Raw genomic sequence first — 125,764 nt, 5'->3', positions numbered from 1 at the left:
GCATCTCTGTGTCCTGTGAAGAAGAATAGCCATTTCCCAAACCATCACCTATTATTAACTTTTCGAGGCAGTGTTAATCGCCGAATTTATTGAGGTATTTATTTGTGATCTGTGCTTGTGCATCACTGCCGATGCAGCGTCACCACCACATACTATGTGGCACAACGCTGCCAACCCGCCACCTCCGTGCCCATTTTGTTTCACAAGACCGACGCTCTACCATGCGTTGTTTTTGTAACAAAAAAAAATTGCCGATTCGGGTTCGCGATCCGACTCTGGAATCAGTTCTTCTGCTAACGATGTGGCGGATGAGACGCCTCCAGCGGCTGTAATGGTCGCGTGAACCTATTACGTTAAAATACATACGGTGTAATCATTGTCATCGGCCGTGAGCAGTCCGCTGCTGGATGAAGGCTTCCCCAAGCGATCGCTAGAAGTGTGGGGTGGCCCTCATCCCACAGTGGATTGACAAAGGTGCTGCACAAAAATACACAGAGTTGTCTTCCTTTCATAATCAACGATTTTTGGGTTTAGATCGCGTTATTTATAAATGTGTCGTAACCCTCCACCACCCGACACGGCCAATCAGTAAAAAAAAAAAAAGTGTCACGTTGACAAAAGACAAATAGTTCACTGCTTTAGCCCACCGGTGTGTTGAAGCGTGAAACCACAACATTTACAATTTGAGTACGACGTTTCGCTGGTAATTGCATCCAGCATCATCGGGCAATTCGCCAGAATGGTGAGGCTCTGCTGTGTCTCCCGTTCTTATATAGAGCAGCAGCAGGGTGACGTCATCATTAACTCATTAACTCATCAGGTGCAAAGATTTGAGGGGGGGGGGTTATTGTAATTATATACTTGATTAGTAATAAGGCTATTGTTACGATGCGCGTTGTAGATTAGTAATCATTTGGAATGTGTTCTATTGTGATTATGCTACATTAATAATCAGTTAGTGCTTGTTTCCCTTATAAGGAATTGTAATGCATCTTATTTAATAATACGCTTCCAGGCCGCACTAAGCCTGTAGCTGTCTGAGCGATTAAAGTTATTTCTGTTTCTCTCAATCTCAATGGATTCTCTAATTAGTCTTTGCCAGTAGTAACTAGTTTTACACAACACTTCAACGTTGTCAAAATCAATTGAGTGTCCCTGTTGACAAGCATGTTCTGCCACTGCCGACAGTTGTGTTTGCGATAGTTTAATATTTCTCTGGTGTTCGCAAACACAACTGTCGGCAGTGGCAGAACATGCTTGTCAACAGGGACACTCAATTGATTTTGACAACGTTGAAGTGTTGTGTAAAACTAGTTACTACTGGCAAAGACTAATTAGAGAATCCATTGAGATTGAGAGAAACAGAAATAACTTTAATCGCTCAGACAGCTACAGGCTTAGTGCGGCCTGGAAGCGTATTATTAAATAAGATGCATTACAATTCCTTATAAGGGAAACAAGCACTAACTGATTATTAATGTAGCATAATCACAATAGAACACATTCCAAATGATTACTAATCTACAACGCGCATCGTAACAATAGCCTTATTACTAATCAAGTATATAATTACAATAACCCCCCCCCCTCAAATCTTTGCACCTGATGAGTTAATGAGTTAATGATGACGTCACCCTGCTGCTGCTCTATATAAGAACGGGAGACACAGCAGAGCCTCACCATTCTGGCGAATTGCCCGATGATGCTGGATGCAATTACCAGCGAAACGTCGTACTCAAATTGTAAATGTTGTGGTTTCACGCTTCAACACACCGGTGGGCTAAAGCAGTGAACTATTTGTCTTTTGTCAACGTGACACTTTTTTTTTTTTTTTACTGATTGGCCGTGTCGGGTGGTGGAGGGTTACGACACATTTATAAATAACGCGATCTAAACCCAAAAATCGTTGATTATGAACAATATTGGTCGCGAAAGCCTACGTGTTAAATTGTCTTCCTTTGTCAACGGATGTATAGGTATTGATATTAATCGATGCACGCCAAAATGTGTAGTAAATAACATTTCGGCAAGGTGGTGGCGCAGTGGTGACGCTTGGGTTCTATTCTCGACTCGGCTGTTTTTCTGCGTGGAATTTACCATGTGTGGCTGGTGTTGGCCAAACATCTCAATACTGAAAACTTACAAATTACTCAATTTGGATCACACGGTAGCAGAATTTCCCCCCTCTTGTCAGAAACCTTTGCAGGACCCTGCTGAAAAAGAGTCTTGAGACTCGGTGAGGCCTTCCTGGATAAACAAGCAGAATTATAATAATACTACTAATAAGACACGGCTGTAACTCTGTTTGTCGAAGTGACCATTGCGGGGCTCGACGTGATGGCATGCGCGTGCGTGTGTGTGGCAGCGATCTTCCTGGGCTCTTTCCGAATGGACTACCAAGAGATCAAGAGCATCATTCTGTCCGTGGACGAGGAGCGAATAACAGAGTCCATGATCCAGGTCAGCGCCCCTCCCCTCTCCTCCATTCTCACACTATTGGACATCTGTGTAGAAGAGCTTTATAGCTCATCAGATTCCTCCAGTATAAAACACATTCCTGCGGAGGGAGCTGGTAGGAACGTTGGGTTGCTCGGTCAATGGCCAGGGTCAACGGCGGCGTGGTGTATTCCGCAAATATGCCCGACTGTGAGGGTGGGCACAAGCCGGCGTGAGTAGGTTAAACGTTGAGTTTTATAAGGGCACCACGGGGTGACCAGCCCCTCCCTACCCAGCCCCTCTCCAACCTCCCCACCCAGCCCCTCCCCTCCCTCCCCTCTCCACCCAGTCCCACCCCTCCCATTTTTGGATGCACGACGGACAGACGGACACAATAATCCCCTGTGGGCTGGTGTAACCAGGAGGTTCCTACCAGTATCAAATATTCTGATTCACTTGCACAGTGGACGAGTAACTCATCATCATCAGACATGTTCAATCCACCTGTGGACAAAACTGCCGTCGCCATCTCTCACAATCCTGCGACGTAGTAATCCACTTGGCGCCTGCACGCGAGCCGATTCCTTCGCTCCATCTCCCCCCACCGGTGGGACCTCAATCTCGGATTGTGTTCAATTCCTTGGATGGCGCTCCGTTATTGCTCACGAACCCGTCGCCATCGTGCCCTCGAGCCGTGACGCGGCCTGACCCCCGAGCCCCGCTCGCTGCTCTTGCAAACTGTTTGGATGATGTCATTATCCCGCGTGCGTTCTCTGATCCACGTGTTTCCCTTTCCGTCTCTCATTGTAATTCCAAGCGCGTGCACACATTTATATTGCTTCCTTGTGCGCTTTTCACACGTGAACGACCGTAAAAAAATTAGACGAAAAATAATCGTAGCGTTGGTGAGACTCGCCACCCGCCACTTGCTTTGTTTTGTTCTCGGGCCTGTGTAACACAACAAACACGGAGCTGTGAAATAACATCGCCCCCAAGCGCTGTAATCAAATAAACAATAATTACACAAACACTTCCGCAGTGTATTCACCAGTCTGGACAATGCGCCCCTCCGTAGCCGTGTTTACGTTTTGCTAAAACAGCCGAGTTTGGCGAAGCGGCCGTGGCCGCGAAAGCGGCTACCCGAGCGACCAGAACTCAATCCCCGGGGCGCCAGGGCCGGCATCGGTGGCGAGTGATATCCGAACCAGTCCTGGGCTTCCCCTTTCACCAAACCTGCACTGACCAGCGTGGTGAAGTATGGTCAAAGAATCCCGATGACCGACGCGGGGGTTTGGGGAGGCCTTCGGGTAGTTTCTGTACAGCATGTTGAGGCACGGGCGTCTTTTGGACACCGCGTATATCCGATTGTATTGTATGGGATTGGCATGGTCATCATCATCATCAGCCATGATGAATTCACTGCTGCATGAAGGATGTAAATGACTTATTTTACTATAAGGAGAGGTTGAGTTTTAATTGAAGGTCTTTTCAAAGTTGGGTCAGTTCCACGCTGCCTCTGGTGACCCTCAAAATTGGGGATGCCTTTGAGAGGCGCAATTGAACAGAGGGCTTGTTGGGGGCTTCCGCTAATTGTGTGTCTTTTTAATCACTGCAGAGTCTGATTAATCAGCTGCCCGAACCGGAGCAGCTCAGTGCCCTGGCCAGCCTGAAGAACGAGTATGAGGACTTGTGCGAACCGGAGCAGTTCGGCGTTGTCGTAAGTACCCCACATGTCAAGGTTGCTCAATCGCTGAGCCACTGGTTCTCTCCTTTGGCTGCTGCCACCCAAGCATTGGTCTGAACCCCGCGGCAAATAATTCCTTCCAGCGACGCGCCATGCCCAAGCCCACTTCCTTGCCGTGGCGGCAGGCGACACGATCGCGTTTTCGAGCGCGCGTGTGTCGACTGTGCGTTTGGGACGTCTGTTATTTTCCGCGCGGGATTCGACGCGCACAGTACGCGCTTGCGCAGCGTCAGGAATGCGTTGGGCGGATAAACAACATACGCTTAAAGGTTGTGCTGGACATTGTTATTTGACATTGTTATCCAGCCGGAGATAGCGGTATTTACGTTGCGTGTCTCTGCTGTGAACCTGCAGGCCGGCCGGTGGTGCCAGGGTCTTTCTACTTGCAAATAACGTTTCATTTGTCAAGCGTTTGTTTAGGTTATTCAGGACAACAACAAAAATAAGTCTTGTTTTTTTGTTCCCAATCCATCCTGATTGTGCTATCGATATTGCGTCACTTCACGAGACGAAGCATCCATACGGAAACCTCGCAGAGCAGTGAAATCCGTGGAAGCGGGCATTACAGAGCCACTTCTGAAATCCCTTTAAGTGGCCTCTGATCTACACAGCAGAGGGAAGCACTTTGCCACCTGCCACGCTACAGAGAGGAATGACCATCGCATGACTGTCAAACTGATATTATTAATTCTCGAGGCTGGAATGATAGTCAAATTGGGTGCGTGCAGAACCAAATGTAATGCGATCGGTTTTTTGTCGTGCAGTCATTCGGTGACCGGTTTGTGACCGTCCACTTGCCACACTTCAAAATCCAGTTTAAACACAGGCGGGCGAAACCTGGATTCAAACCCAGGTGGTCAGCTCGCCCTACCACCGAGGGTAGCGTTCGCCACGTGACAGTCACACCAACGTGCTTTCCTTTCGCATTTCTGGATATTAGCCAAGTTAAGTGCAGAACCAAACAAAATTCATTGTCACCATCATCAGCCCTTGGTCAATCCACTACTGGATGAAGGCCTCCACAAGCCACCACCGTCCTGCAATGCAACAGTCCACCTGCGCACGAGCCGATTTATTCGCTCCATCTCCTTGGTGGTCGTCTAACGTGTTCCTTTCCTTGACTGCCACTCCGTCATTATCCCTGACCGTATAAGCAAATTTCACTGCACTAATTACAAAAATAATCACAACTGACAGTAAAAGAAAACAAATATTTTGTATAAACCTCTGTCGCCCCCCCACCCATTCCTTGTCCTTTTTGCAGATCAGCTCGGTGAAGAGGCTACGGCCCCGGCTCAACGCAATCCTCTTCCGGCTGCAGTTCGACGAGCAGGTGGCCAACCTGAAGCCGGACATCGTGGCAGTGAGCGCCGCCTGCGAGGAGATCCGCCGCAGCGACAGCTTCTCCAAGCTGCTGGAGCTCGTGCTGCTCATGGGGAACTACATGAACGCCGGCTCGCGCAACGCGCAGACCTTCGGCTTCCAGATGGGATTCCTGTGCAAGGTTGGTTCACCCGCCCGCCTGCCCGTGCCCGCCTAACCTCGCGAGTGCCGACTTGCCGTGCCTGAGCATTACCGACAATGATGACGATGATGACGGTTTAGTTTGTTGCATGTGTTGTTGTTGTGATTTGGTTACAGTCGTGCAGCCGCGCTCCTTGTGATGGAAAGCGAGATGTTTGGAACTCTCGCGGAGCAGTACATCGCTCTGTGCGTTAGACAAATCGGTATTTGGCGATGCTGCTCCTGCTGCTGCATTGGCAGTGGTGCACAAGCACAACGAACAAAAAACAACCCAACGCACTCGTCAACAAAACTGTGGTCTTAAAACAAAATAAATCTAATCGGCGACGTTTCGAATGATGTCTCATCGACAGAGAGTGGCCCAATAACAAAACGATGTTGGGTTGCCGGGTGTTGTATGCAAGAGCCTTGCACGGACACGGTGGTACTGGTTTGGCAGCGTTCGGCAAACTCATATGAAATCTCGATTTAAAGCTTTCGTGACTGCAGGGATTCATCTTCTTGGTGCTTTCGGTAAAGTCACGTAGACTCTGTCTTCTCGACAGACCTGTTCTCCACCTGAGGACGGCTACTTGCGTTGTGGCCGAAACGTCGTGATAATTATTTTATTATGTTTTATTTTTATTATTTTATTATTTCCATTCTACGTGACTTTACCGAAAGAACCAAAAAGATCATATGAAATCGTCCTGGCGGTTGCCCCCTGCTTTGCCGTCGCAGCTGAGGGACACCAAGTCCAACGACCAGAAGTTGACTCTGCTGCACTTCCTGGCGCAAATGTGTGAGGAGAAGCATCCGGACGTCCTGCGCTTCACCGAGGAGCTCACGCACGTTGAGAAGGCCTCCAAAGGTGGGTGGGTGTGTGCGTGGGTGGGTGGGTGCGTGCGTCTTATGGGTGCGTGCGTAGGTGGGTGCGTGCGTGGGTGCGTGCGTGCGTTCGTTCGTGCGTGGGTGCATGCATGGGTGCGTGCGTTCTCTGGTAAACCAGGGCCACTGTGGCACCACCCACGTTCACTCTCCTCCTTAGCGGTACATCACTGTTATGGTGGCCCCCTACACTACAGCTGGACTGACAGCCCCCCCACTACCCCCATCTACGAGGAGCTTTTGCCGGTCCTGGGTCAAACGCTTCTCCCTCCCCGCACATGACATTGCGTGCTCATTGGCCAAGAGGAAGCGCAGGGCGTGGCGAGGAAGAGGAGACGAGAAAGTGACAACTCGGGAGGCTTGAGAACATGCCGCGTTGTGGGGGTGTCAGCGCTTTTACTAACGTGGCCGCACGATAACTCGAGGAAACAATAAACCTATGTGAATGAAACTTTTGTGTAAAGCTTAGTTGCTGTTGGGAACGTACCCTGTTGCAAACAAAATAGATCAAGCGGTCGCTCATAACTTGGAGACACAAACTCACCATGCTACAAAGGACTGTTTGCAAATAATCAAACGCGTTTTGCCCTGACAGCTACCCATCTGCTTCCGCATTGCTAATAAATACAAGGGCGAACGCGTGTTGGTAAAGCTCGACAGAATTCGTGCGTGTGCACGATTCTTCTTCCTTGTTTTTAAAACGACTTGCCGCTTTCTGGATGGCGTGTTTTCGCTCCACGAAACGCACGCTTCATTGAAGCGCACGCACATAGTTCCCATGTGCGCGCACGCGTGGTGTTTGCAACACAAACACTCGTGTAGAAAGGAGGGGGCGGTGAGAGGGTGGCTTTTGTCCTCTTTTATCGGCCTGGCAGAGGGCAGCAGATCGTCCTTTTCGTTTCCAAATCCACATGCGGTCCGTGCGGCGTAGTGCAGCAGTCCCCGACCCCCCCCCCCTGCTCGTGATTTCCTCCCATTGAGAGCCACGGTAACGAGCGGCGAGCGAGTCACTTCCTGTGTCCGTGCCAAGTGGAGTGCCGAGGCCCGCGCTGAGCGACTGAGTTCACGCCACACAGCTCGCGCTGAGATTCTGGATCTTCATGTATTTATTCTCATGATAATTTTGAGCTTTTGGGCAGCAGCAGCAGTGCGGTGGCACCGTGGTTAACGCTTGTACCTCGCCGCAAAAAGGGAACTGAGTTCGAGTCCTTTGTGTGTGGCCTTTGTATGCTCTCCCCCTGTTCTGAATGGGTTTCTATGGGTTCTCAGGTATAAATACATGTTTTGATTCTATTAGTTAAAATGCAACTGGTATTGGCCAAAACATATCCCACTGTATAAAATCTACCTGTTACACGTAAAATCATTGCCCCATACTGGAAAAAAACTCGGCAGGACCCTCCTGATAAAATATTTGGACTTGGTGACGCTTTCTTGGGTAAATACACATACACATTGTTAAAAAATAAAACATTTAGATTTCTTCCGTCACCTCTTTCAGCATTTCTCTTCGTAGTAGATGACGCAGAGTGATCGTGTGATGTAGCAGCTCCACGTGTTCTGGGTTCATCATCATTTCTATGATGAGACACATCTGTACCATCAATGAGTGCGTGCCACCTGCTATGACAGAGTTCAGAGGCTCGGTCATTCATGAGAAGAAAACAAATCTTTCCTGAAAATAGCGCAAAGAAGAAGCGTGGAGCGATGCACGCTTGGAATTACGCTGCGAGACAGAAATAGGAAGACATGGATTAGAAAACATAAGCAGGTTAAATTTTGATTTAAAACTTTCGTGACTGCGGGAATTCATATTCTTTGGTTCTTTCAGTAAAGTCACGTAGATAGAAAACAACAAAATTAAAATAAAATAAAATTATACCGAAAGAACCAAAGAATTTCAGCAGGTTATTTTTTTATTTTACAAAGTAAGGCCCACTGACCTATGTAGCTATTTTTCGTAAGCCACCTGGCCATCACAAATGATAGCTCAACAAAGTGGCTCATCGTGTGGAAATGTAGAGCAGCCAAATTCTGTAAACGCACGTTGATTCTAAATGTGGAGGGAAAAAAACAGAGGACCCGGAGGAAAATCCATGCGACCATGGGGAGAGAGACATGCAAACTCCACACATACAGGAGTCAACATCGGGATCAAACACACGACCTGCTTACCGGGCGAGGTCGTTAACATCTTGCCACGATTATCGCCCCAAGAAGAGATGATGGCCAATGGTCCAGACTAATGTGGGAGTGGCAGCCAGAGAATGGAATGCTCCTCATGCAGAGATGGAGTGATGACATCGGCTTGTTTGCAGGAGCGTGGTGGATTTCTACAATCCAGGGCCATGAGAGATGTTGATGGCTTGGGGCGAGATCTTCAACCAGCATAGATAGAGAATGGCTGATGATGCCGATGTTGAACTTACCTTGGCTTCGTTGACACACGTGTTATTTTGATTGTGTTCTGTCTTCTGGCCCCACAGATGGCCACACAACCAACCTAAATATTCACTTAGTTCCCCGATACTATCAGCAAACGACAAGTTTTACGGACAAAGGAACTTTTCGTGGGTTATCGCATTATTCCAGGACAACCTCCCCCCCCCCTTGTTATACAGGCTCGCTACACGTCCACACGTTTGAAAAATTGGATGGAATTTATTCGGGAAGTCGACGGAAATTCTATCAACAAACAATCGTAGGCGAACTGCCGCATTTATCTATTGTTTGATGCAAGAGTGCATTACTCTTTTTTTGTGATCACAAGGGCGTTCCACCCAGTTGCTTATTCATAGCAAAGCCATTGTCTGCGCTGACTTTAAACGCCTCCACCCATCTCCCCCCCCCCATCACCTCGGCCACAGTGGAGGGGCTCCCCGGTCCTCTTTTCATTGTGCCGGATCAGCCGGTTCTGTTCAGGATTTCCGGAGTCGTTGTCCCAGACTTCCCCCTGCGCAGCGCACATCAGCAGAACATCGCCACATTCCGTGCCCGGCCACGGCCGTCAGCCACTTAACAGTGAGGGCCCCCCACGGTGCAGCACGGCCGCGGCGTCGACGATCGGTCGAGGTGTCACGGGGGGCCCCCTGCCTGGCTCTGTCCTCCGCGTGCCGTTGTCGTTGCCAGATGCATCGTCCCGTCGCGGGGGTCGTGAGAGATGGCGGTAGCGTGGGGGAATCTGCGCAGCAGTGGATTGGTCACGGCTGATGATGTATGTGCCCTTTATTGTTTGGGTCACAAAGGCAGTCTTGACAAATCGGCCGTTGCCCACGTTGAGCCCAGCGTCGTTGTTTCTGGTACCGCATCGCGGATTTATTTGTTTGAATCAAACTGCAACAAAGTCGGGTGGTAGTAGTAACTGTGCTGCATGTTGCCAGCAGTGCAGCGCTATGGAGGCAGCAGTGAGAGTTGGTGGGATCATCCACAGATGTTGTGAAACTCCCTTCACGTGGGAGTCGAGGAGGTGTGCCGTACCTTGGCTCGCCGGGGAAAGGCAATACAGCAAAGTGCTGTTGAATCTCCATCTGTTTCCATCTGTACGGTGGGAATAGAGCTTTGCACCGTTGCGTGCGAGGGTTTTCTCTGGGTGCCCCGGTTGTTTCCTCCCACATGTATAATAAACACTCATTGCTTGGCCTAAAAATCTTAAAATAAACATGCAATGCAGGACCCACCTGAAAAAGAGTCATTGCAATCAGTGTGGCTCTTCTGGATATACAAGTAAAACAAATAATTATTATAATAAGAGTACCAAATGTGTTGTGCCATCATCATCGTCACCAGCCATTACCAATCCGCTGCTGGATGAATTCCTCCCCAAGCCATCTCTAACAGTCTTCAGGTGTAACAATCCGTCCATCTTCCTTCGAGTGACCTTGTTTAATCCACACACGAGGAGGCTCGCTTTCCTACGCGCCCTCAATCCACCGCCTCCCCACTCCGTGCGGGTCGTGGGGATGGTCTGGCCGTGCTTCACCGCGCTGGCTAAACCGTTTAAACGTTACGGAAATTGTACGTCTTGCATTTTGCAGGAATCGCACGCGGCGTGTTTTTCACGCACCGCGGATCGTTCTCGGTTGCCCCGTGCTGAAGCGGCCCTCCCTCTGTCCGCCTTGTGCTGCAGTGGCGGCCGAGAATCTACAGAAGAGCCTCAAGCAGATGGAGAAGCAGGTGCAGCAGCTGGAGGGAGACCTCAAGGCCTTCTCCACCACCAACGACGACACCGACAAGTTTGTCGAGAAGATGACCATATCCTTGGCGGTGGAGAAAGCGCGGTGGGAAACGGCGGTCGATGCCATCGACCGGGTTTGTTCGGCTCGGTCGCGCAGAAAATATTACCGCGCACGGCACACCACATCCGGTATGCGTCCCGCCTCCACGGCTTTGGGCGACTACTGGTAACGTGCTGCCAACCGCAGTTTACCAGCGACCCGTAAAACATTTTCACTGATAAATGAAGCCCTCATGAGACTCGAGCGTTAAAATCCCCGGCACACCACATCCAGTCTACCGCTCGCTGTGGCCTTGGCTGTTGGTCATGTGCCACAGACTCCAGCCTACTGGCAACCAGGAAAACATTCTGTGAGATATTAAGCCCCTGGCTACAACGGGTTACAAGAAAAGACAACATTACTTTTTGTTAACGTAATTTTACAAGACCTGGCGGCATCTTAAGGAGAGCAAGAGAAATAAAATAGACTTCTCAACGACCGACCTCGCTTCCCACAATGCTCGCCGCGGCTCCCATTCGAACAAAAGGTGACGCCACCGAGGGGGCCAAGGACGCGACCACGCTCACCTTGGCCGGAGAACAAACCCAGGGGGGGAGGGGGGCGCTTGAAATGGAGGCACTGGGGAATGACACAATCCTCAGTCCTGACCCCCCCTTGTCCGACCTGCACGCCCCCCGCCATCCCCGTGGCCCCAGCGAGAGAGGCACAGCAGCCAGAAGCGGTGGCGTCAGGATAGGCTTCCTGGCGTCTTCCTTCCTTTGGTCCAGGAAGTCGGTCGCACAAACGTGCGCCCCCCCCGCCCGCCCGTTGGGCGCGGCGGCGTTGATTCATTCAGCTCAAGTCACGTCGCGTGTCGCATTCCGACGCGGTACCCCGTGCGCTATTATTATCGTCGCGATCAGCAGCACGAGCAGCAGCAGCAGCTATGGACTACCCGCGGCTAGATAAAGGCCTTCTTCCACCACCCCCCCCCCCCATGCTGTCGCTATTCCTCCGCCGTGGTTTGGTGGTTGCAATCTGGAACTTGTTTTCCCCCCTTTGACTGTCATTCACCAGTCTCAACCACCGGCCATCTATCGCTGACGTGTCTTGCCCAATCCCACGCACTTCTTAGAGTCAATATTATTTCTCTACATATTGCGCTGTTCGCTTGTGAATCCACGCGTTCCGATATGTAACCTTCAGTGTAACGCACAAGCGTACATCATTCCACGCTTTTTTTCACACTTTTCCACTTTCATTGTCAATTTCCATTTCTCTGAAATATAATAGTATTTGTACTCGAATTGTAACGCGCACCGCACACAGTATTCGCTCAGACGAGTGGGGAGAGCGGGAACGGCAGCAGCCATGCGGTGAGCCGATGCCAACGGTTGCCCGAAGCTCTGCGGTCCTCTATATATGAAGCCTTTTTTCAGCCAATTAATGAGTGTTTACATGCGGAAGGAAACCGGAGGACGGAACAAAAGCCACGCGTGCGGGGGGTGGGGGGCAACGCTCGATTCCAAGCAGATGGAAGCAGGTGGAGATTAGTCCACATTTTGCTGTACCGCATTCTCTTGGCAAACCAGCTCATGGCACCTCCTCGACACCCATCAGAAGGGGTTTTGACCACAGTTGCGTGATCCACAGGTGATTAATTACGGGTTCTACTTAACTGTACTCATGCTATCTGCGATCTGCGCTTTTAAAAATAAACACTCGGGGGAAGAAAATAAAAAAGTCTACGGAAATATTTTAGCAAATCTCATAAGCGGTGGACCAGAGCATAAAATAGTCGTTACGTATCTGTGCTGCGTGGTTCATCACTGGGGACGTTAGGCATCGCTTATCTGGCACGGGCAGGAATTTGCTGTTCGCGTTCCTCCTCCCAGCTAATCGCTGCATCGGTCCCGGGCCACGCGATCGTGTACCGCCGCTCCCATAGAAGTGGGGTCAAGATGCCCCCCACCCCCCATCCCCACCGCGTGCCTCCTAACAGGATGGCCCGAGCACCCACGCCGGCCTCAGCTGGCTCGCCCTTGTTTTTGGAATAATCTCAACGAAGCAACGCGAAGCATTTTTTCACAAGGACAATCATTTGCATCACAACAACAACGGCAACAGCTAGCCGCCATTCGCCACTAAGTGTCGGTGATGTCACCGCAGCGCTTGTGCCTGGCGAGGTCCATTCTGTGGCCACGTGAGGTCTAGAATGCTCACTGGCAGGAGGTCACGGGACAGACCCAGGTGTTATGGGTTAATAAACTGAGATGACAGGCAGATGGACCGCCTGTGCTTCCCACTGGTGACAAAGATCCCATCTATAGCCTTAACAGACTGTTGGGGCAAGAGCTGTTCGCGAAATACCGATGAAGGCCAGCATAGCACCATGCCCGGCCACCTTTGTTACCCCAGTGGCGAAGTTGAGGCCGAGTCGACCTGCATAGAGCACACAAAGATAACGATCCCCCGTATAGCCTTAACAGATTGTAGGGGCAAGTGTTGTTAGCAAGCACCTATGAAGGCCGGCACGGCACACGAGGGGGTGGGTGGCAAACACCATTCCCAGCCGCCTTTATCTCCCTAGTGAGGATGTTTACACACTGCACCAGGTACTCATTTGAGGCTGACTCCGCCTAGGGGAGGCCCGGGACCTGTTCAGATAATCGTCACTGGTGTTGGCCATGAGCGGGAATCGAACCCGGGTCGCCAGGTTCATAGCGCAGCGCGCTAACCGCTACACTACCGCTCCCCACACACAGACACGTACACACACAGACACGTACACACAAGCCGCGCTATCGTATAATTGCAGTGTGAGATGAGTGACCTGTTTTCGAGCTTCGCAGATTTTCCTTTAGTTATTTTTTTCTGGCATATGTTTTGATGTGATTCATGGCCATGAGAGATAGCAGTTTGTCTTGAGTCGGCGACCCGTAACATTTACCTGCCCAGGACACCGCATCCAATATAACGTCTGTCGATGGCCGCGGCTACTAGCCACTTACAACCGACTGCAGTCCAGCAGCAAGCTGGAAATATTCGGTGAGAAAAATAAACGCTGCTGTTTACATGTCGGCCTCATCGGGCGAGCGTTTGCGTTCCTTGACCGGCGCTCGCGATGCACGGCTTTGCGCGCGCCTCGCGCGAGACGTACGACACGCTGGCGCTCATGCATGAGAGCATGCAAAAGCAGTTCCTCGGCCTGGGGGGAGTACTTCGTCTTTGACCCCAAGAAGGTGGCGGCCGAGGAATTCTTCGGGGACGTGAGCAGCTTCCGCACCATGTTCCTGGTGAGTGCCATCACCGCCCCCCTCACCATCCCCCACCGGATGTGATCAGGGCACGTCACAGCTAGGAGGGACGCTGGCATGATGCACATTTTGGCAAAACGGCCATAACTCATCTCACTTGGTCCATCATGCCGCGCAGCTGGTTTTGCGAGTCGTACGCAACTGTCCAGGATATTCAATGCCGGTCGGTTTTGTCCGGGTCGGCAACCCGTCAAATATTTCTGAACCCAGCACGACCCACAATGCAGTTGTACGCGGCTACTGCTCATCACGTGCCGCATACTCCCGTCTACCGGCGACCGGGGGGAAAAAAATACTCTGTGAGAAATGAAGCCCCCCACCGCTGCCGATGACCTCGTCGTTTTTTGTTTCCCCCCCTCTTCCCTTCGCCGTCGTCCCTCCTCCCTCCCGTGCCGTCCGCCTGCGTGCTCATCAGCAAGCCGTGAAGGAGAACGTGAAGCGCCGGGAGACGGAGGAGAAATTGCGGCGAGCCAAGCTGGCCAAGGAGCGCGCCGAGCGCGACAAGCAGGAGAAGCAGCAGCGCAGGAAGCACCTGGCCGACATCAACCGCGCAGGTTAGCCCGACCCGGCCGTGCCGTGCCAACGTTAGCCGGAGCGGGGCGGAGAGCATCTAGCGTGGCCGGCTACGCCGGAGCGCGGCGGTGGCACACGCGGGGCAACCGGCTCTCACGACCCGACCGCGTGTGGTCGTCGCGACGTGGCGGTACTACGATGCGTCGTACGATACCGGGTCCACGAGAAATGTCGCATCGTTGCGATTGGCAAAATGTCGTGACTGCCGTGGTTCTCGTTCACATGTATTTATTCATTCTGCCAAAACGTTTAAATAACAATCGCTCAAGACCATCCTTGTTTTTTAACTCTGCCGTCTTCTGTTTGTATCTTTGTTTCTCTCTAAAATAAAGATGCACACCAGACTTACATGAAGACTAACAAACTCGCACAGAGACCTAAATACTGGCACAGAGACCCAATATACTCACCGAAAGACCAATACTCACGCAGAGACCCATAGACTCTCAGGTCTCTCAATCTACTAAATAAATATGCACACGGTTTCTGAACCGCGACTTGAGATGCAATTGCATGCAGATGCCATAAGCATCCACGCCGTACCGCAATGGTCATTGTGCCTCCCTGGTCGCTTTGAGCCGCTTTGCGTGCCGATCAGATGCCCGGGGCACTGTGAGGGCAGGTGTGACCGGTAGCACATGCAGATCTGATGAGTTGATAAGCTCACAAACAAAACCGCGAGTTTGTAAACCAACAACTCAAATAGAACCCAGTGTTGTCGTCTTGTTTCAAATTTCCCGCCCAGAGGTTGTCGTCGTCGTCGTCGTTGTTTGTTGTTGAGACGACTCCACTAGCCCCGTGAAACTTCATATCTGCCACCTGTCAACTGCCAGAGCAGCTGTATGCAAATCGATGCTTGACGGCACGCCCCGAGCACAATGGAGCGTCTTCGCCGCCGTCGTGGGACGACTCTCCTCGTTTAATCACGGCTCAGGGTAATTGTCTGTGCCCGTGTTTGTTTTGGTCGGTAAGCCGAACCCCCGCCCAGCTGCGAGCGACAACTCGAATTCGCGATTCCAATAATCGTTCTGTGTCTCGGGGCGGGGGGTGGTGGGTGCAGATTCAAAGAACCCGAACGTGCAGTGTGGTGACACGGTACTGCTCTCCGAGGGCACGCTGTGTGAACGTATAAGTGTCCATCTCTCTCTCTCTCTCCCCTCGCCTCTCTCTTGGTGTAGCTGCCTAATGTGATGTTTGCGGTTCAAGTTCCCTCCAACCCCGCTCCAGCCTTGTGGTGTCGTCTTCTTTGCCGCGTACAGACACCCCCCTTTCTTCAAAGTGTCGAGCAGCAGCTTCATCCTTCTATCTCCGTCTCTTCTTCCCCATCGTCGATCCGAGGAGCTTCCCCCGGCAAAGCCTCCCGCCCTGACAGATTGCCCAATCCACATCTCCTGCACTCCCTGAAATGTTCCAGTCAGATTTACCTCCTCCCTTAAATCTTCCACCAGTACTTGACAATGTCTTGAGTTGCATTTGACGTATAGTTCCTTGTCTGTTTACACCTCGGTACAATGCTCGCCCTATATCTGTTTAATGTTTCTGTAACTTAATTTTGTGAGTGTGCGCTCTAATCAGTATAATTGTCATCTGCCCGAGCCGACTTGCGCGACAGGGAAATTGTAATTTCGCGTCAATTAATGTTGATGCAATATTTTCTGTCGCACGCGTAGCACTGTTGCCTTTGCTCTGATTTTTACTTGCATTATTGCTTCACTTTTTTTTTTTGCATTTGCCATTTTGTGACGCAGATAACTTGCAAATGAGACTCTTCATAAAAAAAAAATCTGTGAATGATGATAAAAACCCATCATAACAGAATAACAGTGCAGACCTAAGTTTAGCTCTGCACTGTAAAGGCCCTAAATTTAAAACAATCCCCAACATTTTATTTTTTTAAACCACACAGCCTCTGTGCATTCTACAAAAAACCATCACTAGTTCCCGAAGAAGTGCATTGTGGTCCTCTTGCCTTTAACCTTTCCCGTGAGCTGTTTGCAAGCCGGTCTCTTGAGCTCTCGCCTCGATGGTCAAAATAAACTCAACTTGCTGCAATCGGAGCCCTCTCCGCCCGACACTGCTCTGACAGCTCCCCTCATTGCCTCTCTCTCTCACTCCCAATTCACATTCTCTCCACTCGCGCCCACGGATGCTGCTCCCGCGTGCGCCAGAGTTTCCAGCCTTGTCATAGAACAACAAACACAATCAACCTGCAGCAGTTTCACTCGAGCACAAATAACAAACTCAATAGCTAAATTGTACCGGGTCTTCTTTAGTCGTGTCGGTGACTGGTGTTTATAGACAGCAACCGAGAGAAAAATGTGGACAAATAACGCTCTGGGATTTAGCTTCAGGTTTGTTTTCACGTTGCGGTTTGTTTTTGTCCCGAGTAATAGCGTCGCGCGTTTGCTTTCGCAAGCGGTGGAACGCGAGCGTACAAACGAGGAAACGGCTGTTGTGTTGAGCTGTGTGCGTTCGCATGCAGGTTTCGTGAATGTATGTTCGTGTGTGTGGGGATCTGGTGGCTGCGGTCACGTGTGTGGTCCCGGCAGAAGGGGATGAGACGGGAGTCATGGACTCGCTGCTCGAAGCCCTGCAGTCGGGCGCGGCCTTCAGGGAGCGCAGGAAACGAACGCCCAGAGCCGCAGGTAACGCACGCACTCACGCACACGCTCACCTGACTCCTGTATGTGTGCACGCTCGCTTGTACGCACGCACACACGCTCACCTGTTCACACAGACACTCACCTGTGTGCATACACAAGACACACATATTGCAATGTGCACATGCACACACTGAGCTGTGCGCACAGTCACTTATACACACACTCCTGCCCAATCACTTGTGTGCACGCACATTGCAGGCACAGGTGTTTTCACGTCACCTTATCGCGTTGTCTACACGCCTGGTGTTTGCGGTGCTTGTTCACATACGCTGTGAGACTCGAGGCGATGTCTTTCCTCGGCCCACCGCAGGGTGTCCGGTTACGAGTCGGGGAAATAACGACGACGCTTGCACAAATCCAAAAACGTACAATTATCCTACTTGTCTGGGGCATCTGAAATGCATCTGCTAAAGAATGTGACCACGTCCTCATCTAAAGCGGGATAGATTGTTGTATATGCGGTATCATTTTTTTTGGTGGTGGGGGGGGGGTTCAGTGGTGTGAACCTGGCAAACCCGAGTTCAGTTCCTGGCCGTGGTTAACATCAGTGGTGAGTGATGTTCCTTCATCAACCCGTCCTCACCTACGTGGGGGGACGACCCCCTCCCGCCCGCGATCAGCATAGCGTCGGCAACCTTCACCTTGGCGGACATTGATCCGGCATGGGATTGGTTGACAAAGCCACGTCAATTAATTTTCTGCTCTCCAATACATTTCCCAAAGGTGCTTTTCTTGCATAAACAGCGCCTATTGATGGTGTGACCATCAACCGCATCAGAACATCAGCAGGCTGACGTGCACATCTCCTTCACGAATGTAGAATTAAAGATGAGCCGCAGTGGTGCGACTGTGGCCAGGCAACCCACACCAAAGACGGACACAGTGAACCACTGTAGTTTGTGCTCCTTCAATGGAGGAACAGCAAAACTAGACGAACTCCCTCTTGAAGCCCTCTCTCGTCATGGTCAGCAGACCTCGATCTTGGCACCGAGCACCTGAACATATTGCTGCCATACGGAAGAATAGAATTCAGTTTTAAAACACACTCATTGGAAACAAAAAGATATCCAGTGGACTCTCGATTGTCCACGCTAATGACGGGGAGGACGGCCGCGGATAAATACAAATCGCGGATAATCCATAAATATCTATTTTCCGCGGAGCTTTAAATTGAGTTTGTTAATGAATAAAATCAAAATTTGGAGTTAAGTTTCGTAAATTAAAACTCACAATAAATTATTGGATAAATCACTCAAAATGAAGCACAACTGACGATTTCGATTACTACTCTTTCGATTTAGAAGGAATCCTAACGATCGACCGACCGACCGATGTGCATGCTCAGTGATAACACTTTCCTGCTCCCGCGCAGAAGAATCGGTGGCCCGCTGCTGTACAGACTTCCGATCAACACACACATATTTGTTCGGATTAAGCACGTGACTTGTAAATAGTCGTTTCGAAGAATAAAAATGTTCAACTGTTTTTAGATTATTAATTTGGGCTTAAGGGAAAATCCACGAGTTATTCATTCGTGTCAAAATCTCAGGAGCGCAGTTAATCGAGAGTCTACTGTATATGAAATAGGCGAAATTTTAGGCAATGGTCCTTCCTCACAGCACACCAAGGAGAAATAGCCATTGCTCAAAATGTCACCTGTTATTTATTAGATCTTTTAAAGCCACAGAATTATCGATGAATGTGAGTTTTTGTTGTTGCTAATTGCGCTTGTGCGCAACTGCCAATGCAGCGGTTAATTGCGAACCAGTCTCTGTGTAAACATCTATTTTGTTTTCACAGGAGGAGGGGGGGAGGGGAGACACTGTAAAGTTTCCAGCGACGAATGTCCACGTGTGTGTTCGTGATTTTCCTATGCTTGTGTTTTGATTGTGTTTTAACAGAGGAGTGTGTGAACCTGCCTGGCCAGGCCCGGCGATCCATCGATAGGTTTGGAACACTCGGTAAAAACAAAAAACAATGCAACGGGAGTCCCCGCTCCGCCATGTCTCTGCGCTCGAGGAGATCCGGCTTGCCCGCAGCTTTTCCGCCGTCTCCCTTTGCGCTCGTCCTGCGACTCGAGCAGCATGATTTTTTAAAAACTTACCAACTACGCTTTTTTTTTCCCCCCTCCAATATTTATCTCTTTTCCACTGAACAACTGAGCCACGCCGGAACCGTGCCAAGCCAGCACGTGCCGCTGTAATTACGCACGATTGACGAGTTGCGACGCATTCCGCACCTCGGATTAACTCGGTTGGCTACGTACGGTGAAAAGGAAGTTGAACATACTGATAGACGACGCGGTGAAGCTGTGCAAACATCACGCGTCAAAGAGACCCGACCCAGGCCCAGCCTGCCACCGAGCCAGATTCACAGATTCACAGATTCAGGTGTCTTCCGAGGCCAGCGAATTCTGCGGTTTGGTTCTGGCTCGGCACGGCAAATTGCCAGTGGAAATCCACCCCTACCGTGCCCCACCCCCCCCTCCCTCCCCCATGCGGTGGCCCGGCTCAGATGCGCCAGTGGAAAAGGGGTATTATAATAAACTCTGGAAATTCTAATCTGGGCATTGAATGTTGCTTCTTTGTGACAGGGCTTCTGGATTTCGATGCTGCTGCTGCTCGCACTAACCCTAACCACTTGAGCCCACGCTACCGATTCAAGGGGTCGTCTGCAGATCTGTTTTTGAACTCTTCTACGGCATAACCCATTTTCAGAGGAACAAAAGAAGCATCCACCTTTGGTGTCTGTCAAACATTTTATAAGACCACGTGATGATCTTTGAAAATTGACATAATGCAGTAAAAAAGGTTTAAAATGTTCTGCAGACTTACCGCTTAAAGCGATAGCATTGTTGAAAATCTGATGGCCGCTGTTTGGAAATGGAAATGTGTGAGATTGATTACAACACTCCCCCCCCCAGCCCCCTCCCCCCACGTCACTGCGTGACCGGAACAACACGATCCGGAAATGGCTTTTGGTTTTCTGCGCCGTCGTGGGCTCTTTTAACGAATCGACGCTCGACGGTTTATTTTATTATTCCTGACAAATCATTTGTGTGCGTTGTGTGCTCGGTCTGATGGGTCCATGTCACTCGCCCCAGGTGCCCATTCCTGCCACTCGCTGCCTGTGGACGTCTGGTAAATCCACCCCTACCCGGCGCTTGGTTTGGTTGACCATTTTGAACGTTCGCTTGGTTTCTGTCCGTTTGCTTTAGCCACGTGCTTTGTGTCGTGCATGCCTTGGCGAGAATGATTCCGCGTCGGAGAAGGAACGTGTAACATTGCTATTTGTGTTGCGCTTTCATGATTTGCTGTGTGCACGGCTCGTTTTGATCGCTCTTTGTTGCCGCCAGCTGCTGCCGCTGCTGCCTCTCCATGTTGGATTCTGCGTGTGATTGCATTGTGCATTGTGGCCATGCGTTTGTGAATCTTTTTTTTCCGTTTGGAGTGATCCGTTAGCACAGAGGCGTTTTCGGTTGCAAGACACCCGCACGTCGCGAGCAACGCAGGTTATTCCACCGAGCGTCGTTCATCCCGCTCTCCGTGGTGGAGCGGTCGATGTCTCCCTCGCTCCGATCTCCGTTCCGCTCTTAGTGGCGGAGCGGTCGATGTCTCGCTCGCTCCGATCTCCGTCCCGCTCTCCGTGTCGGAGCGGTCGATGTCTCGCTCGCTCCGATCACCGTCCCGCTCTCCGTGGCGGAGCGGTCGATGTCTCCCTCACTCCGATCTCAGTTCCGCTCTTAGTGGCGGAGCGGTCGATGTCTCGCTCGCTCCGATCTCCGTCCCGCTCTCCGTGGCGGAGCGGTCGATGTCTCCCTCGCTCCGATCTCCGTTCCGCTCTTAGTGGCGGAGCGGTCGATGTCTCGCTCGCTCCGATCTCCGTCCCGCTCTTAGTGGCGGAGCGGTCGATGTCTCGCTCGCTCCGATCACCGTTCCGCTCTTAGTGGCGGAGCGGTCGATGTCTCGCTCGCTCCGATCTCCGTCCCGCTCTTAGTGGCGGAGCGGTCGATGTCTCGCTCGCTCCGATCACCGTTCCACTCTTAGTGGCGGAGCGGTCAATGTCTCGCTCACTCCGATCACCGTCCCGCTCTCAGTGGCGGAGCAGTCGATGTCCTGCATCTGCGCTCCTCAGCTTCACCAAGCCGCACTGAGCATCGTGATGAAGTACGGTCGGCCACACAACGCCCACAGTCTGCGTGCCGTGGGGCGGCCATCATCTAGCAGCAGCCTGACGACACGGCGCCGCCGTATGTGTGGGCGCTGCAGCGTTGAGGTCGGATATCCGATTATTTTAATTATCCGATCATTCCACTGATTGTCGGTGTGAATACTCCACTAATGTAATCGAATAATACAAGATGTAAAAAAAGTCTCACCTGTATTGCCCCGTGTGCCGCTGCATGGGAAATTAGTGGGCGGGGCTTGCTTAATTGATGGCATCATGGGCTTGTAAGGGGGTTTCCCGGTTTACAAGTGGCCTGAATGATGGGTCTAAAACAAGGAGTCGATTTCAACGTTCGGTCGATCCGTCGACCTGACGGACGAATCGTCCCAGCTGCCCTCCGACGCGGCAAACGAACTCGTGGGACCGTGCGTGTGTGCGTGTGTGTGTGCGTGTGTGTGTGTGCGCGCGTGTGTGCGTGCCTGCGTGTGTGTGCATTAATCCGTGTGCAGAGAGCAAGCGTGCCCCGCTGGAACGCTCACGCTCGCGACACAACGTCACCATGGCCGCAGCAGCCTCCTCCTCCTCACGACCCCACGCGGCCAAAGAGCTCAACTTCGACGAGCCGGGGAACAACGGCGTCACGGAGGAGCGGAGGAAGGCGCCGGGCGGGCGACCGAGGGGGCACGGTGGAGGCGGTGGCGCGGAGGACAGGGACGCGGATGCCCTCATGGCTCGGCTGAGAGCGTTGTGACCGTCGCGTGGCAGCACGCCGCCGTGTGTTTATACCCATCTCCGACATCGTCATAAATCGGCCGTGGTCAATCCACTGCTGGATGAAGGACTCCGCAATCCTGCCGCCGCCGCCGTCTCTCGCGGTCCTGCGGCGTGGCGGTCCGCCGAGCGGCCGCGCACGAGACGACCTCGTGACGGTGCGGCCTACGTCGTGGATCTCCTCTCGGGCCTGTTCCCTCCCTTGACCGTAACCGCCCCCCATTTTTAAATCACTACCGCCGCCGCTCTCACCCTGCCACCACCACCGCCGTTGGTTTTACCAGGCCGAACACGGCACCACGACGGGCCACGGCGTCGGTGCCCTCCTCCAGCCCGCCGCCGTCAAATCGGCCGTCAGCACTTCTGTTTACACGCGTGCACCTGCCCAAGCGGAGCGTTTCCGATCGGTCGGCGTCGTCAAAGCAAGTTTTTTGCGCCGCTGTAAAAATCAAAACGACTGATTTTAAACGTCGTCACTTCTGTATCAGCAATAATCACTCGTGTCGCGTGTGAGTCTTACGAAACTGTCAACTTGAACGTGCAGGGAGCGGTTAACTACGCGTGGCTATTTTTTTTTCCGTCATATTTTTGGTGCTTCTAGAATTCCGCTATCAAGCGTGTCGGACTCGCCAGCGGGAACGCGTCCCTCTGCTCCACCAGCGATGAGCAAATCGAATCCCCGGGGGGGGACGTCTTGCCCAAAACATAACGTGTTCGCCGCAAAGAGACGCGCGCGTTTCTAACGCTACCTTGATCGGCCCCTTTCGGGGACAAACCGACGCAGCCACGCTTCTTGCGGGAGACCGACTGCTGAAGCTGCCTGCATTTGCGTTTTATACGTTTGTCTATAAATACCCGCGCAGTATTAACGGAGTAGAGCGTGTGTGTGCGTGCGTGCGTGCGTGCGGCCCAGCAAGACGCGCTCACGCACGACCCACGTGTGTAGCATTGTAGTTCGTCGCAAACGCCACGGGACAGCCACCGCTATAGACACGTGTGTACGCTCACTAATTATAATCGTCCTTCACTCGAGGGCCAATTAACGCACGCGATCGAACGATGTGGTGGAGTCGTGTCCGGATATATAAGATATATAAATATACAATTTTTTTTTAATTGTTCATTGTTAAGTTTATTTACTAGGGCTATATACCGAGTATGTGACACGTAGTGACGCATAGTTGTAAATACGTCCTATACATTAGTGCCGATTGTACAGCACCAGAGAGAGTGCAGAGCAGAGCTGGGAAAGTTTGGGCCAGCGTCGCACGTGCACCTTGCCTCTTTTTCCACTGGCCACAGCCGACCCAGGACGGGGCCGTCACGGTAAGGGGTGGTTTTCCACTGGCTATTCGCTGCTGAGCCGAGCCAAAATCAAACCGTGATACGGTGGTTGTCACAAGACATCTGAATCTGGCTCTTGAGCCTGACGCGTTCGGTGTCTGCGACATCAGCGCCGCCGCAAGGGCGCGGCGCCTACGCGCGTCCCCGCTCGTTCGGTGCTTGTGACGTCGGCGTGCACGGCTCGGTTTCTGCAGTGGAAAAACGGCCACCGGGGCTACGCGAGCCGCACCGGGCTGCCCGCGGCACGGCTCGCATGTGCAGTGGCAAATGTAGGCAAGGAGTTGCCTGTGGCTCTGGCATCGTTAACGTCACCTGCTGTGAGGCTGCTGGCCAAGAGAAAGCGGGCGTGTGTTGTGGGGTTGACCTGTCCAGCGAAATAAGCTCTGCTGAAATCCCGATAAGCTAGCGTCTCTTTTTGCCTGGAAACCGGTTTTGAAAATCACGTGTGTGTGTGTGCTGAATGCAGGCGGGCGCTGACGTTTTCCGAAGAGTGTAAAGGGTTACTATATTATTTTTAGTTACTGCTAAGTCTTGAGTCGCGGTATATTTGGCGCCGACATGAGCGTGCAGTGGCATGCGCTTACGCGTGATGTGATGGCATCTGCAATGTTTATTTGACATCAGATTGCACCTTTTGATAATAATAATAATAACAACCCTCCACGGACATTAACGTGTGTCTGTGCATATACTCACATTCATGGGCAGAGGCGGGGGAGATTTTTTCTTTGGGTTCACTTCGCCATTTCAGCTGCCTCACCGGGAGATCGAATCGAAGCGGCGACCTCTGGGATTGCAGATCCTCCCCGGTGTTGCTCAGCATGACACCACAGCCGCAACCAATTCCCTCTCCCATAGCCTGGACGCGCGATGCGGTGGGGCACGTGGGTGGGTGTGTCGCCGCTGCGCTACGAACCCGGCGACCCGAGTTCGATCCCCACTCAAGGCCAACACCGGTGACGATTATCTGAACCGGTTGTGGGCCTCCCCTAGGTCGACTCGGCCTCAAATGAGTACCTGGTGTGGTGTGTAAACATTGCCACTCAGGAGACAAAGGCGGCCGGGCGTGGTGTTGGACGGCCACCCCTTCGTGTGCTGCGCCGACCTTCAATAGGCGCTCGCTAACGGCACTTAGCCCAAAAGTCTGTTGAGGCTACACGGGGAGTCTTTGTATTTGTGTGTGTGCGTGCGTGCCCACACCACCTCAACCTTGCCCCGTGTCACGGTCTCGGCGTGAACAGACACCGCTAAGGTCATGGCGACACCACCGTCTCTAAGATGATGCCCCTGTCTCAAGGTGACCCCCCCCCCCCCCGTCTCGCGTCCACGTGGCTGACGATCCACCGACGATGCATGCCAGCTGGTTGACTTTTAGAGATGCTATCCGTTGCGTTTGCCCGAGCTCTTTACACTACTCACATCCCCCCACCTTACGCCATGCATGGGGTATTATCCGGGCCGAACTGTTGTGAAAACAAAGACTGTTGTCGCTACAGGGTTCGGTGAGCCCCGCGCCTCGCAGATTGCCGGCAATGCCCCTGGCGGTCAATCGCACGAACACGGAGAGACCGGCAAGCGGGTCGTGGTGGACATTTGGTAAAGCCAGGCCCTAGCGACCGATGTGAATAAATCTATGCAGTGGCTGTGTGTTAGATTTGTCTACCACGGATGTATTTTTTTGTGATGGGAGTAAAGTGACTGAAAAAATATTCGTGGCAGGAGTTTTGAGTTGTTGTTTTTTTGCCTAATGTGGTGAGATGTCATTTTGCCTTTGTCACGCGAGTCACGTGGGACGCGTTTAACAATCATCGGGCGCGTGCAGCGCGCAACAAGTCGATTCCTACTTGAATGCGGAGGTGTAAATTGGTGGACGCGGAAAGGCGGAGCGTGGTCGTGGGCCGCGAGGACTGGGAGTTTAGGGAGCTGTGCACGAGCGAATTCTGAATGCCTCTGTCTCACCACTCCTCCCACGTACTCTCCCACCTCGCCCCTCTCATCCCACTACACGCCCCTCCACGCACTCTCCTACATCTCGAATCTCACACACCACCTAACTCTCATCCCACTACTCGCCCCTCCACGCACTCTCCTACATCTCGAATCTCACACACCACCTAACTCTCATCCCACTACTCGCCCCTCCACGCACTCTGCTACATCTCGAATCTCACACACCACCTAACTCTCATCCCACTACTCGCCCCTGCACGCACTCCTACATCTCGAATCTCACACACCACCTAACTCTCATCCCACTACTCGCCCCTCCACGCACTCTCCTACATCTCGAATCTCACACACCACCTAACTCTCATCCCACTACACGCCCCTCCACGCACTCTCCTACATCTCGAATCTCACACACCACCTAACTCTCATCCCACTACTCGCCCCTCCACGCACTCTGCTACATCTCGAATCTCACACACCACCTAACTCTCATCCCACTACACGCCCCTCCACACACTCTCCTACATCTCGAATCTCACACACCACCTAACATTCATCCCACTACTCGCCCCTCCACGCACTCTCCTACATCTCGAATCTCACACACCACCTAACTCTCATCCCATTACTCGCCCCTCCACACACTCTCCTACATCTCGAATCTCACACACCACCTAACTCTCATCCCACTACACGCCCCTCCACGCTCTCTCCTACATCTCGAATCTCACACACCACCTAACTCTCATCCCACTACTCGCCCCTCCACGCACTCTCCTACATCTCGAATCTCACACACCACCTAACTCTCATCCCACTACTCGCCCCTCCACGCACTCTCCTACATATCGAATCTCACACACCACCTAACTCTCATCCCACTACTCGCCCCTCCACGCACTCTCCTACATATCGAATCTCACACACCACCTAACTCTCATCCCACTACTCGCCCCTCCACGCACTCTGCTACATCTCGAATCTCACACACCACCTAACTCTCATCCCACTACTCGCCCCTCCACGCTCTCTCCTACATCTCGAATCTCACACACCACCTAACTCTCATCCCACTACTCGCCCCTCCACGCACTCTCCTACATATCGAATCTCACACACCACCTAACTCTCATCCCACTACTCGCCCCTCCACGCACTCTGCTACATCTCGAATCTCACACACCACCTAACTCTCATCCCACTACTCGCCCCTCCACGCTCTCTCCTACATCTCGAATCTCACACACCACCTAACTCTCATCCCACTACTCGCCCCTCCACGCACTCTCCTACATCTCGAATCTCACACACCACCTAACTCTCATCCCACTACTCGCCCCTCCACGCTCTCTCCTACATCTCGAATCTCACACACCACCTAACTCTCATCCCACTACTCGCCCCTCCACGCACTCTCCTACATATCGAATCTCACACACCACCTAACTCTCATCCCACTACTCGCCCCTCCACGCACTCTCCTACATATCGAATCTCACACACCACCTAACTCTCATCCCACTACTCGCCCCTCCACGCACTCTGCTACATCTCGAATCTCACACACCACCTAACTCTCATCCCACTACTCGCCCCTCCACGCTCTCTCCTACATCTCGAATCTCACACACCACCTAACTCTCATCCCACTACTCGCCTCTCCACGCACTCTGCTACATCTCGAATCTCACACACCACCTAACTCTCATCCCACTACTCGCCCCTCCACGCACTCTCCTACATCTCGAATCTCACACACCACCTAACTCTCATCCCACTACTCGCCCCTCCACGCACTCTCCTACATCTCGAATCTCACACACCACCTAACTCTCATCCCACTACTCGCCCCTCCACGCTCTCTCCTACATCTCGAATCTCACACACCACCTAACTCTCATCCCATTACTCGCCCCTCCACGCACTCTCCTACATCTCGAATCTCACACACCACCTAACTCTCATCCCACTACTCGCCCCTCCACGCACTCTCCTACATCTCGAATCTCACACACCACCTAACTTTCATCCCACTACTCGCCCCTCCACGCACTCTCCTACATCTCGAATCTCACACACCACCTAACTCTCATCCCATTACTCGCCCCTCCACGCACTCTCCTACATCTCGAATCTCACACACCACCTAACTCTCATCCCACTACTCGCCCCTCCACGCACTTTCCTACATCTCGAATCTCACACACCACCTAACTCTCATCCCACTACTCGCCCCTCCACGCACTCTCCTACATCTCGAATCTCACACACCACCTAACTCTCATCCCACTACTCGCCCCTCCACGCACTCTCCTACATCTCGAATCTCACACACCACCTAACTCTCATCCCACTACTCGCCCCTCCACGCACTCTCCTACATCTCGAATCTCACACACCACCTAACTCTCATCCCACTACACGCCCCTCCACACACTCTCCTACATCTCGAATCTCACACACCACCTAACTCTCATCCCACTACTCGCCCCTCCACGCACTCTCCTACAGCTCGAATCTCACACACCACCTAACTCTCATCCCACTACTCGCCCCTCCACGCACTCTCCTACATCTCGAATCTCACACACCACCTAACTCTCATCCCACTACTCGCCCCTCCACGCACTCTCCTACATCTCGAATCTCACACACCACCTAACTCTCATCCCATTACTCGCCCCTCCACGCACTCTCCTACATCTCGAATCTCACACACCACCTAACTCTCATCCCACTACTCGCCCCTCCACGCACTCTCCTACATCTCGAATCTCACACACCAGCTAACTCTCATCCCACTACTCGCCCCTCCACACACTCTCCTACATCTCGAATCTCACACACCACCTAACTCTCATCCCACTACTCGCCCCTCCACGCACTCTGCTACATCTCGAATCTCACACACCACCTAACTCTCATCCCACTACTCGCCCCTCCACGCACTCTGCTACATCTCGAATCTCACACACCACCTAACTCTCATCCCACTACTCGCCCCTCCACGCACTCTGCTACATCTCGAATCTCACACACCACCTAACTCTCATCCCACTACTCGCCCCTCCACGCACTCTGCTACATCTCGAATCTCACACACCACCTAACTCTCATCCCACTACTCGCCCCTCCACGCACTCTCCTACATCTCGAATCTCACACACCACCTAACTCTCATCCCACTACTCGCCCCTCCACGCACTCTCCTACATCTCGAATCTCACACACCACCTAACTCTCATCCCACTACACGCCCCTCCACGCACTCTGCTACATCTCGAATCTCACACACCACCTAACTCTCATCCCACTACACGCCCCTCCACGCACTCTCCTACATCTCGAATCTCACACACCACCTAACTCTCATCCCACTACACGCCCCTCCACACACTCTCCTACATCTCGAATCTCACACACCACCTAACTCTCATCCCACTACTCGCCCCTCCACGCACTCTCCTACATCTCGAATCTCACACACCACCTAACTCTCATCCCACTACTCGCCCCTCCACGCACTCTCCTACATCTCGAATCTCACACACCACCTAACTCTCATCCCATTACTCGCCCCTCCACGCACTCTGCTACATCTCGAATCTCACACACCACCTAACTCTCATCCCACTACACGCCCCTCCACGCACTCTGCTACATCTCGAATCTCACACACCACCTAACTCTCATCCCACTACTCGCCCCTCCACACACTCTGCTACATCTCGAATCTCACACACCACCTAACTCTCATCCCACTACACGCCCCTCCACGCACTCTGCTACATCTCGAATCTCACACACCACCTAACTCTCATCCCATTACTCGCCCCTCCACACACTCTCCTACATCTCGAATCTCACACACCACCTAACTCTCATCCCACTACTCGCCCCTCCACGCACTCTCCTACATCTCGAATCTCACACACCACCTAACTCTCATCCCACTACTCGCCCCTCCACACACTCTCCTACATCTCGAATCTCACACACCACCTAACTCTCATCCCACTACTCGCAGCAGTAAGTGTTGCTCGGTGAGAGGTCGCTCCTTCTCCGCTGCTGCCCTTACGGTCTGGAACTCCCCTACGGAAGACCACGTGTCGTATTCTGCACACGGATGAGGAGGATTGCCCATGTCCTGGGCCGCCCATAGTGGGGGGTGCGGGAACCCGGGGCAACTCATCGTATGCCCCCCCTCCCCCATCGTATGCCCCCCCTCCCCATCGTATGCCCCCCCATCGTATGCCCCCCCCCCCCCCCATCGTATGCCCACCCTCCCCCATCGTATGCCCACCCTCCCCCATCGTATGCCCTCCCACCATCGTATGCCCCCCCTCCCCCATCGTATGCCCCCCCCCCCATTGTATGCCCCCCCATCGTATGCCCCCCCCCCCCATCGTCTGCCCACCCTCCCCCATCGTATGCCCTCCCACCATCGTATGCCCTCCCACCATCGTATGCCCCCCCATCGTATGCCCCCCCTCCCCCATCGTATGCCCCCCCCCCATCGTATGCCCCCCCATCGTATGCCCCCCCCCCATCGTATGCCCCCCCCCCATCGTATGCCCACCCTCCCCCATCGTATGCCCCCCCCCCCCATCGTATGTCCCCCCCCCCCCCCCGACGTCTTCAAACTAAACCAGAAGTATTCTGACACCGTGACGTCGACGCGGGGCCGCGGCGGCGAGCGGGGGGGGGGGCAAGCGAAGGTCCCGGGGCGGTCGCCCCGCTTCGCCGCGTGCCCCAGGAGGCGTCATCTGCCCGCGGTGGTGTTGTGTGCGCTTCTCAGCCCCGTTCATTCATTCATCACAACGCCGACGAGAGCTCACAGAGACGCGCGCGCGCACACATTTATTTTTGTTATTATTATTCAACGCGCATGCCCGAATCGGAATTACTTGCGAGAAAAATACTCGACGAGAATATTTACATCCAGGGCGGTTCGAGCGGTAACTCGCATGCACACTGTCGATTGTCTTCGCATATACACTGCACATTTTGTAAACTATAGCTGCTCTATGTAATATCGCAATGTCCAGACATCAAACCACACTGCTGCTTTAACAGTTAAAGCCCTTCCCCCCCCCTCCCCGTGTCGCTTTGGCCGTGGGTGGCTGTTTGATCCCGGCGGCTCTCAAGCTGCTGAGTGCGCAGGCAGTGCAACTGCACCGTGGCCCAGACGCCAAGCTACAAAAGGGGTTGGGGGCGGTTTGAATTGGACGTGGGAATGAAACGAGAAGAAAAAAAGTATTAAAGAACTACCATTGGAACCTCATTTGCCAGTAAAAAATATGATAATTGTTTTTTTACCCTTTTATCTGGCAACAAAACTGACACCTTTTTCACAAGGAGTCATGTTTGCATAGATCACAATACCTGCAGTCATAATGCAAACAAAAAACATAACTCTGATAATGTATGCACTGTCGTTGAAGTTGATTGGTCCACACCCGAGACAGCTTTCCTTAGAGCCTAGTCTCACCATGTGTCAGTTTGTTGCCAGATAAAATTGTAAAAAACCAAGTATCTATATTGAAGAACTAGATTTGAAGTTTTCGTGACTGCAAGGATTCATCATCTTTGGTTTTTTCGGTAAAGTCACGTAGGTAAAAACATTCAGTAAATTAAGTCACGACGTTTCGGGCGCAACACAAGCGTCCATCTTCAGGTGGGGACAACTTAGCGAAAGCACAACCACTTAAGTGTGTCGACAACTTGTGTTGAGCCCGAAACGTCGTGATTTAATTGATATAATTTTTTTACCTACGTGACTTTACCAAAAAAAACAAAGAGTATAGTTTTAACGAACTATCGGCTGATATTTCGGTCTTAGGGAACCAACCACACTACGCCACTGATTTGAACATACTTCACCACGCTGAGCAGCGTGCAGATTGGTGAGGTCTTGGGGAAGGACACTGGGCATTCATTCCCGGTTTAGATATCGCTCGCCACTGATGTTGGCCGTGTGCCGGGAATCGAACTCGGCTTGTCGGTTTCACATAGCGGAGTGCGCTAACCACTGCGCCACCGCCCTCGACACCCCCCTCCACCACCGCCCCATGCACCACCTGGTCTCGGTGGCCGTTCCACGCGGCTTCTGTGCGGACAGCACTCGGCAATGAGAGCCGAGGGTGACAGTCGCCGTGCTCGACACGATCGAGGAACATCGGCGCCGACTGGGACCCACCAACCCTCCCTAGCGCCGTCCCGGACGTCTCGACGCGCGAAGGGAACGTCCGAGAAGCTGCAAAGCTCACGGAGTCGCCGCGTCGCCCAGCGCGCTCGGACAAACACGGGGAGCGGGCGGGTGGAGGGGACGACGACTGCCGGTCGAGTCCCGTTGCGGTTAACTTGACGAGAGCGGCGCAAATGATTCGATGCGGCGCAAATGATTCGATGCGGGTAAGCGGACCCGGCGCTGCGATCTGGCCCGCATTTGGGACAGATCACACGGTGACTCCGTCGACCTGCTCCAGCGTGAGGTCCAACACGAGCCTGGCATCGTGGTGGTGCGAGCACGTGTCGTCATCATAACCACCACCACCATCGTCCTCATCACCGCTACCGCCATCACCACCGTCACTATCAACGCTCAGCACTCTGAGGAACCCCACGCTCCTCTCATCGTCCTCATCCTCCTCTCCCCTCGCGTCCTCATCTCGACTGCACAGCGAGTCGAGTCCGCACTCCAAATCTGCTGCTGATGATGATGATGAAGACGACGACGAAGACAGCAGCAGGCGGTGGCTCTTGCTGCAGCGCGCCTCTGGTTGGGACTCGTGACTGCAGTACCGCGCCACGCACTCCCCGAGAAAGGCGCTCAGTTCGGCAGCGTCACTACAGCTGCTGCTGCTGCAGCTGCTCCTGCTGCTGCTGGCACCGTTACAGGCTCCAGCGCCAGCAACTGCACCGACGTCTTTCTTCTTCTTCGTCGTCAGCTGCTGCTGCTGCTCTGCGAGCTGGCGTTCATCTTTCCCGAAGGTGAGGAATGAACAAGGACGCGCCTGGGGTCCCGGCTGCGCGTGCACGTTGCATCTGTAATCCACGTGGCCGCCGCCGCTGCCGCTGATGTTACATGGGGATGCGCGACCCCTGCTGCTGCTGCTGCTGCCGCCGCTGCTGCTGCTACACCAGGCACCGTGACCCCCTGGGAAGAAGCCAGGAAGGGTGCGGGCAGGGTCGGGTTCAAGGGTTCGGAGGGAAGAGGAGGAGAGGATGGGGGGGGGGCGAGGAACAGGAACATTCACGGTTACGTCTCGCGGGTGTCTGGGAATCGCGGATTCAAAGATGCAAACCATCCACCTGATTTCATCGCTACATCTCCCGCGGCGAGCGACCTCTGGGACGCGTTCCATCCCTTGGCTGCCCCACTGCGTTATTCGTTTTGTTGGCGACCGGCACCACCGCCACCTCTCGCCACGACGCAACGTGCGCAAGGCCGCTTCTCGACTCTTCCACGGCGTCTACGACGTCGATCTCGCCTTGCGCTGCTCTTCAATCCACGTGTTTCTGTCTCTCCGCTGCGACTTTGGTTGGTTTCGCTCCCGTCACTCAGGTGACCCCCCCCCCCCCCCAGGTGAGACTCAATCCCTGTGGCCTCTCTTGAGTTCTCGCCCGGGCAGTGCCGGATTAAGCTAGTGATGGGCCTGTAAGCATGATGTTATAAAGGGGCCCTAAATACTGTATTTAAAACACATAAATATTAAAACACATTTTTTACTTGCACAGTAAAGTAATTGTATTGTTTCACTAGCTATATACAACCAGATAATACGACAAATCGTTAACCTTAGACACCCAGTCGTTCATAAAAGTTGAAGGTGGTATAGTACTATAGCAATAGAGCAAGTGCAGAATCACTAAACCGGAGTTGATAGCTTGAAAGCATTTAGCGCGGGGCCCTTGAACGTGCGGGGCACGTAGCATACGTAGCTACTTGTGCTACTGCGATAATCCGGCACTGCGCCTGGGTATAAAACAAATTCAGCCTGGGACTCCGTGCGTTTTGGCGTGGGTGTCGTGTTCCGTCCGCTGCTGCGTGAAGGCCAAGACGGCGCCTCTACCGCTCCACTCGCGGGGAGTCTCTGCGCTGGGCGCACCGTGCGCGTTCTGATTTTATTTTTATTCATTTAGCGATTTGTTTTCCTATACCTTGAAACTCCTTTCGTGTTGTTGTATTGTTTGTTGTTGGCGTAACTTCTTTTCAGACCCGCCCCTACTGAACGTCTGTGCAAAAAAAATTATCTTCATAGCTCATCGGATTCCTCCTCCTGTATAAATTACCAAAAAAACATCTCATATCTGGCTGCTGGTCTCTCTGCCTGCCGGTTGTAAGTCCCACGCATGCGTCTCCGCCCCACAACCCCGCACGCGTTTTGTAATTCAACATGATTAGTCAACTCGTCATGTTTTTGCAAACAACCAACAACAGCAACAACAACAAAAATCAAGGGGGGAAAATCTGACGTGGCAAGAGACTTTCCGAAGCCTTTTGGTTGAAGGGCAAAGCCGCCAGTTCCTCCCGTGTCTCCGTGCCGAGTGTTTGTTCTCTGGCTGATGTGAGATTGGGGTCCCGCGGGACGAGTCGGAGGCAGGGAGGGGGCCGCTACTGGTGGCTGTGTTCGCGAACCATCGCAAAGTGTAAATATCCCCGGGGCCTCGCGTTCCGTAGCACCCCCCCCCAACCCACGTCCTCACACACCCCCCACCCACCCATTGTTTATCTCATCTCGCAGCAGTTCCCTTCCCACGCTGCCACCGAATACAACAACAACAACAAAATAGTGGGGGGGGGGGGTCGTTACGGTTTAAGTGTGAGCCCCCCCCCCTCCCCAACTGATTATGCCTCAAGAATTGGGGGCGATGCTGGTGAGGGCGCAGGGAAGAGTGCGAGACAGGACAGGGGGGGGGGGCACGAGGGGGGGGACAGGGGGTGGGGGCACGAGGGGGGCAGGGGGTGGGGGCGGCAGGCTCTAGACCGACTACCCCCCCCCCGCCAACATCGGCCCTGATGAAGCTAGTTGTAATTACTGGCGAAACGTCGTACTCAGATTGTAAATGTTGTGGCTGGGCTCTCCAACACACCGGTGTTGCTGTACTAGTGACGAATTGGCCACGTTCTGTTTACGTGACAACCCTTACAAGTTGGCTGTGTCGGGTGGTGGCGGGTTTTAACGACACATTTATATGTTTACGCGATCTAACCCAAAACACCTCTATTATGGATGATATTCGTCGCGACAGCCTATACGACGTGTTAAACTGACTACTGTGGGGTGCTTTGCATCAATGTCAAGCTGATCGTTTAGTTCTTAGAGCTGGAATGTTGATAGATTAAGTGAAAATCCACGTAAATTTAATCCGTCTTTTGTGCGTGTGTGTGCGCAGTTATTGATGAACGGGCTGTGACCATCAACTCCCTCCACCTCGGCTGGTGATGTGGCCGAGTGATTGCAGAGGTTCACCGGTCGAATCAAGCGGCGACCCTGGTTAACCATTGCATCTGTATCAACCACATCTGTACCCTCTATCTGCTTCACAGTGGATATTAAAGATCCGACTGATGTCGTTCTAAATAGTAGGCCGTTGTGTGCCGGTGTCAGGGTCCACAATTATACCGCAAATTACTCTTTGAGGGTTATACACAGCAGCAGCAGCAGCCACTGCTCTCTGCTGGCCAGTCTAATGCCCCAGGTCACTCTTGCAAATGAGACTCGTGCTCGTCTCGTGAGTCCTCACCACCTGGTTTAACAAAATAAACATCAACTCATGCGAACCGATCCTTCATCGTAGGCAGCCGAAACCCAGGTTCAAACCCAGATTATATCGGCGGCGCTGACTCTGGAGTCTAATGTAGGGTAGCGCAGGCTTCACGATGAATGCCGATTTTGTTTGCTCCGGCCCGTACCTGCACTGCTGCTGCCAACGCAGGGCCCAGGAGAAATGACGGCTATTGTCTCACGCACAACCAACTGGACTTTCGCTTGATCTTCACGAGCGCGTGGCCAATAAACACGTTCAGATTTACCGGGGGGAGCACGAGGATGGAACGGGGGAAGGAGCCGTCCGTGGCGCGTCGCTCCTCGACGCGAATCGCGGCCACGACAAACGACTTGAGAAGGGAAAAAACCGTGCGGGGGAGGAGGGGGGGGGAGCCCCATTGTGTTGGCTCGAACAATGAATGGGTGGGAAGGGGGGGGCGCAGTGGGAGACGCGTGCCGGAAAGGGCGTGGGCCGCGCACTCCCCTAGGGGTTTGCGAAATTTCGTCAAATAAATAAACGTTTTAAAAACTCGTACATCCAGCGGTGGATTAACAAAGGGTCGTAAATTGTGCTCATTGTAACGAGCAAGCCCGCCACGTCCTTTGGGGGGTAACCATCAGTCCGTCCTTCTCTCCAGCCTGCCGGCGAAACTTGCGCTCTAATTTTATTGTAACTAATGTTCGTAAATGATCGGCGGCTTGAAACAATGAAGGGCACGTTTCCACAACTCCCCGCCGCCCCTACCGCCGCCTCTGTCCACCCTTCTCTCGAGCCCCTTCTCAGGGAGGCTCTTCCGCTAGCAGTAGAGAGAGCAAAGCAAAGTGTGGCCAGGGTGGTGGCGCCGGCCTCCATGCCCTCTTGAAAAAGCTCTCCAAGAGCGCTCTCTGCCAGCAGTGGCGTGAGCCAGCGATTGTAGGGCTCCACCTGTACCCTGTATTTGATGCGAAAGTGCCACCACCCCCACCGCCCGCCTCCCCCAGTTCTCCTCCACAGCCCAATCCCCACGACGCATGGATGTGCCCATATTGATTGAAGGCCTCGTGGTGGTGGTGGTGGTGTTGGGAATGTTTGACGGATGTCACTACGTGTGACCAGATCATGCGGAGAGAGAGAGCGCCCGGATCTCATCAGATCTCGGAAGCTAAGCGGGCAAGGGCCCCGGATATAGTTGCTGTATTCGTGGCCACCGTGAATATCAACAAGCGGGTGCTCCAGGCTTGCTGCTGCTGCTGTGAGGGCTTCGTAGTGGGCATCAGAGGGAGGGCACTGGAGCGAACTACAGGACAGCAGCGTATGCGTTACTGACCGTCATGGTGACGGATGGGGCCAATAACCCCACGCGTACAAAACCCGCCCGCCTGGCGGAGGGGGCCACTCATCCAGCAGTGAGCCGTGGTGGTGGTGGGGGGCGGGGAGATTATTTGACCATACTTCACCACGCTGGTCGGTGTTCGATTTGTGGACATTGACACGGAGGCGAGAGAAGCGCGCACGGGACCACGGACGCTGGCAAGTCCACGCGCCGGGGGGCGATGCGGAGAATTTCGCGACCGAGAGGATTTATGAGTAGAGCGCGGGGGGAGGGGAGGGGCGGGGGACACGAGACCCTGGGGGGTGGGGTGGGAGGGGCGGGTTGAGGGTTACCTGCTCTGTTGCACATGAGAAAGCTCCTCGCCCTAAGTCTAATCCTGAACGCGAATCTGACCCTGTGGTCAGCGCGTGGTCTCCCATCATCACCACCACCGCCATCACCACCACCACCACCGCCACCAACGCCGCCGCCTCGCCTCGGCCCAACTCCTAGCCCGCCCGACTCCCTGCAACGCAGCGCGGACGTTCAGAGACACGTGCGGGGGGAGAGGGGGGGGCGAGTCCGTGGTCAGAACGGAGCGGTGACCAAACAAGACCGAGATTTCGCCCGCGGCCAAAGTCATCATTTGTCACCGAGAGCGGGCGGAAGCTGAGCGGACGAGCGGAGCGAGTTGGGGGGCGGCTGCCTCGGGCACCCCCCACCCCGAGGGGAGCTGCAATACTCCCACCCCTCCCGCCCGCCCCCCACAATGAGAAGTTCGTGCGAGCCAAATTGTTGGACACAAGTGAAGGCGGGGCTGGTGGTTCACATTGTTGGTGGGGCGGTGCCGGCGCCGCATCAGGAGGGCTCGGGAGGGAGGTGGGGGGTGGAAGAGAGGAAGTCACCCACCCTTGTTCCCGGGCGCCAGAATATCTCGCTACAGCTCTGGGTACCAACGCTACCGCCATCTCCTCCTCCTCCTCGCTGCCAATGCTTTCCACTCTCTTCTGCCACATTCCGCAGCAGCTGCTGCTACTGCTGCCGCACAGGAAACGCTTGACCCACTACGATCTACCCCGACGGTGCCCTCCAGAGGTGTGGACTCGAGTCATGTGACTTGGACTCGAGTCAGACTCGAGTCATGAATTTGATGACTTGCGACTCGACTTGGACTTGCATAACAATGACTTTGTCCCACCTATGAGATGTGGACTCGAGTCATGTGACTTGGACTCGAGTCAGACTCGAGTCATGAATTTGATGACTTGCGACTCGACTTGGACTTGCATAACAATGACTTTGTCCCACCTCTGGTGCCCTCCTCCCCGCCCCCTACGCCGCCGTCTCCTCTCGGGGCCCCCCACTCAGCTCGCCCGGCTGCGTGGGGACCGCGATCACTCGGGAGCTTCAAATCTCGCTGGATTCGTCCCCGTGTCGCTCGCTAAGACTGGGGGGGGGGGGGGGCAGAGCAGGGGGCGCGTTCGCAGCGGCTACACGCACCGCCCTAGCGCCAGGCGCTCGTCTCGATGTGTAAGTGCCCGAAGTGTCATCTCGGGTGCTGGACCCGCATGGACGCGGCTGAAACTAATCCCCTTGCACCGCCTCGATCACAATGGCGCACGCCCCCCGTGATCCATCGCTTTGGAGGCCATGGGGTTTGTGGGTCACGCTTTAAAACAACACAACAACAAAACTCTGTGGTGGCCAGGACACGGCAGTACGGCAAGTGAGCTCGTGAAAGCCACGCTGTAGGCGTTGTCCCCTGCGCGTGTGGTTGGGGGGTTTTCTCCGGGCACTTCTGGTTTCCTCCCAGACGCGAAGGCAAACTCTCATGATGAGAATTGGACAAAACATCCCACAGCGAGGGCCCACTTGGAGCCGGGGACTCGAAGTGACTTCGCCGCATTTCTGTCACCATTCGTCACTCGTGCTCAATCCACTGCTGGATGAAGGCTTCCCCAAGCCGTCGCCGTCTTTAATTATCCATTTTATGCAACCATCTACCCAGCCCTAACACGCAAGCTGATTTCATTGATCCATCTTCTGCGGTGAACGTCCTCTGGGACGCGTTCCATTCCTTGGCTGCCACTCCGTCATCATCCTTGACCATCGTTCCTCCTACCCACGTGTCCTGCCCAAGCTGCCCACTCACGTGTCTGAGCAGTCACTGTGATGACGCCCCTAATGTCCGTCTTCCTCTGTACGCCTCGCAATTTATTTCCGAGCGTGCAGCTCTCTCTCTCCCTCTGTCTCTCTGCGTGCTGATTTGACACTTTTCATTCATTGTTTGAGATGATTTTGTAACTGACCTTGTCAGTAGCTGGTTCGCACACGCTCTGCTGCGTTGCTCCGACTCACGTCTCCAGTTGTCTAGCACAAATTCTTTATTAAAGTTTAACACGTAGCAGGCTTTCTCGACCAATATTATTCATAATAAACGTTTTGGGGTTAGATCGCTTTATTTATAAATGTGTCGTAACCCTCCACTACCCCACACGGCCAATCAACAACAAAGTGTCACGTTGACAAAAGACAAAATAGTTCACTACTTTAGCCCACCGGTGTGTTGAAGAGTGAATCCACAACATTTACAGTTTTTGAGTACGACGTTTCGCTGGTAATTACATCAATTCTGGCGAATTGCTCGATGATGTTGGATGTAATTACCAGCGAAACGTCGTACTCAAAAACTGTAAATGTTGTGGATTCGCTCTTCAACACACCAGTGGGCTAAAGTAGTGAACTATTAGTCTTCTTTATTAAACCCTTCTGTTTAGCGGTGCCTCTCGGCCATTCACCTGTGCGTCCCATAATCACTCTCAACACCATTATTTTATATATCGAGCGACGACGGTGGCTGCGCGGTCATCACACAGGCGCCTCAAAGCAAACAACCACCTGAGTTCAATTCCCGAACGGGGCGTTGTTCTGCGTCGAGTTTGCATGTTCTTCCCCTGTGCTCTGCGGTGGGTTTCCTCCGGCTTCATCCCTCCCACAGCGAGCGACAAACCCCACGCACTCACTGATGTTGGCCACAAAACAAGCGAATGCAAACAAACAAAAACATCACCAACAAATGACTCCATTCAAAACGTTGCCACGCAGCAGCAACATCGCCCCCATATTGTGGACAAGAACTTGGCGTGACCCGCCTGAACAATGGCACTTTGAGATTCGGTGGGGCTCCTCTTGGTTAAACAAGCGCATTGTCTAATACTAAGCTTAAACATCATCTACGCCTCGAGTTTCCCGGCTGGCTGCTTGTCCGGTAACTCTGTTCATAATAAAGGCTTTTGGGTGAGATTGCGTAAGTATACATGTTGTGTCGTAACCCTCCACCACCCGTCACAGCCAATTAGTAAGGGATTTGTCACGTAAGCAAAACGCCAATTAGTTACTACTTCAGCCCACCGGTGTGTTGGAGAGTAAATCCACAACTTTTACAATTTGAGCACTGTGACGTTTCGCTGGTAATTACATCCAGCATCATCGGGCGATTTGCCACGATCGTGTTGTTGTTGTTTGTTCTTAGTGGCAGCTGTGGGCCCGCATCGTCACCGAAACTAGCCGGGCAACTGGCTGCACGGCGAAGGAGGAAGACGTTCAGGAACCGCACCAATAATAACAACAACAACAACAGACATATTCTCAGGTTTTTTCGGTAAAGTCACGTAGGTAAAAACATTAAAATTAATGAAAGTAAAATAAAACAAAACAAAAATAAAATTCACGACGTTTCGGAGGCAACACAAGTCTCCGTCATCAGGTGGGACCGTCACAGCCGAATTAGCTGCATCAAGTGAAGCAATGATTCAAGATGTAATCCCTTATAAGCAAGTTGATGCAGCTAATTCGGCTGTGACGGTCCCACCTGATGACGGAGACTTGTGTTGCCTCCGAAACGTCGTGAATTTTATTTTTGTTTTGTTTTATTTTACTTTCATTAATTTTAATGTTTTTACCTACGTGACTTTACCGAAAAAACCTGAGAATATGAATCATTGCAGTCACGAAAGCTTCAAATCTAGAACAACAGACATAGACACACAGGAGGTGGGAGAAGCGAATACAGAACCCTGACCACGGTTCACTTAAAATCGCTCTAACCTTTCAACGCGAGCTCCAATGAACGTACATCTTACGCCGTAAATATTCTCTACATCGTAGAGAACATAAAATATACAATACGTATTACCTCGGCATCGTGCCATTACATTTAAGAGATAATCATAGATTACTTTCAGTGCTCCGAGTACAGGGGCACTCTGACAAGATGGGTGGACATCACAGCTGGCTCTTATCTCCCATAGCGGAGACACGACCACAACAACAACGGGACCTCTGCTCCTGATGGTATCAATAATAACAACAACAACAACAACACGCCTGTGGCTTGTACCTGCTGCCGTTGCTGCCGCCGCCGCTGCAAGGCAGATCCGTCCGGCTCTTTCGGGTGACCTGCGGCGAGAGACGGACCATCGAAAATCTCCACGTCTCCTCCCTAAACATCACAATCATCATCATCATCGCCACCGCCACCTCCTCGAGTTTCCACCAAGGGGTGCGAATCCGTCCGTCCTCTCTCCGTTCGCCGCTGCCCGTTTCAACTTCACAAACCGTGCCCCGATTCAACACACCCATGAACTCTCGTCTATTCTCACACCATCAATGGTACTGTTTGTTGCTGGGCGCTTGGATTTTTTATATAATGCTCTGCAACCGTGTTTTAATCGAATAATCTATGTTAAGCCGCTTCCTTTCATCTAGATTTGAAGTTGTCGTGACTGCAGGCATCCATACTCTTTGGTTCTTTCGATAAAGTCACGTAGGTATTAAATAAAGTCACGAAGGTATACAATAAAATTCATTTTATTTAAATTAAATACATTTTAGTTTGTTTTTAAATAAAATACATTTTATTTTATACCTATGTGACTTTACTGAAATAACCAAAGAGTACCGCATCCTTTATTTAACCATGTGAACTTATAGATCGGTTTCACCTTTATGTGCGTCATCATCAATCAGGCAGGCGTACTGAACTAATTCAGTGCTCCTGTGTAAGGTGTGTGAGGTGTGTGTGTGTGTAAGGTGTGTGTGTGTGTGTGTAAGATGTGTGTGTGTGTGTAAGGTGTGCAAGGTGTGTGTGTAAGGTGTGTGTGTGTAAGGTGTGTGTGTGTAAGGTGTGTAAGGTGTGTATGTGTGTGTGTAAGGTGTGTGTGTGTGTGAGGTGTGTGTGTGTGTGAGGTGTGTGTGTGTAAGGTGTATGTGTAAGGTGTGTGTGTGTAAGGGGTGTATGTATGTGTGTAAGGTGTGTATGTGTGTGTGTAAGGTGTGTGTGTGAGTGAGGTGTGTGTGTGAGGTGTGTGTGTGTAAGGTGTGTGTGTAAGGTGTGTGTGTGTGTGTAAGGTGTGTGTGTGTAAGGTGTGTGTGTGTGTAAGGGTGTGTGTGTGTAAGATGTGCAAGGTGTGTGTAAGGTGTGTGTGTAAGGTGTGTGTGTAAGGTGTGTGTGTAAGGGTGTGTGTAAGGTGGATGTTATTGTAGGGTGCGGGGGGGAGGGAGACTTTCTCCCTCCTGATCGGTGGGGACCTTTCGGCAAACCCGACTGCGTTACCACACAAACACGCTTTGTGACCAACACAGAGTCGGACGGATTCAGTCCCCCGTGACCCACATCCTGGTGTATAAATCACGCGCAAAGACAACGATCCCCACAGACTGTTGGGGCAAGTGCTGTGCACGAATACCTATGAAGGCCGGCACGGCACACGATGGGGTGGGTGGCCAGCACCTGGCCCGATCGCCGAGTTTCGTAGCGCAGCGCACTAACCCCCACACTACCGCTACACTACCCCTACACGACTCCTACACTAATTCTAGATTTGAAGCTTTCGTGACTGCAAGGAGTCATATTCTTAGGTTTTTTCGGTAAAGTCACGTAGGTAAAACATAAAAATTAATAAAAGTAAAATAAAATAAAAATCACGACGTTTCGGAGGCAACACACACTGAAGACGGAAGCTTGTGTTGCCTCCGAAACGTCGTGATTTTTATTTTATTTTACTTTTATTAATTTTTATGTTTTACCTCCGTAACGTTACCGAAAAAACCTAAGAATATGACTCCTACACTACCGCTACACTTACTCCCTCGCTGTGTCTCAGTCTACCGGATCTCTCCAAGAGTTCTCACGGCTGTTCCAGCCTGCTGGGGCTCATTAGCAAAGTCACGGCGTAACTAAACACATTCCGCTGGTCTTATAAAGAGAGACGGTGCTATTGGGGAAGAGCACTTTCCTCTAGGCCAGTGGTTCTCAATGGTTAAACAATTATAATGCTAATAGATACGTAGCGTTTAGTGCCCGTGCTTAATTTGTGTTTCGATGATTTACCTTCAAAAGAAATCTGGGCATGTCTCGCACCACCCAGAAAGGGCATCTCGCACGCCCAGGGGCTGCAGGGTGCACCCCATGTGAAGGAGAAGAAGAACCACTGGGCTAAGGGATGCGGACTCGTGATGGCAAAACAATCGCGAGACGATGCCGATGTCGTCGATTGAAGTCGGTTCGTACCGACGCAGCGTCATTCACCAGAATCGTGAGACTGGGTTATGCGAGGTTTGCGTAATTTGCGTTACATTTAGACTGACAGCAGTTGCCCAAAGCTAAACCAGCAAGCAGTGAACAACACCACCAGCGATAAAGAACACAAACGAGACGGGAATATGAAGACGCGACAATCGTCAAGTTAACAATGCTTCGAATCGAAGGTCCAGACTTACGGCCCTCATCACCGCGGTCAAATAGGTCAGCCGACTCGAGTCAACGCCCCCCCCCCGCATCGCTCCTCGCCCCCCCCCCGCCTCACCCCGCCCCTCACTCCCACCCCCTCACCTGTGCGCGCTGTTCGGGGGACTCTGGCACGTGCGGCGCCCCCTGGCCCGGCTCCCGCTCCCCCTCCGCGCTGCACTCCCCGAGCGCGGCCGGCCGCGGGCCCCGGCGCGCGGCCGCCTCGCTCGGCGGCACCACGACGATGTCGCGCTTGCTGATGGCCTTGTGCGGCTTGCGGTAGAGGTAGGCCTCGGCCGTGCGGCAGTTGTAGGTGCGGATCTCCTTGTTCTCGCGCTTGCACACCACGGCGATCACCACCATGGCGACGAAGAGCAGCGAGCAAACTCCCCCGAGCGCGATGATGAGGATCAGGGAGAGCGGCATGCGGCCCGCTTCGCCGCCCGTGGTGCTGCTCCCGCTCTCGCCCTCGCTGCCGCTGCTGCTGCCGCCGCTGCTGCTGCTGCCATCGTCAATGCCGTCCAAGTCGTCGTCGCCGGGATTGAGCTCGTCCACGGTGTCCACCAGGATCACGGTGATGGTCGCGCGCGCCGTCAGCGCAGGGCTGCCGTGGTCGCGCGCCTCCACCGTCACCTCGAACCTCCCCGGGTCGCTCGGCGCGAAGCTCCGCGCGCTCGTGAGTTCCCCGCTCCGCGCGTCCACCGCGAACCATCCGAGCGCCTCGCCCCCCTCCTCCTCCGTTTGGACGACGGAGTAGCTCACCCTGCCGTTGTCGCCCTCGTCCGCGTCCGTGGCCTGCACGCGCAGCACGACGGAGCCGCGCGCCGATTGCCGCAACACGCGGCGCGTCGCGTTCCCGTTGCGCAGCCGCGGTATCGACACCGCGGGCGCGTTGTCGTTGGCGTCGCGCACCGCGATGGTGACCCGCGCGGTGCTGTTGAGCTGCGGCTCGCCCAGGTCGCGCGCCTCCACCGTGAAGCTCAGGCGCGGCAGGGACTCCCTGTCGAGCGAGCGCAGCGCGTAGATCTTGCCGCTCACGCCGTCGACGGAGACGTAGGAGAGCGCGGGCGGGGAGCCGCCTGGCGCGATCGAGTACACCACGCGGCCGTTGTCGCCCAGGTCCGGGTCCGTGGCCTCCACCGTCGCCACGAAGGCGCCCGGGACGTTGTTCTCGAGCAGGGAGAACTCGTAGGCGCCGCGCGTGAATCCGGGCGCGTTGTCGTTCCGGTCCGTCACCACGACGCGCAGCGGCGCCGAGGCGTCGAGCGGTGGCGAGCCCCGATCCTCGGCGCGCACGAGCAGCTCGTAGGCGTCGGTCGTCTCGCGGTCGAGCGTCGCGGACGTGACGACGGAGTAGCCCGCGTCGCCGCGCAGCAGCTCGAAGGGGCCTCCTCCTTCCAGCCAGCAGCGGTAGCGGCCGTTGTCTCCGTCGTCGGGGTCGCTGACGACCAGCGAGGCCACGAGGGAGCCGGGGGCCTCGCCTTCGGGGACGCGCGCCGTGCCCTCTGCGTCCACGCCGAGGGCGATGCGCGGCGCGTTGTCGTTCTCGTCGAGCACCGTGACGAGCACCTTGGCGTAGCCCGTCATGGGGTCGGGCCCCAGGTCCCTGGCCTGGACGCGCAGCTCCAGCGTGGCCGCCTGCTCGCGGTCCAGCGCGCCGCGCAGCCTCACCTCGCCCGTGGTGCGCTCCACCGAGAAGAGGTCGCGGGCGCGCGGGTCCGAGCGGCCGCGCGCCGAGTACTCGACGCGGCCGTTGTCGCCCTCGTCGGCGTCCGTGGCGTTGAGGCGCGCCACCAGGAGGCCCCGCGGCGCGCCCTCGCGGAGGCGCGCGTGGTAGACGACCTGCGAGAAGACGGGCGCGTTGTCGTTCGCGTCGAGGACGCGCACGACGACGCGCTGCGTGGCGACACGCGGCTGCGCGGCCCCGTCACGCGCCGTGAGCGTGAACGCGTGCAACGCGCGCTCCTCGCGATCAAGAGGCCTCAGCAGGCGCAGCGAGGGGAAGGCCGGCCCATCGGCCGGCCCCCACGCCGCCGACTCGTCGAGGCCGAACGCGTCCGTGCCGCTGAGCTCGTAGCCGCGCACCGAGTTGGTGCCCGCGTCGAGGTCCCGCGCCGCCTCGAGGGGGAACGCGGTCCCCGGCGGCGTCGCCTCGGACACGTTGAGCACCGTCGAGTGGGACGCGAACTCGGGCGCGTGGTCGTTGACGTCGAGCACCTCCACGCGCACGTGGCGCACCTCGGAGGGCCCCTCCAGCACCACGGGCACGTCCAGCGTGCACGGCGGGAGGTCGTCGGCGCCGGAGGGGCCCGGGCACAGCGACTCGCGGTCGAAGCGCGACGCCGTCGTCAGATCGCCGCTCTCGGGGGCCACGCGGAAGGACGCCGAGATGACGTCGGGCCTCCTCGCCCGCAGCTCCGCGGCGCTCAGCCCCAATGCCTGGGCCAGGTTGCCCAGCGCCGTCCCGGGAGGGCTCTCCTCGTCCACGGAGAAGCGCAGAGGCGGCGGCGGAACGGACGCGCCCGACGCGCCCAGCGCGGCCACCGCGAGGAGGAGGAGGGGAATGGGAAGCCGGGTTGCCCGCGGGGACGGCATGCTGATTGATAGCGCTGCTGCTGCTGCTTCTGGTGGTGGTGTTGGTTGTGGTCGTGCTATCGACAGGAGGGGCGCCGTTCCACGCACTCGAGGCCGCACGGCGCTTCTCCTCCTCCTCGTCGGTGGCGTCGGCACCGACGAGTGACGCGCGGACGCATCGGGAGCGCGGAGCGCAGCGTCTGGGCAGCGGGGCGCGGCGCAGCGCGGAGGAGCCGCGCTCAATGAATGAATGGGAGTGGTCAGTGGGGAGGAGAGGGGATACATGCGGAGGAAGGAGGACGGAGCCAGGGGGCGGGAGACGGGGGAGGAGACGCCGGGAGGTCACGAAGCTTCGTTCGTTCCCCCGCCCTCTCGCCCCTTTGCCAGATCACGCACCGTGCGGGGGGGGGGACTGAGCTCCTCCACCTGGAGCAGACTCCACGCGGGAATCGCGCGACTTCATCTCCCGTAGCTCCAAGCAGCCTCCGCCCTGGACCACCCAGCGCGATCTGGACGCAAGGCGGAGTGAATGGAATTGCGAATGCGATGCGCGGATCTACCCGCCGTCTGAATGCGAGCGCATCTCCGGGTGCTGTGCAGAGACCGTGGGTTTGTATCCACGTTGTCCATCGAGGCGGTCGGTCACAACGTTTCTGTGAGTCTCTCTCGGGTCTATGAATTCGGAGGGTCCTCTACGCAAGTAAATGGGGGTTCTCTCGTGCGAGTTCGTGGGTGGACAGGCGAGTCATTACTGCAATGGAACGTGGACGTAGAGAGCGGCTATATTTCGATTTAAAGCTTTCGTGACTGCAGGGATTCATCTTCTTGGTTCTTTTGGTAAAGTCATCACGTAGAAGGGAAATAATAAAATAATAATAATAAAACATAATAAAATTCTCACGACGTTTCGGCCACAACGCAAGCAGCCGTCCTCAGGTGAAGAACAGGGCTGTCGGAAAGACATTCGGACGCTGTCTTTCCGACAGCCCTGTTCTTCACCTGAGGACGGCTGCTTGCGTTGTGGCCGAAACGTCGTGAGAATTTTATTTATGATTTTTTTTTCCTTCTACGTGACTTTACCGAAAGAACCAAGAAGATAGCGGCTAAATCTTACACCACTTCAAGACGCTGCTCAGTTTGTAAAGGCACCCATAGGTGGTCGCGAGCGTGGACTGTGGGGAGCGGTGGCGCAGCGGTTAGCGCGCTGCACTACGAACCCATCACCCGAGTTCGATACCCGCTCACGGCCAACACCAAATGACGATTATCTGAATCGGTCCTGAGCTTCTCCTAGGTCAACTCAGCCTCAAACGAGTACCCGGTGCGAAGGATGTATAAACATCGCCACTGGGGAGACAAAGGCGGCCGGGAGTGGTATTAGCCACCCACCACTTCCTGTGCCGTTCCGGCCTTCTTTGGTGCTCGCTCGCAGCACTTGCCCCAAGTCTGTTAAGGCTATACGGGGGATCTTTGTTCATTGGAGCCAGTGGATGTTAGAACCTGCGGGATTTATCGATGCCGTCTGCGAGTGTGTGATGGGTCTCTTCAGTACACAATGCAACAAAGGAACATCCAGGCGAGGGCAGGGGTGGGGGAGGGGGGCATAGACTCGGCCAGTCGTTCTTTTATTTCTGTGAGAATTGCACAGATCTCTCCGTGATCCACCAACCCTCGCTTTCAAAGCACCGGATCAGCGGTTGTGCGCCATCGCGCCGGAGTGGCTGCCAACCGACTCGTTCGGTGTCACCGGACGCAGTGCGGAACTCAGCACGCAGTGCTGGTGGTGGTGGTGGAGACGGCTAGCAATACATTTATTTATTCTCGCCATTCATTATATTCATCGTCATCATCGCCGCCTTACGATTGTTTTGGCGGTGGCTACGCTGCACGTGACCTGTAACCCGGGGCTGCGGAGGCAGCAGCCAGAGTTGGTGGGTCACCTGCACAGATGTCGCGCAACTCCTTTCCCGTGGGCGTCGGGGTTGGCACCTGACTTGCCAGGAGAATGTGGTGCAGCAAAAACAAAGTGGACTCAACCCCCATCTGTTCCATCTTGATGGGAGTGTGTTGTCGCTATGTACGAACGGGGTTTTCTCCAGGTGCTCCGGTATCCTCCCGCATGACTGAAACGATCTTAATACATAGAGAAAAATAAGTATAACCCGTAAAAACAAAGTTTTTCACTATAAATCCTTTATATGCGTGGCGGCTAGAGTCCTCTCGTCCTCTGGCTTGAGATGGCTGCCACCTATGGGTCAGATGATTGCATTGCACCATTAAGCAATTGGTAATTAAATATAATATTTTTGTCATAAAAGTGTAAAATTTTGGGAAAAATGTTTCACGAACATTAATTGTCACGCACAACGAGTCTGTGTGCAAAATGTCAGCTCGATTGGATCACGGGAAGTGGGTTAAAAAACGACCGAAAGATTTGCACGGTCCTAAGCAAGCAAGCGAACTTAATATAAAGGATTTAAAAAAACTAATTTTTACACAACCCATTGGCCCCACGGCCTTCCGAGGTGCATCATTTTGCGAGAATTGATTCACGCAAAGTGTGACTCTACTGTTGAGACGCTGTATGTCAAAACCAGCCTAGCTTGCTTGTATTGAATCAATGCTGATGTGGCAGACACGGTGGCGAGATGTTAACTACCTCGCCTGACATACAGGAGGTTGTGGGTTCGATTCCAACCCCCGATGCCTGCTGTATATTTGGAGTTCGAATGTTCTTGCGCTCCTCGTGGTCGCGTCGATTTTTCTCCCAGTTCTCCGGGTTTTCCCCTCCACATGTAGAATCAAGATACGTTGATGGTATTTGACTGCTATACATTTCCAAATGAGCCCACTCCATGTGAGCTATCATTTGTGACCAGGTCGCTTCTGAAAAAGAGCTACATAGCTCAGTGGGCCTTACCTGGTTTATTTTTAGACCTATAAAGTAGACATTGTCTGCCTATTTTATTCATGTTTTCCATGCCAGTGGTTACGTTTAATTATGCATCATTATACATTTTCACGAAATCAAAACTCATATCTGAAAGGGGTCCTTGCGTATAACGTAGTTCACGAGCATTGATTCAAAGAAGCCCGACTGCTGATGATATCACTAAAACAAAGTCCAGTTTGCTTGCATTTATTGAACGCTGCTCAAATTACGCACTTTCCAAAACGCAGCGTGGCCGATGGGCTGTGCAAGATATAGTCCGCTTATACAATCTTTACTTGTATTGTCCACAACACCAATAATACAAAACTGAATTGTAGAGGACTGCTTGCTACTACTGCTGCTGCCTTCTCACTCGTCTGTGGTTACTCCTCGTGCCTCCCGAGTCAACCCCTCTCTCAAAGAGTGCGCACAAGGGCTGATCGAGTGAGGGCCCACCAAGTCCACAATAGGACCCTCACCCGTTTCCCCGTCGTCGCCACCGCCACCCGCCACCACCACCTTGACTTTCATCACAAGAAACGGCATTAGAAGCAATAAAGAATTTTATTTTTTGAAACAATTGGAAAATACAAAGATTTCATTAAGGCTCTAATCCTGTTCACCATACAGTGTACAGAATACGGGACACTGTGTCTTGTTATTGCCGTGGATCACACGATCGGGAGGAGAGCGGGGGGGGTGGCACAGAGGACGCTGGGGGTTCAAACGGGGGGGGGGGGGGGGGTTATGGACACGACTCACGAGGGATTGACCACGAATGGGGGGGGGGGGGGGAGACGTGTGGCAACAGCAAGTAGACGACGCGGAACCAGAGATTCAGAGATTCACAACGGTGAACGGAGGGGTGGGTCCTGAGGCACCGCACGAGTCGCGACGACGTCCCTCGACAAACACCGCTCGCCCGCCCGCTCGCTCGCCCCGCCCGCTCGCTCCTCTCGTTGTCGTCGAATCCGCCGTCGACCCCGACGCTCCGGCGATCATTCCCGGGCGGAGCGGCGTGACGACTGTGGCAGCCGTGCTGCCCCCCCACGTTTTGAAACTGGCCGCCACCACCACCAAGGAGAACGACGCGTTTGTCACAAGGCCATTCACCGTCCTACACTCTTTGTGTATTTACTAAATACCAAACCGTATATACATAAACATATACATAGAAATTTATTTTGTTATGTCATCAGAAAACCATATTTCGGAAAACTAAACCTTTATTTAGCATTATCCCACCAGATGTATGAAGCATCACTATGTTGTAAACTAAGCACGCTCACACAACCAACTCGCCCCCCCCCCCCACCATCACATTACTGCTCTGTGCTCATTTGTCCAAGCGTCAGTCTGGCTCAAGAAGCACCGTAAAATCAGAATCCCGCCCTATTATTTGCAGGAGTTTGAAGCTGCTTTAATTTTTCCCGAGTTCTCACTGCTGCGCCAACAAGTGCCGATTAATTAATTGCGCACGAGCCGCCGACGGCCTCAGGTGTTTTCGATCGCCGAATTCGCAACAAAACCCCGGTAAGCGAGTCCGCACTTACGCGCGTGCGCGTTTAGGTGTATTCCCCGTGAGTTCAAGGGTCGGGCGCGACTGCTCCCTCCACACGGCGACCGTGGGCGTTTGCGAACGCGCGCGCGATGATGTGCGGGCGACGTTTTGTGCGAGCGGAACACCGCGAAGCCGCCGCATCGCGCTTCTAGCGCGACGGCGAGGAGTGACGCGGAGCCAATAGGAGCTGCTGTCCGCGTGAGCGTCACAGTGGGAATCTCGACGGCTTCGTTAGCAACGAAAGTACCTCCCTCCTCCTCCCACCCCCGCGGGGCGCACTCGCGAACTCGCACGCGACTCCAATGATGCGGTACACGGGAGAGATCCGCTATAGCTCGGCGCTGCCCTCTATGGGACAGCAGCTGCAGCAGCGATTGTCTGCAGCCTCTCCCGGCCGGCTCGCGATCGCCAGAGGTCTCCTTCCACGCTTTCTTCGTGTCGACCGCGGTTCGAGTCCCCCCCCCCCCCCCAATCTCTTCCACCTCACCGATTCATAGATATATGTATATATGCATGTTTTCGATTTTTTTTTTAGAAACAGCATTTACTATTAGATTTGTTTGGAAATTATAAATCTAGGGGAGGAAAAATATACACGTGATTGCCTTCACTGTCCCAACCGCCATCAAAATAATTTCATCCTCATGTACGTCAGAAGTTTTTGTCATTGTATTCGATTTTGATTTTCCGGATGATCGGTTCCTCCGTGATCTGCTCCGGAAGCGACAAATCCTCCCGCTCCTCTTTAATCAGCAGCCGCTGCTGCTGCTGCTGCTGCTGCTCGTCCGTTTCCAGCTTGACCACGACGTGCGGCTCCTCCTCCTCGGCGAGTATCGTCCCGTCAGCGGGCAGTGCCGTGATCTGCTCGGGCAGCGAGGTGAGTTCCGTGGGGAGGGTCGTGATGTCTGCCGACAGTGACGTCATCTCCGACGACAGCGAAGTCATCGGCAGCGAGACGCCGGTGCCGTCGTGGCCGCCACCACCGATGATGACCGAGAGCACCTCCCCCGGTTCGGCCTCGCCGTGGCACTGGTGGTGCTGCTGGTGCTGCTGCTGAGATTTGAGCGGCGTTAGTAGGAGCACGTTCTCGTTTTTGCCCTCGGGGCCCCGGATGACGGTTGTGGTGATGACACCGGGCTGGGAACCGTCGCCGTTGGTGAGGAAGAGGAGCGGCGTGCCGGAGGCGAGGCTCACGATCTCGCCACGTCGCGAGCTCGGGCCGCCCGTCTGCGCCGCTGCCGTGGAGAGGCCCGGCATCGTCTGGAATACGATCTTCTGCGTCGACGATGCAGCGCTCGTGATCACCGACTGCTGCTGCTGCTGCATCTGAGCCCCCATGGTGACCACCACCGGCACCTGTGCCGCTCTGATACAAACAACGGAAGCGACCACCATCACACGTCAATGCTCACCGCCATCGTTGTCGTCGCCGGGGTGAGGCGGCCGATGACACCGTCACCAATCCCTGCCCTTGCCCTCTCATCCAGCGGCGTACGTGTCAATAGACGCGGCTACTTTTCCAGAACCATTTCCGCGGTTATCCAATCGGTGGAGCACTCGGAACTGATAATCGGTTAATGTTTGAGATTGCACGAAAGCCAGCTCTCTATCACGCGCGCGGATACACACACACACACACCTGCTGTCCACAATCACTTGGTCCTGCGGCTTAGCCTTGGCAAGGGGCGACTTGGCGGAGAGTCCACCGCCCGGTCGGTTGGGTCGCCGGTTCCGTCCGCCCATCGTGCCGCCCGGCATCGCCCCTTCCGGGCGGCCCTGGGGGTGCGGTGAGGAGGGCTCCACGGTGCCGGGTGAGGACCCTCCCTCCTCCGAGCCGTCCTCCAGCAGCAGGTTCCTGGGCATGTCCTTGAACTGGTAGACCAGCCTCTGGCCCTCCACTTTGGCGAGGATGCCGCGCTGGTAGTAGTACCTGTCGGGGGAGACGGCGCGCGGGACGCACTCGCGTTGAGAGGAGCGTTGAGAAGCGCGAGCGGGGCGGTTTCAAAACTCTCGCGGCGTCACGGCTAAACGCCGGTGCACGACGGGTTGCTACAGGCTGCTGCCAGGACGGGTAGCAGAAAGCAGTGCAGGAATCTCCGTTGTTGCGTACAATCCCTACGTTGCCGGAACTATCTTCAACGTCCCCTCCTTCTGGAGAGCGGGGGCCTGTTCGTTTCACAGACCTCAGGGTGGGCTATGAATCTGAATAAAGCACGGATGGGAAACTGCCATCGAAATCGGGTAGTAGTAGGTTGCGGGACTACGTTGCGGTGCAGAATAATCCACTGTTGTATCATGCTTCCAGGATGCTACGGCTTTTATCCAGCAATCTGTCTATCCATCAGTCTGCCATTATGCCTCCATGTCTATAAGTCGGTCTACCCGTATATCTGTGCGTCTACCCCTTTAGCTTAACATTCTGCTTCCCCCCTTCAACAAACATGCCGTGACCAGCATGGTGGCGTAATAATTTAACCTTATAAGGCGCACAGCATTCGCTCGCTCTGGGATAGAGAACGACTCAATAGGATCGGAGGACCCACAGACAAGCAGGAAGGCTGCCACGTGGTGAACCGATGACAACAATTGCCCAAGCTCTGCTGCTTTAAGGTATTGTCGGTTATCTCTTAAGGACGGACAGAACAGGTGGTATCGCCTTCTCCTGGCGAGCCAGGGTATGGCTCCTCATTGACACCCAAGGGAAGGCAGTATCGCAACATCTGCACGGTGATCCACCAACCGGCTGGATCACAGGTGTGCGTAGGTAGCCACCACCGGTCAAACAACCCCAACAACCCGGCGCGGCGAGGGCCCTCATCCAGCAGTAGATTGCGGAGAGCGCGGGGGGTCACACACGCACCTGAGCGCGCGGCCCATGGTCTCGTAGTTCATGTCGGGCTTGTTCTTGTGCTTCCCCCAGAGTCTGCTCACGGCCTTCGAGTCGACGAGCTTGAAGATTCCCTTCTCCTTCTCGGTCCACTTGATGAGGCGCGGGCACGTGTTCTTGTCCTGCAGCAGCGACAGCAGGAACTCCCACAGGTAGACCGTGTGACCTAACGCACGCACACGCCGAGCGGCAAACACGCACACACACGCACACAGCTTCATCCTCCTCGCCCCGCTCACACCTCCCCCAACAAGTTGAAAGTTTGTATTTTGCTTAACCAGCTGAGGGACTGGGAGAGGACCCATCCTGTCACGCTTGCAAATGAGACCAGGTTGAAGTCCTGCTCTCGTTTGCAAGTGCGGATCAACGGAGCTTGCGGAAATATAAATACCTTCACGGTGGCTTTATTCACAGCTCTTGCTGCCTCATCGAGGGTCGACGACTCAGTGCCCACGTGAATGCGAATGTGCCGGCGAGTCAACCGATTTCTTGATAAGCTCTAAACGGATGAGATATTCTAACGCCCTACATGTCATGTGACATCACCTCATCATATATATGTACGTTGAACTTCCGTCGCACCACACGTTGCCAAACAATTCTGCCACGTTGTCTCCTTCATTGAGTGCCCACTAACTTCCGTGCAAAACTAATTACGTGTCGCTGCTGCGTTGGCAGTGGTGCACATGCTCTCGTCAATAACAACGCTGCGGCCTTAAAACCACCATATAATAGGCGACGTTTCAGGCAATGGCCCTCCATTTGTTTTCGGTGCCAAGAAGGGGCATTGCCCTGAAACGTCGTCGATTCTATAAATATATTAAGGCAGTGTTAATTGATGATTGTGTTTGCTTTTATTTTCTGTTTGTGCATTTATCATCCCCTTAAGTGTGGCACAAGACAGAACAAATGTGCAGTGGATACCTACGGGCTATCTGCCTATGGGTCGTGATGACGATGATAATGAAGTGTGAGAGAAACGACCAATAACTCCGTGATGCCGGTAGCACCGTGCGTGCCCTGGGCGTACACAACGCACCTTCTCGAGACTTCTTCCTGAGCGGCCCGTCAGACGGCAGGATAGGGGAGCACGGTCTGCTGCACTTGGGCTTCCGTGCTGCAGGACACAAAGGGGTTTCAACAAATTTAAATTCACCATTGATCAGTATTCCACAGCACGAGTCCGACTTCAAATACTGCCTTTAAAGCCTTTCTACAATTTTATTTTTAATCGAGAAATAATTGTACGCACTTTGCCAATGTTAAGAAAACTGAAGTGTGTCTGTAGGCCTTGTAATCTCAGTGTAACATTCCATTTTTGTGAATTGTTTTTTATTTCTTCTCAACGTTATTTACTTAGGCCTTGGATTGTGAGCACTTAAGATAACCACACCCATAGGTCTTACAAACCATAGAAAGTGTTTCAAAATATTTTTTTAATATTCTTTCAAAAACTTTAAATGATTAAAAAAACCTCGTTTTTATTCCAATATATTTTAAAACCACGTGCTGTGTGACCCTCTGTACTGCTCCCTTCGCCATGCACGCGCAAACTCGAGCGGTGCAACGAAATCTTGACGCGGATTTTTCCGAAAATAAAAACTCCGTGCACCGTTAAAAAAAAAAAGTAACGCACAAAAAAACTCCCAATACGACTCTTCTATCCCCAAACATCAGCTCCGAGCCTCGCGCGTGAATGTCACAGAATCTGGACGGTCGCGTCGAACCTTTCTTCTTGCGGTTGTTGGCCTGCCCGTCGGCCTGGGGGTGGTGCCCCCTCGTGCCGTGCACGTGACCCTCGTGCGCCATGACGACGTCCACATGTCTCCCGTCGTCGCCGCTCATGTCGGGCGCAAAGATGTGGGAGTCTGTGAAACGCCAAGCCAGGTTACACAGCGACACTAGCTTTGATTCTTTAAAAACTGAAAGAAGAAAAAAATCACATCACAAGCCAGTTTAGGCTTGCATCACGATAAAAGAGTGTCATGTGCACTGTACCCCAAAGAGTAGAGTGTTAGTAGAAGTATGAAATATGCAGGTGGTCTGCACCTTGTTAAAACAAGGTAGGGAACCAATGCACATGCATGGATAATTTCATGCTGTCCACACAAATATTTAATCTTCGTATTTAATATTTAATAAAATAGGGCGCCACGGTGGCAACTCCCACGCCTGGTATGCAGGTCAAGGGGTTTGATCCCGACCCCGACGCCTGTAGATTTGGAGTTTGCGTGTTCTCCCCGTGGTTGTGTGGATTTTTCTCCGGGTCCTCCGGTTTTTCCCTCCACATTTAGAAACATGCGTTTAAGATCATTTCGCTGCGATAAATGTCCTCATGATTAGCCACTTGGTTGAGCTATCGTTTGTGATTAGGTCACAACTGAAAAAGAGCTGTACAGCTCAGTGGGCCTTAACCTGGTAAAATAAAAAAATAGTTTAATGAAAAAATGAGTAATCGTCAGGAGTGAAGCCAACCAAGGGCAAGAGGTGTGAAAACGAAATGCGCTTGCCTGTTTACAAAGTCCTTTTTTTTTACCCTGGCATGTGTCTCCTAAGTTTCGGTAAACCCTTTTGATACATTTCGCCAGCTAGCAATGAAACTTCACCCTAAAAGTCTGGTTCATATTGCATCTCCTATTACAGATGGACAGAGAATATATGACTTTCGATCTTAGTCGGTAAGCCTTAAATGATTACAAGAGTTAATATTAAACGTTGGATTTCACGACCAATGTTACAATTCATTTTGGCGCTGCACTCATCTAACCTGCCGATCCCAACCAAGCAATTAACTCTAGATTATTAAACCGTTCATCTACATGGCTGTCATGCCACCTACTTAAGGCCCCGAGTGAGGTGAGCTCATTCACAGGAGAGCTTCGCTGAGCTTTTGCGAACACCTGATGATGCTTGGTGCAATGTAAAGCAAACCGTCGTGTGAAACTGTCAAAGTCTTGCTTGATTTTCAACATTGTGGTTTTGCCGATATAAATCAAATCAGCTGACATATATGCTCACGTGACAACATGATGCCATTGGCTCTGTCGGGTGGTGGAAGGTTCTAGTTAAAAAACAGACACACCTACATGACTATTCCAACATAAGATAATTATGAATCTATTCCACAAGCGTTCTGTCCACCACCCATCTCTCCTTCTCTGATCCCGCCCGACACGGGGGGGAGGGGGAGAGGCAGGGCCAACTCCCCATCTTCGTCTCGCGTGAAACGACACGCACCCATCGCGTCGGTGACGGAGTCTGTGGCCTCCATGTGCAGCAGGGCCTCCGCCGCCTCGATGGTCTCGGAGTGGCAGTCATCGCTGAAGTGGCCGTTGACGGACGCCTCCACTGCGGACACACGGCACGATGAGTACAAACGCAAATCGGATTTACAAAGCGGTCAAACAACGACCGCATCTTGGTGCATTTGCAAAATGCCGTCGCAATGAAGCCATCTGTAAGAATCTGGTTACGTAGTCGTTCCGTCGGCATCCCTGAGGTGGCATGGGAAATTCCACATTGTGTCGGTGTGAGGCAGTCTATCCACAAGATAAGTTGTTGTTTTGACAAATGATCCCCACTGCTCCCCCTCCACCCCGTTCTTTGTAGGTTTTGTGAAAAAAATGTGATGGATGATGATGATGGCGGCAATGGATAATGCGGATGAAGTCACGAGCACGGGTGCACAGTGCGCAAACCATCGCGCCACTACTCCACCTCTCTGTAAACAGTACCGCGCGGAGGTTTTATACACAAACACACGCACGTGTAAGGCAACACCCCTTGTCCCCGTTCGCTCTGACTGTCCAGGCTGCTGTTGACTGCGCCGTCTGGTGAAACCTTCAGGAATGCCTTGGCAGCCGTTCAACCCGAGCGGACGCGCGGCCTGGCACACGCGCAAGCGCTCCCTCGCTCGCAACTTTGCCTCCGTGCGTAAATAATGATAAAATGATCAAGGCGTACGCGCACGAGCAAAACCTTCAAGAGCGGCACACGGCAGGATCGACGATGATCGCTAAACTCGGAGTTGACCTTTGAGAGGTCACAGGCGAGCTGCGAGCGAGCGGGTGGAGTGCCAGCGTAGCGGTTTGCACATCGTCAGCCGTGATCTACTGGATTAAAGCATCCCGAAACTGTGGCCCCCTTTGAGTCTCACAGGCCTGCAATTTAATGCTCCATCTAGCGCCTAAACAAGAGCAGGATTTCGCCGCTCCATCTCTGCGGTGGGAATCATATGTGCTTGTGACTGCCTGGGCTGATTATTACACGAGGTCAAAACTACCACATCGGGCAGGTCCAAGGTCACAAACCATTCCTCAAGCTTAGCCCCAAACCATGTTCAATCTTATTACTCGAGTACTATGATGAATACTTCCAACTAATTCTCATCAAGGAATACAAGGCCGAGGCCTTAGTCAATCCTCAAAGAAAACTTAAGAATTCAGAGTATTACAAGCATCAAAAAGTAACGACTAAAGTAAACATCTTAAATAAATCCTACACACATGGTTTCATGTATCACTATTTTCCCAATTGCTAGTAGGCTCGGGTAGGTATATAATTTGTTGCAGCAGCTATAGAGCGACAGGCGTAATGGATGAGATGTGCCAGGCACAGAAAGATTTTCCAGGTCGCTGAACCAGACAGGCCCGGCTGAAATCAAGTCCTGTTACCACCACTTTTAAAATTGTTCTTCGTCACCAAGCAATGACTTTAGACAACACACACACACAAGGAGGGTTGGTCACGTGACCTATCCTGCTTGCGAGCTGCATTGATGCTGCAGTCGGGTTACGTTTGCGACCCTTGGATGCGCGTGCACTGGCCACACTGCATCTAGCAGCAGAAGATACTGAACAATCGAGCAGCATTGTGCAGCAGACCCTTACAGGTCTGGCAGGATGACACGAATCATCACGGAACAACAAGATCTCAACGTGCAAACACAGGCAGGAGAGTGATGAGAGGAACTGAGATGGGTGCTGCGAGGACATGCAGGCTTTGGTGCAGATGTGGGAGATGTTATAGAGTTGGGCACCCCACGGCATTTCAGGATGAGAGATGACATTAGTAGATGCAGATGTTGGATAAATGGAAGCTGTAGGTTGGGATCGGTAGCCAGAGGTGATGCAAAGACTCGGATTAATGAGAGTATTCTGAAACGACAAAATGTGAAGATATTTGGGAGAAGTATGTTTTAGGTGAATAGGAAACACTGGCATATTCACAATTAGTTGGTTAAGATGTGTGGAAGATGTACAAGATGTCCGAGATAACTGGGATGGAATCCTGGGAGATGCACTATGATGGATTTATAAGAGGGTTGTGAACGAGAGAAGCTGTCCTAGAGTTGTTGGCAGAGGTCTTTAGTGCAGGCAATGGAATTAGTTGGTTGGGATGTATGGAAGATGTACAAGATGTCTCGGAGATAACTGGGATGGAATGCTGTGAGATGCGAGATGATGGCGTTATTATGGAGATGTGGACGAGAGAAGCCGTCCTAGAGTTATTGGCAGAGGTCTTTAGTGCAGGCAATGGAATTAGTTGGTTGGGATGTATGGAAGGTGTACAAGATGTCTCAGAGATAACTGGAATGGAATGCTCGGAGATGCGAGATGATGGAGTTATTATGGAGATGTGGACGAGACGGTGTCTGAAGAGTTGTTGGCAGAGGTCTTTAGTGCAGGAAATGAAATGAGTTGGTTGGGATGTATGGAAGATGTACAAGATGTCTCAGAGATAACTGGGATGGAATGCTGTGAGATGCGAGATGATGGAGTTATTATGGAGATGTGGACGAGACGGTGTCTGAAGAGTTGTTGGCAGAGGTCTTTAGTCCATGGCCGAATCTCCCCCTGCACCTCCTTGCAAACCCAAATGTGTGTGGGATGCCGTACGGGGGGTGGGAGGTGTGCATGAGCAACGTTTGGGTTGTATGTTTAAGGGAGGAGGAGGAGGAGAGGTGGGAAAGAAAGCACCGCCAGTACCCGCGGCTCTCAGCAGCAGCTCGAGGCGATTCTGTCGCACGCAAGTCGCCATTTCTTCCGGGTTGGTGGCACCGGCAGCAGCAGCAGCAGGCAGCTCTCTTAATAAAAGACAAATCTCTCCCGTTCATGGGTGCAGCTATAACCACCGCAACAACGAGAGACGGAACACACAACGACTACGGGTACCGCAGCAGCAAAGGGGATAACACGAGCTTTGCCCGAACATCGCCACGTTAGCACAAAACGATGGAACTGAACACTCGAGAAACACACCACAGACTTCAGCCGTAGCAGTGAAAACGACCAGAATTGCAGTGACAGCAGACACACACAGCACAACAACTACGCTACGTGCAACTCGTCGCAATGACACAACCGTTAAGAGCGGCACATAATAACAGGGAACAGCAGCAGCAGCAACAACAGCAGCAACAACACATACCAAACGAGCGGCCGTGTAACACATTGGACGCCTAAAATAACCACGTAACGCACACTGGCGCAGCCGAAATACGCGCGCCAATCTACTCTACGCACATCCAACGCCGACGGTGAAAGTCGCCGTCGACGATTTCACGGACGAAGTTGAACTCAGGCGAAAGTCATCTCGCGTCGGATGCGTCAATGCCACCGCGGAGTGAACATCGAAGGCAGTTCTAAGCACACGCCTCGTGTGTGTAGCCGCTGTGAGGAAGAGAGAGATCGCCTCCCGCACGCCGTCACGGGGTCGTGAGGGGTTACTTGACCATAACTTCACGGCGTGGAATGTAACATTGGGCGCACACACACACACGTAGCAGCGACACGGCACACCGAACTCGACATTCAACGACGCGTGGGCTACGGACGTCCAAACAACAGGCGGCGATAACGGAACACATTATTCCCGCAACTCGTCATGTACCTCTCAAGGTAACAACGGGGGGGGGGGGGGTTGCTACTCGAGAGCGACCATCGTTGTGAGGAGGCTGCGGCTCGCAATATATATATTTTTTTTTAAAAAGACGAAAGTACACACTGCGGGGGGGGGGGGTCGAGGCGAAGTTTGCGATGCGCTTAAAACAAAACAAAAAAAAAATTCCCCTCGAGCAAATGTATCCGTTCTTCTATGCTACGATTTCTTTTCTTTTTTAAACAAATTTTTGCTCGACAGATATTACCACCACTAACCACTAACCACCAAGAACTAACCACAAGCGCAGATTTCCCCTCCCCGAGCCCCCCCGAGAGAGGAGTTTGAGAGTCGTGGTGCGGGCGCACACAGACCGCGGAAGTGAAGCGGCTGCCCCGCTGCTCGCGATACCCCGGAAGAGGAGGAGCCTACGCGGCCGCGCTAAAATCAACCAATCGGCGCGCAGCACTCACGGCGGCGTCTCCACGCCCCTCGTTCGTAATTCCCAGCGCGGATAAAGCACGCCGGTGCAGAATCTAGAATTCGTAATGTGGACAGGTAAGGGCGGTTTAGAAATGGTAATTTGGAACGAGCGCCCCGCCCCTCGGATTGGCCCAACAGTGACGTGCGCGTTGTTCGGAATTCGTAGTGCGGACGGACATAGGGGGAGTTTAACACGTAGTCGGCTTTCGCGAACAATGTTCATAACAGAGGTTTTTTGGGGTTAGATCGCGTAAAATATATAAATGTGCCGTTGCCAAAATTATTTAGAAGAGCAAATTGCCAAAAACAAATATTAACTTCTGTGAAGCAAAAGCCTTAAGAGAATTGAGAGCAAATAAAGATATCAAAATTCTTGCTGCTGATCAGGGCCCATCAAATGTTGTGATGCCCCATGAGGACCACGATAATGAAAACACATTCCTGCTGCGGAGGGAGCTGGTAGGAACGTTGGGATGCTCGGTCAATGGCCTGCAGGGTCAACGGCGGCGTGGTGTATTCCGCAAATATGCCCGACTGTGAGGGCGGGCACAAGCCGGCGTGAGTAGGTTAAACATTGAGTTTTATAAGGGCACCACGGGGTGACCAGCCCTTCCCCACCCAGCCCCACCCCTCCCACCCCCCACCCAGCCCCACCCCTCCCACCCCCCACCCAGCCCCTCCCCACCCTCCCCATCCCCACCCAGCCCCTCCCCTCTCCACCCAGCCCCACCCCTCCCATGTTTGGATGCACGACGGACGGACACAATAATCCCCTATGGGCTGGTGTAACCAGGAGGTTCCTACCAATATCAAAGATTTACTCGGTGAAGGCACCTACCTTAAAATTAAACGAGACCCAACCAGCACCTTAGAACGTAAAAACAGCGGCAATCATTGCCAAGTCATAAATTCCCAAGGAAGAGCAATACCTGATCAAACCAAGGGCATCAAAACCACCAAGACTTTATGGGCTATAAAATAAAAATCACAAATCTGATGTCCCATTAAGACCCATCGTTAGTACAATAGGCTCTGTCACGTACAAATTAGCGCAATACGTAACGAAACAAATACAGCCCTACATCGGTAGGACCTCTTCGTTCATCAAAAACTCTGAACATTCCGTAAATATAATTTTAAAAATATTAAGCTTAACCCTAATGAAATTCTCGTAAGTTTTGATGTGACCTCTCTGTTCACCACGGTTCCGGTCAACGAGTCAATTAAATTACACGACACTCTGGTAACGAACAAAGGTTTAGCCAAAGATATTCCAAGCTGAACTGAACACTGTCTAAAGAACAACTACTTTTTGTGGCAAGGTGACTTCTATAAACAAAAGGAAGGAACAGCAATGGGTCTCCTTTGTCTCCTGTGATAGCGAATTTGTACATGGAATATTTTGAAACAAAAGCAATAGCTTCAAGCACACTGAAACCATCTGCTTGGTTTAGATATACGGATGACACATTGGTGGTCTGGCCACACGGCAGAGTTCCACTGAACGCATTTCGAAATCATCTCAACTCTCAAAACCCATCCATCCAGTTCACCATGGAAGTGGAAGCTGACAGAACTTGGATATTCTGCTTGGGCGGGGTCGATATAGTAAAATAACATGCAGCGTTTACCCAATGCAGTCACACCATCACCCCGCACAGAAATCTGCTCTTATCAAGACGCTCATTCATCGAGCTAAGAAAGTGTCAGATGGGGACAGTCTGAGAAGTGAAATTAAACATGTTAAAGAAGCGCTGCAAATGAACGGTTACAATGATGCACAAATCAACAGGGCATTGAATGCCAAAACCAAATCAAATAACGAGCATTGAAACTGCCCAAGTAATTAAAACAATCAAAATACCGTACATGACAGGAGTAACTGATAAACTAGCCAGATATTTGGAAAAACAAAACATCAGTCAGATTTTGCATGGTACATAAAATACTGAAATTAATATCTGGTACAAAATATGTATTACCGAAGCTATCAACAGAAGGTGTGTACAAGATTAACTGCACGTGTGGACAATGTTATTTTGGGCAAACAGGACGAATGATCAGCACGAAACTAAAAGAACATCAGAGAAATATTAAATTCTCCCAAATACAACTGTTAGCAATAGCAGAACAGGTGTGCCAACAAGGACACTGAATTGATTTTACGCGATCTAACGCAAAAAACCTCTATTATGGAGGACATAGCGGATTTGCAATTCGTAACTTTGATTAGGCGCGGTTCCGAATTCGCTGGTTTGGACGGGCAAATAGTTGATTGCAAACTCCCACTTGGGATAAGCATGTGTTTGGAATTCCCAATTCGGATGGGAAGAGCGATTGGATTTGGCAGTTTGGATAAGCACGGCCTGTGTCGGAGCAGCTGCTGACACCACGTGGCCCTTGACCGTCCTTTATTTAACCACGCGAGAGCCACTGTCCAAAAAGGAGACCAGTGCCGTGTATATCATCATCATTATTATTATTAAAGAAACATGTGCTTATTATGCTCAGATTATGTTGCGATCACCTTGCCGCATGGTTAGAATTTTACTCTGGTCATGAGTGACAATTATTTAAGGTGTCTCTTATCAACTGTTCATCAGGAAACGTGTTTAAACAAGTACTTCTGATCACAGGCCCTTCGTGAAAAGTCCGATTCCCAACTCTTTAACGTCTCACTGGCCTGTGCGCCATGAAGAAGGGCCATTGCCCGAAACGTCGAATGGAATGTGGATTTGCGTACAGCGCCTAACCGCATCTCAAGACGCGGAGGACATACTTTATAGATTAAAGCACTCGTAGGTTTATAAGCGAATCTAAGGCTCTCTTGATACTATAGGCTTCACTGAGTCTATGGGTCCCACTCAGTCTATGCGCCTCACTGAGTCTATGGGTCCCACTCATTCTATAGGCCTCACTGAGTCTATGGGTCCCACTCAGTCTATGGGCCTCACTGAGTCTATGGGCCTCACTGAGTCTATGGGTCCCACTCAGTCTATGGGCCTCACTGAGTCTATGGGTGTCACCGAGTCGATGGAAATAACAGTGAAGCTGGTTTGCAGGCAGAAACGGACGGAAACAATTCTCCCCAAGCTGTGGTCCGCCAGGAGGGGGCACTGTTGTGATGTATAATCCCCACCGAGTAAACATTTAACATTTAGACCATGACTCCGACAACACAGTGGCCTGCTCTTGAGAAAGACGTGACGGGGTCCTTTTAACGTCCACGGTGAAGACGCATGCCGAACGCGCTTCGTGTCACCGGATGCGGAACCTCACACAGCGAGGGTTGACGAGGGCGAGCAGACGAGAGAGGGAGTTGTGAGATGAGAGGGGGGGGGGAGAGTGCGCGTAGCGGAGTGGAGAAGAGACGTGCCGGTTCGACCGTTGAGCATCTTCACTTGATCGTTAACACGCGCAGGAATTTCGGACTTGACAACTGCAAACAAGTTGCCCACGTTCGGCTGTTCCCACTCTAAATTTGAGTTCGAAGAGGATTCTGATTCTTTACTTAACCCGGGGACATCAACCCTAGCCCCCCCCCCACCCCTCTTTGCAGCCCTGAGCTGTATACAGCCTCCCAAGAAAACATTGACCCAACGTCAACCAACGTCGGAGCCGACTTTGCACGTTAACGAGGATATCTCTCCGTTTCTGTTACACCCCCATAAACTGGTATTTTAATTACCATCTTAATGTACGTCTTTCCTCTCGGTGACGGTAAAGCAAGTCCGATATTACCTTCAATAAACCCTTTATTTTACAGTGCACTGCAATCGGTTGCTTAATCGTGCACACACAAAAGGAGATTCAGCTTTGGCTCGCAACAAACTTTTGCATGCGCTGTCCTATTCCTTAGTATCCAAAACCAACGCCCTCAAGGCCCCACACGATTCTTACAGCACGACGGCAGCTCAACTACAGACCCCGTTCCACCAAACACACACGCACACAGCGGACAAATATAGGCAGGGCCTGTCGGGATCAGCAACCCAGGGAGAATATATCCACATCCGGCATACCACGTTCGGTATTCCTCTCGTCAGAATGGCTGTGGCGACGAATCACGCGCACACTCGCTGTACGGGTGACCTTGAAAATATCAACAGAGAAATGAATCCCTGTTTTACGACGCAGCTCAAGCACGCGGGACGGGATATGGGTTGGAGGTGGCACGCACCAAATGCGATCGTTAGTTCCACCGTGAACGTCCCACACCGGCACCGCTCGCTCACTCACACACAGTTGCCAAGGAAGAGCGGTGAAGTAGTACCGTGTGCGATGCTACGGATCAATCTGTGAAGGGAAAACCTGTGCATTTATCCAGCAAGAGTGGAAAATCTATTGGGGAGAGCCACCCCCCGCCCCAACAGAATCTCAAGTTGGCGAGGTTATCACGGCAATTGCTGTCGATGACACCACCGCCTTACCCGAAGGAAGGCTCTCAGTCTCACCACCACCACCGCCACCACCCCGGCTCCAGGGCTTCCCCTGGTTATACAGTCAACACATCCTTCGAGAACCACGCGGATCTGCTCTCAGCCTTGAGCCACTCAGTTTCTTCCAAACAGCCAATGAGCGTCTCAGCCGTGTGGCTTGACTCAGGCTCAGCCTCATGGAAATACAGAGCATGGCTGGGACCATGTCCCGATGTTCACAGCCGGCTCAAGTTAAGCGTGGCTTTAAGTCAGCTCAACTTGAGCTGCCAGAGCCAAGCCTGATCCGAGCTGTGACTAAGCATACGACCTGAGAGAGTCTCATGGAGTTGTATACAGAGGGTGTGGACTAAACGAGTGACTTCCTCCCTCGCATGTATCAGTGCCCCGTGTTTACCGGGTCAGAGAATCGCCACCGTCAGGAAATTGCAAGTGTTACAGATCGGTCACGCTGGGATTCACGCGCTGGGAGGGGCCGGGAAACGTCCCTCACCGAGACCGAGAGACGCGACGCCCTCACAGCCTCTCGATTTGGCGCACCTTCCGCTCGCACACACGGCAGCGCTGGCGCGGAACAGGCGATGGCGTGGCTCACGGCTCGGCCGGTTCAACGACTGCTCCGAAAGGCGACACGCCGATTTGTTTACGCCGATGACCGCAAAACTAATTGCATTGCCGAGCAAAACGTGCTGCGATACCTTGGAAGACGACGGTTCGAAAAATGCCTCCTGTCATCAAGATGTTTACAATCACGAGTGTTCTGGCTTGCACGATGGCTACAGTCACATGACTGAGACTACAAATGACTGCAGCCCGAAAGCATTTCCCACACGGCGCGTTCAATGCTTCGCTGCTGGCCCTGCACTCTCAGGTCAGTGACCGGTCGCATGAAAATACCTGAAGTGTATTTTTTCTTTACCCCCCTAAACGGTTCAGCAATTGTTTTTATGGAAGTTTTTTTTTGTCACCATGTGAACCTGACACCTTGACCTTTTGACTTCATTGCCAAGTGTCTGGACAGCTGCCTTGGCTGTCAGTCATTCGACAGGTCCTACTGGTTTGAACTGTAAAAATAAAAATCACCCGGAATGCACCCAAACTCGTCAGATCTCGGAAACTAAGCAGGCCCGAGCCTGAATTTGTTTTGGCAATTTGCCGTGCCATGCCAGAACCGAACCGTGAAACCCTGGCCTCACGGGACAATATCAGTCTGGTGCGGTCAAGTAAAGAAAAGGGATGGAGGTTGATGTTTGCGTTGTGTCAGCCGGTACATGCTCGGCTCCTGCAGTAGTACAACTTTGGCAACTCCATAGCTACGCCAGGCCAGCTCAGGTGTACAGTGGAAAAGAGATACCAGGAAAGGACCTGCTATCTCTCATTGCATAATTAGCAGCCGTGATCAATCCACTGCTGAATGAAGGCATCCCCAAGTTTTCACCACCCCTCGCGATCCCTGCAGTGACACGATCCACCCACCAGCGCCTGCACATGAGCCGATCCAACCGCTCCATCTCAGGCAGCACACGCCGTTCAAGCTTCCATCGTCGCCAGCACCGGTAACATCGCCCATCTCAGCTCGTCCACTCACCCGAGTCGTCTTCGTCGTCCACCATATGCTCGTCCCCAGACGCGAGCGATGCGTCGTCGAGCAGAGAGCTGTGGCTCAGACCCATGTTCATGCCGAAGCCCAGTCCTAGGCCCAGGAGGGGCCCGTCCCCGTGGAGGAGCAACGAGGTCTCGTGGTCGCGCCCGCCGTACGCCAGCTCGTGCGCCGTCAGCCCCGGTTCCAGTGTGGGCAGAGACTCAACGATGACGGCCGGGTAGTCGGACATCTGTGGGCCACGGTGCGGACAGAGAGCACGCGCAGGTATGGCGAGGCCCTCGGCGGCTTGCATCACACTGCCCCATGTCTGGCGGGCTCAACTGGGACATGTGGGGGAGCTGGCGGCCCATTATTTACACTCGGAGCTGGAATTTAACTGGATTCGAAGCCAGGATCTCAGTGGTGCCAACTCGGCGATTTGACCTCGGCACCACCCGCCTATCTCCAGGTCTTTGGGTTTTTTTAAAGACGTAACTAATCAGCCGGCCAAGCCAGAGTCTCTATGACACGATTTGCAATGTGACATCAATTTATGACTCCAGGTTGAGGAGGCTACAAAAGTTCCGTCTCCGATTTTACAGTATCTAGTGCTGTGTGCAGGTGAACTAAATACTGATCAATCATGAATGAATATTGGCTGAAAAAACCCACGTGTTCAAATAATAACATTTCCATTCATTAATCCCTAACACAGACTCGGTCGCTACTGGAAACATCCTCCAGGGGGCGGCAGCCTTTCACCGGTTGAGCTGCGTCACGGGACCTCATGTGACTGTGGCGCCTTCTTCTGGCTACAAGTGGCAAGTAACATCACCAGGGGTGAAGGAGCAGCCCTGCAATTGTCAGCTCACTGCCGTAGACCTCCGCTCGAGGAAGCCCCCCCCCACAGGGCCCATCTGGAGGGGGTCTTTGGCCTACTCTTCCACCACACGCGATCTGCCGATCAACTAACTGTTGGGAACCCGATTATAACCGCTGGGTGGACAGAGGCAGTGGCGTGGTGATTTCAAGAAATCAAGAAACCACCGTGGTTTCAACTGGGACGACTGGAAATCGAATCGAACGGATGAGCTCGGCGTGCTAACCATTACACCACCGCATCATCGTCGTCACACTGCACGTGTAATGGGCACGGCCTTGTATTACACCACCAACTGTGTGCACTGCACAGGCAATTGCGGTGATGCCACTTGACTCGCATGGCTTCCTGCCAGTTTGCCGATCTTGTGGCCAGGACGACGGCCTTTTTCTCTCGAGAAATCACCTGTCACGTTGCGTAGTAGTAATTCCTATTTGTTTTTCAGCCTGCCACACACTTTATCTGACCGATGGGTTTCTCGTTGTTTGCAGACCGTGTGGAAACGTGACCCATCGTAGGAGTGGTCTGTGACTCGATGTGGGATACGGACTCGCCCACTCTTAACCCGGCCACTCGGCCCAAACCACTCGCAAAACCCACGTCGCGCATGCGTCTCTAATTCCACAAACTATCGCTCTCAAATGTGCGACATGGAACTGGCGAACGTTAAAAAACTACTAAACTATTTTTGCCATGACATGAGAAACACCACCACAGATGACGAAGCTGAAAACTTTGATGGCGATGATGATGATCAACAAAAGATTTGACCTGGAACCCAACACCACGCAGCAGATTGCGGCCCTATCATTCCTGTGCACGAGCGGTCCCCTTGTGTTAACCCATCGCTGGATGACGAGGCCCTGGCCTGGCTCGGATGTGCCAGTGGAAAAAATATGTACGAGCGGACTCACCTCCTGCCCGTCCTCGCTGTCCATGCCATTGCTCGCGTACTCAAACACGAGACCTCTCTGCTGCTCCACCAGCGTGGAGGCCATTGCGGCGGCGTCGACGCGTGGAGTTCCCTGCTGGAGCGATCGCCCCTCGCGTCCGTCAACGATCGATCGTCGGCGCGCCCAGTGGACTTGCGGTCCGGATTCTCTCCACTCCACCGCGACGATTACGCCTCCGGCTCGCCGAAACCGCGTCCACGCGAGGCCTCTTCACGCAACGCGCCGCGTCCACAGAGTCACCGCGGGGAGGCGCTGCCGCATTTGTCGTCAAGTCGCGGACGTTCGTTTTTCGGTTCTCGTATATTTGGCAGCGTTGGTGATGTTTGAAGACGACCGAGGGAAGGCGCAGAAGTTGCTGCCTTGAGTTATGTGGCACAACCGGCCCAACCGATCCGGTTCAGCAGGTGAGGCTCGCAGGCAACATTTTGGGATTTAACTCCGAGCACAGCATCCCACGCCGCACCGCCGGAGGCCGTGCCAGCGCCAAGCGTGGCCACTGCTGGCGCCGAGGTCAACTTGATCGGATGAGTGGCGACAGCAAAACGTTCACGGTGCACGTCGACCGGCAACCCTGCAACGAAACGAGAAAAACAAAATAAAGAATTTAAAATTATTTTTTTAAACACGATTCAATAGAGGTGCAGCCCTGCAATGTACTTTTTACGACACTGCTGTTGGAAGAGCGTCCACGAGAGGGAGTTCCAGAGAGCCCTTCTCGAGATAATTTGGCCTGCTGGTCCACGCTGTACAGACGCCTTGGAAGGGGTGGGAGTAACCCACACTCCACCCCAAAACACACGACCTGCCGATCGACTGACCATCATGAACCCATTCATACTGCTGGGTGGACAGAGGTTGAGGGGGGAGCGGGTGGATTTAAGAAACTTGGACCACTGTTTTAACCTACACCGCGGGATATGAAATCGAGGCAGCAACCTCTGCCAGTTTTGCGGCCACAGCAGCGGCAGCCCTCTGTTCGTGTACACAGCTTGCCCAACACTCGTGTTTACACTCAAGCATAATAAGTCGGGGGGGGGGGGGGTAACAGAGGAAAACAAAATGGCAACAAAGCATCGCGCCATACCTTTGGAAACGCTACGGACACGCCACTAACACGCATGCCCGCGAAAGTAGCCCGGGCTCGAACCGCAGAACGCCCACGCGTTTCACCCAAACGACGATCGCGACCGGTCAGGGCAAACACGCGCACATACAGTGCGTGGACGGCCCAGCGCGTGCCGTGGTTTTGGCGAGAGGCTCTTAGCAGCCTCAGCTGAAGGAAGTGAATCAGCAACGAGCTGTTCCTCCAGCAGCGCCGTACATTTATTACATTATTTCCAGTCTCCCTCCGGTCATCGTCGCTGTTGTTGGGTTTTCTTTCGTGCGAGGGGGGCTCCGTGCGGCACGAGATGCCGTCGCAGCGCGGCGTGTCAGCGACCTCCCAAAGGGCGAATTCTTTGCGGGCGAGGGTGGATGTTTTTTAAAACTGAAACTAGAACTTGGGAGTTGTGTGGAGACAGGAAATGTACAACCCAGCATCAGGGGACCTGCTCGATTGGGGGGGGAGGGGGATGATGGGACAAGTTTCACTCTGTTGATACAAATTGACAAACGGAGGCGCCCGCCGAGATTGGGGGCATCTCAAATTGGGCCGATCTACGACTTCCAACGTTCGTGAAGAAGGTGTGCGGAATCAATGAATCATTCGCGTGATCGTCAAGCTTGTCCAGTCAGGTGCCTCAGCGTCAGAGCGAGCGGTCCCTCGATCACAAGGTTACGAGTTCATACCCTGGTTAGGGGGTTGGACTTGGTCCCATCAATCCCTCCGGGGTCGATAAAATGAATACAGGTTTTTGGGATTTCACTCGATCCTGCCATGAGAATGGGGAATTTCCACCACTGGCTCTGGATGGGCTGTAAACAGAGAGATTAGCTCTGCCTCTATTGCTCATTCGAGCGAGAAATCACGTTGACTTTTTTTAAAATTGTGACGTGCATTTTTACTTGGACATGGTACGGTCAACCACATTCGGACTGTAATTGAGAGAGAAAAATAATGTGGCCTCCTTTCTTGACGAGGGCGAGAGGTTCGTGAACATCCTGGTGGTGTTGGATGTACTCGGACTCACTTGTTACCCACGCTGCGATGGCGATGGTGTGCTTAGTTTTGCGTGTGTGTCAAATCATTGACTCACTCCTCTGAACAAGCCAGATTTTCTGTAACCGAATATCGTTCCCTGCAACTTCAAAACGACACCCCGTAGGGCGCATGTATTTATTAGATGTTGAAATATCGACAATTATGTTGCCCAACTTGGGGAACTTCCCGTTTACACCTCATTTTCCTCACAAACGCTCCTGAAAACAAACGCAGATTGAGGGCCTTGATGGATTTTTTTTGGAACAATGGGTGTAAAAAAATGTAATCAGCTTGCTTATCAAGGATGGTTTTGTTGGGCCATTAAAAGTACCTACAGATATAAAGTAGAAACCAAGCATTTGCTCCAGATGTCTAGTTGTGACGTGCGCCAAGTCAAATTGCTGGGGCACGCCACTTTTATAAATGGGTTATTTAAAAAAAAGTCTAAATCTCAAAGAAAATGGCGGGAGATTTTGCCGCAGCAGCACCGACTATCAGCGGCACACGAGACGCGTGATTCGGACGGCCGCGGTGTACTGGCGAACAACACTGCCACCGTTGAGACGAAGAAAGTTAACCGGCGTAGAGAAAACAGACGACAAATCCCTGCGTGCGTGCGGTGTATTTAAGAACTGTGGGTGGCCGCAGGTAGCTCAAGTCGCCAAAAACCACGTTTAGGAGTGCTAAAGATGCAGCATGAAAGCCAAGGGCTCCGACAGCCGAACGCGGACAACCGATCGAAGGTGTGACGAGTTTATTGGGATAAACGTCCCCAAGTCGCCCAATGCAGCCGCCGTTGTTTCAGAGGGAAAAATATGGAAGTAACAACATTCCAACAAATAAAACGACCGGTGGGTGTTATTCTTCACTCACAGTCCGTAAGGCATGCACAACGCACTATAAATAGAACTTGTGCATTTTTACCTTTGGCTTATCTCCTGAAATCACGTGACAGTGCCTTTGTCATAAAAATTTTAAAAACATCGTTCGATGCAATCTCGAGTAAAAGCCGCGTAGCGTCGGAGGGGCTGGAGGGGTTTCGAAGCCCCCCAAGCCAGAGATTCAACCCCCCCCTTCTAAATTCTTTGTGTGGAGTCAAAAATGTTCCAATATTTAGTGCAGGGGACAATTAAGCGATACATATGGGCCGAGAGCTAGAGCAGAATGCACGATAGACCAAGGCAGATCCCATCACTCCCATCCCGCGCATTGTCATTAGCCATGACCTATCCACTCCTGGACAAAGGGGGCCTACCCAACCTCGTACACAAAGGGGGGGGGAGGTGAGAGCTCAAGCGGAAAGTACAACGGGCGCAAGCAGTTCGGATAGCTGCTCATTCTGTTCAGCATTTGCGTTAAGTTTGCTTAACTTAAACACGAACGTGTCGGGGGCCCCCTCCATGAGTTTTTGTTTGCCCCCTACCCCCGCCAGCCCCCACCTTTGAACAAGGTCAGGCTACAGCGGAGCCGCGGTGTGGCTTCGAACAAATGAATGGGACTCGCACGTGATGCTCTTGCGTCACGGCAGTTCGTATTTATTCGCCGAGGTTGACGAAACAGGAAGTGTCGTTGCGAGCAGGGGGAAGTGGACGATCCAGGGCAGATGTTTTCGCGTGATAACGGCGGCGGCAAAGGAGCTGGAGACTCTCCGTCTCGCTTGGCGGGGCCCAGGCTCGCGCGCACAAGTTCGCAGTGGCGGCCTTGCATTAAAAGAGAATTAAAATGTCGGGTTCGACGCAATGAAAGTTACTCTTACACGCGAGAGCGGGTGCGACGGTGCTGCCCTCTCCTGTGTGGGCCAAAGGCAACTTCAAGGGATCTCGGTTGTAGCTCTGTGGAATCCGCTGCTCTGCGAGAGTTCCGAGTGGACGCCGTGTCCCGTGACGCGATGCCGATAACGCAGTTGGGATAACATTTTGGGAATATTAGAAAAAAACAAGTGAAATAAAGTCAACTCTTGGTTATCTGGGATTATGCGGTTGGCCCAGATTGTGCCGAAACCTTTTTAAACACGAAAAACAATGAGGCTAAAATACTGAACTTTGCCCCCCCCCCCGCCATGCTTTGACGTCACGGTGTCAGACATCATTGAGTGCGAAGGCCTCGGGTGGCCCACAGTGTGGGGCTTGTCCTGGGTCGCGAGCCCCGGGTCCCGCGCACCCCTACGGACAGCCCTGCTTGGTGCCGCGTTTGCGGTCACGTGGGCACTGAGCCACTGAGCCACTGACCCTCGACGAGTGGGGAGCAGCCGGTAAGAGTGACCTTGAATCGAGCGAATCGATACATCCCTCGTTAATTACAAATCATGGGGCAGAGTGCCGTGGAGTGCAGTGGACATGGGATCAAACTTTAAACCCAGCCACCCCAAGTGTGATTCCCGTCTCCTGCTAACGTGAGTGATATCAGAAACCGGTCTCTGGGCTCCCAACAATTCACAACCCGCATTGACCAGCGTCGTGAAGTATGGTCACCCAACCCCCCACGACCTTACACAGCCTGGAAAGGCCTTCATCCAGCATTGAGTTTGAGAAACACCTGTAAATTATTCTAATTGTGATTTCGTGCAAAATCCACAACGGAGAGCGCTGCGCAATTTCCAGGGTAAATAACATCCTGGCCACCAGTCCTGCGCGCCCGTACAGTAGAGAGGTACACAGCAGCTATTGATATCACAAACACGCTCTGGTACGGAGGTGTTGAGACTCCAGATCAGATTAGAAGTGCGCAGTCGTCGTCGGGATCGAACACGGAGCGCAACGGTCCGTGGCACACAAAGACAGAGTTGGACAACCCCCACAGCCCAACGAGCCGCAACCGCAAGGTAGCAAGGGATATGACGGTACAGCAAACGGATGCTTGAATCCACCCATACAAGCGCTGCGTTATCCCCCCCGTTTGCGTGGGCTTTTCTCCTGGTTACTCCGATTTCCTCCCTTGTACGAAATATCAATTCACACAATCTGTCAAACATCCCAATGCAGGACCCTCCCGAATGGGATTCTTGAGACTCGGTGAGGCTTTTCTATGCCGAAGGACGTTATCGTGAGTCTTAGCGCGAGTGATGTCACCGCAGGGGATTGAGGGCAGAGTGAGGACGGAGTAAAGCGCGCGTTGAGACACCTTGGCGCTGTGAATAGTGATGACTTGGGGCAGCAGGAAGGGGCATGGAATACCATCCGGTACCACGGGGTTTATCATTCAAACGCAGTTGAACGCAGGGGCCACCTGACTCTGACCCGGAATCCAGGTCGCATTCCATTGACAGATACATTCTCTCTCGCTCGCTCGCTCGCCCTCTCTGGCCACTGCGACTGCCGCACGTTCAGCGTTAAGGTCAAAGGTTAAGGAGTGTTACTTTGGCCAAGAGTATAGAGCACCGGGCCGGAGCTGCCGAGATTCTGGGTTCCAATTCAAGTCTCGGTCATCCGTGATTGAACCAAGTTCTCAATTGAAGCGAGTCGATCGTTTCAGCCCGTTGATCGCCAATGACTGGACACAAGACAAATAGAAAGTTTAATTTAGAGTTTCACTTCATTTGGCTGCCGCTCTCTTGAGTCTCAACCATTGGCCATGACACCTCTTATAGTGACGAGTCGTGACCTTGGCCCAGTATTTTTCTGAAGTCAATATCGCGTCTCTAACTTGCTTACGTTTTCTAATCCGCGTGTTCCTCTGTCTGTCAAGTGTTACACCTCGCCCCGCTTCTCTGTGCACTTTTCGGCTTTTTGTTGTCCGTGTTTCCGATCCGTGCGTCCCAGCAGGTAGGAGTACGCAGTGGTGAACACTATCTACAATTAGCTCACCGCTGTGTTGCCTTTCATTATCAAGTTCGACTTCCGATCGCACCATGGAAACCACTTTTTTTAGTGCCCTCTACCTGCCGAAACGAGGGCCGTTGGAGATACAAGCAAAGCAGCGCCTGTTTACCGTTCAAAGGTCCATTTAGGCACAAATATCTCCGCGCCGTCCTTTGCACCCAATGAAAGGCAGGCGTGACTCTCGCGGTGTGGAGCGCACGCCTGGGCTTGGTCGAAGGCTTCTCTTCACCGAGGGCCGAATCGCACTTTAAAATACCTTTAGCAGCCCCCCACACACAGTATGGGACGCCATGGTGGCGAGATGTTAACTACGTCGCCTGGTATACAGCAGGTCGTGGGTTCGATCCCTACCCTGACGCCTGTATTTGGAGTTTGCATGTTCTCCCCGTGGTCACATGGATTTTTCTCCGGGTCCTCCGGGTTTCCCCTCCACATTTAGAATCAACATCATGCGTTTAGAGAATTTGACTGCTGTAATTTCCACATGATAAGCCACTTCGTTGAGCTATCACTTGTGGCCGGGCCACTTCTGAAAAAGAGCTCTATATCTCAGTGGGCCTTACCTGGTAAAATATAAAGTTTTTAGTTTTAGTACACACGAACCCACGCACAGCTCAACCACTCACGTCACTACAAGACGCCCCCACATTGGCACAAGTGGCCGAGCGTGGCGCTAATAATATGAGTCGCGTTGTGTTGCTGCCAGGTCAAACGTGTTCCTCCCCACTCTAGTGCCCGGTTAGTGCGTCTAAGAAGCTCGCAGTGACGGATAAATACGACTGCTGCGTAGGTGTTCGCAGTTTTGCTGTATGGCTAGTACCGCGCATTGTTCAGCATTTATCTCCTGAAACAAGCGGCCGGCACATAGAACGAAACGTCAGACATGCCGAACGACGCGCCATAAAATCCAAAAGGTCATCGGGGAGAGTTCTTCACGTATCGTTTGCGGGCTGTTGCGAAGCGTTAGGGCCTCGCTTTGCCGCCAGCGTGCGGGGGGCACATTGCAGGCGGCAGGGAGAGGGCACGGCGTTCGCCGAGAGGCCATGGGCCTCCAGCCACCGTCGCCAAGATGCGTGCACGGTGGCCCCGGACTCCCCACCGTGTCGTCCGCTTGCCGCTAATCACCGAGGGAGACACGGAATTCACGTGGAGCCGCGCGTACACAACGGACGGTAACCTCCGTGTTCTCGCGCACACGCACGCTTTACACGCACGCGACGGCCACGCAAAGGGGAGACGCGATTGGACGCGTGGGCACAATGAGCCGAGCCGGCGCGCTCGGATTGGAGACAATACATCTCCTCCTTATTCGAGTTTGTGTGACAAAAATTTAAATAGGGACAAGGTAAACAAAAGTTGCCCCTACCAACCAAACTAAAATGTGACCACATCTCAAGATGGTCTACAGAAAGGATGGGCAAATTAATTTTCAAGAGAGGCAGTCCATGACAGGAGAAATAAGTAAGTTCTTGAACTTGGACTTGAACAGGGACAGGGGGTCGACAGGACACATGGCTGCAGAGAGTTCCAGCCAATAGGAGCAGCAGCAAAGAATGAGCGACATCCCACTGATGGAATGGGTTCTTCGACAGAAAGTCACCGTTGCACTGCTGCAGCCGAGTCCAATTACAATCCGTTGTTGGGGGGGGGGGCGGTATGGATAGACTGGTCTCGGTCATGGGAACGTGGTATTTCCACTCGTAGCTCAGGGGCTGCCACTCCGACGCTGGGTAGGAGAGCAGGGAGACAGCTTGACGTCACTCGACACGAGTTCTGCAGCCGGAGCAGGCGATGTGCCACGTTAGCGAATTGGTGACAAATGCGGGAGGGGGGTTGGGGTTGAGGGGTGGAGGTGCGGCCGTTCCTCGGCAATGCAAAGTATTTTTAGTTCACCTTCTCGGCAGAAGCCCTGCACCGATCACCGCTGCCGTGTTGGCAATTGCCGGGAATCTCGTTAGCCCTGCCCGTTGCCACGCAGGCCTCCCTGCACCACTCCCTGCCCCCCCCACCCGCAATCCTTTTTTGTGTTCAGCCAAGTGACCGGTTGGACGGGTCGGGCAGGAGGACCTGCAGGTAAAGCAACACCTTGCCCGTGACGTGCCCGTGTCACGCGATCGCGTGGAACCCGCACGCTCGCCCGCCCGTGGCAGCGGCGCCACTCGATGGGGTGGAGCAGCCACACCGTGCCGCCCATCCCGTGGTATAACCTCTGACCTTTCCGCCGATATTTGACGCAATTGCCCCCCCCCCACCGAATTAATCAAGAGCCACGACAAAGCCATGTCGTGTGGAAATATGCGACGTTGCCGCTGTGTGTGATCCCAATTGAGCAATTCGCAGGGACATTAGCAGCGTTGGGATGTTTTGGCCGATACCAGTTACACTGTGTGTGTGGCTTTGCTTGAAATAAAGGATTTAATTTATTCAATCTTGATTTGAAGCTTTCGTGACTGCAGGAATCCATACAGTTACACTGTGTGTGTGGCTTTGCTTGAAATAAAGGATTTAATTTATTCAATCTTGATTTGAAGCTTTCGTGACTGCAGGAATCCATACTCTTTGGTTCTTTCGGTAAAGTCACGTAGGTAGGAAAAATAATAGATCACGACGTTTCGATCGCAACACAAGCAATCGTCGTCAGGTGAGACAACTACAGCAAAAAAACTGCTGAAGTAGGGTTTTAATTCATTGTTTTTAATTCATTGCTTCTTAATTTATTCTTAAATTCCTTAAAAAAAAACGAATCCACTGCGTTTGTGAGGTATTAGGCACGAGGGTGACAATCGCTGCGCTACTATATATTTTTCTTGAGAAAGGTCACCGAGAATTTTATCAGCTGCATCACCGCCACCACGACTCGATACAACAGCAGCCGCGTTTGTTGGTAAAACAAAGTCACAGCGGGCAGGAGCCGGCCGGGCGCAGTGCTTGCAAGGTCCCTTAAGGAGAACTGAGTCCCATCAGTGGGTACCTCGTCAAGCGCATGACATCTAAGAACATTGACGTGAAACCTGGTAACTTTGTAAGCCAATCATAACACTGGAAGTAATCGTCATTATCATCGTCATTTGTTTACACAAAATTAGTGGACTTGTTCACTAAATGTTTACGCAGATGTTAAACACCCCGATGCAGTCTGGGAAACGATCCCTTCATCGCACTTCTGTTTGAAACGACTCGACACGTCAGTCAACGATCAGAGTGCTGTGGCCTTCAAAGGAAAAATATATATAATAGGCAGTGATTTGGGCAATGGCACTTCTTCACAGAACACAGACAGGCCAGAATCATAATGATCCATTCATCATGCTCCACTCAACTTTATGTGGTATTAATAAAGAAGGACCTTTTCCCAAAACGTCGCCATTCATATATGTTTCTTTGAAGGTCACAACTCAGTGTCAACCACAAATGCGTTGAGTTTTTGTTATTTTTTTGCTTGGACACCACTGCCAACGCAGCAGCAGCAACAGCAGCACTAGATAAAAGCTGTTCTATTCAAGAAGGGGGATCAAGCCGATAAGAACGAGAGAGCCCAGTAACCTCGCATCGCAGGTGCGCACATTGTTCACCAACGCCATTCACAGCGCAAAAAGAGTGACAGAGAGTGCAAAATAAGGGGACAAATCGAAACATTTCTGAAAATGTTGAGAAACTCGACAAAACAGAAAAGCGCGCCCAGGTTGGAAAGCAATACGAGTAACAGTAATAATTCTGGGCGATCGCTGATTTATAGCCAGCCAGAGGCACGCACGTTGCCACTGGATCAGTCCTCCCGGCTTGGCCTGCATGTGGCGCCACGTCCCCACGCTGCACGAGCAAAGTGTGCACAGCCTGGTGGCGGCCAGAGGTACCCGGCCGCATCCGGCCGGGTACGGGTAGGGTACGGGTATCGGGTACCTGATTGTGACCTCTGGGATGAAGCCATGTTGCAGGCGCGGGTCGGTTGATTCTAGGAACTTGAATTGTGAGAAGAGACAAGACGTTGGGAAATGAGTGACAAACAGTTACTCACCAGTTACTCACCAGTGACTCACGGCCTACCCGTACCCGGACGCACCAGGGTCGCAAACGGGTACCCGTACCCGGCCGGGTACGGGTAGCCGGGTATCGGGTAGGGTACGGGTATCGGGTACCCGATTGCGACCTCTGGTGTCGGCACACGACCTCAGAAGCCACAACTGTGAGTGCAGCAAGGAGGACGACGAGAGAAAACGTCCTTGTTAGGAATCGTCAGTACAGTAAAGGTGTCAATACCTACTGCTGCTGCCTAGGTGCCTCGTGGGGAGGGGTGTTTTGAGATGACAGGCCCTCCTGGCTACTGTGGTGGGGACGGGGTCTGTCGCTGCCCGAGGGCGACACTAACCGAGCTCGACCACTCCCTTCTGTCAATGATTCGAGGCTCGCGAGACAGCCTGGCATTGTGTCGTCACTCGAGTGAGAGTGTGCGTAGAAACATCGGGAGTAAAAGCCAATGGGTGCTTGCCGGGTGGAGAGAAGGGGCCACGGCGTGATCGTGAAAACGCGAAATTCTCCTCCGCTTCACCGTGGCCAAACCCAAGCGATGTCAACCCTAAGTGACGTTTTGCTCAAAAATATCCATCATGGCAGTACACCGTCTCGTGTTCCCAGCCGAGCGAGTGGTGGCCAGTCCCACATTGCTATGGCAGGTGGCGAGTATTTGAATCGAGCACCCAAAGTTCACTTCCCAACAAATTGGTAGTTTTCGATTTAAAGCTTTCGTGACTGCAGGGATTCATCTTCTTGATTCTTTCGGTAAAGTCACGTAGAATGGAAATAATAAAATAAAAACCATAATTTTATTTTATTATTTTTATTTAAATAATAAATAATAAATCAATTTGTTGCTTTATTATGTTTCTTTTTATTTTTTTATTATTTCCATTCTACGTGACTTTCCCGCAAGAACCAAGAAGATAAATTGGTACTTTATTTTAATCGACCCGATAGGAGGTGGTGACGGGGGGGGGGGCGAGTCAACCCCCCAACCACCTTCCGAATGCGAGCCGCTCGCTCCTCCGCTGAGCCACCAGGCCGGATTAGTCAATGGACTGTGTCAAGCGAGAAACCGCGGCGTTGCTGTTGCCTACACTCAACGCTCCTCGATCTGGACCTCTGTCAGCAGAGCCCAACAAGAACTCGCGCGTTGCAGGCGCGCGTTCTCATTGCGTGACCTGAAATCCACGCTCACCCCCCCCCCCGCCCGCCCTCCAAACCTCCAAATCACGGCACCGTCTCATTTCAAATGTTCATACCAAGTCAAAACAGGCCAGCAGCAGCCGTCATCCTACAGGTAACTCGAAAACAATACTTAAAACTCATATTCGTCAACAACACCGTAGCCACAAAAGGAAACGTAGTAGATAGGCGACGTTTCGGGCAGTGACGCTTCTTCATGGCACAGGAATCATCCGACAGAAAAAGCTAGAGACCAGGAACGGCAACATCGGTGTTTCCAAGTAAACCTGAGAATGTCCATTCCTCTTTCTTCACTGGTAAACGACGCTCAGAGATAACAGAGATGCCTCGATATACTAAGCAGATACGTTCCTGGAGCTTCCTTCGTTTATATCGAACCTTCGTATATTTAAAAAAACTTATAGGTAAGATGCCGTTCCAAGCCTTCGTAACTTACTATGTCATACTATAAACGCTTCACAACTTACCATTCATATTGTAAACAAAGACAATTTGTATTGAAAATAACATTGTATTTTATACTGTGCGGTATTAATAAAAAAAAATTAACATTACATAAATAAGTGTACTGCACTGTGAAATATATTCACACTGACCACCAATGTCAGAGGTTGCACTGCCCACCAAAGCAACAGCGGCTCAATAACCAAAGTGCGTTTGCTCCCCTCTGATTGGCCGAGACGAATGTAAACAAACAGTCTGTGACTCATGGCGATGAGCAACGATGAACAAACGTATCTCATCTTAATAAATGTTGACACTCCGACTGATGCTCCTGCTGTTGTGGAGTGACTCATGCAGCCAGCTATGGCTGCAGAGTTTTTGGTAGTACATGTTAATTACGTCATTTATTGTGAAAATTCCGTCAGTTCCTATGACCACTGTTTCATTGCTTTTATGGCTTTATTTTGGTGATTTTCGAAAAGTTTATTGGTTTGGCCATGTTTGTTTGTTGTAGTACGGAGTTAGACTGATGGCCTTAATCTAAGTTGTCTTGTGGTTGTTGTTTGACTTGCATCCCACTGAGATTTTTGCACACAGCGTTGGTGTACGGTGCTTTTTCTGCAATATTTTGCTGTCTTTTCTTGGATTTTCTGTTTGCGCATAGTAATTTTAAGATGTTTTCTTGTTCATGTTTTTGTTTTTTGTTTGTTGCGGTTGCACCCGATTCAAGAGCCGAATGGCTCACAGGGCTATACCTAATAAATTAACTTGAACTTGATATAGAACTGTGGGAGCAGTTATTTAATCATTTGTCCATTCACATGTTTTTATTTATTACTTAACTTATTTCCACCACCCCCCCCCCCCAAATCCAAAGTGCGTTACACTGAAACTTAGCACATCGAATATTGAGATACCGAGGTAATACCGTATTGGTGTACATCTCGCCATGATTACACTTGGCAAATTGTCATTGTGGTGGTGGTGGTTGTGGTGGTGGTGGTGGTTGTGGTTGTGGTGGTGGTTGTGGTGGTGGTTGTGGTGGTGGTGGTTATCAGCCTGTAACTTCTGTAACTTCACACCGCTCCCGTCCACTCCTTCCAGCTTCTGAGTCGCTGCTGTTCAGCAGTCATCTCCCTCCGATCCGTCAATTCCTTCGCTTTTTGCCACAAACTTTCATTTCAGCTGCGATCTGCGCACAGCGGAACTTATACGCAGGAAAAAAAACAAAGATCCCCCTATAGCCTTAAGAGAGTATTGGGGCAAGTGCTGTTTGCGAGCAGCGCCTATTAACGCAGGAACGACACGCCAAGGGTTGGGTCCCCTCTACCATGTCCGGCCGTCTCCAGTGCCGGTTACGCACCGCACCAGGGAGGCATTTGAGGCCAAGTCTACCTAGGAGAGGTCCAGGACTGGTTCAGATATAACCATCAATGGTGTTGGTGACCATGAGCAGGAATCGAACTCGGGGTCACCGGGTTCGTCGCGCAGTGCCAAACGCCGCCGCTCACAACACAAGCGGAAAGATCCCCCATATAGCCTTCACAGACTGTAGGGGCAAGCGCTGTTAGCGAGCACACGCACGCACACGCACGCACACATAAACAAACACGTGTACACGCAGCAGGTACGTGGGAGCGAACGCGGACCCCGAGGTCTCGCGGAGATATTTTCACCCCCGAGGTGCCAAAGGAGTTTGACGTGGGTGCGGTGCTCGATGTCGACACGCGCGCAGCGGGGATGATGATGATGATGCTGGGGCGGTGGGTGTGGCTGGGCCGTGAGTCGCGGTGGTGGAAGGGGGAGGAGAGGCGAGCGATGATGTCGAGGGGCTGCCAAGCCGGAGGGGACACGCCAAGCCCCCGAGTACAGTGAGAGACGAGGGGGCAGGTACAGGGTGCGTGCGTGCCGTGCGAGCGAGCAACAGCGTAGAGGGCACCGTCCATAAATGACGTCACGCGATATTGGACGATTTTTTATCCCCCCCCCGCCTCGTCGTCACGCGGCGTCACAAAAAGTCAGACCCCCCCCTCAAATATGACGTCACAAAGCTCTGCCCTCCCGCCCCTCCCCAGAAAAATAAAACATGCTTCAAATCATTTTAACTATTGTCATTGTAGTCCGTGTTTAATGTGGCGCTGCACTCTAATATTGTAGGAGAAAACATTTTTTAAAGTATATTTAGTTAAGCAGAACGTGTTGTCTATATTTATTTAAAGTTGCGCATTTTGATGTGACGTCACATTTCTCAACCCCCCTCCCCCCACCTCGTCACACATCGTCACAAATGTCTGACCCCCCCCCCCCCCCCAGGTGCGTGACGTCATTTATGGACGGCCCCAGAGGCACAGGGGAAGTGGCAGTGTAGTGGTTGGCGCACACTGCGCTGCAAACCAGTTAGATTCAAACCCGCGGCAAACATCGGTGTCAAATAACTGAGCTGGTCCTGTGCCTCCCCTAGGTCGACTCAGCCATATATATATAGGAGTGTCTGCTGCCGTGTGTAAACATCAAGCTCTGGGGACACAAAAGCGGCCAGGCGTAGTTTTGGCCCTACCACCGCCTTTGTGCGCTGTGCCGGCCTTCATAGTTGCTAACAGCACTTTCCCGAACACTTTATATGTCTATATGGGGGGGGGCGGGGGTTTGGTATCTGTTGTATATTATTTTACACATTTTGTCTGTGCATGCTTGCTTGTATGGGCGCATTTGTGCGTGCGAGTTTGAACGAGAAGCTGATGGAATTTGTTTTGTTTAACTCAACTTCTGTATGCAAATCTGACAGCCAGGGGCATTGCAAAACCCCACAATAAGATCTCTATCATCACCGCCTACCTGGGCAGTTGTGCATTGAGACCTAATCCCGCGGCACTCACAGAGGCACCGGCCCTGCCGATACATTGCTGGATTCTTGCGTAAATTGGTGCAATAAATAAAAAAAAACACGAGTTCTATTCCCGGGCATTCGAAGAACTCAATCTACACCAGTGGGGATTAATCATTACAGCAGCCTTGCACCCCTTTGATTGTCATTAATCTTATTGGTTCTTTCGGTAAAGTCACGTAGAAGGAAAATAGTGAAATAATACATATTTCCCTTCTACGTGACTTTACCGAAAGAACCAAGAATATGAATCCCTGCAGTCACGAAAGCTTTAAATCGAAATTTAATTGTCAATCGTTAAAAAGGTATGTTAATACATAGATTTTATGAAACAAAGTAGTTGTACTTACGTGCAGATTATTTGCTTTCTAAAAAAATCTGGCCACGTCTCGCACCTCTAGAAAAGACATATTTGCACCCCCAGGTTAAGGACCACTGAACCCCCCCCCCCCACCGTGGTTGAATCAATAAGAATATTTTCTTGGTTCTTTCGGTAAAGTCACGTAGAATGGAAATAATAAAATAATAAAAATAAAGCATAATAAAATAATTCTCACGACGTTTCGGCTTGCGTTGTGGCCGAAACGTCGTGAGAATTATTTTATGTTTTATTTGTATTATTTTATTATTTCCATTCTACGTGACTTTACCGAAAGAACCAAGAAGATGAATCCCTGCAGTCACGAAAGCTTTAAATCGAAATCAATAAGAATAATTTACAAAAATAATAGCCACTGATCTACACACCTACTCATACGAGACACTTAAAGTCCCCCCTCCCATCACCCCCTCTATCGCCTGTCTCTGCGCTATCGTTCGCGTTACAGATTGCATTGTTATCTGAACCGGTGCTGACCTCCCCCCCCCCACCCTTTCACCAACATGCACCGACCAACGTGGTGAAGTATGGGCAAATAAAACCCTCCTCCTTTAGCGGGGCCTTTCTTCAAGCAGCATGTTGACAAAGGGATGAAAATGACTCCTAATTATATTTGATACACAGGCAAATGGGTCAACAAATAAAGATCAACGTCTCTCTCAGTTGAGGTATGAAAAATAATCATGGGTTTTTACCCTTTTTGGCAATAGGCACAGGTGTGTTAAAAAATGTAAACACCAAATTAGAAACTTTTTGCAATGAATCGAGTCTGCAGTAACCACACACCCGACCTGTGGTGAGCATGCAAACAAACATGCTCTGATGGTACACGCGTTGTCTTTGGAACTGATTGGTCTACAGCAGAGACAGCCTTCCTTTAGGGCCAGGTCTCACTCCCAGTGTCAGAACAGAGAACGCCAAAAGGTGAACAGGACAAAGGGGCCGTCCATAAATGACGTCACGCGATTTTGGACGATTTTTTTACCCCCCCCCCCTCGTCACACGGCGTCACAAAAAGTCAGACCCCCCCTCAAATATGACGTCACAAAGCTCTGCCCCCCCCCAAAAAAAATTAAACATGCATCAAATCGCTTTAAACTATTGTCATTGTAGTGCGTATTTAATGTGGCGCTGCACTCTGATGTTGTAAGAGAAAACATTTATTAAAAAGTCTATTTAATTAAGTAGAACGTGTTGTCTATATTTATTTAAAGTTGCGCATTTTGATGTGACGTCGCATTTCTCAAACCCCCCCCCCTCGTCACACATCGTCACAAATGTCTCACCCCCCCCCCCTCCCCAGGTGCGTGACGTCATTTATGGACGGCCCCAAAGACATTGCACGCATCAGAGCATGAATAGCTCGGGGTGAGCAGCTATATCATGGGACCTTTTTTGACAGAATCAAAGTATGAAAAAATCGGTTTTACGATTTCTGGCGATAAAACAGGTGTAAGGATGTTCAAACACCAAATAGAGAAGACCTTTTGCAAGGAATCAAAGACTCAAAAGTTCACTTCAAAAGTACCACACGTACGTACGGTGAACATGCATCGATTATCAGAGAGCATGTGCGTTTGCATTATCACCACAAGTACGTGTTGTCAATGCAGACTTGATTCTTTGCAAAAGGTTTATATTTGGCGTTTGAAAATCTCAACACACCTGAGCTCATTGCCAGAAAGGGTTCAAACATATTCTCTCGGTAGGGTTTTCCGACTCCCTTACCCAACCATCGTTGTTAATCGTTGAAGAATGTTTGTGGGATTTATTTTTCATATCAGCCGTGACTTATCACTGTTGGATAAAAGCATCACCCCCCCCCCCAAAGCTGTCACCATCCCCTAATGAGTCCCCACGACTCACGTTGCGGCGATCCCATCCACCCCGTCTCCGCTTGGACCATTTGATCAACATGCTGCAACCTCCGCCCTTCGAGATCGAGAGAATCCTCATTCATCTCGATCTCCCTCTCTTTCTCGAGGACACACAGAGTTAGTAGTGGGGGGTGGGGGGGGCTCTTCATTGCATCGCTTTGATCTCGATCGCCTTCCAAGTAGCAGCTTGCCCTGGGGTTCACACGCTCTCTGCTGCTGTGCCTCCTTCCTGACAGACATCGCTGGCATTGCTTGAGGAAGGCAATTTTTAGAAATGCCAAAGCAGTCAAATTAAATGTATTTTTTTTAATCCTTTATATTAAGTTCACTTGCTTGCTTGCGCGCTTACGGCCGTGCAAATCTTTCGGTCGTTTTTTAACCCACTTCCCGTGATCCGATCGAGCTGACATTTTGCACACAGACTCGTTGTGCGTGACAATTTATTTTCGTGAAAAAAATTCAAAAATTTTACACTTTTTAGGGAAATTTTTTTTATATTTAATTACCAATTGCTTAATGGTGGCAGGCAATCATCTGACCCATAGGTGGCAGCCATCTCAAGCCAGAGGACGAGAGGACTCTAGCAGCCACGCATATAAAGGATTTATAGTGAAAAACTTTGTTTTTACGGGTTAATTTTTTAGAAATGCCAAAGCAGTCAAATTAAATGTATTTTTTTTTCTACTTAAATTACGACATCTCAGAGGACAGTGTCCCATCGTGGGTGAAGTTGCCGAGAGTCGGTAACGTCACGACGCGTTTACTTTTGACTTCAACAAGTCCACGGCCTGTGATACAGTGCTCACCAAACGGAGATTTAAAACGCACACAAGTTACGAACGCTGGGTTCCATCTGCAGCAGTGTCTGCGCGCAAACTGTTATTCTCACGACGCGGAACTTTGGCAGGCACGTTTAAAGTGAAACGAAGTATATGTATGTCAACAACAAAAAAGCCTTACCGCTCGATATTTCTTTTTTTCATTCATTCAGTTACCAGATTCTACCACGCCGCTGCTGCTGCCGTTGCCCCAACGCGCACGCAAAGACATCAGCCGGCCCTGCCTGTCCGGTCATGTGACCCCCCACCCACCCCCCTCCCTCACCCAGCTATCCCCTCCCTCACCCAGCCACCCCCTCCCACCCCTCCCTCCCTCACCCACCCCTCCCTCCCTCACCCAGCCACCCCCTCCCACCCCTCCCTTCCTCACCCACCCCTCCCTCCCTCACACAGCCACCCTCCCAGCCAGCCACCCCCTCCCTCCCTCACCCACCCACCCCCTCACCCACCCACCCCTCCCTCCCTCACCCACCCCCTCCCTCACCCACCCACCCACCCCCTCCCTCACCCACCCACCCCCTCCCTCACCCACCCACCCCTCCCTCCCTCACCCACCCACCCCTCCCTCACCCACCCCTCCCTCCCTCACCCACCCCTCCCTCCCTCACACAGCCACCCTCCCAGCCAGCCACCCCCTCCCTCCCTCACCCACCCACCCCCTCACCCACCCACCCCTCCCTCCCTCACCCACCCCCTCCCTCACCCACCCACCCCTCCCTCCCTCACCCACCCACCCCTCCCTCCCTCACCCACCCACCCCCTCCCTCCCTCACCCACCCCCTCCCTCCCTCACCCACCCACCCCTCCCTCCCTCACCCACCCACCCCTCCCTCCCTCCCTCACCCACCCACCCCACCCACCCCTCCCTCACCCACCCCCTCCCTCACCCACCCACCCACCCCTCCCTCACCCACCCCCTCCCTCACCGAGACATGTGACTGGAGCACAGTCATCCCCCGCCCTCCTCTCTCTCGCGGGGCCTGCGGGCAAAGCCAATCGCTTCGCTCGCCGAGACGAGCGAGCGTCGTCGTCGTCGTCGTAGTTGTTGTTGTTGTTGTTTCCCGTGGCGACTGTGACGTCAGCCTGTACACAAACTCCTCGCTCACTCGCCCGCTCGCTGGCCGGGTGCTCGGACCGCAGTCTGTGATCCACTCCCGGACCCCTATAGGATGGGTTTAGTAGGAGTTGTAGTGTTGTACACACACACACTGGGTGTGTGTAGTAGGAGTTGTAGTGTTGTACACACACACACTCACTGGGTGTGTTTAGTAGGAGTTGTAGTGTTGAACACACACACACACTGGGTGTGTTTAGTAGGAGTTGTAGTGTTGAACAGACACACACTGGGTGTGTTTAGTAGGAGTTTTAGTGTTGAACACACACAGACACACACTGGGTGTGTTTAGTAGGAGTTGTAGTGTTGTACACACACACACACACTGGGTGTGTGTAGTAGGAGTTGTAGTGTTGTACACACACACACTGGGTGTGTTTAGTAGGAGTTGTAGTGTTGTACACACACACACACTGGGTGTGTTTAGTAGGAGTTGTAGTGTTGTACACACACACACACACTGGGTGTGTTTAGTAGGAGTTGTAGTGTTGAACAGACACACACTGGGTGTGTTTAGTAGGAGTTTTAGTGTTGAACACACACAGACACACACTGGGTGTGTTTAGTAGGAGTTGTAGTGTTGAACACACACACACACTGGGTGTGTTTAGTAGGAGTTGTAGTGTTGTACACACACACACACTGGGTGTGTGTAGTAGGAGTTGTAGTGTTGAACACACACACACTGGGTGTGTTTAGTAGGAGTTTTAGTGTTGTACACACACACACACACTGGGTGTGTTTAGTAGGAGTTGTAGTGTTGAACAGACACACACTGGGTGTGTTTAGTAGGAGTTTTAGTGTTGAACACACACAGACACACACTGGGTGTGTTTAGTAGGAGTTGTAGTGTTGAACACACACACACACTGGGTGTGTTTAGTAGGAGTTGTAGTGTTGAACACACACACACACTGGGTGTGTTTAGTAGGAGTTGTAGTGTTGAACACACACTCTCTGGGTGTGTTTAGTAGGAGTTGTAGTGTTGTACACACACACACTGGGTGTGTTTAGTAGGAGTGTAGTGTTGTACACACACACACTGGGTGTGTGTAGTAGGAGTTGTAGTGTTGAACACACACACTGGGTGTGTGTAGTAGGAGTTGTGTTGAACACACACACACTGGGTGTGTTTAGTAGGAGTGTAGTGTTGAACACACACACTCTCTGGGTGTGTTTAGTAGGAGTTTTAGTGTTGTACACACACACACTGGGTGTGTGTAGTAGGAGTTGTGTTGAACACACACACACTGGGTGTGTTTAGTAGGAGTGTAGTGTTGTACACACACACACTGGGTGTGTTTAGTAGGAGTTGTAGTGTTGTACACACACACACTGGGTGTGTGTAGTAGGAGTTGTGTTGAACACACACACACTGGGTGTGTTTAGTAGGAGTGTAGTGTTGAACACACACACTCTCTGGGTGTGTTTAGTAGGAGTTTTAGTGTTGTACACACACACACACACTGGGTGTGTTTAGTAGGAGTTGTAGTGTTGAACAGACACACACTGGGTGTGTTTAGTAGGAGTTTTAGTGTTGAACACACACAGACACACACTGGGTGTGTTTAGTAGGAGTTGTAGTGTTGAACACACACACACACTGGGTGTGTTTAGTAGGAGTTGTAGTGTTGAACACACACACACACTGGGTGTGTTTAGTAGGAGTTGTAGTGTTGAACACACACACTCTCTGGGTGTGTTTAGTAGGAGTTGTAGTGTTGTACACACACACACTGGGTGTGTTTAGTAGGAGTGTAGTGTTGTACACACACACACAGGGCGTGTGTAGTAGGAGTTATAGTGTTGTACACACACACTGGGTGTGTTTAGTAGGAGTTGTAGTGTTGTACACACACACACTGGGTGTGTGTAGTAGGAGTTGTAGTGTTGAACACACACAGACACACACTGGGTGTGTTTAGTAGGAGTTGTAGTGTTGTACACACACACACTGGGTGTGTGTAGTAGGAGTTGTGTTGAACACACACACACTGGGTGTGTTTAGTAGGAGTGTAGTGTTGAACACACACACTCTCTGGGTGTGTTTAGTAGGAGTTGTAGTGTTGTACACACAATACACACTGGGTGTGTTTAGTAGGAGTGTAGTGTTGTACACACAATACACACTGGGTGTGTTTAGTAGGAGTTGTAGTGTTGTACACTCACACACTGGGTGTGTTTAGTAGGAGTTGTAGTGTTGTACACACACACACACATTGGGTGTGTTTAGTAGGAGTTGTAGTGTTGTACACACACACACTGGGTGTGTTTAGTAGGAGTTGTAGTGTTGTACACACACACACTGGGTGTGTTTAGTAGGAGTTGTAGTGTTGTACACACACACACTGGGTGTGTTTAGTAGGAGTGTAGTGTTGTACACACAATACACACTGGGTGTGTTTAGTAGGAGTTGTAGTGTTGTACACACACACACTGGGTGTGTTAGTAGGAGTTGTAGTGTTGTACACACACACACTGGGTGTGTTTAGTAGGAGTTGTAGTGTTGTACACACACACACACATTGGGTGTGTTTAGTAGGAGTTGTAGTGTTGTACACACACACACTGGGTGTGTTTAGTAGGAGTTGTAGTGTTGTACACACACACACACTGGGTGTGTGTAGTAGGAGTTGTAGTGTTGTACACACACACTGGGTGTGTGTAGTAGGAGTTGTAGTGTTGTACACACACACACACTGGGTGTGTTAGTAGGAGTTGTAGTGTTGTACACACACACACTGGGTGTGTTTAGTAGGAGTTGTGTTGTACACACACACAGGGTGTGTTTAGTAGGAGTTGTAGTGTTGTACACACACTCACACACACACTGTGTGTGTTTAGTAGGAGTTGTAGTGTTGTACACACACACACACTGGGTGTGTTTAGTAGGAGTTGTAGTCTTGTACACACACACACTGGGTGTGTTTAGTAGGAGTGTAGTGTTGAACACACACACACTCACTGGGTGTGTTTAGTAGGAGTTGTAGTGTTGTACACACACACATTGGGTGTGTTTAGTATGAGTTGTAGTGTTGTACACACACACACTGTGTGTGTTTAGTAGGAGTGTAGTGTTGTACACACACACTGGGTGTGTTTAGTAGGAGTTGTAGTGTTGTACACACACACAGGGTGTGTTTAATAGGAGTGTAGTGTTGTACACACACACACAGGGCGTGTGTAGTAGGAGTTAGTGTTGTACACACACACTGGGTGTGTTTAGTAGGAGTTGTAGTGTTGTACACACACACACTGGGTGTGTGTAGTAGGAGTTGTAGTGTTGAACACACACAGACACACACTGGGTGTGTTTAGTAGGAGTTGTAGTGTTGTACACACACACACTGGGTGTGTGTAGTAGGAGTTGTAGTGTTGAACACACACAGACACACACTGGGTGTGTGTAGTAGGAGTTGTAGTGTTGTACACACACACACTGGGTGTGTGTAGTAGGAGTTGTAGTGTTGTACACACACACACTGGGTGTGTTTAGTAGGAGTTGTGTTGAACACACACACACTGGGTGTGTTTAGTAGGAGTTGTAGTGTTGTACACACACACTGGGTGTGTTTAGTAGGAGTTGTGTTGAACACACACACACTGGGTGTGTTTAGTAGGAGTTGTAGTGTTGTACACACACACACTGGGTGTGTTTAGTAGGAGTTGTAGTGTTGTACACACACACAGTGGGTGTGTTTAGTAGGAGTTGTGTTGAACACACACACACTGGGTGTGTTTAGTAGGAGTTGTAGTGTTGTACACACACACACTGGGTGTGTGTAGTAGGAGTTGTAGTGTTGTACACACACACACTGGGTGTGTGTAGTAGGAGTTGTAGTGTTGTACACACACACACTGGGTGTGTGTAGTAGGAGTTGTGTTGAACACACACACACTGGGTGTGTTTAGTAGGAGTGTAGTGTTGAACACACACACTCTCTGGGTGTGTTTAGTAGGAGTTGTAGTGTTGTACACACACACACACTGGGTGTGTTTAGTATGAGTGTAGTGTTGTACACACAATACACACTGGGTGTGTTTAGTAGGAGTTGTAGTGTTGTACACACACACACTGGGTGTGTTAGTAGGAGTTGTGTTGTACACACACTCACTGGGTGTGTTTAGTAGGAGTTGTAGTGTTGTACACACACTCACTGGGTGTGTTTAGTAGGAGTTGTAGTGTTGTACACACACACACAGGGTGTGTTTAGTAGGAGTTGTAGTGTTGTACACACACACACAGTGGGTGTGTTTAGTAGGAGTTGTAGTGTTGTACACACACACAGGGTGTGTTTAGTAGGAGTTGTAGTGTTGTACACACACACACTCACTGGGTGTGTTTAGTAGGAGTTGTAGTGTTGTACACACACACACTGGGTGTGTTTAGTAGGAGTTGTAGTGTTGTACACACTCACTGGGTGTGTTTAGTCGGACCCGTACGTGGTGTTAGTCGGAGTGTTGTGTTGTACACACACATGCTGGGTGTTCTACCGCAGCGAGTGATTCACTCGGACCCATACGGTGTGGTATTGTTGAAGCTGATTGCTGTTCGCCTTTTTGCGTTCTCCGCTTTAACACTGGTGGTGAGGCAATGCCATTGAGAAGGGTTGTCTCTGGTATAGGCCAATTCGTTTCAAAGACTGCATAAATTATCAGGGCGTGTGTGTTTGCATGTTTTGCCAAAAATGTGCGGTTAATGCAGACTTGATACCTTGCGAAAGGTATCTATTTGGCATTTGAACATCGTAACACCAGTTTTATTGCCATAAAGAGTAAAACATTATTTTTCATCATTCATACTGGGGAGAAAAAAAAGGTCCCGTAAATAAAAATAAATGATCCTTATGGCCGGGGTACCAAATAATACGAAATGCCCGAGGCAATTAAATGTTATTTCTGGGACACTATTTTTTCCAGGGGTGTACTTCAACTCCGCGACTGGGGTACCAATCAATCCGAAATTGGTGTCAAAACGCAGCGAGGACGATTGCGCCGAAACCCTGAACGCTCGCGGTATGCGCCGTAGTGGTGGGGCATCGTGTACAGCTCGTCCAGATGAGTCGACTGCCCCATCGCCGACCATCAGCAGACTAAAAACGACTGCATCACGGACATTATGCGAGAGCCGGGGTACGATGGTACCCCGGGGTACCGACATAAGTTTCAAATGTGGATGAGACAGAGAGGAGAGAGATGAATTAGCCGCTTAGAGAGTTGCGTTCATTCGGATTTCAGATGCTACTTGCCACGCCGCCGTGTGTCATCAATACCTGGGGCCCAACACTTAATTGTTCCTTTGCTCCTCGTGCCTGGAGGCCGCCACGTTGATTAAAGTTGTGTTTGTCCGTCGGCTCCAACGCACCCGTAGGGTTTTGCGAGTATTAAACAAATATAAAAAAAGCCATAAAACCTGATTGCATCACAAGGGTGACATTTCCAACCGGTACAGTAAACTTGTGACGCATCTTTCTTTTTTGAGTCATGCTTGAGATTACCTTTAAAAAACTTACATTTTTGTTTTTTAAAAACTGATGCAAAAGCCCAACAGTGAATCGGCGGGAGGTCAGTCGAGAAGTCTCCTCTGCTGCCATCGAGGCTGGAACATCGCTTGCCCGTCCAGGCTCGAGACCTTCCCCGTCTGCCTCTCTTGGCTCTACAAAATCAATATGCCCGCCGCTTTCTGTGCGGCGTCTTGAGATGATGCGGCCACAGAATCCACGTGAAATTCAAGTTCAAGTAGATTTTGTTTCACCAGGCGAGAACTCGACAGACCAGAATTGAGGAGGAGTCACCTTTGCAGGAGGGACCCCGGGTCACCAAATAAGCAAAAACAAAACCAGCACGGCGCTGAAATAAAACAGCAATCGGCACACAAAAAACGACCGCACGGGGGAATCGAGCGTATCGCACTCCGCAGGTCGGCGTTAGATCCAAGATCAATGTGAAATTCCATGGGGCGCAATTCGGCTGGGGCAGATTTACCTCCAGCTTGACCAAGAGTACAAAGACGACGAAACAACCGGATATATGAATCTACATTGCGCCGTGTTGTTGTTGTGGTGCAGAGGGGCACAGCTACTCTGTGAGGGGGCAAGGGGCGGGTGGAGAGGGGGGTACGTGGCATCCACCTCGTGCTCCGGTACGCTCCGAGCGATCGTGTTCGGCGACGATAAAGACACCGGGGAAACAAAAACGAGAAAAACAAACCCCAGAAGGAGGAGGATACCGAAAGAACCACAGCTCACTCAACCGCATTCCTCCCCAAATGAACCTCCCTGGAACCAGTTTGGCGTACCCAGCCGACGAGAGAGGGAGCTCTGGCCGATCGTGCTATTACGAGGTCGTCAAGCCTTTTAAATTCCAGACACCGGTGTCATCTTGGTGAAGTGTTCTCTTGATTCTGATAGCTCCACGTCAGCGTGGCAAAGTGCTCGGGGACAGCTATGGGTGGTGCGGCTATCGAGCGTGCAGGCGGTGCAGCCGCACCGGAGCACCGAGGCTGGAAGGGCACAGGCGATGGGGGCGGAGGGCATCTAATATCCCTTGCACCGGGGCCCATGCCATCCATGCTATGCCAACATCTAAGCAGAACTCAATTCCGTCTCCAAATACAAACAAAATCATTTGCTTAGTCCATCGGCCTATCGGCTCTCCAGACCAATATCCAGCAGCATCTGTTAGAGAAAACGCGTGACTGGTTTCAGTCTTCTGGGTCTCATCAGCAGTCAGGCTTGTACAGTTACATTCTCCACTCTATCTCACGTCACGCACCTTTCTACCCGGGTGCCACCGCAATACACGCCAGCGCTCCGTCCTTCCCCTCCCACGCACACTCCCACGCACACTCCCACGGAGAGAGAACTCTGCATCAATCAGACGAGTTAACACGCGTACACACCGAGACAAACCTCGTGGTGCCAGTTCACAACGTGATGCGGTTGGACATTGCTCACAAAGTGTGAAGGTGGCTGCCACCTGTCTTGGATTTCCCAGAATCCTCCTCTCGTGTGGAGGAAGTTCAGGGCCTAGACCAGGCAGCACTTTTGTTAGCTCAACGGGCCTAACCAGCTGCAATAATGTACGAATCTAAATTTTACACAAAGAGCGGTGGGAGCCTGGAACGGGCTGCCCACACAATGCATATAGTGGAAGCGGATTCAGTGGAACTCTTCATAAAACACCTCCAACTCATACTAGAATCAATCTGCTGCCAACAACCGAACGAGCCAGATATACCGAATGGCTCCCTGTCTTGTTTGTAACCGTTCACATGTTCCCCAGGAGGCTGCCCCAGGAGGCTGCCCCAGGCGGCCCCCAGGCTGCCCCAACTCCGGGAACTTTTGGCCCAAGGCACAGAGCCCCCCCCCTGGCTGATGCATGTCGCTGCAGCCAAAATCTTTCCGAGCACGGTGACGCTTACAAAGCTTCGTCAAGCGTCGTCACCGCTCCGAGTGCACTCGCGAGAGCAGTGCCGCCACTCTCGAGCCCCAGCCGGAATCTCGATGCTTACAAACATTCCTCTCGGCCATCTAACGCATGCGGACAAAGTGTACGTGTGAAATAATAATAATAACGAGGATACCGTGCCGTATTAATACAAAAAAAGTCCAAACTGAGGAGTCTCAAGACTCGTTTTCAGGATGGTCCTGCTCTGTGACTTTTGGCCAACTCAGTTGTGACTGTATACGTGAAGACAGCGCACAATTTAAAACACCGGATTTTGCTCTCCTCCTTCAAAAGCAAGTCTGAGAGAGGACACGAGTTCAGGTGGGACGAGGTAGACCTACATCGACATGTGCATCGGAATTACCACCGTAGCACAACTGCGACTCGCGATTGGCCCACACCATGCTCCCACGGCCCCGCCGTGCGTACATTCGTAACGCACAGCGGCGTTTGCGTTTCCTCGTTAATCTACCCGCGCCGGCTTCTCATTAATAAAACACGGGCTTCCCCCCGTGCCGCAGAGAGACCACTCGACTCCTTCACACACTCCAACAGCTCGCGCACGCACGCGCGCACACACGCGCGCGCGCGCACGCACCGCCCCATGGGATCCTACCCATTGATACCAATTTACCCATCGAATTTCGCCGCACGGCACTCGCACACCCGGAAAAACCGTTCCATTTTCCGCCAGAACTCCGATGCTCAGGTTGGCCTCCGAGTCGATGTTTTACACGCGCAGTGCCCTGTCCACTCACCGTGTCTGTGGCGGCTTTTGCTATTATTTTGCAAGACGGGCTTTTGAGAGCAAACTGGTCCGGCCAGTTTCTCGCCCGCGCACAGGCAGGTTCTATCGGAGCGCCTGGCGCAGGGCGGCAGCGGCAGCAGCAGCTGCAAGCGCGCCACGCCAAATTCCGAAAAACCGGGGCGGACACACATCGCCCCGCTCGGCCCGCGCGCTCCTACACGGGGATTAAAGCCGACCGCGAAATAACGCGCGGCGGTTTCCGTCGCACGGCACGCACCTCGACACCGCGCCGGTGACCCGAGGTGGGGAGGTGGCGGTGGTGCGGAGCGGCTCAAGTTGTACAACCCCGGCTCGAGTCACGCGCTCGCGCCCTTCGTTAAATTTACGACGGAACATTTCGCCAGCCAACCGGACGCCAAATCGTCGCGCTCATCACCGCCACCGCGATCACGGCCACCGGTGGCTACGATGAAGGAGCAGCACCGTCCTTACCTGCCCGACGGGAGGCGCGCGCTGCGTGCGTCCGGTGCGCCGAGCCAAGGAATGAGAAGACGTTCGTAACTCCGAGCCGGCCGCCGGGGCGAGTCGGAAGACGCGCACACGCAATCAATGCGCTCGCAAGCGCACACACACACAACACGCGCACGGATGTACGCGCGGACGCATACGCAATCTCGGGGCCGGGTGGCAAACATCCCCCCCTCCCCCCGGTGTTTCACAAGGGCGACGCTGACCCCACCCAGACGCCCCCGCACCCTCTCCTGCTCCTCCCGCTCCGACGAGCGACCCCGTCTTGCTCGCTAAGGCCGAGTCAACGTGCCGGGGAAGGCTGCCCCTCCTCCTCCTCCTCGTATCGGCGTTACTCCGCAGGCAATCGACCGGCTTGAACGTCGCCCATCAACGACCTGGCGCGCCGCGACAGCGCGAGAAACTCGACCCCATCACGTCATCGTGGAGCTGCGTTTGCGTCAACTTTACCAAGTGTTTTTCTTTTTAAATACGTAAATTTCGTTTAAAAAAAACTATAACCGCGGCGCTTATTTACGACGCAACGCAATTTGGGTTTGCGTAGCGTCTACGCGTGACCGCATGTCAAGAAGTTGTGCATCTATCGATTTAAAGCTTTCGTGACTTGCATTGATTCATCTTCTTGGTTCTTTCGGTAAAGTCACGTAGAAGGGAAATAATAAAATAATAAAAATAAAACATAATAAAATGTGCATCTGCAACCGTGGGCAGATTTATTCTGCAGGAGAGAGGGGCAGTCAGTCGAAGGGGGAGGTCTTGAACTTGCACAGGCACAGAGACTCCGTCGTAGCACGAGAGTCGTAGCAGATAAATGTGTTTCCCATCGGTGATGAAATGACGTTGGGTCATGGGGTCGCCGGCAAAATAAGGAGAATAGGCTGTGGGCGGTGCGGACGTGGAAAAAGAATATTCCAAAAGAAAGAAAACCCATTTCAGTGCGAACCATCGGGAATGTGAATCAATTTACAAGAATACGGATGGGCAACATCACCCAAACTATTTCTCAAATATAGTCCAAGAGATGTTTTTGCCAAGACGCTTGTGGAACGGAAATGGTTTGGCATTCGACCGAGAATGTACTGTTGTGTTTCATTGCTACCCAGCGTGCCTTGCGCGTTACCCAGCATTCCCTGCCAATTGACCCCCATGTGAAAGCAAGGGTCCCCGCAAGGGTCCCCCACCACCACCTCCTCCTCATCGGTCTCGCAACACGCACGACGTGGCGGACAGCTGAGCCCTCCCACCATGGTAACATGATTGTGCCATTGAAGCCACACGGGAGGGAGTGTGGCTACGTCACAGACTGAAGTCCAACCCATTATGACCGTCATAAAGAAAAAGTCTAAACCAGGACCACGCCGCCTTCAACTGCCATTAAACACCTTGGTCCAAGTGAACCCTCACAATCAATTCCACAATCTACAACCCCTCCACGCAGACCATTTTCAGCAGCGGTCCTCTAATGACGAATAAGCAGTCATCCCACATTAGAGAGAATTCACTGCGATTTGTTCAAGAGACCTAAGCGTTGTCTTATAGCCAGCAAGCGCGTAGACTCTACATGGCAAGGAGGTCGCCACATTTTCCAGAAATCAGACCGCCAAGAGCAGCTGCATCAGCACAATGGGTCACGCGTGGCCCTGTTGTCAATCCGCTCCTGTTGTGGAAGTTCTCCCCCGTGCCGTGCGGCTCACGCGGAGTCGTCGTTTAAACGCTGGTCCACGAGGCGTCGCTGATGGCAGGTATGGCGAGACGTCGTCGCTTTGCTGCGATTGCCCTGTGTTGCCCACAACACAGCCCCGCGGCAACCAGTTTAGGCCCGGGCAGTCGCCCCGTCCGATCACCACCATCCAGGCTCGACTCCGGTTTGGCTCAACGAGATTTGACGAGACCCAACGAGATTGAGTGCATTCCGGGCGATTTGGTCATGCCTGCACATCAATCACGCTGTACAGGAGGGATCTGTATTTGTGCCGGTCTCCTCTGAACAACGGCGCAAAGCGAGTCGGTACGAAACGTAAGACATCTTGAACTTCTCGTTGCCACCTCGACTGTAGCTTCCCTGTGTCGCGTCACGTCGAAGCACCTGACGAGCTGCATCACGCCCCGGCCGGCTAAAGGTCACCCCAGCAGTACGAGCGGAATAAAACACGGCGCCTCTCGACACGCAACCAGGGCGGTACACGCAACGCCCCCCCCCCCCCCCACAGCTCTCACTACTCCTGTGATGTTGCGCGACTGGGGAGTGGCGGCACAGCGTGGAGCTCACCGCGCCACGAGCCCAAATCACCCGAGTTCGATTCCCGGCCACGGCGAACGCCAGTTAGCGAGAGTGATGGTCGAATGCAGTCTTGGGCCTCCCCTGGGGACAACTCAGCCTCACATTAGTACCTGGTGCGATGTGTAAAGTAACACAAGGTGCTGAAGAGACAAAGGCGGCCTGGGCGTAGTGCTGGCCACACCACCCCGTCCATTGTGCGTCGTTCCTGCCGTTACAGGTGCTCGCTAACAGCACTTGCCCCAGCAGTTGGTATAGACGAGTGGGACAGCTTTGTCTTTGTGAATTCTGCACCATGCTGGCCTAAATGGGTGCTCGCTAATCACCATGACAAACTAGGGACGTTTTAAAACAATCTTCATCAGCAGCCGCCACCGCAATATTTTCCATCGCCTCGATGACACGACTCCAGCACTCTCCGTCAGTGCCGTACCAAGTTGCTCATGGTAGAAGAGTTTGCCGGCGATTATTGCCGGAAACAATTGCCCGAAAAGATTCCTCTCGACGATGCTTGCCCAGACAGTCCGTGGTCGTGGCGTGGCCCTCTGTTTTGTTTCGTACAACGCAGTGGACAAGGGACTCTCCCCTGCATCGCAGCGATCATTTCGCTGTAATGGCAGCGCAGCAAATCCACCGTTGTAACGCACTTCTATGCCCACGCCCTCGACGTGCCGAGCCTTTGCGACTCCGCACTGAGCAGCGTGGCGACGACGTACGGTCGAATAGCCACCACCACGACCCGCGCGCCGTTGGGGAGGAACCCATCCAGCAGTGGAGTGCCACGGGGGCTAAGTACGTAAACATGTACCCGTGTTCCTTACGAATACAAACGCAGACGCACCCTTGTTTCACGGCTCCATATAATCACAACAAAGATTCCGTCTTCTAAATGCCATCTTCTCTTACTGGCCATCTGTGAACAAGAACTTCATAGCTCATCGGATTCCTCCAGTGTAAATAAATATTCTGGTTCTGAAATACTGAGAGCCGAGGATTAAGTCAGGGTTGCCATGCACCACCATATTCATACTCTACACGTATAGCCTTTTATTATAAATCTACTGCTGGATGAAGGCCTCCCCACACCTTTCAGTCATTGTAGGTGTTTGACCATTCTTCACCACAGCGGTCTCTGCGGGTTGGTGAAACTATGAAACTAAAACAATTAAACTATTTTTATTTTACCAGTTAAGCCCCACACTGAGCTATATAGCTCTTTTTTAGAAGCAACCTGGCCACAAATTATAGCCCAACAAAGTGGCGTCTCATTTGGAAATTTGTAGCAGCCAAACTCTAAACGCACGTTGATTCTAAATGTGGAAGGAAAAACCGGAGGACCCGGAGAAAAATCCACACGACCACGGGGAGAGGGACATGCAAACTCCAAATATGTAGGCGTCAGGGTCGGGATCGAACCCACGACCTCCTGTATACTAAGCGAGGTAGTTAACATCTCGTCACCGCGGCGAGATGAAGACGCGGTACTCGGATCGGTTCGGAGACGGCTCGCTTCCGACGTTATCCGTGGCCAGAGATCGGAACTCGGCTCTCACCGGACTCATCGCATAAGGCCGCAAACCACCGCCTCTCCCCCTCCGCATATTGCACATCACAACACGCACAGTAATCGCACACGCACACACACAGCACGGTATTGACACAGGTTTACAAGGCGGCGATGCCTCTCCTAACGCGGCACGACAGAGCTTTGCCCGCCGCTCAGGTCTTTCTGCTGCCCCTTGTATTTGCAGTAGCTCACACCTGTGTACACATGCGCGCACACACACAAGCACACACCCACACCTGTGTGCAGCAGGCAGCGTCGCAGGACACGCGACAGTCAGCGACCGATGCCCTTGCGTTCGCGTGCGAGTGAGCGAACGTGCGAGTGAGCGAACGTGCGATGGAGCGAGTGTGCGAGTGAGCGAGCGTGCGATGGAGCGTGCCTGCGATGGAGTGAGTGTGCGTGTGACCGAGTGTGGGTTCATACGTGTAGGCAGTGAGCGGGCGGCTGTTTAGATTCCTCTCTCTCCGTGTGACTTCTCGTTTTTTTCCTTAGCCCCCCCCACCCGAGCTAATCTCGCGTCCACAGTCGCGCGATCGGTTTCCTGTCGAGTTCCTCACAGTGCGTGGCGACAGCGGCGGAGGGACTGCCAAGAGACCGTGGCACTTTCAGCCCAGCGGGCGCCGTCCAGTGTGCTGGGACACGACCCAGGACGGGGAGACGAGGGCATCGCTGGCCGCCGCGCTGTGCCGCACCGCCTCGCGAGCCTCTGCTCAATCTCAGCGGCTGCTCGAACCCTCTCCTGAACCGCCGATGGCGCTGTCGCCATCGCGTCACCAGATGAGGACTCCGTTCCGTTCTCTCGCGCAGAAGCGGCGAGCCTTCTTGTTGAGAGAGCGGCCCGCGGAAAGTGGATATCGTGGAGCTGCCTCCGAGATCCGTTCCGGTCTACGAAGGAGAGGGCGGCACTTTGGTGTTGGTCTCTGGGCTTGCTTCACCACACGTCAGCGCGCTCGTTCGTGCGCGCTGGTCCCGGGGACCGGCTCACGTAATCGCCACTGGTGTGAGCCGCGGTAAGGAATTGAACCGAGCTCGCCAGATCCAGTGCATCGCGCTCACCACCCCATCCCAAAAATGACGGTGCACCTTCAATTACCCAGGAAAACATCTTGAGGCTCTTTTGCAGGAGGCTCCTGTGACATCGGCGTTTCTAGCCAATTCATCCGTGAGTCTGGCTACACGTCGGAGCAAACCGGACGGAGTAGGAGACAAAATCTCCGCACAGATACATTCAATAATCCATTGCTGTACCCGTGCCTCGTCGCCACCCCGCAGCTCTGGGAGGCCTCGCGGCTTCAGCCCGCAACCTCACCGCACGTTACGCCGCGACAAAACCGAACGTGTACAGTAACCTATGGGTCATGAAGGGACCGCATCGGGCATGCCAGCCACCAGCGGCACGCACGGGCGCAGCAGTAAACATTTCCGAATGTATTGCGGAGGGAAGCTCCAGTACGCACGCAGAGAGAAGCACCTCCTGACAGGTCCAGGGCTCGCGAGCCGCGGTCGGCATGGCGACGCATTGCAAGGGGTCGGTGCGGGTTCAGGGCGGCAGAGTGGTTGCGCCAGTGGCAATGCTCGTGCCTTGCAGCAAGACGCGCCTGGGTTCGATTCCCGACCCGGGCCACCTTTCTGCGTGAAGTTTTGTACGTTCTCCCCCTGATATCCACAACGCAACTGGTTTTGGCCAAAACATCCTCATTGCTGAAAACTCACACTGCAAATGACTCAATTTGGGTTTAAACACAGCAGCAGCATTGCACCCTCCCCCCCTCCCACGACGAAAATTTGGCAAGACCCTCTTGAAAAAGAGTCGAGACTCAGTGAGGATCTCGTGAAGGGTTAACATGTGCAATAATAATAATAACAACGGCGGTGTCATATTACCAACACAGCCATAGACACCACAGTGACACACATTCCAGCCAGCACTGTACATGTACACGTACAGTTCTGTGTCACTCCACTGCTGGATGAGTGCCTTCCCACACACCATTCGGGTCGTGGGGAAAGGGGTGATTGTTCTACAATACTGCACCGTGCTAGTCAGTGCGAGTTGGTGAAGGGATAGAGCAGAGATGCGGGAGCATAGAAGTACAGTACAGCGATTAACCTTGCTGCCCTCCGCTGTCCACCAGGTAGCCTCACATGCCCCACGACAAGGTGATTGCGCGTGGCGGTGGTCACGCACGCAAGCGCTAGCCAGGCTCAACCCCGCTTAGAAGCTTGAGAGCTCATTCCTCCAGTATGAATAATCTGATGCCGGTAGCTTGCGAGGTCTGACGGGATTGTGCGCGTTTCCGAGTGACCCGGTCGCAAGTTCAAGCCGAACAGCCGCTCCCCTATGTAAATGCTGAATCTTGTTGGGTGACGGAGGGTTTAAAGATGAGAATTTCGGCATGAAACCCACCGCGTGGCCCGGCCCCAAACGCAAACGTGGGGATGTTTGTTTTAGTTCCGTAATCGCGAATTGTGGTGGAGCGGAGGTGCGGCCGTCAGTGCCACGTGAGTTTTGGTTCCCGGCCACGGCAAACATCGGCGGCGAGGACGAACCGAGCCGGTTCACGACGCGACTGCCGCCGTGACGGCGTGGACGAGAGCGCAACGAGCGACGGGCACGTTCACGCTCTCGCGTTTCGTACAAAAAAATATATATACACGGGTAACTTTGCGCCCTCCAGTTGCATCGCACGAAATATTGCATTTGATCAATGAAGATCTGGCGGGCAGGTCGTAACGTCACGTTTACAAACGTATTATTTTGTGCGTGCCAATGTATTGACCAAGTTCTGACCAATAACACTCCTCCGACTCCACAGCGGTGGCTTGGGACTTTGCGAGGCCGAATCCGACGTCAAACCCGCGTCGACGTTCTGCCCAAATCGCTTCACGCTCCGTGCCGGCAGCGGTCGTTTAATTGGCTCCGAGTAGCTGCGTTCTCAAAATAACACCGCAAAGCAAAGCCTGCTCTGGCACCGGTCCTGCAGAAGCCACACCTTACTCGGGGAATTTTGCAAAACGTGACCCCACCCCTGCCACCACCTGGGGCTCCCGCAGCGGGGACGGGGACACCACACACACGCGCCCCAACGTACAGTGCAGCGCGCACATACATACTCACGCATGCACGCACCAGCACCGCCAGTGAGTCACTAAACTTGAATTTACAAACAGCGACATTGAAACTAGTGGAGAAATGTTTCTGCTAAATCGTCACTCAGATATTCCTCCGCCTCCTCCTCCTCCGCATTAATCCAAACCCCAACCACAAGCACCAAGCCCAACAGCTCCACTTGCCAGTAAGGTTTGGGTGATAGTGATTGTTATGGCGAGGGTGATGGAGGGGTGATGGCGAGGGTGATGGAGGGGTGATGGCGAGGGTGATGGAGGGGTGATGGAGGGGTGATGGCGAGGGTGTTCTCACCATGGAGGAGGCTTGTGAAGCACTCTACTGGGCAGTTTGAGGCAGTCGCCCTCCAACAAAAGTGGAGGGCAGAGAAGTGAAGCTCACAACAACGGGCAGAGCACCGGGCGGCTAATATACAGCAAGGTGGCACAGTAGGGAGCGCATGTGGGACAATTGCCAATCATCTCGGTCAAGCCATGGCCCCTGGGCCTGTCCTGTGACTTGCTGCTAGCAGCGAGCCTTCAACACTTCACGTGGCCTCAAGGTGCACCTAGTTTGGCACAAGTGCCATGGTGACATAGCTGCCACTTAATGGCAAACGGCGGTTGCTGTTGTTGATGGTGAGGGTGACTGATGGTAGGGGTGATGGATCAACGATTTGGAGGTGAGGTCCAGAGGAGAATGCTGATGATTCTGATGACAATGTGGGCAGCGGCAGTGATGCAGGGTGCTGGGTGACAGTCCAAATGATCATGATGATGGGAATTTGGTTGATGAGGCAAGGGGCTGATGATGCTCATGAGGTTCAGGTGAAGGTAGGCGACGAGAGGGGCTGATCGTGACGACAACGATGATGACGACAACGACAGCGACGATGGCGGCGTGCGTGTCGGCGGGAGGTGCAGAAGGTTTGCTGCTTCTGTCCCAGCCCCACCGCGAGGCAGCGAGACGTTGGCCCAAGAGAGCCGCGCACTGACCTGCGGCCGCGTTCACTCCACAACGCCGAGTCGCAGCCACACGCGGCTAGGAGCAGGAGGAGCAGGAGGAGCAGGAGGAGGAGGCGCCGAGCACGAGCACCTGGGGACGAGACGCCGCCACCGTTAAAACACACACGGCGGCAATCGCACGCCCACAAGCCCCACACGAGCCTCTCCGCATTTGTCGAACACCCCGAGTCGTTTGCGAGGCTTTCCTGCGCAGGTTTGGATTTTATTTATTTCGGCAGCAAGGCCCCAATGAGCTCCTAGCCTCTATTTCACGGGTGTCCTGCGCGGTACAGGTCACGGTTACAATCGTGGCTTCATAGGGCATGATACAAACGACCCGTATCAGTACGTGCTTTGCATGTTATAGAAATAGGGAACCGGTCGAAAACGTGATAAAATATGACAACAATCTTTTATTTATTTATCTAAGTCAATGGAATTATTTTTTTATTTCCTAGCAGTCCGCGTGTACTTTGGACGTGTCCGTGCGACGTTTCCTCCCCAGCCAATGAGCGATTTTTTAAATATATATGCATATATGTTGAACCTTTTTCGCACCGTACGTAGCCAACCACGCCAATCGGAGGTGCGATAACATGATGGCGTATTCCCACGGATTTTGCGCGGGACACACGGCCGGGGTGGAGGGGGTAATGGATCAGGGTGGACGGATCGGAGGTGAGGGAGGGAGGGAGTTGGGGACGAGACATCAGCACACACGAACCCGACTCGAGGCTGCGGGGGTGCGGGTGACGTCACATCGCGCAGATTCGCGCTGTGACGTCGCCACCACGCACGCGGGTCTGCCAGGAATCCAGCCAGGAATCCAGCCAGCAACACTTTTCTCTCATGTAGAATGACATGATGGTGACCATTGTTGTCATTTGATCAATTAGTTGTTTTTTTTTAGGGGCAAAGACTCATTACCGAATATTAATGCACACAGTGGTGGCCACACACGCCTCTGGCGAAATCACCGGGAACGCACCCGGTCTCGTCGGATCTCAGAAGCTAAGCGGGTTTTTGTGCCTGCTTCGTGCTTTGACGGCCGATGCCTACCTGGGGATTGCCAGGTGTTGCAGAAATATTGCTGCGAGGTGGCCAGGAGACGGTGGTAGAGCAATGGATTCTTACGTCGATCTGTGTGGAGCTTTCAATGTTATCACCTTGCACGTGCGGGTTTTCTCTGGGTGTTCTGGGTTTTTTCCTCGGTTGATATTGGCCAATCTTGAGACTCGATTACGTGTTTTTTTTTGTTGCTGGATGAAGGCTGTTGGATGCCAATGAGCTGTGCAACGTGAATGTTATTTTATTAATGCGTCGAGGAAGCGGTGATGGCGGTTAGCACATTGCGCTGTAAGCCCAGCGAACAGGGTTCAATCCCAGGTCGCGGCGAACGTCACTAGCAACAGACACGAGCCGAGCGTGACGACGCAATGGTCAAACAACGCACGTCACCGATACGGCATGGGGGCAGCCCTTCATCAGGCGGTGGACAAAGGGCTGCACACGCTACTCCCTATTAAGTTCAACGCACAAATACATGTGCACATAAATGGCGGTGCGTCGGTGGGAGGTGAATAGTGAATTATCAGGGCATAGAGCTGCCTGCTACTTGCATAAGAAATGTCTTTCAGCTTCATCGTCAGACGTGATCCATACCCTGCTGGCTTAACAATATCCATACCCTGCAAAAGGGGAGGAAATTGGAGAAGACCAATGCTGAACGAGAAAGAGCAGTGAAGCTTCGAATGTGGAGCTCTCTCCACCCTCTTAACGCGCCGCACCTCGACACGGCGGATAGGAAATGCGCACCTGTACGGAGGCCCACGTATGCAAACACGCAATACCCGTCCTTACCTGGCCAAGGCAATAACGCAAATATTCACCCGTATAGCCCTCACCAGACTTTTGGGGCAGGTGTTGTTAGCGAGCACCTATGAAGGAAGGTACGGCACACGAGGGGGTGGTGGTGGGTGGCCAACACCACGTCCCGCTGCCTTTGAATGATTTTTGACCCCCCCCCCCCCTCGTTCGTCACACGGCGTCACAAAAAGTCAGACCCCCCCCCCCCTCAAATATGACGTCACAAAGCTCTGCCCCCCACCCCCCCCCCCAAAATCGATTTAAACTGTTGTCATTGTAGTGCGTATTTAATGTGGCGCTACTTTGATGTTGTAGGAGAAAACATTCATGAAAAAGTCTATTTAATTAAGTAGAACGTGTTGTCTATATTTATTTAAAGTTGCGCATTTTGATGTGACATCACATTAATCAACCCCACCCCCCCATCGTCACACATCGTCATAAATGTCTGACCCCACCCCCCCTAGGTGCGTGACGTCATTTATGGACGGCCCCTTTGTCTCCTCAGTGCTAATGTTTTCATACCGCGCCAAATATTATTTTACGGCTGAGTCGACCAAGGGGTGGCCAAGCACCAGTTCCTACATTCACCACTATGATTGGTCATGAGCGAGAGTCAAACTCGGGTCGCTGGGTTTATAGCGCAGTGCTGACTTGGCAAGCGCACACACATTACCTGTATGGTAGCCAGGTAAACACACACCTGTACAGAGCCAGCAAAGTCAACTCTAGTGTGGGGGTCACATGGACTCACACCTGTGCTTGGTACAAATAAACACACACCTGGACTATAACCCATACTAACACACACCTGAGTATGACCCATACTAACACATACCTGAACATGACCCATACTAACACACACCTGAACATGACCCATACTAACACACACCTGAGTTTCACCCATACTAACACACACCTGAGTTTCACCCATACTAACACACACCTGAGTTTCACCCATACTAACACACACCTGAGTTTCACCCATACTAACACACACCTGAGTTTCACCCATACTAACACACACCTGAGTTTCACCCATACTAACACACACCTGAGTTTCACCCATACTAACACACACCTGAGTTTCACCCATACTAACACACACCTGAGTTTCACCCATACTAACACACACCTGAGTTTCATCCATACTAACACACACCTGGGTATGACCCATACTAACACACACCTGACCCATACTAACACACACCTAAGTTTCACCCATACTAACACACCTCTGACCCATACTAACACACACCTGAGTTTCACCCATACTAACACACACCTGGGTATGACCCATACTAACACACAACTGGGTATGACCCATACTAACACACACCTAACCCATACTAACACACACCTGAGTTTCACCCATACTAACACACACTTGACCCATACTAACACACACCTGAGTAGACCCATACTAACACACACCTGACCCATATTAACACACACCTGAGTTTCACCCATACTAACACACACCTGGGTATGACCCATACTAACACACACCTGAGTTTCACCCATACTAACAGACACCTGAGTAGACCCATACTAACACACATCTGAGTGTGACCCATACTAACACACACCTGATTTTCACCCATACTAACACACACCTGACCCATACTAACACACACCTGAGCACGACCCATACTAACACACACCTGAGTAGATCCATACTAACACACACTTGGGTATGACACATACTAACACACCCCTGACCCATACTAACACACCCCTAAGTTTCACCCATACTAACACACACCTGACAATGAACCATACTAACACACACCTGAGCACGACCCATACTAACACACACCTGACCCATACTGACACACACCTGAGTTTCACCCATACTAACACACACTTGAGTTTCACCCATACTAACACACACCTGAGTTTCACCCATACTAACACACCCCTGACCCATACTAACATACACTTGGGTATGACCCATACTAACACACACCTCACCCATACTAACACACACCTGACCCATACTAACACACCCCTGACCCATACTAACACACCCCTGACCCATACTAACACACCCCTGAGCACGACCCATACTAACACACACCTGACCCATACTAACACACACCTGAGTTTCACCCATACTAACACACACCTGAGTGTCACCCATACTAACACACACCTGAGTCTGACCCATACTAACACACACCTGAGTTTCACCCATACTAACACACATCTGAGTAGACCCATACTAACACACACTTGAGAATGATCCATACTAACACACTCCTGAGCACGACCCATACTAACACACACCTGACCCATACAAACACACCCCTGAGTAGACCCATACTAACACACACCTGAGTTTCACCCATACTAACACACACCTGAGTAGACCCATACTAACACACACCTGAGTTTCACCCATACAAACACACCCCTGAGTAGACCCATACTAACACACACCTGAGTTTCACCCATACTAACACACACCTGAGTTTCACCCATACCAACACACACCTGAGTAGACCCATACTAATACACCTGAGTAGATCCATACTAACACACACTTGGGTATGACCCATACTAACACACCCCTGACCCATACTAACACACACCTAAGTTTCACCCATATTAACACACACCTGACCCATACTAACACACACCTGAGTGTGACCCATACTAACACACACCTGACCCATACTAACACACACCTGAGTTTCACCCATACTAACACACACCTGAGTTTCACCCATACTAACACACACCTGAGTCTGCCCCATACTAACACACACCTGAGTTTCACCCATACAAACACACGCCTGTATGGCCCAGTAAGCAGACACCCGCAACTAAAATACGACTGTAAGGAGCCCCAGAAAGCACACACACGTACTGAGCGCAGCTAACGCGACACCTGTATGGTGCTCAGGTAAAGACACACACCTGTAGGAGTCCAGCTACACACGCACCTGTACGGAGCTCTCCGTAAATACACGCCTCTATGGAGCCGCGTTAATGCCACATTAGTATGGAACTCGGATAAAAACACACCTCTACTTTTCAAGCAAACTCGCACCTGTATGTGCGCATGAAAACACACCTGTACAGGTCCGCCTCTACTGCGCCTAGGTAAAGACCTGTAAGTAAAACACACCTCTACTGGGGTCAAGTAAGCACGCACCTGTATCGTCTACAGGAACACACACACCTGTGCTGAGCCCAGATAAAAACACATCGGTGCGAGATCCAGATAAGCTCACCCTTAATGCCTGCCAAGGTAAAGTCACACCTGTATGGGCCCGGATCTAAAGTCACACCCGTACGAGGTCTACCGACACAGGTAATCACGCGCCGATGTTACCCCAACACACACCTGTACGGAAACACCCACATCGCACACCTGCCCGCCGCCTCCCGTCTCGGACCTAAACACATCCTCGGTTCGATCCCCTCACTGCCACCCTCCGTCCATTCCTCCTCGCATCCACGGGGGGGTGGGGGGGAGCCGGGGCGGGTCTCGCTACCCATGGCTCCTCCATTGGCGGTGGGCGATGCAGGGAGATCTCCGTGCAGGTAACAGCGGGGGGGGGGGGGCTGGCAGCGTTGGCGGCGTGAAAGCGCGGACGGGGGGGGGGGCCCTTACCTGTAACCAGCTGAGAGAGGAGCCGAGAGACGGCGAGGAGAGCGGCTCGAGGATGGATGAGTCGAGGAGACGACGTCGGAAAGCCCCAGGCGGTCGTCACAAGCGGCCAGCCCGCCCTCGAAACCCGCCCTCTCAACCCGCCCTCCCCGGGGCACCGCGCGCCATGGCGGCCCGGGCGGTGCCGGCGTCACGGGGTCTCCTCCCACGCAGCCCGCACCCCGATCCGCGAAGGGGATGAGGGGGATGGGTGATAGGGGAGGGATGGGGGGGCAAGGCGATGGGGGGAGGTTGGTGCTGGCTCCCCCCCCCCCCGCTGGCACGCACACGCCCCGCTTCTTGGAATGGACAGCGCCCTGCCGAGATGGGTGGCAGGTTTTTTGGCAGGGTGCGGTGGGTGCGGGGTGCTGACTCCCGAGGCGCTGGTTCCAAGGCGCTGGTTCCAAGGCGCTGGTTCCAAGGCGCTGGTTCCAAGGCGCTGGTTCCAAGGCGCTGGTTCCAAGGCGCTGGTTCCAAGGCGCTGGTTCCAAGGCGCTGGTTCCAAGGCGCTGGTTCCAAGGCGCTGGTTCCAAGGCGCTGGTTCCAAGGCGCTGGTTCCAAGGCGCTGGTTCCAAGGCGCTGCTGGATGCGGTGTAAGTTCTGGACCAAGGATGATGGGCGAGGTGTTCAAAGTGATGGGTGAGGTGTGTGGGTGAGGGAGGCGTCCTGGGTGGTGTGGGGTCTACAAGGTATGAGGGCGCAGAGTCCATGGTGCGGAGCGAGGTTTTAAGGTGCTGGGTACAAGGTTCATGGTGCTGGATCGCAGGTACTATGTGAGTTGCCAAAATTGGTGGTTGTTGGCTTTCGGATCCAGGCAGGGTGCTCTGTGAACTGTCTAGAGGGTTTCTGGTGCAATGTCTAAGGTGCCTGGGCGCTGGCTGTGGTGCAGGCTGCTCGTTGTTTGCTGCGATACCCAATGCTGGCTGTGGCTGTGGTACAAGTTCATGGGTACCAAGGGACAAATGTTATAAAGCACGGGGCTTTAATTCGCTGAAATCTGTCAAGAGTGAAACGACTCGCTGTACCCGGCACACCACATCCAGTATATTTCTGACAATGGCTAACAAGCCACGTGTCTCCTGCTGCAGTCTACCAGTGATACATTAATCCGTGGATATCAGTCCAGGTGTATAGTGCGGGGTGCAGGGGTTTAATGATTTATCTATTCCACTCGTTTACCCAGGAAAGCCACACCGAGTCTCATGACCGTTTTTCAGAAGGGTCCCGTCAAGTTTTCGCAGTCGTGCGGGGGTGGGGGGGTCGATGATTGCTCCGCATATTCCGATGGAGGACTTAGTGGCAAGTGTGAACCATGACGCCTAACCCTTGCGAATAACACCACGGGCATATTTCGTTAACGTCCGCTCCCAGTGGAGCACAGTTACGGGACTTGGTGGATAACAAACAAACACCGCGGTTATTAATCAGGGCGGCCACTGGATGAGAATCGCGAACCTCTGGAGCAAGCGACGACGAACGCGCCGGCAGTCATTGACACCGGAGTTCACCCGGCGCAAGGGGTGGAGTAAGGATAATGGCAGAGGGCTCAGATTTCAGGTTTGCGTCGAGGGATAAGTGCAGGGCGAGGCTGTAATTGCCCCAAGGAGAGCACAGAGCGCGCACCAATACAGATGCATGCCAATATAGCCCGGGCTACCTCATTAGGCCAGTAATCGATTGAGTCCACGGATTATATCGGTTTAAGTACTCGACTTAACTGGGCGACGTGAAAATAGTTTTGGGGGGGAAGTTTCACCGGGCCAAGACTTATCAGACTCGATTGAGACGTGACCGGATTACGTTTTGCTCCATGCGCGAGGAAAACCCACCCAAGAACCCGGAGCAAAGTGCACCGTGCATCCGAGGGCATACCAGAGGTCGCAAACGGGTTTTGAGTCCTTACCCGTACCCGTACCCGGCCGCACCAGGGTCGCAAACGGGTACCCGTACGCTACCCGTACCCTACCCGAAATGAGTGACAAACGGTTACTCACCGGTGACTCACGGCCTACCCGTACCCGGCCGCACCAGGGTCGCAAACGGGTACCCGTACCCGGCCGGGTACGCGTAGCCGGGTATCGGGTAGAGTACGGGTATCGGGTAGGGGTACGGGTATCGGGTACCCGGTTGCGACCTCTGGGGCATACCGATCGAGGGTCCACTCAAGACACGGGTTTCACAAACTCACGGTTTCAACGAATCTTTGCTGCAATGCCCTCTGCTGCCCACGACGCAGCCTTACGCATCTCGTGCAAGGTGGTCCCCGCCCATGCGACACCATCCAGGGTTCAACCGTCCTCAGTTCCCTGCCTTGGTTTGCCGTTGGTCACCGTTGTCACGAGTGCAAGTTCGGTCACGAGTGTCCATTGCTGGACTCCAACCCCGTCGTTGAGTTTTGGCGTCTTAGAAACAGTGTTTATTGCAAACTACAGATAATGGGCTGCAGTAAGCAGCGTTTGGTCAACATGGGTTCAGAGGTTCTCTTTAACCAGCCGAGGGCAAACATCTCTCCGGTCATTGTTATTACCGACGGAGAAAAAAACAAGTCCACCAGCGATGGCCATTCTGTACATTTACAGCGCTTTTATCAGCCCACTGCTGGATGAATGCCTCCCCAAGCAATCGCCACGTCTCGTCATGGATCCGCCAAGCACCGGGCACACAAAGCCGATCTCCTCGCTCCGTCTCTTCAGAGTGGGATGTCGTCTCCTGAGCGTTGCCCAACTTTGCTGGCCCTCCCGTCATTATTCTTAACCACCGGCCGTTACGCCTCCTCGAGACGTGGCCTGTTGCAGCAAACTTTTCTTATCAGAATCATTAAAAGGACGATGTCTTTATCATCAGCAAGTTCTTCTTACTGTAGTCGTTCTAATTGAGCTTGAGTGACAGCTGACACACACTTTGTTTTCCCGACCGGGAATATACCGACATCGAGGTACGAATGATGTCAGTGGTGGAAAACAAGCACGTCGCGCTGCATGCCCGAGTTCCAATTGGTGATCATTATAAAAGGTCAAACCTAACGGCCAGGGAATCTGGTGTTTCTGCATCTTCTAAATCGGAGTGAGCCGAGATGAGATGAAGGCGTTTGTGCTTTCACGCGAACTGAAGTCAAACGTGTTTGAATGGCCATACTCCATTGTGCCGTTTTCAGTTGCAGAGCAGGGCCGGCCATCTCTATGATCTAGACTTTTGAACCATTGTAGCGAGCACACTGCAAGTTTCCTGGGCGATTGAAAACTCTCACTAGGTGGTACCCACCGGCGGTTTAGGTTGATTTTAATTCTGGCCACTTGTCACCACTGTCTTTGAGCCAATCACCCAGAACGCACACCCTATCTCAGAAGCCAAGCGAAGTTCACCCTGAATAGTGCTCAGATGGGCGACTCCCAGGGATAAGACAGGCTGTCGTGAGCCTATGTTGTCAACAGTTGACAGGGCAGCAAAATCAGTTGTTAAACTGTACTTCTATGCTCCCGCGTCTGTTTCCCACCTTCAACCAGCACTGACCAGTGTGTCGAAACATGGTCAGGTAACTCCGACGACCCGCGTGGCATGAGCAGCAGGGCTTCATCCAGCAGCAGATTGACAAAAAGCGTGGAGGAGATGCACACGTCACCGACGTTTTTTTACAAGTAAAAGTAGAAGTGAGAACTTGCACGTGAGAAAGCGAGCATGTGCGATTTGAACAACCCACACTGCACCTTTGATCTGTGCTGCCGAGACTGGAACGTGCAAGGGCCATCCTATAAAAGCCAATACGGTGCGCGACTGTGCATGGACGCACGGCAGCACTTACGGCAGCCACAACTGCCGGCTGGCTGCGGGTTCTCTTCTCGACGAGAGCGATGCGCAGCTTTAATTACGAGCTTCGTCAGTGACGTGCGCACGCGAGCCATTTATGAAAACGCAACCGGCAAGATAACAAAAAAAAGTTGGGGTTTGTTTTCTTTTTCGTCATTGGGAGACACTTCAATCGGGTACACGGTGAATCGGTTTCAGTCCGAAAGACGTCCCTGGTGCAGAACTGCAAACTTGAATCCAAAAGAAAAACGAACTCGCAGGTAGTCCGATGGAGGAGGCCATGAATGCAGCAGAGACGTTTACACGTGCACACGCAGGATGTTGTTGTGGGACGAGCTGTGATTAAAGTGCTACCTGCAGTTGCTGTGTTGCCAGTGACTATGGTAGTGCTGTCAGCCAAAGCACTAGCGGTTGGTACTGAGGATCAAGTGGTGACTAGTGGTTGGCACTGTCAAGTTTTAAGTTGATTTTCTTTACCCAGGTGAGAACTCAAAGAGGCCATGTTGAGTCTCATTTGCAAGTGACCTGGGTCATTAGTCTGCCAGTCGGGGACGATGGTTGCTGCTGCTGCTGTGTGTGTAATCCCAATTGAGTAATATGCAGGTAACTTTCAAATTTGGGCCTAGACGCCGGCACTTAATGACTTACTCTTACGAATGACGTCAGGGGATTCCTAAGGTCCGGTTAAACGCAAAGCGGATGGCGCGTAGTATTATTATGGTTGTTACAACCCCAGTACTAATCAGGGCGGCCGCTGAATTCGAACAATTAATAATAATTTCGATTTTATAAAGCGCCTTTCACCTTCACATATTCACCTCTGCAACAAGCGGCGAACGCTCTACCGCTGGGCCGTATCACCGCCCGTTAAGCGCAGCCAGTAGTGTCAGTGGAGCAATAGCCACTCGTGCTGTGATCCCAGTGCCAGTGGGGTTGGTTGTGCCAGTTGGTGGATCGCTAGCGGCCAGTGCTGTGCGTCGAGCGCTGCGCCTTCTCTAACAGCTCATCCAGAGCATCCTCGTCCGCCGCGTGCAGCAGGGTCTCCACCAGGCCTTCGAAGGCCGGCCCGCCCTCCAGCACAGTCTGAAACGCACACACCCACACACACGGAGACCAGCATATTCGTAGTTACGGCTTGACTCGGGCTTGGCTCTGGCTCAAGGCACTCAACTTGAGACGGCCCGAAGCCTGGGGCTGAGCCTCACGACGTTTCGTGATTTTTATTTTATTTTTATTTTATTAATTTGAATTTTTTACCTAGGTGACTTTACCGAAAAAACCTAAGAATATGAATACTTGCAGTCACGAAAGCTTCAAATCTAGAATTAAGGCCCTGGATGAGTCGCTTGTGTGTCTTTGGAAGACGCATGTGTCATGGCTCACCCTGAGCTGGCCGTGCCTAAGAATGCGGCCCTGACTCTCTCCCCTGTCGCCTCCTCCACACGCTGCACTTTCAAGATGCATGCGCTAGATGGCGCTCTGCGGAGTAATCAAAGGTGTATTCAAATTGGCAATACTTTAGGAGCACCGATTTATCTATACGGCCAATAAGGGTGAATTATTCGATCTCCCCGCTTATTTAAAATGGGTATCATACAATTCACTGTTAGTGGCCACACAAAGAAATTGGAACCATTGATTCTTGATTTGAAGTTTTCGTGACTGCAAGGATCCATACACGTTGGTTCTTTCGGTAAAGTCACGTGGGTGAAAATTTTTTTTTAATAACTAAATTAAATCACGACGTTTCGGAGGCAACACAAGCTTCCGTCATCAGGTGGAACAACCACAGCAAACAAAAAACAGTCATTATGTTTTTCACCTACGTGACTTTACCGAAAGAACCAAAGAGTAAATTTGAACCACTAAAGCTCTGCCATCTCGGGTGGTACTCACCAGCGATGGATCTGGTTTGGGCTCATGGACTTAGAAGCGTTTTGTAAATCCGCTGCTGGAAGAAGGTGCCTCCATACCATGTGGAGCACGGGGATTGTTTGACCAAACTTCACCGCAATGGTGAGCGCGGGTTGGTTAAGGGGGTAAGTAGGGGGGGGGGGGCCAGGACCAGTTGAGATGTCACATTATATTGTGTAATTATTGGATAATGCTAAGGGGTGCGTTATTGACAAAGGTGTTTGAAATCCATTTGGGCCCTCTATAAAAACAAGGCGCTCTTCCAAGCCGAATGAGAATAGGTGAAAAGATAACACCACTGTGTGATTGTAGTGTTGCGTTGCTCAATGATTACTCAACATGTTTATTGACCACAGTTTTCTCGTTAGTGACATTTTAATTTGACTCGTCTTCGCCAACCGTTTTGGTCTCTGTCTTTCTATTCGGGGTGGGGGGGGGGAGGGTGTCGAGGGGGGGGGTGGTCTTTGTTCGATGCAAATTAGTTGCGAACTTAGCGGCCAATCCCCCCCCCCCCCCCCTTCTTAAATATTTAAGAGACTGTGTGGCTTTAAACGCACCTGCACATCGTGCAGTGTGAGCGATATGCGATGGTCCGTCACACGATCCTGCGTCAAGGTGTACGTCCGAATCCTCTCCGACTGAGATCGTGTTCCCACCTTGGGCGAGAGAATAGGACACAAAAACACATTTGACTCTCCCAAACTAAAATGCGACGCATTGTTATTTCAGGTGGAAATAAAAACTCGATCGCACGTCGCAACAGACTCCCCGCTCTGCGGTGGCGCTATTGTCACCGCCGAATTTATTGCCATTTTGACAAAGCGAAGGGCAAGACACGCGAAGAACAGGAACGCAGCAGCTGCTTTCTAGACTGCACACGAGCTACGAACGCCGAACATGACACTGTAGCAGTAGCAGCAGCGGCAGCAGTCATACGAGCCGTCATGCTAATGGCCCTGACAACAGGTTGGGCCACCGTAGCCCAGCCTTGCCATCTCCCGTCCACGTGGGAGTGAACGAGCGTGGGAGTGAACGAGCGAGCGAGCTCACGGCGCCGCACGTTACCTGCAGTCTGCGCGCGCTGTGCCTCTCCTGCACCTCCAACTCGAATAGCTGCTGGTACATCTTCGTCTTGAGGATCTGAAGCGCCATCTCCTTGTTCCGAATTTGCGATCGTTCCTGCTGGCACTCTGCAGTCAATCCTAAAGCGGAGGCAGGCCAGCCCAGCACACACGTCACCTTGACACATTCAGCTTTTACAACTGCTTTTTTAACACGTGAAATAAATTTGCTGTGATTCCAATGCATTGTGTGGCCCAGGCTGAAACCTGCTTGGCTTCTGTATTCATGACCCTGCCTCTTGCAGTGACCCTAGTGGGTGCCTGACCTGTCGGCAGGTGCACGACCCGCACGGCACTGTCCGTGGTGTTCACGTGCTGCCCCCCTGCGCCCTTGGCTCGGAACGTGTCAATCCTCAAGTCTTTTGTCTCCAGCTTGATGTCGATCTGCAAACGACATCAGCAGAACCTTACCTACGAAGCAACAGAACGCAAACCGCATGTATCATAATGTAGCTCTCTCATTGTATTTCTGGGTTGTGCTTCTGCGTGTTGCTCGGCCAGATGTCTGACTTTTCACTCCACGTCTTAAGCAATATTTCACTCTATGTACGATGCGGAAGTGAACTAAGCTCCCAGCAGGTGCAGAGAAATTTTGGATATCATTTTGAGCACGCGGTACAATAACCCGAAAGCACATTGCATTCCTACGTTGTATGTATAATTTACTGCACCAAATTGGGTTAAAAAGATGACGTCACCGTGCTGCTCTATTTAAGACCGTGAGCAAGTGGAGGGCTTCACCATTCTGGCAATTTGCCCGATGATGCTGGATGTAATTAGGAGCAAAACGTTGTACTCAAAATTTTAAATGATGCTGATTCACTCTTCAACACACCGGTGGGCTAAAGTAGTGAACTATTTGTCTTTTGTAAACGTGACACATTTTTTACTGTTTGGCCGTGTCGGGTGGTGGAGGGTTACGACACATTTATAAATAACGCTATCTAACCTTTATTATGAATAATTGGTGTAAACTACAACATGATTTGCTGTTTCTCCACTGATTCTCAGGCTCGGACTTATTTCAGCCGATGAGGCCCATCGAGCTAAGCGGCTCCCTTTCAAGGACGACCGCAGCCCAAGGCCGTCGCAAGTGGCGGCAGTTACAGCTCGTCACAGGAAGAGATCACAAACGTGATTTAAAAATAGGCGTGGCTCGCCGACGAGCACGACAGTGGTGTAGACGCACATCTCGCGGCTGTGGCAGCACGATGACCGTGGTGGTGCCCGTGTGGATCCGCTCCATGCGCGAGGACAGGCCCGTCTGCGGGATGCGCTGCACTCGGTGGGTGCCGCCCTCGAACTTGAGGTGACGGAACACGGCGTCGCCCGTGATGCGTGCCGACGCGTGGTGCAGCCCCCCTGGTGAGACCACGTGGAGACTTTAAAATTGAAGAGTGGATTTCATGCAGGCTTTAAATGTGGCTGCATTTGAAAACGATGAAGGGAAACACTGGACATTTATTTTGTAGAGGCAGTCATATGCAGTGGTAAAAAGGAAGGCCTTAAGCCTGGGCTTGAACAGAAGGGAGTCACAAAATGGCTAGATTGAGTTCCAGAATATGGGGGCAGCTGAGGTGAATGATCGACCTCCCACTGAGGCACAAGTTGACTGGGGGCTTCAGCAAGAAGCCTTGTTTTACTGGAGCGCATAGTGCATGGAGGGTAGTAGAGTGAAATGGGAGAGGAGAGTGCGTGGAGGGGAGTAGAGTGAGATGAGAGAGGAGAGTGTGTGGAGGGGAGTAGAGTGAGATAAGAGAGGAAAGTGTGTCGAGGATTGAAGAAGAGGGGTTGGCAGGGGCGAATCCATGGAGGACCTTGAAACAACTGCCTCTTTCATTGCTTGAAAAACTGTTCCCTCTTAATTACTAAACACAGTATATAGACGTACATTTTTTGCACTTTCAAATTTCAATCATAAAGGTCTGACAAATGTTAACTGCCATGGTCTGTTTTCGTGCAGTGGTTCTCCGTACCGCAGTCTGCCAGAGTGAAGCTCATGATTTCAAAGTTCCAGTTTCTGTGCTTGGCAAAGCCCTGATACATGTCAAAAAGTTCAGCGGCGAACCGCTGACAGATGTCACCTGCCAGAAAGAAGAGGCAAAACAAAAACAAATCAGCAGGCGACGCGATTGTGATGACATTCATAGCCCGTCATTGACACCCTTTAAAAACCCGGAGTTCGTGTGAAGTAGAAGGCCGTACCTCCAGTAGTCCGTCCAGCTGTGACTTCAAGGATGACATCCCTGTCATCATGTGGATCCTTTGGTAACACCAAGTCCAGCACCTGAAAAACATCAATAAAACAGAGGAGTAATAACGCATCAATTCGTCGTTTTTTTGCGATTTGTATTTGTTATACACAGGACTTAAATAGTTACTGAATCATCTTCCGGGACACTTAAAAAAGAGTAGACCTCGAAAAAGGGTCGGGAAACATCCATGGGCATAGCGCGATGTATACTGGGTGTGATGCGTTGGGTGCGGAAATATTTTCTGAGGTCGCTGACCTATACAGAACCATGTGAAATTAAGCCCTGGTTATATGTAATTAGCTGACATGACCTCTGCTACCACTGTTGTCCGCTACATTCACCACAATGTTAAGACGATAATATATTCTGGAAGTGCATCACAACAACTTATCGAATTGCCTGGGTTGGGCGGTGGTCAATCAGTGCAACCTTTACAACACAGCTGAGGGTCTAAACGCCACATTATCTTTGCTGTTCCTGGACAGTATGACTGGGACTTGGCTTTACCTTCCTCTCCAGGTTCCCAGCCTCCCCTTGGATTCTCTCCTTTTCCTCCACTGCAAGTGTCTGCATGTGCCAGTCCTTTTCTGCCTCCACACCTGCCAGGGAGTGGACACAGAGAGACCACACGCCTCCAGCTGCCCGCATCTGTCCTCCCATAATTCGTGGAGTAATGTGAAATGGACACATTTGACAGCCTAGGTACAGGGTTGGCCTAAGCATCCGAGCAGTCTGACATTTTCCATTGCCAGTCAGTGCTGGAGTTGGGGTCTTCCCTCAAACAAGACTTTATCCCAATTGAGCTAACAACATCATGTCATGAGACAAACGATACATTTGGATTTCTCACAGCAATGTAACCCGTCAAGTTAGAGAAGAGCCCATTAAAGCACTAACATCTATTTCTGAGATCCCTTCCAAGTCACCTCTGGTCCACACTAGGGGGCAGCACTTTCCCATCCATACTGGGAGGGGGGTTACTGCACTCATTGGTAACCCTTCTGAGATCATCAACTTATGATACTTGAGGACCCAATTTAATCTGACAGCTTCCTGGATTCGAACCCAAGATGTCATCGGTGTTATGGAAAAGATCCTGGCCACCTCAACTTGGCCACACTATAATTATTTGGCAGATGGTTTTAGTTGAGATTTAAGTTGGGCCAAACATAGCTTCCCAGTCCAACTCCAAGGCAAATCCTTGGTCGCCCGGCAGCTCAGTCCAACGGAAGCGGGCTCCACCATGCTCACTCACTTTCCAGCAGATCCTCCACCTCACGCAACTCGTGCTGCTTGTTCTTGAGGCACCCGATCATCGCCACGAGCGGCGCCAGCTCCTGCTGCCGCCTCCTGAGCGTGCGAGGGTCACCCCCGGTCCCCGTCCCCTCTCCGAGTCTCCTCAGGGCCTCGGTCACGGCCACATGCTCGGCCTGCAGGCCTTGCAGGTAGAGCCGCAGGGAGTCCCTCCTGCTGGTGCAGTATCTCCTCACGATGGCCCAGGAGAGATGACCGTCAGTGAAGGAACATCCAGTCGGGTTCGTCTGCATCTTCAGCCCGACACATGACGAATTTCTGACTGTCGAAGTGTCCAGGGTGACGAGAGGCCTCCAGGGCTGAGTTCTTAGACCACAGTGGAGGTGGGGACACTTGGTCCTCCATGGGGCAAGGCTACTCCAGTTCGGACGAAGCAGTAGTCGCGATGAGAGACGCACGCTGGCTCCAGGCATCCCAGCTCGACGGTGGTGATTGATCAAGAGTCGGCGTGATGAACGCCTGCTTGGCACTTGAGATGTCTTCCCCCTTGCACCATGGAGGCATGTCAGAATGGAACAAATTTAAGAAAATGGAGCCACGTCACTGAGATTGTTTTATGCACCGGCCCCTGGCTCCTATACACATCACCAGACAATCCTCGACACCACACAGAAAGTACTGCCACGTAGGTTTTAGCAGTTGCGTCATATGGCTCTGGTGTTTTAGAAGCTCCCAGTACGTGAAACATAACGGCGGACATCGTGCCGAGCAGCATTCGGTACAACCAAACAACACATCAAATTATTTGGTGATTTTGCTGCGATGGCAGTGGTGCCCAATTAGCCACGTTCGTCAACAATACTGTGGGCTTAATGGAAAAAAATAAATAGGCGACGTTTTTGGCAATGGCCCTTATTCATAGCAGTTTCATTGCATTTTTGTGTGATATGAAAAGGGCCGTTGCCTGAAACGTTGCCGATTATATTTATTTTCCTTTGAATGCCATGGTGTTATTGACGACTGCATTGAGTTGTGTTCAACGACACAATCGGCGAGCGACCAAGGCGATAGATGATTATCCACGGAGTGGCTGATGTGTAAAAAGCAAGGCCGTAGTCATGGAGTCAACATTGGGGGGGACCAAATCTTCCAGGGGGTCTGGGGGTCCCCCCCCCAGAAAAAAATATATCTAAATTTGAAAACTAATTTCCTGCCTAAAATAAAAAAAATCACTAATACATAGCATGGACTTTTTATTTATTTTTTACAATAATGTCTAATAGTGTATTGTATTACATTGCTCTGTTTTTTCTTTTTTTACCTTTTCTTGTTTCATTGTACGTAATGGCAGAGATTAGGGATTAAGAAAGTACAACCATAACCACAATCATATAAACAGAAATCTATTTTATAGCAATATATTGGGGAGGGGGGGCATTTTGAGCATATTTGAATATTGTCGGGGATGTGTCTCCCCCCCCCAATATATATAATAATTACGACCTTGGTAAAAAGCACGATTCCTGTCATTCACTCGAGCTCAGTGACGGGTACACACATTCAGCACTGACCGAGGAGTCGTACACTTGAGAATCACAATCTCTGGCTTGCCATCAACAAGTTTGGGGGGGGTTTAATAATAGTTGGCGGTATAACCCGTGACCAACGTACGAGTTCATCAAGAGTTGTTGTTTTTAGTTAGATCGCGGAAATGAAAATGTCCCTTAACCGGTGTACTGCTGAACTAGTCACGAATTGTCTCGTTTTGTTTACGTGGCAAACCACACTAATTGGCTGCGTCGGGTGGTGGCGGGGTTAACGACACATTTATATTTTACGCGATCTAATCCGCAAAAAAAACTACGGATAGTATTGGTCGCGAAAGCCTCCAACTGCGTGTCGTGTATTGGCATGAGTTGTTACGGTTTTCCAAATCAGGATGACGTTATTGTCCCGACATATGTGAGAAATTAGCAGAGGTGTGGACTCGAGTCATGTGACTTGGACTCGAGTCAGACTCGAGTCATGAATTTGATGACTTGCGACTCGACTTGGACTTGCATAACAATGACTTTGTCCCACCTCTGGAAATTAGTGTATAAAATGCAACCATTCGGGGAAATAACAATGACAGGTTGAGACAAACTGTCTTATTTTAGCAAGCAACGTTTGATAGAATACTTATTTGAACATATACAACGTACAACTCAATGCCGAACGTGGCTCCACCAGCATTGCATTTGCACGACTCTTAAATTGCATTCGGAAATCGCGTCGTGAAGATACACACACTGCCTCCTTGAATACAATTGTTCATTTACTCTCTGAGAAACTAACAGTTTCAGCTTATTATCAAGTCAAGTATGTTTCAGCGAATGTGTTTAGAAAATGTTACTTTTTGTTAACATGCTGTGATAATGACCTGGACGGGCGCCGAGGCCTACACCGGGCAGTCGTGGCGAACCCTGCCGAGCTCCCTCGCCCCTGCGCGGCAGCAGTTCTAGTCGAGACCGGTGTCGCCCGGCGAGCCAGCGTCCGAGTCTCTATAAAAGACACCACAGTGTCTCAGAGCCGCAGCGTGGAAACACAAACTTCACTTTAGCCTTGCTTGACGTTTTACACAATTACGGTGGAACGAATTAAAGCCTCGAAACAACAATTGTGGAAGAGTTAAGCCGCATGTGGCGTTTGCGTGGTGGCGTTTGTTTTGTGATAGTTTATGATGTCCTCAAGGGGGCATCAGAGGCACATTAATTTTAAACAAAACCAGAGTCTGCATCCAGCAGTGGATAAACCATGCCCGAAGTGCTTATAATTGTAATTTGAGTAGTAACAATTGTGGTGAGATATTTCTGTAGTTTGTTTTAATGTGATTTGTGTTGTGATTCTGGTCACCCAGTCTCTCTCTTAAAGGTGCATTGAAAATTTTTGATACTCCGACTGATGCTCCTGCTGTTGTGGAGTGACTCATGCAGCCAGCTATGGCTACAGGGTGTTGGTGGTACATGTTGTTTATGTCGTTTATTGTGAAAATTCGGTCACAATTCCTATGATCACTGTTACATTGCTTTCATGGCTTTATTTTGGTGATTTCGAAAAGTTTTTTGGTTTGGCCATGTTTGTTTGTTGTAGTACGGAATTAGACTGATGGTCTTAATCTAAGTTGTCTTGTTGTTGTTTGACTTGCATCCCACTGGGATTTTTGCACACAGCGTTGGTGTACGGTGCCTTTTCTGCAATATTTTGCTGTCTTTTCTTGGATTTTCTGTTTGCACTTAGTCACATATTCACTTTAAGATGTTTTCTTGTTCATGTTTTTTGTTTGTTGCGGTTGCACCCGATTCAAGAGCCGAATAGCTCACAGGGCTTTACCTAATAAATGAACTTTAACTTGAACTCTCTTGAGGTCTCACCACCTGGTTACACAGAATCAATCTCACAAATCAAGAAAGTTACAACAAGAACCAAGAATATGAATCCCTGCAGTCACGAAAGCTTTAAATCAAAAGTTACAGCAGTCAAGCAAATAGAGATCATGACAAAAAAACGTTGTCAATGGAAAATGTTGCACAAACATTTTTTTTTATTAAAGTTTAATGTTAATTTCCCCAAAGTGAAGATAAAATCTATGCTGACCATAGTAGAATCACAACAGTAAAGTACGGGAACATTACACGTACACAAAACGAGGGTGACAATAGTACAAAGTGTATAAACAGAGAAGTAAATATATATTCTTGGTTCTTTCGGTAAAGTCACGTAGAAGGGAAACAATAAAATAATAAAAATATAAAACAATACAATTATCACGACGTTTCGACTGCAACACAAGCAATCATCATCAGTTGTGAAAAACACAATTTTCTTGCTGTGTTTTTCACACCTGATGATGATTGCTTGTGTTGCAGTCGAAACGTCGTGAGAATGTTATTGTTTTATATTTTTATTATTTTATTATTTCCCTTCTACGTGACTTTTCCGAAAGAACCAAAAATATCAATCCCTGCAGTCACGAAAGCTTTAAATCAAAAAGTAAATATATATAAAATAACCACAAAGTCATAAAGAATCCACAGTTTCGCATTACATTGCGATTTAGATAGAGTTACCGGAGACATCTATGAAGCAAATAGAATTTCCTGCAAGTGTGTTGGGGCATGAATAGTGTTGGGTGGGGTGCACGTGATTTTGCTCGTCTGTCATCCCCTGGGTAGACGAACAGGGCCCGATGAAGATTCCTGTGGGCCCCATGAACTTTCTGTCTCAATGATAAAAACTCTATGGAGTCGCCATCGCTGTTATTCCCCTTGTTGTTATTATTATTAACACGCTTTTAGTATTATTGTTACACGATTTTATTGAACTCACTTCCTCTGTTGTATCCTCAAAAAATAAATTTTGTAACTCAATGTTTACACACTCCCCAATGTGCTATCGACTGCAAATTTCGTATAGCTATGTCATACTGATGACAACACGATATTCTATCATAAAAAACCAAAACATATTTTAAAACGTTTTACACGCTTTTATTTAACTTACTGTATGTGTTGTCGTATCCGAAAATCTTGTAACTCAATTTCAACCGTATTCCCAATGTCGTATCGACTGCAAACTTGGTATACTTATGTCAAATACTGATGACAATACTATATTCTATCATTGAAAATAAAAAAACATCTATAAAAAAAAAGTATATGTTATGTTTCGGCTTGGCTCTAATTGTCCATGGCAAGCTTCGGGGCCTGGAGTCGTGGAGTTCTTACATTACTAGTACGGTACATTTCATTAAAGCGTGTTTTTTAAAAAAGTTTTCTAAATATTATTTTTTCACGCCGTACTTTGTCCGGCCGCTGGACAAGTGGCGTTACCTACACGTTCATTATTTAGTCTGTGCTCCAATTCGATGCGAGTGCGCTGCGTGGCGCAGATAAGCAAATTTCACTTGAAATTATTGCTCATTTTTTGCGATGAGAAAAATTTTCGAAAAGTTCTACCCCGGTGTTAATTTATCTCATTTTATGACAAAAAAAAGATTTATATGACTTTTGCCCCTTTGTGTATTCAGTGCCTATCCTTGCTATATAAATATTTTTAATTCAAGACGATATCTTGATTGAATTTTTTTTATTATCGTACAAACAAAATAAAACATGGTTAATTAATTTTTTCGTAGCCCCTTTAGTTTCTGTAGGACCCAGGCAAAGTGCCTACTGTGCCTGTTGGATCATACGGCCCTGAGTACACCATGTACCTTGAAAGACTGGGCAGTGTGGTTTTTAGACCTTTAGGGAAGAGGCTTCATCGTGTCTGATGGTAATGACACGTTTTGTATCTCAGATCTCGCTTACAAATGATCCCTGTCACAGTGTGCTCTAACCTGGTTATGGCCTTGTGGGATTTACCTTTGAAAAAAAAAACATAGGCCCAGAGAGATTCATAACGGCAGGTGGCCATTAACAGACTGCGCGATCAAAGTTGTAATATTTTTTTTTTAAATGTATGCCATGGTGTAGAACACCTCATAAGGCAGTGCATTGGCAACATGACTCCAGTTTAAGTTAGTGTTGAATCAGTTTAGCTCTTAAAAGACCATCATCATCTCATTTGCAAGAGTGATCCTGGGGCACGTCTGCACGTGTCCTGTAGGACATCTGACGAGAGAGGGCGTCACAGCCTCGCGTGCGTGATGTCAACGCCACCACACCCAAGATTGACCCATCACTTATTATTGGAACCAGTGACATTCAACCACTTCATCCAAGTAAACGTGCGACGTTGGGCCAGCGTTGGCACTAATTAACTGGTGAACACCAATGATAACACAAATGTACAGACAGCCATAGTACAGGTTTTTTTGGGGGGTTAGATCTCGTAAAAATGTGTCGCTTTACCCGCCACCACCCGA

General features: G+C 51.8%; 4 protein-coding genes across 10 annotated transcripts in view; 1 reads left to right on the top strand and 3 right to left on the bottom strand.

The window, feature by feature from the left end:
- Positions 1-25,329, top strand: part of LOC144937514 (protein diaphanous homolog 2-like) — a 79,266-nt gene extending 53,937 nt beyond the window's left edge. The window contains 11 exon segments of the mRNA XM_078864759.1: positions 2,366-2,460; positions 4,052-4,153; positions 5,445-5,684; positions 6,425-6,554; positions 10,698-10,822; positions 13,916-13,996; positions 13,998-14,081; positions 14,518-14,656; positions 17,225-17,320; positions 19,240-19,299; positions 22,015-25,329. Coding sequence (XP_078720885.1) covers positions 2,366-2,460; positions 4,052-4,153; positions 5,445-5,684; positions 6,425-6,554; positions 10,698-10,822; positions 13,916-13,996; positions 13,998-14,081; positions 14,518-14,656; positions 17,225-17,320; positions 19,240-19,299; positions 22,015-22,256 — 1,394 coding nt within the window. The 3' untranslated portion in view covers positions 22,257-25,329.
- Positions 25,330-30,404: 5,075 nt separating this feature from the next.
- LOC144937584 (protocadherin-10-like) lies at positions 30,405-46,229 on the bottom strand. Of its 2 annotated transcripts, XM_078864893.1 has the most exons (4): positions 43,528-46,229; positions 41,035-41,093; positions 36,989-37,161; positions 30,405-32,729 (listed from the first exon to the last, which is right to left on the bottom strand). In XM_078864893.1, exons 1-4 carry the CDS (start codon positions 46,015-46,017, stop codon positions 32,029-32,031), a joined length of 3,423 nt encoding a protein of 1,140 aa, XP_078721019.1. In that variant the 5' UTR covers positions 46,018-46,229; the 3' UTR covers positions 30,405-32,028. The 2 variants fall into 2 exon arrangements, with proteins under 2 accessions (XP_078721019.1, XP_078721020.1); XM_078864894.1 differs by lacking the exon at positions 36,989-37,161 and having other exon boundaries at positions 32,573-32,729.
- Positions 46,230-49,518: 3,289 nt separating this feature from the next.
- Positions 49,519-109,534, bottom strand: LOC144937586 (uncharacterized). Of its 5 annotated transcripts, XM_078864895.1 has the most exons (10): positions 109,473-109,534; positions 103,976-104,075; positions 68,551-69,160; positions 66,763-67,006; positions 56,614-56,724; positions 55,104-55,244; positions 54,416-54,493; positions 53,350-53,542; positions 52,129-52,419; positions 49,519-51,855 (listed from the first exon to the last, which is right to left on the bottom strand). In XM_078864895.1, exons 3-10 carry the CDS (start codon positions 68,632-68,634, stop codon positions 51,141-51,143), a joined length of 1,857 nt encoding a protein of 618 aa, XP_078721021.1. In that variant the 5' UTR covers positions 68,635-69,160; positions 103,976-104,075; positions 109,473-109,534; the 3' UTR covers positions 49,519-51,140. The 5 variants fall into 5 exon arrangements, with proteins under 5 accessions (XP_078721021.1, XP_078721022.1, XP_078721023.1 ...); XM_078864896.1 differs by lacking the exons at positions 103,976-104,075; positions 109,473-109,534 and adding an exon at positions 86,312-86,405; XM_078864897.1 differs by lacking the exons at positions 66,763-67,006; positions 68,551-69,160; positions 103,976-104,075; positions 109,473-109,534 and adding exons at positions 59,364-59,461; positions 60,268-60,666 and having other exon boundaries at positions 49,520-51,855.
- A 2,441-nt stretch (positions 109,535-111,975) lies between these two features.
- Positions 111,976-122,580, bottom strand: MTRF1 (mitochondrial translation release factor 1). Of its 2 annotated transcripts, none has more exons than XM_078864886.1 (10): positions 122,279-122,580; positions 119,858-120,402; positions 119,110-119,201; positions 118,553-118,634; positions 118,324-118,431; positions 117,537-117,709; positions 116,614-116,731; positions 116,292-116,428; positions 115,784-115,882; positions 111,976-114,395 (listed from the first exon to the last, which is right to left on the bottom strand). In XM_078864886.1, exons 2-10 carry the CDS (start codon positions 120,327-120,329, stop codon positions 114,270-114,272), a joined length of 1,407 nt encoding a protein of 468 aa, XP_078721012.1. In that variant the 5' UTR covers positions 120,330-120,402; positions 122,279-122,580; the 3' UTR covers positions 111,976-114,269. The 2 variants fall into 2 exon arrangements, with proteins under 2 accessions (XP_078721012.1, XP_078721013.1); XM_078864887.1 differs by having other exon boundaries at positions 119,858-120,149.
- Positions 122,581-125,764: the final 3,184 nt, after the last annotated feature.

The sequence above is a fragment of the Lampetra fluviatilis genome, chromosome 19 (genome assembly GCF_964198595.1).
Source record: "Lampetra fluviatilis chromosome 19, kcLamFluv1.1, whole genome shotgun sequence".
NCBI classification, from domain to species: Eukaryota; Metazoa; Chordata; class Hyperoartia; order Petromyzontiformes; family Petromyzontidae; genus Lampetra; species Lampetra fluviatilis.
This window is presented reverse-complemented; position numbering and strand designations above follow the sequence as displayed.

What these genes read in the sequence shown, in the direction of transcription:
- LOC144937584 (XM_078864893.1), bottom strand. Translation starts at nt 46,017, where the DNA reads ATGCCGTCCCCGCGGGCAACCCGGCTTCCCATTCCCCTCCTCCTCCTC. An exon ending in CCCCCGAACAGCGCGCACAG is followed by an intron (nt 41,094 to 43,527) that starts GTGAGGGGGTGG and finishes CTCTCGCCGCAG; the next exon opens with GTCACCCGAAAGAGCCGGAC. An exon ending in TCTCATGTGCAACAGAGCAG is followed by an intron (nt 32,730 to 36,988) that starts GTAACCCTCAAC and finishes GCTTCTTCCCAG; the next exon opens with GGGGTCACGGTGCCTGGTGT.
- LOC144937586 (XM_078864895.1), bottom strand. Translation starts at nt 68,634, where the DNA reads ATGGCCTCCACGCTGGTGGAGCAGCAGAGAGGTCTCGTGTTTGAGTAC. An exon ending in CAGGAAGAAGTCTCGAGAAG is followed by an intron (nt 53,543 to 54,415) that starts GTGCGTTGTGTA and finishes TGCGTGCGTTAG; the next exon opens with GTCACACGGTCTACCTGTGG. An exon ending in CAAGTGATTGTGGACAGCAG is followed by an intron (nt 51,856 to 52,128) that starts GTGTGTGTGTGT and finishes TGTTTGTATCAG; the next exon opens with AGCGGCACAGGTGCCGGTGG.
- MTRF1 (XM_078864886.1), bottom strand. Translation starts at nt 120,329, where the DNA reads ATGCCTGGAGCCAGCGTGCGTCTCTCATCGCGACTACTGCTTCGTCCG. An exon ending in CTGGGAACCTGGAGAGGAAG is followed by an intron (nt 118,635 to 119,109) that starts GTAAAGCCAAGT and finishes GATGTTTTTCAG; the next exon opens with GTGCTGGACTTGGTGTTACC. An exon ending in TCACACTGCACGATGTGCAG is followed by an intron (nt 114,396 to 115,783) that starts GTGCGTTTAAAG and finishes TGTGCGTTTCAG; the next exon opens with ACTGTGCTGGAGGGCGGGCC.